At 43.6% G+C, this 121,896-nt stretch overlaps 2 protein-coding genes, 2 long non-coding RNA genes and 1 pseudogene across 6 annotated transcripts; 3 read left to right on the forward strand and 2 right to left on the reverse strand.

Moving 5' to 3' along the window:
* Positions 1-5,405: 5,405 nt before the first annotated feature.
* LOC310989478 lies at positions 5,406-22,940 on the forward strand. Its single transcript, XR_014595536.1, has 4 exons — positions 5,406-5,804; positions 21,306-21,489; positions 21,594-21,664; positions 22,616-22,940. It is a non-coding gene; the product is annotated as an uncharacterized lncRNA (long non-coding RNA).
* A 3,242-nt stretch (positions 22,941-26,182) lies between these two features.
* LOC310989469 (THO complex subunit 6 homolog) lies at positions 26,183-31,595 on the forward strand (annotated as a pseudogene). The gene is made up of 5 exons (XR_014596496.1): positions 26,183-26,227; positions 27,587-27,649; positions 27,788-27,900; positions 29,327-29,455; positions 31,455-31,595. The product of XR_014596496.1 is annotated as a THO complex subunit 6 homolog (transcript).
* Positions 31,596-32,501: 906 nt separating this feature from the next.
* LOC310989772 (uncharacterized protein) lies at positions 32,502-98,924 on the reverse strand (the record flags this gene model as incomplete). The annotated part of the gene is made up of 14 exons (XM_083976920.1): positions 97,278-98,924; positions 89,969-90,142; positions 62,397-62,579; positions 61,237-61,410; positions 45,514-45,714; positions 45,008-45,071; positions 44,478-44,741; positions 42,553-44,072; positions 37,439-37,612; positions 35,733-35,906; positions 34,658-34,831; positions 33,472-33,645; positions 32,826-33,016; positions 32,502-32,626 (listed from the first exon to the last, which is right to left on the reverse strand). The coding sequence occupies exons 1-14, from the start codon at positions 98,357-98,359 to the stop codon at positions 32,502-32,504; spliced, it is 4,674 nt and encodes a 1,557-aa protein (XP_083833046.1). The 5' UTR covers positions 98,360-98,924.
* An 8,985-nt stretch (positions 98,925-107,909) lies between these two features.
* Positions 107,910-111,261, forward strand: LOC310989477. Of its 2 annotated transcripts, XR_014595535.1 has the most exons (4): positions 107,910-108,645; positions 109,185-109,532; positions 110,570-110,676; positions 111,157-111,261. It is a non-coding gene; the product is annotated as an uncharacterized lncRNA (long non-coding RNA). The 2 variants fall into 2 exon arrangements; XR_014595534.1 differs by having other exon boundaries at positions 107,910-109,532.
* Positions 111,262-112,337: 1,076 nt separating this feature from the next.
* Positions 112,338-120,685, reverse strand: LOC310989773 (NLR family CARD domain-containing protein 3-like; the record flags this gene model as incomplete). The annotated part of the gene is made up of 6 exons (XM_083976921.1): positions 120,514-120,685; positions 119,973-120,259; positions 118,312-119,837; positions 115,710-115,883; positions 113,500-113,638; positions 112,338-112,382 (listed from the first exon to the last, which is right to left on the reverse strand). The coding sequence occupies exons 1-6, from the start codon at positions 120,602-120,604 to the stop codon at positions 112,338-112,340; spliced, it is 2,262 nt and encodes a 753-aa protein (XP_083833047.1). The 5' UTR covers positions 120,605-120,685.
* Between the last annotated feature and the right edge of the window lie 1,211 nt (positions 120,686-121,896).

Raw genomic sequence — 121,896 nt, forward strand, 5'->3', positions numbered from 1 at the left:
CTCTCGCTCGCTCTGTCTCTCCTCCAAATACACGAAAAGCCAAATCAAATCAGAAATGCGTAGCCCACTTCTTTTTAACTCACAGACATTTATTTTCATCAAGTAATAAAATATCTGGACATTTTGCCATCGTTAACATTGAGACAAAAGGCTGCAGGAATGGAAGAATAATTCGGCAAATCATCTTATCACGCAAAAAGTCACAACAAACAGGTTTTGCACAATGGTTTGCACAGATAAGTCTTAAAATATGTGCAACACCTTCTCATCACAATCCACGCCATCTACACAGTTATCAGCTGTTATTAAAATCCAACTCATCAGGACGCGATGACCACCACTCACATTAAACAAACCGTTAACAATTAATAATCCACACTCAAACCGAGGCAACAATAGTGTTAACGTTAACTGTACTCAACACGCTGTTATTACAAGGTTTACAACAGATATGACAGACAACCTGGGCCGTGTGTGTGCGTGTATAAGGGAGGGGGGGAGGGAGGGAGGAAAAGTAGGTAAAAACCTGCTAGCTGTTAGCTAACGTTACCGTAGCTCAGGCGTCGGTCTCCCGTCAGGTAAAAGCTGCCGTTTATTCCTCAAATGAAGCTCATGAAGTTGTGGAGCCTCTCCGGTACAGTTATCCATCACTGCTGTTGAATTAGCCGCTGAACTGCTGGACGCTAAAACCGAGGGGGCGTCTGTGTTTACAATTCACGAAAGCAACGTGAACGTAGGCTACGTGCCGCTCACACACAGTAGAGTGAGGCAGCCTCCCTTGGCGTACATGTCTCCCAAGCTGTTTAATGACGGTAAAAAATGAAACAGAAAGTAAATAAATTTCTCTTTTCTGTGCTGCGCTGATCAGAGCGGCGTCCCTACCTATGTGTATTTTACTTAGCAACAATCTGTTAAACAGGAATAACAGACTGTTAAATGCAAAATCAAGATGTAAATAAATATCAGAAATATCAATAAATTATCGGAATACGACATTCAATAGAGCCATGTAATAAAAAAAAAGGTTTATCCGCTATTTTTGTGAGATTTGATGTCACAGCCCATAGACTGCCTTTGGAAGTCGGTACCCAAGATGGCGCTGTGGCCAGCTGCGAACGCTGTGTGACGTCACGTGATATCTATCAATAGAAAGTGCATTAATGGAACTGCTATGGCTCCATTCATCATGTCAACATTCATGGTTTTAATAATGCAACAATTTACAGCATCAGTTCTATGAGCGTCTCATTCATGTCCAAGTCAAACTGGAGTTGGGACTGAAATCTAAAACACAATCATGATGTTGAATCAGGAATCAAAGTGAATCAGAGATCAAATGGATTCAGGTGATCAGTGATCAATACCCAGCCCTGACCCTCATCACTCTGTCAGACCTGCACATTGTTCATGTCCATCTTTGTTGGACTTTAATCTTCAGCTTGAAGCTCAAGATGAAACATCTGCAAGTGTGTGTGTGTGTGTGTGTGTGTGTGTGTGTGTGTGTGTGTGTGTGTGTGTGTGTGTGTGTGTGTGAGAGAGAGAGAGAGAGAGAGAAACTAATTGATGGTGTTATTGATCATGTCTGGACTCACCGAGCCTTCCTGCAGTTTCTCACAGCTGCGATCAGTCTCAGTCGTCCCTCTGGTGATGTGTTGTACTTGTTCAGGTCCAACTCGTCCAGAACCTGCTCTGACATCTGCAGCATGTAGGCCAGAGCTGAACACTGGATCTCAGAGAGGAACTCTGATCTGTTCTCTGACTCCAGGAACTGTTGGATCTGCTGATGAACTGACTGGTCCTTCATCTCCATCAGACAGTGGAAGATGTTGATGCTTCTGTCAGGAGAGATTTTATCACTCTTCATCTCCTTGAGGTTGTTGATGGTTCTCTGGATGGTTCCTGGCCTGATCACTCTCTGACCCAGCAGACCTCCTAACAGCCTCTGGTTGGACTCCAGAGAGAGGCCATGAAGGAAGCGAACAAACAGGTCCAGGTGACCGTTTCTACTGCGGAGGGATTTCTTCATGGCTCTCTGCAGGAAGTCATCCAGGGTTAAATCATCATGTTGTTCTCCCAGGAAGTTCTCCAGGACCTGTGTGTTCCTGTCGGTGAAACATTCGAACATGTAGACTGCAGCCAGAAACTCCTGAACACTCAGATGAACAAAGCAGTAGACTGTTTTCTGGAAGATCACACTCTCTCTTTTGAAGATCTCAGTACAGAGTCCTGAGTTCACCAAGGCCTCTGTGACATCCAGACCACACTGCTCCAGGTCTTCTTGGTAGAACATGATGTTTCCTTCCTCCAGCTGTTCAAACGCCAGCCTCCCCAGCTTCAGAAGAACTTCCCTGTCGGCCTCCGTCAGCTCCTGTGGACTCGTCTCATGTCCTTCACCGTACTTGTTCTTCTTCCTCTTTGTCTGGACCAGCAGGAAGTGTGAGAACAGGTCCGTCGTGGTCTTGGGCAGCTCTCCTCTCTGGTCTGTGGTCAACATGTGCTCCAGAACTGTAGCACTGATCCAGCAGAAGACTGGGACTTGACACATGATGTGGAGGGTCCTGGACGTCTGGATGTGTGAGATGATTCTTCTGGACAGATCTTCATCACTGGACCTCCTCCTGAAGTACTCCTCCATCTGGGCGTCAGTGAAGCCTCGGACCTCTGTTACCCTGTCGACACATGTAGGAGGGATCTGATTGGCTGCTGCAGGTCTGGAGGTGATCCAGACCAGAGCCGAGGGAAGCAGATTCCCCTGGATGAGGTTTGTCAGCAGCACGTTGACTGATGACGTCTGTGTGACATCAGAGACAACCTCCCTGTTGTTGAAGTCCAGTGACAGTCGGCTTTCATCCAGGCCGTCAAAGATGAAGAGAAGTTTACAGACAGCCAGCTGCTCTGCTGTGACCTTCTGTAATGTTGGATGGAAAACATGGAGCAGCCTGAGAAGACTCAACCGCTGATCTCTGATCAGGTTCAGCTCCCTGAACGAAAGAGGAACCAGCAGACTGACATCTTGGTTCTCCAAGCCCTCGGCCCAGTCCAGAGTGAACTTCTGCACCGAGAAGGTTTTTCCAACGCCAGCGACGCCGTTGGTCAGAACCACTCTGATGGGTCTCTGTTGGACAGGTGAGACCGTAGAGACGTCCTCTCTCTGTTGGACAGGTGAGACCGTAGAGACGTCCTCTCTCTGTTGGACAGGTGAGACCGTAGAGACGTCCTCTGTCTGTTGGACAGGGAAGTCTTTAAAGATGTCGTTGCACTTGATTGGAGTGTCCTGGAGGGTCTTCTTCTTGGACGTTGTCTCCAGCTGTCTCACCTCATGTTGGGTATTAACCTCTTCACTCTGTCCCTCTGTGATGTAGAGCTCAGTGTAGATGCTGTTGAGGAGGGTTTCACTTCCTGTTCCACTTCCTGTTGCCTCAGTTCCTTCAGTCACTCGTTCACATCTGCTCCTCAGACTGATCTTATGTTGATCTAAAACCTCCTGCAGACCACGATCTGCTGAGAGAGAAGAGACAAAGTCAGACTGAAGACAGAGAGTCTGACAATCTGATCAGATTATTTTCATCAGTTACAGAAAAACTACAGACAACAAAGAGAAGGTTTGAATCATCATCTTAAATGTCAGTGCTGTGTGATGGAACAATGACTCTGGAGAAAACAACAGGTCCTGGTTTCACTAATGACCACATCAGCAGACAGATGTTCAGTCTCACTTTGTCCGCAGCTGCTCTGATTGGCTGTCTGCAGCTCACCTCTGGTTCTGGGTCTTTGTCCATGATCCTTCAGGACGTCAGAGACACCACTCCTCTTCCTCCTGTCAAGACATTTCTGGATCAACAACATGTCACAGTCTCAGCTCCACATCTCTGATCTGTCTGATGGATCTGGTTCCTGGTTTCTCTCTGACTCAGGCTTCAACCTTCACTGACTCCATTTACTGCATTTAGTCCCTTCACTGAAGAATCTTGTTTCCTGACTCATTAGACATCATCTCTGTGAACAAATCCAGATGCTGCTGCTCAGACAGTGTTTACAGTGAAGCTCTGACATGTGAAACTCATCATTCAGGCTGTAGAATGATCCTGCAAACTGCTGTAAACTCTGTTAGAAACCAGCTCATCAACGTTCACCAAACCACCTGGAATCAGCCACGTCTTTAAAGCTCATGTTGATCAGCTGCAGGAAGAACATGGAGGAGGAACAAGTCCAGATGTTCTTTCATCACATCAGTTCACAAGAAACATGAAGAGACCTGAGCAGTTAGTATGAAGACACTGATCAACCACAAGAACCAGTTCCTGTTGACTCACAGTCACTATGAGCTGCAGGACCTCAACACACTCAACACTGGTAAAGAGGCTGGAGCAGGTCTCTTACCGGGAGTCTGACGCTCCAGGTCCAGGTTCAGGTTCAGGACTGAAGCCTGGAGGATGTCCTTTGGACCGGTCACTCTTCAGAGATGGACAGGTGGGTCCTAGAGACTCTGGCCCGTCCTCCTCTTCCTCCACATTAACACTCATCTTCAGGACTTCAGTCAGTTTGAGAGGGAAACCAGAAACACTGAACAACACTGACGTTAGCTTCAGATTCAGCAGTTAAGGGGAAAGTTAAGGGGAAATTAAATTCAACATCTGAGCTCTGAATCCTCTGTTTATTTCACCTCTTAATGTGAAAACTGTGTTTCATTTTGTGTTGAGTGTAAAACTTTTCCAGAGAAGACTTTGTCTCTGAATGCACTTGAAAATTAATTACTCTGCCCACTATGTGTTGCTATGTGTTGATATATGTGCTGTTGTTCTTAAGAGAGGTTGATTGTTCTGTATGTGTTTTATGTGTATGGGTATTGGATGTCTTTATGTGTTCTGGACCTCCTGTCTGCAAATCAGTTTCAACAGGGACAATATAGATAACTTTGAACTTTGAACTTTGAAGATAACAAATCTGGAAACAGTAAACGTTTTGTGTCTTATTCCTTTGGTTTTTGATCAAAACCTGGTCTGATGTGGATCAACTGTGTTTCAGACTCTTTATCTTCTCTGGGTCAGTGTTAAACTTTTATTTTGAAGGTCAAACACACAGTTTTCACATTAAGAGGTGAAATAAACAGAGGATTCAGAGCTCAGCTGTCTGACTTAAGTTCCCTTAACTTTCCCCTTAGCTGCCTGTTAATACACACACACACACACACACACACACACACACACACACACACACACACACACACACACACACACACAGGGCTGGACTGGCCATCGGGCATACCGGGCAATGCCCGGTGGGCCGTTGACCCAATGTGGGCCGGCCTGGCCGGTCCGCTGTGTTTTTTTTTTTTTTTTTTCTAAATTCTTTCCAATTGGGCCAGGCTACAGAGGGCTAGCCGTGTGTGCCAGCATCGACACATATTATTGGTCTATTGTTTGTCATTGTCAATCAATCATGGGCTGACAGGCTCAGAGAGCCCTGACAGTGCTGTCAATCACTACACGAACCAGGGTGGGGCGGGACCTCAATGGGCCGGTGGACGGGCTGCTGCTGCTGCTGAGCCAGTTAATGAGTAGTGAACGTCTTCAAAGCTGTTCCCTAACTTGAAAATGTATTTAGTGTAAGAAACGCCCGGGTGGCGCTGAGAAACAGCGATTAAAAAGCCGGAGTCTCTGGAGGTGGAGGCTGCTAAATTGACGGATCTTTAGTGCTGGGGATCACCACCGCCACCCCCCCACCCCCCAGCAGCCACAGGTGCTGCTGCGCCGGGAGACGAGCGAGGAGGACCCGACGATGATGAGCGAGTGGAGGCAGACATGGTAAGTAGCCTGGGGCTGGCTACACTTCTGAGACATGTCCAAAACAAAGTAAAAAACGTTTTTACATTGAATGTGATAACTGCATAGGCTGCTGGTGAATGCAGCTGCAGCTAACGTAACAGTTAGCTCCTCAGGGATTAAAGCCGTTATTTTTCTAACTTTGATAAATTAACATGTGATAACATATTAGCCCAGAGTGGAAGGGCTGTGACTGTTGGTAGTTGTGGTTGGTTTTGTTTAAATATGCCGAATTGTGATATTATGGATTATTATTGTTCAGATGATTTAGCTAAGCTAGCTAACAGCTGCTAACGTCAGCAGTCTCTTGTTGCCGTAGCAACAGTAAACATTCACGTGGAAGCTGAGATAACTTGAATTTTAGCACAAAATACAAGTAAACCTATAGGAAATAATAGTTTAACAATATTTACCATTAAGTGTATTGTAATCTTTCAATTCATTTATAGTTTACTGAGTAATAGGTATAATTTGTGTGTAAATGTGTTACTTTTACTGTACTTCTCTAATGGCTGTGCTGTCTTGAGCATGTTCAGGTCACAAAGATCTGACTTTTTTGCATTGGAAAACACTAAAGTGTCCTAATGAAAACACGACAAAGCCATTTGACTATCTTGTTCATAAATGATGGTGACAGGACTTTTTTTTTTATGATACACACACTTTCATTGATACGAATACTTGGTTTTGAGCATGTGACATGCTTTTGCAGGTTAAAAGGTTTTGCAGTTTGCACAAAAAGTATACTTGGCTACATATACTTGTCAGTACACAGATGCTGAGTACAAGTTCTGTTTGCTGTTTCTTGCAGGTCACAAATTTGGTGAGGAGTGGAGCTGGCTGGCTGCGGACCAGGAAGTAGGGCAATACATACTTGTGCACATACACATAAGAGAATGCATTCAGACCTGTAATTCTTTTTTTTTCAATTCTCTATGGTTTCATAATGACTGAGTCACCTTTAATACAAATGAGTTCCAGCTCTAATGCTGCTATTGTCTGTAATATGTTTCTATTTAGATTATTTGTCAGGATATTTTGTTATTATTGTCCCTGTTTGTCCTTATCTCCCCGTCTCTCTTTGCCCCCCCCCCCCCCCTTCACCCAATTGAGGTAGCGCCCACCTCTAGTCATGACATAATTTCTGTTGTGATTTGACACTAATGAATAAAGATTTATTGATTGATCAATTTTAGTCCTTGAGTTCATAGCTACGTGTTTTATTTGTTAACTGCTATCAAGGAATATGACTCTCCTTTGTCTTGTGTCTGTAATGCTTGCTGCAAATCCAATTTCCCTCGGGATATGAATAAAACTGAACTCCTTTGTAGTATGCGTTAGAGAAGACGCCGCAAGATTTGTGGACTTCTACGCTGTGTCCGCTGATCAGTAGCCTAGTGGGCCGGTCTGGACAGAAAATGCCCGGGCTGAATTTTTGTCCCAGTCCAGCCCAGCCCTGCTGAGATGGTTGATGAGTGAAAAGAGAGAGAAGCTGCTTTGATCGTCCTTCACTCTTCTGACAGTTTGTGTGTCTGTGCTGATGATGGACACACAAACATGACACAGTCAGTTTGTTACACTGGAGCTGCAGCTGCTTCGGCTTCACAACCAGCCACAACTGAACCAGCAGGTGAAGCACAGGTGTGTTAGCGTACACAAACACACAACACTAGCAGCACACACACAGCAGCCTCTAGACTCCAAGGTAACAAGTGTCCAGTCAGGTAGAAACTGTGTGGAGCTGAATGGAAGCAGATCTATGTGCAGGATGTGAAGAAGCAGCTGTGACTGTTGACACACAGTGGAGCTGCTGCTGCTGCTGCTACATCTGCTATCTGTTGCCATGACGACTCCACTGTTGCTCATGTTCAATAGAAAGTGCATTAATGGAACTGCTTTGGCTCCATTCATCATGTCAACATTCATGGTTTTAATAATGCAACAATTTACAGCATCAGTTCTCTGAGCGTCTCATTCATGTCCAAGTCAAACTGGAGTTGGACTGAAATCTAAAACACAATCATGATGTTGAATCAGGAATCAAAGTGAATCAGAGATCAGATGGATTCAGGTGATCAGTGATCAATACCCAGCCCTGACCCTCATCACTCTGTCAGACCTGCACATTGTTCAAGTCCATCTTTGTTGGACTTTAATCTTCAGGTTGAAGCTCAAACTGAAACATCTGCAAGTTTAAAACTCACAGTGTTAAAACATCTGGAGAAACAACACAACTGACCTGAGACTGTGTGTGTGTGTGTGTGTGTGTGTGTGTGTGTGTGTGTGTGTGTGTGTGTGTGTGTGTGTGTGTGTGTGTGTGTGTGTGTGTGTGTGTGTGTGTGTGTGTGTTATTGATCATGTCTGGACTCACTCAGCCTTCCTGCAGTTCCTCACAGCTGGGATCAGTCTCCGTCGTCCCTGAGCTGATGACTTGTACTTCTCCAGGTCCAACTCGTCCAGAACCTGCTCTGACATCTGCAGCATGTAGGCCAGAGCTGAACACTGGATCTCAGAGAGTTCCTTCTCTGATCTGTTCTCTGACTTCAGGAACTGTTGGATCTGCTGATGAACTGACTGGTCCTTCATCTCCGTCAGACACTGGAAGATGTTGATGCTTCTGTCAGGAGAGATTTCATCAGTCTTCATCTCCTTGAGGTTGTTGATGGATCTCTGGATGGTTTCTGGACTGTTGTCTGTCTGACCCAGCAGACCTCCTAACAGCCTCTGGTTGGACTCCAGAGAGAGGCCATGAAGGAAGCGAACAAACAGGTCCAGGTGACCGTTTCTACTGCTGAGGGATTTCTGCATGGCTCTCTTCAGGAAGTCATCCAGAGGTCTTGCATTAAGTCCAAAAAAATTCTGAATCTTCTCAGACAAAGACTTCTGTTTTCGTTTCGTCTCTGTCTCTTTGTAGTCTTCTCCCAGGAAGTTCTCCAGGACCTGTGTGTTCCTGTTGGTGAAACAGTGGAACATGTAGACTGCAGCCAGAAACTCCTGAACACTCAGATGAACAAAGCAGTAGACTGTTTTCTGGAAGATCACACTCTCTCTTTTGAAGATCTCAGTACAGAGTCCTGAGTTCACCAAGGCCTCTGTGACATCCAGACCACACTGCTCCAGGTCTTCTTGGTAGAACATGATGTTTCCTTCCTCCAGCTGTTCAAACGCCAGCCTCCCCAGCTTCAGAAGAACTCTCCTGTCGGCCTCCGTCAGCTCCTGTGGACTCGTCTCATGTCCTTCACCGTACTTGTTCTTCTTCCTCTTTGTCTGGACCAGCAGGAAGTGTGAGAACAGGTCCGTCGTGGTCTTGGGCAGCTCTCCTCTCTGGTCTGTGGTCAACATGTGCTCCAGAACTGTAGCACTGATCCAGCAGAAGACTGGGACTTGACACATGATGTGGAGGGTCCTGGACGTCTGGATGTGTGAGATGATTCTTCTGGACAGATCTTCATCACTGGACCTCCTCCTGAAGTACTCCTCCATCTGGGCGTCAGTGAAGCCTCGGACCTCTGTTACCCTGTTGACACATGTAGGAGGGATCTGATTGGCTGCTGCAGGCCTGGAGGTGATCCAGACCAGAGCCGAGGGAAGCAGATTCCCCTGGATGAGGTTTGTCAGCAGCACGTTGACTGATGACGTCTGTGTGACATCAGACACAACCTCCCTGTTGTTGAAGTCCAGTGACAGTCGGCTTTCATCCAGGCCGTCAAAGATGAAGAGAAGTTTACAGACAGCCAGCTGCTCTGCTGTGACCTTCTGTAATGTTGGATGGAAAACATGGAGCAGCCTGAGAAGACTCAACCGCTGATCTCTGATCAGGTTCAGCTCCCTGAACGAAAGCAGAACCAGCAGACTGACATCTTGGTTCTCCAAGCCTTCGGCCCAGTCCAGAGTGAACTTCTGCACCGAGAAGGTTTTTCCAACGCCAGCGACGCCGTTGGTCAGAACCACTCTGATGGGTCTCTGTTGGACAGGTGAGACCGTAGAGACGTCCTCTCTCTGTTGGACAGGTGAGACCGTAGAGACGTCCTCTCTCTGCTGGACAGGTGAGACCGTAGAGACGTCCTCTCTCTGTTGGACAGGTAAGTCTTTAAAGATGTCGTTGCACCTGATTGGAGTGTCCTGGAGGGTCTTCTTCTTGGACGTTGTCTCCAGCTGTCTCACCTCATGTTGGGTATTAACCTCTTCACTCTGTCCCTCTGTGATGTAGAGCTCAGTGTAGATGCTGTTGAGGAGGGTTCCACTTCCTGTTCCACATCCTGTTCCACTTCCTGTTCCCTCAGTTCCTTCAGTCACTCGTTCACATCTGCTCCTCAGACTGATCTTATGTTGATCTAAAACCTCCTGCAGACCACGATCTGCTGAGAGAGAAGAGACAGAGTCAGACTGAAGACAGAGAGTCTGACAATCTGATCAGATTATTTTCATCAGCTACAGAAAAACTACAGACAACAAAGAGAAGGTTTGAATCATCATCTTAAATGTCAGTGCTGTGTGATGGAACAATGACTCTGGAGAAAACAACAGGTCCTGGTTTCACTAATGACCACATCAGCAGACAGATGTTCAGTCTCACTTTGTCCACAGCTGCTCTGATTGGCTGTCTGCAGCTCACCTCTGGTTCTGGGTCTTTGTCCATGATCCTTCAGGACGTCAGAGACACCACTCCTCTTCTCTCTGTCAAGACATTTCTGGATCAACAACATGTCACAGTCTCAGCTCCACATCTCTGATCTGTCTGGTGGATCTGGTTCCTGGTTTCTCTCTGACTCAGGCTTCAACCTTCACTGACTCCATTTACTGCATTTAGTCCCTTCACTGAAGAATCTTGTTTCCTGACTCATTAGACATCATCTCTGTGAACAAATCCAGATGCTGCTGCTCAGACAGTGTCTACAGTGAAGCTCTGACATGTGAAACTCATCATTCAGGCTGTAAAATGATCCTGCAAACTGCTGTAAACTCTGTTAGAAACCAGCTCATCAACGTTCACCAAACCACCTGGAATCAGCCACGTCTTTAAAGTTCATGTTGATCAGCTGCAGGAAGAACATGGAGGAGGAACAAGTCCAGATGTTCTTTCATCAGATCAGTTCAGAAGAAACATGAAGAGACCTGAGCAGTTAGTATGAAGACACTGATCAACCACAAGAACCAGTTCCTGTTGACTCACAGTCACTATGAGCTGCAGGACCTCAACACACTCAACACTGGTAAAGAGGCTGGAGCAGGTCTCTTACCGGGAGTCTGACGCTCCAGGTCCAGGTTCAGGACTGAAGACTGGACCCTCTCCTTTGGACCAGTCACTCTTCAGAGATGGACAGGTGGATCCAGGTCCAGGTTCAGGACTGAAGTCTAGAGGATCACGTCTGGACCGGTCACTCTTCAGAGACGGAGAGATGGATCCTGGAGACTCTGGTCCGTCCTCCTCTTCCTCCACATTAACACTCATCTTCAGGACTTCAGTCAGTCTGAGAGGGAAACCAGAAACACTGAACAACACTGACCTTAGCTTCAGATTCAGCAGTTAAATGGAAAGTTAAGGGGAAATTAAATTCAACAGCTGAGCTCTGAATCCTCTGTTTATTTCACCTCTTAATGTGAAAACTGTGTTTAATTTTGTGTTGAGTGTAAAACGTTAACACTTTTCCAGAGAAGATAACGAGTCTTTAAAACAGTAAAAGTTTTGTGTCTTATTCCTTTGGTTTTTGATCAGAACCTGGTCTGATGTGGATCAACTGTGTTTCAGACTCTTTATCTTCAACTGGACGACGTGTCACACCCACGTGCTTTGACGCCTGTGCAGCAGACAGCGCCTGACGTGTAATGTAGTTTCCCATTGACTTATAATGGCCCCCCGTTCACACGCACGTTCACGCGTGATGACTGCTGCACGCCGGTAATCACACTACGCGTAGTGACCACGTGTAACATTCATGCGTTATTTAGCGAACGCACGCATTAACGCTCGCGTGAAGCTGATAGAACATTTTTGTCAGGCGCTCACGCGTACGCGGAAACGACGTGCGCAAACTGTGTCACGCGTGACAAGAAGCTGCGTTCGTATGAAGCAGATTGTGCACGTCTGTCTGTCACTGTTTGACTAATGTTGTTACACGTTCACACACGCAGACTATTGCTGCGCAGCCGGAAGTTGATCTGCCCGGTGCGCACCACTACGCGTAACGTGACGCGTAGTGTAGTTGTTCTGTGTTCTATTTTCTTTTTTCTTTTTTTTAAGTATATTTTTTGGGATTTTATTGCCTTTAATTGATAGTGCAGTCGAGAGAGAGACAGGAAATGGGAGGCAGAGAGTGGGGGAATGACACGCAGGAAAGGGCCGTCCGACGTGGGACTCGAACCGGGGCCGCCTGCACCGAGGACTGAGCCTCAACATGGGGCGGCAGCTCTACCCAGTGAGCTAAACGCCGCCCCTTGTGTTCTATTTTCATCCAGTAGATGGTGCAATCGATCCAATACGAGATACAGATATATAGGCTGTTGCATGACATGATTTATTTGTGCAATAAAGACAGAGAGAATAATCCGTGTCCCAGCTGGCCACAGCGGCCGGCCGGAGCCACTCTGTCCACACCTTGCGTCTGAGCCGCTGTGGACCGTGGTCCAGATGCCATCCCCGGGTGACGCTGCTGCTCCGCCCCGCTGACCAGGCAGCTCACAGCGGCAGTGGCGGCTGCGGCGACGTCGCTCCCCGGTCCGGGACGGAGCGATCCGCTGTAGGAGCAGGCCGCTCGCAGCGGCCTGCTCCTACAGCGGATCGCTCCGCCGCAGCGTGACCTGACTCTGATGGCATGGACCACGGAGCTCCGGCCGGGGGGTGGTGGGTGGGGGGTGGGAGCGGACGCAAGCGGGGGGTGTGGAGAGAGTTGCTCCAGGACGGAAGTTTCCAAATATCATAATAACAAAACAATAAAAAAGTCAAAGACTTATTCTGTTTTTATTTTAAAACAGAATAACAAAAAAACAATGTTTTTTTGTTTTTTTTGGTTTTGAAACGGAAAAACGAAAGAGTTCTGTTTCTGTTTCTTTTACTTTGCTTACACATGGCCTGCAGACACAAATTAATGCAAACATTTGTAAGTTAACCACGCCCCCCGCATGTAATCAGTTCATTGACAACTGCTGGGACAGCTGGAGATGTGCGTTAGGTTTGTGCACCTGAATAGCTGCAACACACTCCCGGCCGAGTTTTTTATTTTTTATTTTTTTTACACTTTATTAATAATTTTATACATACTGTAACAAAACTGTCGAGCCATCAGGAAGGTTGAAATTGAAATATCAATGCAGAATCAGTGTCAACCATGGAGCATAAAAAGACATGACATCACTGAGAGATATAATTATCTCATGGGTCTTTTCCATGGATGTATTATATTGGTCTTTTCCTTTCTCCTTTTCCTTCTCCTTCTCCTCCTCCTCCTCCTCCTCCTTCTGCTTCTTCTTCTTCTTCTTCTTTTGAATTTCCGGTCCGGCAGGCAAAGTCTGGCTCACTGCTGCCTCCCCTGGTTGACTAAAATGAAAAGGCCAACTACATTACACGTTATGTTACGTGGGGGGCGACCGCCATTCCTAAGGACCGCCATTCCGACGGTCTGCCAGTCCGAAAATTCCCGAAGGTCCGTCATTTCGAACTTCCCGAGGGGCCGCCGTTCCGAATGTGTTTTATTTTGAAAATTGACCGGATTCTCTCGTGGTTTGACTTCCCGCCCGGCTTGACACGACGCGCCGCGGGGACAGCGCCCGACCGGCCCCTCCCCCTCCCCCTCCCCCTCCGCCTCCAAAGTTTCACCCAGGTGCGAGTCTGATGCATTACATCCATGGTCTGATGCAGCCGCGGCACTCCTGCTGAAAATAAATGTCCTTGCTCTGTGCTTTGGTTAGGTTTAGGCAATGTAGAAAGGAGTTGGTTAAGTTTAGTAAAAAGGTTAGGTAGAGGCCAATAAAATCGCAATTAATATGTATCTCCCCCGGGAGTCGAACCCTGATCCACCGCGTCAAAAGCAGATGCTCTGACCACTACATTACCACCACAATTAGGCTTGTTCACTCCGTGCCGTAAACCATTCAAGATTTTTTCAGGTTCGGAATGGCACCCTTTCTTTCAGGTTCGTAATGGCACCCTTTTCCCATAAATAATTAAGGGTCGGCATTCCGACAAATTAAAGTAAACGTTCGGAGTGGCGGCCCTTCGGAATGGCACCCTGGAACCATGTTACGCCGAGTGGTGCGCACGGTGCAGATGAACTTCCTGCTGCGCAGCAACAAAATCTGCGACCGCACGTGTGAACGCGTAACATAATTTGTCAAACAGTGACTGACAGACGTGCACACGCTGCTTCATACGTACGCAGCTTTTGTCACGCGTGAAATACAACCTGCGTGTAACAACGCACGCACGCGTAACAAAGTAACCATGCGTGCACACACACGTCGCTGCGCGTCTTGGGCGCATGACGTCTGTCCGACTACCCATTTCTCCGACCATACATTTCTTTATTTTTGCGTCCATTAGTCCGACCTCCCATTTCTCCGACTTAAGTAGCCCTAACCCTTAACCTTACCCTAAACCTAACCTTAACACTGTTGAATGGGTAGTCAGAGAAATGAGCCGTCGGACTTTTGGGCAGTCGGACTGATGTATGCTCCCCGCGCGTCTTTCCGGTTGTTTTGATATCGATTTCACCCCATACACACACACACACACACACACACACACACACACACACACACACACACAGAGAATACAGTATGTTAACAGTTTTTATTTCTCATATCAGCGTTTTGTCCTAAAACTGTAAACCTGGTCCCAGTGTGAGTAAATCTCCAAACGCCGCCTCAGAAAAAAACAAACAGATCTTTAGTGAAACGATGACGTCATAGCCTCAGCTCTCTAACCTGTAACAGAGCCAGTCTACGACGAGCCTTACCACTCTCCATAAGCCCCATTGCATCGAACTTGGTTGCAGTTCCACCAGAATTCCACTAGTTGTGCTGGCGGGCGAGTGCAGAATGAATGGGGTCCTATGGAGCTAGAAGGCTAAATTTGTCCCTTTCACCTGGTAATCGTCGAAAAAACGCTTTGTTGTATTTTCTGAAATGGATTATGGGTAAGGAGTGAAATTGTTAAGTTTTGTCCTTTCGATTTCCTACAGGTTGTGCTGTTGTTGGCCATAACACACTAGCATTCTGCTAATGAATGCTGATTGGTCAGTGACGGACTTGCGACTATTTACGACCAGAGATCCCACCTGATGACACAATAGCTGTAAAACAGGCAAAAAGCTGTTTTATTTCCTTCTGTAACGCTGTTATTATGCACTTTATTAACTTTTCATTTTAACTTTTTTTTTCAAGCGAGAAAGTAACTGTTTAGACCCTCAGTATGCGGTCAGTTTATCCAAATGACGGCTGTTTAGACGCCTGCTCCGATGTTTTTGTAGAAGTGAAGCTCCACCTGTGGAGCAATGAGCCGGTCTGCTGACGTGCTCGGCCGGCCAACCTCCGTCGTCATCCCGGGGGAGAAAACGATCGCCAATTAACTAACCCGTAGGTTTTTAGAGGTTTACCAGCGGTTGGTTAAATTCTTTTTAGGAGATAAATGTTGGTCTCATTGATGAACTCCAACAATTGTGGCAGTAACATTAGTTTGTTAAATGTAAAGTGAAGCTTCATGTGTGTATTGGACAGAAGAGCAGCGCTGCCTGGAGGCTCTATAGCCTACATTCACCACATTTACATCAATAAATACATGTTTTACACTGAACCAATCGTCTGCATTAAATTCTTTTTTTTAAAATTATGTTATATAACATGATTACGGTATGCGGTTCCGTAGACGGGCTCTCATCGTGCTCTGAGGTGACTCAGAAACCATAAAGCAGCACCTTTGGCTGTGACGTCATCATGTGTTTTTGAACGGCTTTTTAGAACAGATAAGTGAACTTTAAAAATCCAATATTCAGCAAAGTGCATTTTATTGCTTCTCCCTTTTGATAATAACATTCAAATTAATTGACAAAAAATTATTTTCAGAGAAAAGTGGATTTTTAGGGGTGTATCCCCATTGACTCCCATTCATTCTGCACTCGCCTACGAGCGCCCCCACATGGACAGAGACGTGTTCCGAGAACCGGAAGTTGAACGAGAGTGGCACTTCTCAATATTAGAAGTTCTGTGTCTGTAACCTGAGCAACACCGCTGGACATAGAAACTACAACAACAACAATGTGGGACTAGTGTAAAGCTTTTGAAGGACGAAGCAGAAGCAGATGTTTTAGTCAAAGTGTCGGTGTGGACAGGGCCTGAGTCAGACTGAGACAACAGGGAGTAGCTGTCCTCCTGCTGTCCCCCCTTTAGTCTCAGTAGTTCACTCTGACTCTTCTTCCCTCCACACTTCACAGGGACTGACACTCACAGACTTTAACGGTGAAGAATAATAATAAAGTTGTTTAACACTCACCTAACGCAGCTTCACCGTTATTCCCTCTGTCATCTTAAAGGGACAACGAGGAGTTTCTATTCGGTTATAAAAAAGTCTCACGTTAATGTGGATGAATCTCCGCTACCTACACTTGTTAATGGGCCCATTTTCGATAAATATATCGTTCTGTCTCTATCGTTATTTTGTTATTATTAGTGGTGGCGGAGATGCTGGTCGAGCCGACCAGCGTTTTTTACTTTCGGTTTCGCAACGAGTCATGAGAATAACGCAGCTGAATCACCGTTTATGGTCGGAACTCCGGCGGTATGTGAACCTCTTTGAACCTCTGACTTTAATTCTTGATGAATGAAAACATGAGTCCGTCTTGCGCCGGTCAAAAGAAATGTACGGTGCGCGCGGAGGCTCATAAATGTAGACATTTTGTAGACGCTTCGCTTTTCCAAAACTCCTCGTTGTCCCTTTAAAATGGCGTCTGAACTAAACACTTTCACTTTCTATCTCCTCCCTCTGTGTGTTTACAGGAAACAGCTGACACTGTTACTGACAAGGAAAACTAATGTCTGAGAAAACAGAAACAGATTTTACATTTTATAAATGTTGAAAGTTCCTGTTGAGTTGTAGGTACTTGTTGATTTTCAGAACAAACAATAACTCTGTTTAATAAAATCTTTACAGTAAAAGGTTCTGCAGTTCCTCACTCTGACCACAGGGAGGCAGTCAAGTCCAACTCCAGACGTCACCACAATAAAGGTTCATTCCCACAAGTGGAGAGCACACTCCAGAAATGTTACATGAGTCTGGTCTGATCACAGAAATAAGGACAATGATGTATTTTCCTCATTAATCTGATCTGACTTCTGACCAAACGTCACATTCATAAATGTCAGAAACAAACAAGACGACACATTTCTTGGTTTATCAACACAGAAATGGAGCAGAAACATTTCAACAATTTCCTCTGTACAAATCAAAAAGCAGCTGAAACAGTTATGCACTATGTTTGATGTCTTTACTTGAATTATTATTCACTAATCATCTGTTTTAGGTTTTTATGTTTGTGTTTATTTATATATCATTTTAATATTGTGTTATTAATTTATTTTTTCAGATTTCTCTTTGTCTATATTTGTTTTTATTTGTAAATAAGTGATCTCATGTTGCCTTTGTCAGTGCTGGTTGACTGTTTGAAATAAAGTTGTTAATTATTAAAGCAGAAGTAAGCAATATTTTTGTGTTAATATAAGTCTTAAATAGTTGTATCTTCCGACAGCAATCACTTACATAGAGTGTTTGGTCTGAAACACGGGTCTGTCAGTCACTCTGCTCTGCTCTGAGCCCAGGAGTGTGCATAATCATCAACCTTATTTAACCAAGTTAACAAAGACCACATTCTTATCAGTGGCAACAGCCTGGTAATAAACTCTTCAGCTCATTAATTAACACTCCAGAACTTATGCATTAACTTTTCATAACTTAGGTTTAGTTGTTAACAACAATTTCACAACAAAACAAGTCATGGACCCACAACACACACACATCACACAAACTCCCACAGACAACACTGGAGACACAGCGTCACATTTTATCAACAAAAACAAACCTTTATTCATAGAGCACTTTTCATACAAAAGGAAGCAGCTCAAAGTGCTTTATGCAATAAAATAAACAGCAGTCAACATCCTCTGTCATTCAACATTCACAGTTACTCACACACACAAATGTTCTCCATGTAAACGTAGGCACATGCCCCACCACAATCCCTGCTCTAATTCTGCCCCCTAGTGTCCAAACAAGAGAACTCCTCCTACTGGAATCAGCTCCAGGTCAACAAACCATATCATACAGACATAAATAGGCTTTCCTCCATGAATATGATAAAATGCAGTTACATTAACTACATTATGAGTTAAATGTGAATAATTTATCTGCTCACACCATAGAACAGGTTTGTCTCTGTCATTTGTAGCCCACAGCAATTAAACAGTTATGCATTCAGTGGAACTCATCATTTTAACTCATGTCTAAAAAACACACTTGACATAAATAGTTTCATATTTTACATAAAAGCACTTTAGATAAACACACTCATTTAAAATGATTCCACACCCCTGGGCTTAGAGGTTCTGTGAGTGTTAAAGGTTGATTTCACAAAAACATGGGCATCACCAACTATCAACTGTCTGCACAAACATTTATAATAACAGCATGAGCACAGACAAACAGCAACAGATCAAAGTAGGAGTTTGTTATGCGTTGTATGTAGCATAGTTAAGGTAAAAAAAACAAATCTTGCATAGTTCCTCTTTAACCGTCTTCTCTGTCAGCGATACTGAAGGTTGTGAACAGCACCAACCCGCCCCAGCACCACGGCAACCGTCTCACCAACAGCTCACACCGACACACAACATTTCCTGTGTCTCTCCCAACACATTCATTATCTCCAAATAAAGTTCCAATCCAGTGAACATACAGACACTATAAATCATATTACAGTGATATTTGTGCATAATCATCAACCTAATTTAACCAAGTTAACAAAGACCACATTCTTATCAGTGGCAACAGCCTGGTAATAAACTCTTCAGCTCATTAATTAACACTCCAGAACTTATGCATTAACTTTTCATAACTTAGGTTCAGTTGTTAACAACAATTTCACAACAAAACAAGTCATGGACCCACAACACACACACATCACACAAACTCCTACAGACAACACTGGAGACACAGCGTCACATTTTATCAACAAAAACAAACCTTTATTCATAGAGCACTTTTCATACAAAAGGAAGCAGCTCAAAGTGCTTTATGCAATAAAATAAACAGCAGTCAACATCCTCTGTCATTCAACATTCACAGTTACTCACACACACAAATGTTCTCCATGTAAACGTAGGCACATGCCCCACCACAATCCCTGCTCTAATTCTGCCCCCTAGTGTCCAAACAAGAGAACTCCTCCTACTGGAATCAGCTCGAGGTCAACAAACCAGATCATACAGACATAAATATTCTTTCCTCCATAAATATGATAAAATGCAGTTATATTAATACATTATGAGTTAAATGTAATTAATTTATCTCAAATGTGAACACACACTTCACACCATAGAACAGGTTTGTCTCTGTCATTTGTAGCCCACAGCAATTAAACAGTTATGCATTCAGTGGAACTCATCATTTTAACTCATGTCTAAAAAACACACTTGACATAAATAGTTTCATATTTTACATAAAAGCACTTTAGATAAACACACTCATTTAAAATGATTCCACACCCCTGGGCTTAGAGGTTCTGTGAGTGTTAAAGTTTGATTTCACAAAAACATGGGCATCACCAACCATCAACTGTCTGCACAAACATTTATAATAACAGCATGAGCACAGAAAAACAGCAACAGATCAAAGTAGGAGTTTGTTATGCGTTGTATGTAGCATAGTTAAGGTAAAAAACAAAACAAATCTTGCATAGTTCCTCTTTAACCGTCTTCTCTGTCAGCGATACTGAAGGTTGTGAACAGCACCAACCCGCCCCAGCACCACGGCAACCGTCTCACCAACAGCTGCAGACACACAACATTTCCTGTGTCTCTCCCAACACATTCATTATCTCCAAATAAAGTTCAATCCAGTTAACATACAGACACTATCAACAAAAACAAACCTTTATTCATAAAGCACTTTTCATACAAAAGGAAGCAGCTCAAAGTGCTTTATGCAGTAAAATAAACAGCAGTCACAGCCGCTCTCATTCAACATTCACACACACAAATGTACAACATGTAGACACTCACACTTCTCTAAAGTTGAACTAAGAAGTTTCAGTAATTCCTTTGGGGTTTGAGACAACACTCACCTGAAAAACACAGGAAAGAAACAGTGACACAGAGAGACGAGGCTGCTTGAACTGAGTCTTCCATGGCGATGAGGAAAACCCATCCAGACATGCCCCACCACAATCCCTGCTCTAATTCTGCCCCCTAGTGTCCAAACAAGAGAACTCCATCACCTCTAGGTCAACAAACCATATCATACAGACATAAATATTCTTTCTTCCAAAAACATATGATGAAATGCAGTTATATTAATACATTATGAGTTAAATGTAAATACTTTATCTCCACAAATGTCCCACTCTGTCTTTATGAACCAGTTCTAGAGCTGCTTTGGCTCTAACATCCTGAACACACACTTCACACTGTGGGACAGGTTTGTCTCTGGTCATTTGTAGCCCACAGCAATTAAACAGTTATGCATTCACTTCAGTAGAGCTCAAAATTGAAATTCATGTTTAAAAATGCACTTGAAATAAATAGTTTCATATTTTACATAAAAGCACTCAAAACAAATACACACATTTAAAAATGATAAAGTGGGTCAAACAGCAGAGTCAAGTGGAGGTGCACGGTAGCCAGTGAAATGCTTCATCCACTTCCTGAGTGAAGACCAGCTGGTCAGGTGAGGACAGGTGAGTTTTAATATGTAGTCAGCTGACTGATGTTTCCGTTAACCATGATGATAATTGTTGCCGTTGTAAACTGTGTCGGTCCATGCTAGTGCTAATACAATCCACTCGCTGTGATGCTAATTACTTCAAGTTAAATCCTATTGGGTTAGCCTAACAGTGTTAATGGCTTTGAAGTGGTGAGTGAGAATATCTTAGTAAATACTGCTGAGCAGCAGACATTTTCTGACTACATGCTGTGTAAAAGAAACTGTTATTCAATGTGTTCTGAAATACTTTGTGTAAAGTACTGCAGCTGGCTGTGGGTTAACACGGGTTCATATCAAATATTTACTGTTAATGCTGGTATTTCTGTAGCTAATAAAAGTTAAATGATGTTCTGAAGATTCATAGTCTTTGTAATTCATTAGAGTTTAACCGTATATTTAAAGGTGCACTGGTGAGTTAATTTTTGAGATCTCCCTTATGTATTTGACCTGCAACTGAAATGTAATAAAAATGTTGAATTGCTCACAACTTAGCATCAAGTAATTGTATCTTGACCTTGTCTCAGGTCCCAGAGTGAATACTTTTCAAAATGCCACCCTGCTGAGATGGTGGAGCCGACCTAGAGTGATCCAGAGATTTGTGAAGATTTCAACAGTTTCCAGAGAGAGAAGATGTTCCAGTACTGGATGACGAGCCAAGCCCAGAGAGATACTGAACCACTGGCTTTCAGCAAGGAGACAGCAAACTAGGTAACACTGATGTATTCCTCCTCTTTGTCAAGAATGGTTTCACTTTACATTCATCATTTACTGTGTGTTGATGATGTAATACATTTTGTCTGAGGATTTTAAAGGTCGTGGAAAGTTCCCAGCACCTTTGTTAACCTGGTCTGGTCCTGTGAAAGAGGATCCACCACAGACACAGGTAGGTGTACAACAAAAACAAGTCTTTATTATAGTGAGTCATTCATGAAGAAATACTTGTGACATCTGAAAGTGCAACCAGCCCCACAGAGGGCCAGGCAGCTGCTGCACAACCCTGCAACACACAGCACCACAAATGAATGAGAGATTTACACAGACACACTGCACACAATACTAAATGCACAGCAACCTTTACACTGCACACAGAGGGAACTCAGTGACAAAACACACATCAATACAGACCAGTCCACTCTGGAGGCAGCTCAGAACCACTTCTACCACAGAAACACAGAAACACCTGCCACAATCATTTTTTATATCAGTCGATATCGATATTTATCACAATATAACTCAAATCACTATTTTTGTCAAGGCTAAATGTTCCCTCATACTCACAAGTGAGATTTGAAGATATCAGAAGGTTATTTCTGATTTAAATATTTATTTTCCGTCAAAAATTGAACATGACAGATGTAATGATGAACATATAAAATGTATTGTATATAGAGAGTATAGAGAGTATATATATATAGAGAGAGAGAGATTATTTTGTGCAGATGCATTTTAATTTGATGTACCTGCGTTTCAAACCATGGTAAATCACTGTTAATAATTATTGTTAGGAATCATTAACATGTGACAGCCTCTGCACGTAGGATATAGGCCTATGAAAATAATTATTATATGTAAGATGGATGTTGCAACTTTATTTATTTTTTGATCTAACAAGTAGCCGTTTGTGAAGTTTTTCAATTGTGTTGAAAATTGAAAAAAACGTAATGTAGAATGGAAATACTTTACATGTAAAAATGTGAACATTTGAAAACACAAGTGTCTCCTTGGTTTTGCGGTCAGTCGTCCTTCATATTTTCTTTCGAGGCAACACTCATTCTCTCTCTCTCTCTCTCTTTTTTCTCCGGCGATGTCCCACTGCTGACGTGCACGGCTGCAGCAGCCCAAACATTACCACGTGTTGTCGTGTTGTGTCTTCCTGTGCCGTGTCAACCTAACCTGGCTGGCTCAGCGTTCAAGCCACTCACTTCTCCGTCGGTCCCTCGCTACCTAAAGGAGGTGTAGAGCCCCCCTCCTAACAGATGATGTGACACAGCTCCCCTATTTAACCGTCTTCTCTGCCGGTGACACTAAAAGTCGTGAACAGCACCGAGCCGCCACGGCACCACGGCCACCGTCTCACCAACAGCTGCAGACACACAACATTTCCTGTCTGTCTCCGACGCCGTCCAGCCTCCTCCTCCCCATCCACTGATACAGGTGAGTGTGATTACTTCTCATACAGATGAACATCATCAGTCATTCATTCTCCCAGAAAACTCTCTGGGAAGCTCACAGGGAGACAAAACACTCCCTCACTACACTGATATAGTCGGTTACTGAGTCGTGAATGTTGAGTTTTGTACCATCTTGTACCATCCGGAGGCAGCAGCAGCTTAAACAGAAAAGACGTGCTGCGGGTATGATGGGATGTAGCCTGCAAAGTCTGTCTTAGTGTTGCGTTGAGGCGCTGTTTACTGTCGTTGGAGCAAACCTCTGCATCTACTCTGTGCTCTGCAACTCCAGTGCACTGTCATAAGCCAAGTCCACTCAGTGTGTCTCTGCCTGGGAAGAGTCCTAGACATTCTTGAACTTTGAAACGTTGACTGTCAGGCTCTGTCGCTCATCTCAAACACATACTTGTTGCCGCTCGCACATCCTCGTCTTACCGCCGCTGTTTCCGTTCTTGGTGTGCGTTGCTTTTGCACTGGCTACACCACTGCTTGCATTGACAGGCTCTGACTTCGTCTCCTTTCCAGTCTTTACGTCTGAAGACCACGATGTCGGCGCTCTCAGCTCTTCCAGTGACGGGTTTAATTTTCGGTTGCATTTGAACTTTAATTGTGTTGTCGTTGCTGCTCTGCGCATTTTTTCAGTGTCCTTGAACCTCCATCATGTTTAGAGCCTCAACACGCTGCAGCTCAACACCAACAGCACCGAGCACCGGGTGAGTCCCTGAACGCAGCACGGCCTCTGGTCCTGATCACAAACACCATCATTATTAATATTACTAATAATATTATTGTTATTATTAATAATATTATCAGGGCTGCAACTAACGGTTAGTTTTATTATTGATTAATCTGTCCATTATTTAAACGATTAATCGATTAGTTGTTTGGTCAATAAAATGTTAAAGAATGTTGAAAAATATACACACATACAAGAAAATGTCTTGTTTTGTCCACAAACCGAAGAGAGACTCAGTTTACTGTCATAAAGGAACAAAGAAACCAGAAATATTCACATTGAAGAAGCTGCAATCAGAGAATTTTGACTTTTTTTCTCAAGATAGTTGACGAGTATTTTAATAATCGATTATTGTTCGATTAATTGATTAATTGTTGCAGCTCTAAATATTATTATTGATCAGTCTGTTTCATGCTGTTTTGGACTCTGAGCTTAACGTGTGTGTGTGTGTGTGTGCGTGCGTGCAGGTGCTGACGGTCGGAGGCAGCAGCAACCACATCGACGTCTTCACTAACCTGTCGTACAGAGCGTTTTCACTCAGCTTCTGAACACACACACACACACACTTTGTCATTTATGATAATAAAATATTTTTGTCATTTTGTAACTTGTTGGTCCAAAGTTATTTAAATAGATTTTATGAAGTTTCTTGTACCTGCACACACACCTGTGTTGTTCCAAGGTCTCAGAATCTGGATATTTTTTCTCCAGACCTCAGCTGCAGCGACATCTTTTTATTTTAACCACAAATGTCTCTGTGTCTCTGTCTCACTTTGGTTTCTGTGATGTAATCCTCAAGATAAAGTTGGTAAATCATTGATCCATGGTTCATTGATCCATCACCACAGATTGAACTGGTTTGTAAATTCCAGCTGTAAAACTATGGAATTACTTTTGTATCAAATCGATCCAAACAAAACCTCTTCAACGTCAAACAGAAACAAGAGCTTGAGAAAGAATAAAACTTTATTTAAGAGAGAAAAAAACTCACTGAAGCAAATAGCCTGTCATCTCAAAAGCAAAATGTGTGACTTGAAAACAATTGACAAATCTCTTGGTTGCTTTAATTTTTTTTTAGATAAACGTGTTTTTGTTGCTTCATGTTCAGTAAACAGGGTTTTGCTCTTGCTGCTGTCACCTCTCTCTCCTCTGCTCCCTGAGAGGCCAGAGTCTACGAAGGAGTATTAGGGACAGCCCAAAAAAAACAAAACAGCCAAAAAAAAAAAAAAATCCGGCAGTATCCTTGTATAGTATTTGTATTTGTAAATATTACAGGAGGAGGCAGAGACCTGGATCGCGGTGGTCTAGTCACGGAGGTGTCTCCAGTCACGTTTAGTCACGTTAGCTCATATAACGTCTCTGTGTAACTTATAAATGATTGTGTGTGTGTGTTTGTTTTGGGGGGGGGGGGGGGGGGGCAGCCATAGATATGGGGGACAGCAATGAAGAACATGCTGATTGCTGTACGTTAGCAGCAGGGGTTGGACACGGAAGTGATTCGTGTTTTCATCGTCATACTCCGGCATTGAGTCAAAGTTAATCGGCTTTATTGTTCACTTTTATGGCGCTGCAGAGTTTGGCAGCCTGTCTGTCACTCTGCTGCTGTCATGGAGCCGACAGTCGCTTTGTTGTGGTACGTGGTCAAGCCTCTAGTTTTTTTTTTTTTGCCTGGCTTTTTTTTTTTTTTCTTGTGCCGAATTTTTTTTTTTTTGCTTACTTTTTTCCCTTGCGCTGGATTTTTTTTTTTTTTGTGGCTGTTTTTTTTTTTTTGGCTGGCCCTAATACTCCTTCGTAGTGAATTAATGCTGGTGAGTCCAACACGGCGCTGGGGTTTAATTACAGGTGGTGTAACAGCCTGTTTATCACCATAAACACGGTGGATGAGGTGAGTGACTGAGCTGAGGCTGGTGGTGGGACGGGGGTCGTCATGGTAACACCCGCTGCTGGTTGGAAACAGCAGCGATCGCCTCATGCTTTCACATCTGAGTCTCCAAACCACACACGTCTGTAACAACATCGGAAAAGTTGGCAAGTTGCTCAAAACAGCGATATCGCAGCCGCAGGGACCTGCCGTGTAGAGAAAAAAAAACTGACAGCGAGTGAGTGTCACGACTTCCTGTATGTGGCCCTTCAAATTAAAAGCCCTTCAGCCTTTCACATGGTTCAGTCATATTGATTTTGACTTAATTTTGACAAGCCACGCCTCCAAATGTTGAAATTTAGGTCGACTAATGACTTTTTGGTCGGTAATGCTTGGTCGACTATTTGGTTGCAGCCCTGGTACAAACGTGAACAAAGTTTGTTGTCCTTTTCTTTCCCAATGAGAATCGATAAAGAACCGAATCGTTAAGCAGAATCGAAAATGGAATTGGAATCGTAAAAATCTTATCAATTCCCATCCCTAGTGATGGGGGAGGGAGGAGGACAGGTGAGACAGGACAGGTGAGTCAGGACAGGTGAGCTTCTAACCGGCTGATGTCTGTGTCCCTCAGAAAGCAGGACGGGACAGACTGTCCACTGCATCGAGGTCTACAAGTACGAGGTGAGACACCTGCTCTGTGATGTCACCACTGTACTCACCTGTTTTTACCTTAACTCACCTGTACTCACCTCTTTTTAGCTGTTTTTACCTTTACTCAACTTTGCTCACCTGTACTCACCTGTTTTTTTTTACCTTTACTCATCTGTACTCACCTGTTTTACCTTTACTCACCTGTTTTTACCTTTACTCACCTGTTTTTACCTTTACTCATCTGTACTCACCTGTTCTCACCTTTACTCACCTGTTTTTACCTTTACTCACCTGTTCTCACCTTTACTCACCTGTTTTTACCTTTACTCACCTGTTCTCACCTTTACTCACCTGTTTTTACCTTTACTCACCTGTTCTCACCTTTACTCACCTGTTTTTACCTTTACTCACCTGTTCTCACCTTTACTCATCTGTTTTTACCTTTACTCACCTGTTTTTACCTTTACTCATCTGTTTTTACCTTTATTCACCTGTTCTCACCTTTACTCACCTGTTCTCACCTTTACTCACCTGTACTCACCTGTTCTCACCTTTACTCATCTGTTTTTACCTTTACTCATCTGTTTTTACCTTTACTCACCTGTTTTTACCTTTACTCACCTTTGCTCACCTTTACTCACCTGTTTTTACCTTTACTCACCTGATTTTACCTTAACTCATCTGTACTCACCTGTTCTCACCTTTACTCACCTGTTTTTACCTTTACTCACCTGTTCTCACCTGTTTTTACCTTTACACACCTGTATTCACCTGTACTCACCTGTTTTTACCTTTACTCACCTTTACTCACCTGTTCTCACCTTTACTCACCTGTTTTTACCTTTACTCACCTGTACTCACCTGTTTTTACCTTTACTCACCTGTTTTTACCTTTACTCACCTGTACTCACCTGTTTTTACCTTTACTCACCTGTTCTCACCTTTACTCACCTGTTTTTACCTTTACTCACCTGTTCTCACCTTTACTCACCTGTTTTTACCTTAACTCACCTGTTCTCACCTGTACTCACCTGTTTTTACCTTTACTCACCTGTACTCACCTGTTTTTACCTTTACTCACCTGTTCTCACCTTTACTCACCTGTTTTTACCTTTACTCACCTGTTCTCACCTTTACTCATCTGTTTTTACCTTTACTCACCTGTTTTTACCTTTACTCACCTGTTTTTACCTTTACTCACCTGTACTCACCTGTTTTTACCTTTACTCACCTGTACTCACCTTTACTCACCTGTTCACATCTATATTCACCTGTGTGTGTGTGTGTGTGTGTGTGTGTGTGTGTGTGTGTGTGTGTGTGTGTGTGTGTGTGTGTGTGTGTGTGTGTGTGTGTGTGTGTGTGTGTGTGTGTGTGTGTGTGTGTGTACAGATGTGTGCGCGGCCTCAGTACGGTAAATGGATCAGCTGTTTGACCACAGACTCTGACTGGATGGTAAGAAAAACACAGGTGGAGGTGCGTTCAGGTGCTGCTGGGAGATCACAGCTCCTGTGTCTGACCTCAGTGTGTGTGTGTGTGTGTGTGTGTGTGTGTGTGTGTGTGTGTGTGTGTGTGTGTGTGTGTGTGTTGCAGCTGTGTGGGGGGGGGGGCCGTCCCTGTCTCTGTGGCACCTGCGCTCCCTCTCCCCCACCTCCACCTTCCCCCTGAGCGGCTGCCAGAGACAGGCCGCCTTCTACCAGGACATGGTGAGGACAACACACACCGTGCTGCCTTCAGGGACACACATCACCTGACCCCTGACCTCTGACCTCACCTCACCTGACGTCATGTGACCCATAGATATACTGTATATAAGAAGACTAAGGCCCAATTCCATCATCATCAAGTCAGTGAGTCAGTGAATGAGCCCTTACTGCCCCCCCCCCCCCCTTACCGTCAGTCAGCACCGATGCTGACTTTGGGTAGGGGAATTACCCACAGTTCATAGCGTTGTGAAGTCAAACACATGGGATGCCGTCGGAACGCAAGTGTTAAAATAAAGAAAAGAAAAGTAAATTAACACACGTAGTCAGAGAGAGCTCCGCCGTCTCTTTATTGTTAATGGACAGGAGCAACAACCAAAAACAGAAAGAAAGAAAAAGAAAAGAGTAAGTTAACTGTCAGTATTAACGAGCAGTTTGTGATTATTGATGATGATTTGATCAGATCTGATCCAGGAACATTTTGTTTTGAGTTCGTCCTCCTCACACACCTTGTGCGTGTTGAAAGTACAGTAAATTTATCGGTCCAAGGGCGGAGTCAACAACATGTTGTTGTCAAGGTAACGTGTGGTGAGAGTGGGTAAGTGCTGTTCCATTCATGTTTACAGCATCTGGACCCTCACACACTCTCACACTCTGTCACTTAGAGGTGACGTCACTTCAGTCAGTGAGGGTTCAGGGCTCAAGTCTTCAGGGGGCAGATTGGAACTGGGCCTAGATGACTCACCCGCAGCTGTTTCCCAATGACAAAGCGTAGCCAGTACGGCGGCCATCTTGGTGAGGGCAACTCTCTCCCTCAGAGCATTAAGCCTCTGCTGCATGTTCTGATATAACGACCACAACTTGCTCAGTTTTTGTCCGATTTCAAAACGGTTTGATTCTTTATGAACGTCTATGCAGTTATGATGCAGCATACTCAAAATCACAGATCATTTGGGGCGGTGCGTGGCGCAGTGGTTAAGGCGGCTGCCCCATGTAGAGGCTACAGTCCTCAGCGCTGGCGTCCCCGGTTCAAATCCCGCGTCGGGCAGACCTTTCCTGCATGTCATTCCCCCTCTCTCTGCTTCCCCCTTTCCTGTCTATCTCTACTATGGCTATCAAATAAAGGCATAAAAAAAAGCCAAAAAATATACCTAAAAAAAAAAAAATCACAGATCATTTTAATAATGTATTTTTTTTTGTAAAAGTAACATTCTAGTGACATTATGCAAATAGTTAAAGTAATAGCTACATACTGGTTTATTTTTCACAGAGTTATGAATCGTTGTTTTAGTGCAGATGACTGGATCACCATCTACTGCACTGGAACTGCAGCCAGAGTCAGAGACAGTTGCCCGTTCCAATATGGCCGACTGTGAGCTACGCCTGCTGTAGTCCGATCCACCCCCTTGATGTGACGTGTCTGTTTCAGATCCTGGCGGTGGGGGAGGGGCCGACCGTGTCCCACTGCCTGCTGGGGGGCGAGGTCAAGGCTCAGATCCCCTGCTCCTCTCAGAGCCTCAACACGCTGCAGCTCAACACCAACAGCACCGAGCACCGGGTGAGTCCCTGAACGCAGCACGGCCTCTGGTCCTGGTCACAAACACCATCATTATTAATATTACTAATTAGGCCCGAGCGGCGAGTAGCACTCGCCGGAGGGACTATTGAAATCGCGCTGTTTATTATTATTCTTCTCCGCCTTCAAACCCCAATTTGGCCCCTTTCCCCAACTCGAAAATGCGTGAACTTTTTGCCGGACGTCCGGCTTCTTCCGAAATTCGATATTTTGTGCTGCTCGCGCATGTCCGACGCGAAATGGCGAAATAGCGCCCCCTACAAAGTTCAAAAAAGCCCATAGGGAATTCGGGTCACTTTGGCGTAGACGGACGAAATTCGGTACACATATGTACCATACCCAGATATACAAAAAAGCCTCTTAATGTCATGGTGAAATGTCAACAGGAAGTCGGCCATTTTGAATTGGTCGTTTTTGGCGCCAAATTAACTCGTCCAAAACGATTCGCTCGACACGCTCCAAATTTGATAGACAACATCGTCAGACCTAGCTGAGCTTATCTTGTGCTCCGCAGGTCTGTAGCTCAAAGGGGTTGGCCTCTGGCGTGCCCCGAAGTTTGGCGACTGTTTCGGTGCTCGCCATGTAAATACGATTGGCTCTCATGCCCACATACTTCATCGTAGACGCTTCAAACTTGGTGCAAAAATCTATGGCGAGACCCTGAACGATCCGACATATTATTTGCGTTCGTCGCTCATAGCGCCCCCCGGTGGTAACAGGAAGTGAACTAAAATTCATTAAAAATACATAGTTGACCCCATCAACTTCATTCCACTTCTAAAACATGCAGAACCAGTTGGTGAAGCTACATTATGAAGACTGTGAAGCTACGAGTAATGGCGTCCCTGTGGGGGCGTGGCTACCATCAATTCCTCGCCATGAAAATACGTTTGGCTTTTTGATGGCTTTAATGAACTCGTATCATCATGAAAATTGATAGACAGGTCCAGGGTGGAGACCTCTTCCATCTGATAGGGGTGTCGCTCATGTGGCCCCCTAGTGGAAACCGGAAGTGCCATTTTTTGCATCAACATTGTCCGATTTCCACGAAACTTCACATGTGTGATGAGGGGCTGACCCTGAACACACCTGCACGCAACCCATTACTGCCCCCTAGTGGACGAACCTTTAACTGCTCATAACTCCCTCATGCTTTGTCCGATTTCCACGAAACTTCACATGTGTGATGAGGGACTGACCCTGAACACACCTGCACGCATCCCATTACTGCCCCCTGGTGGACGAACCTTTAACTGCTCATAACTCCCTCATGCTTTGTCCGATTCACTCCAAACTTCACACAAGTGATGAGGGGCGGCCCCTGAACGCACCAGACCACATGCGGTGACTGCCCCCTGGTGGATGAACGAAACATTGCATTTTTGGCCTCCTTCCGGGTTTTTTCTCCATTTCTGCTCCGCGCCACAGCGTGCCTCAGGCCCCGCGGTGGCATGGGCAGCGAGGGCCGCCATCGCCGCTTGCGGCTTTAATAATATTATTGTTATTATTAATAATATTATCAGGGCTGCAACTAACGGTTACTTTTATTATCGATTAATCTGTCCATTATTTAAACGATTAATTGATTAGTTGTTTGGTCAATAAAATGTTATAAAATGTTGAAAAATATACATATATACAAGAAAATGTCTTGTTTTGTCCACAAACTGAAGAGAAACTCAGTTTATTGTCTTGAAGGAACAAAGGAACCAGAAATATTCACATTGAAGAAGCTGCAATCAGAGAATTTTGACTTTTTTTCTCAAGATAGTTGACGAGTAATTTAATAATCGATTATTGTTCGATTAATTGATTAATTGTTGCAGCTCTAAATATTATTATTGATCAGTCTGTTTCATGCTGTTTTGGACTCTGAGCTTAACATGTGTGTGTGTGTGTGTGTGTGTGTGTGTGTGTGTGTGTGTGTGTGCGTGTGTGTGTGTGTGTGTGTGTGTGTGTGTGTGTGTGTGTGCGTGTGCAGGTGCTGACGGTCGGAGGCAGCAGCGACCACATCGACGTCTTCACTAACCTGTCGTACAGAGCGTTTTCACTCAGCTTCTGAACACACACACACACACACACACACACTTTGTCATTTATGATAATAAAATATTTTTGTCATTTTGTAACTTGTTGGTCCAAATTTATTTAAATAGATTTTTCTGTTAGAAGGTTCTTGTACCTGCACACACACCTGTATTGTTCTGAGGTCTCAGGATCTGGATTGTTTTCTCCAGACCAGTCCAGACCTCAGCTGCAGTGACATCTTTTTATTTTAACCACAAATGTCTCTGTGTCTCTGTCTCACTTTGGTTTCTGTGATGTAATCCTAAAGCTAAAGTTGGTAAATCATTGATCCATGGTTCATTGATCCATCACCACAGATTGAACTGGTTTGTAAATTCCAGCTGTAAAACTATGGAATTACTTTTGTATCAAATCGATCCAAACAAAACCTCTTCAACGTCAAACAGAAACAAGAGCTTGAGAAAGAATAAAACTTTATTTAACAGAGAAAAAAACTCACTGAAGCAAAAAAAAAAACTGTCGCCTCTCGCAAAATGTGTGACTTGAAAACAAATTACAAATCTCTTGGTTCCTTTAATTGTTTAGATAAATGTGTTTTTGTTGCTTCATGTTCAGTAAACAGGGTTTTGCTCGTGCTGTTGCCACCTCTCTCTCCTCTGCTCCCTGAGAGGCCAGAGTCACATTAGAGCCAGAAAAAACTACATATAAAATATACATCATTGATCATTATACAAAATAAACAGTGTTTACAAACATGCTGCGTAGCCTACATTAATGTGTTAACTGTTGTCATAGCAACATGATCTGAACCTCCATCATGTTTAGAAACTCAATAATGTGGAAACGGAAATGAGCTGCAGTTCTTCACCACACCACAAGATGGAGCTGACTGATCAGAATGGATGAAGAAGGAAACAGGAGGAGGAGGAGGAGGAGGAGGACGACGACGAAGAAGAGGAGGAAGGAGGAAGAGGAGGGGGAGCAGAGAGTGTGTAGAGGATCAGATGAGTCCAGAGACAGTGATGATCTCTGTCAGGTCCAGATCACACAGGGAGGATGGTGGACTGGACTCTGTGAGAGACAGTGGAGCTGCTCTCAGGTCAGTGAGGGAGGGAAGGCATCCATCTGAGAAGAGAAGCAGAGGACAGAGGTGATGGATCAGTGATCGTCTCTCTCTGCTCTGATTGGCTGACTGTTGTCTCTCTCTCTGCTCTGATTGGCTGACTGTTGTCTCTCTCTCTGCTCTGATTGGCTGACAGGCTTGTCCCTGTTATTGTCTCACACTGACTTTAGTCCAATAGTGCTGAAAGCAGCACAGACTGACTCCGCCCCCCTACTGACCTCACAGTCTCCAGTCTACAGTCTGGACTCTTCACTAGATCATCCAGATCCTTCAGGTCTGAAGACTTCAGGTTGTTTCCTCTCAGCTCCAGTTCTCTCAGGTGGGAGGGGTTGGACTTCAGAGCTGAGACCAGAGAAGAACAGTTGATCTCTGACAAACTGCAGTCCCTCAATCTGAATAAAGAATAAAAGAAGAAGATAAATTCATTGATGATCAGAAAGAAGAGTTTTTTCTTCAACAGGTGAATTTCAGTGTCTTTGTCCAAACATGAGTTGTGAGGATCTTGTGCACATTGTTGTGATAGAGATGAAGTGAGTTGATGAGCTGATACTGGACATTTTCTCCAGAGTTTCTAGAAAACATGAGTCGTCTGACTGAGAGAAATACGAGTGTGTGTGAAGGTTGAACTGAAGTGAACAGACATTATTCATGACCACTGAGTGAAATGAGCTGAAACTGAAGAATCATTCTCACACAACAACAACTGCAAATATTCAACAACCACTATTTCAAATGTCATTCATCAATTCAATCAAAGTCAGTGATTCAAGTTCTGAGTGAAGATCAATCAGGTTCAGTTGTGGATCAAAGATCTGAGATCTACAACAGTAACAGTCAGTGAACTGACCCCAGAGTCTCCAGTCTACAGTCTGGACTCTCCAGAAAACCACTCAGAACCTTCACTCCTGAATCCTGCAGGTTGTTTCCACCCAGGTCCAGTTCTCTCAGGTGGGAGGGGTTGGACTTCAGAGCTGAGACCAGAGAAGAACAGCTGATCTCTGACAAACTGCAGCCCCTCAATCTGAATAAAGAATAAAAGAAGAAGATAAATTCATTGATAACTGGTCAGATGTGTCCTGATGTCTTTACCAATAATCAGTCCTGTTGGACTAAACACTGACTACAACTCTCTGATTTACAGATTCTGATTCTTTTAGACAGATTTATATTTGTACCATTTCATGTCACTAACTTTGTATTTTTCTTCTTCTCTGTTATTATTATTATCAATAACTTTATTGATCAACTCGTATCAGGGTTAAATCAATAAACTAACAGCACAGGGGTCAATGACGTGATTGAACCCAGTGTCAAGTGGTGTAACTTTGATTTTTGATAAAAATCTGAATAAAGAGGAAAATAAATCTGGACTCAAATGAGGAATTAATACAACTCTGTGTTTCTGGACTCATTTTACATCATTTGTCACAGATTATTTAGGAGAAGAGTTTTTTGTTTTTAGGACATGTCCTGCTCAAGATGCATCAAAATCTAAATATAGAAACACAGAAAATAATCTATTTCAATTTAATGTTTTCAGAAGAAAGTATATTTTTATAAATTCACTTTAATCCACTGTAGGTGGATCAGATACAACAGTCAGTGAACTGACCTCAGAGTCTCCAGTCTACAGTCTGGAAGGAGAAGAGAAGCAGAGGACAGAGGTGATGGATCAGTGATCATCTCTCTCTCTGCTCTGATTGGCTGACTGTCGTCTCTCTCTCTGCTCTGATTGGCTGACTGTTGTCTCTCTGCTCTGATTGGCTGACTGTTGTCTCTCTGCTCTGATTGGCTGACTGTTGTCTCTCTCTCTGCTCTGATTGGCTGACTGTTGTCTCTCTCTGCTCTGATTGGCTGACTGTTGTCTCTCTCTTTGCTCTGATTGGCTGACTGTTGTCTCTCTCTTTGCTCTGGTTGGCTGACTGTTGTCTCTCTCTGCTCTGATTGGCTGACTGTTGTCTCTGTTATTGTCTCACTGACTTTAGTACAATAGTGCTGAAAGCAGCACAGACTGACTCCGCCCCCCTACTGACCTCACAGTCTCCAGTCTACAGTCTGGACTCTTCACAAGATCATCCAGATCCTTCAGGTCTGAATACTTCAGGTCGTTTCTGCTCAGGTTCAGTTCTCTCAGGTGGGAGGGGTTGGACTTCAGAGCTGAGACCAGAGAAGAACAGCTGATCTCTGACAAACTGCAGCGCTCCAATCTGAATAAAGAATAAAAGAAGAAGATAAATTCATTGATGGTCAGAAAGAAGAGTTTTTTCTTCAACAGGTGAATTTCAGTGTCTTTGTCCAAACATGAGTTGTGAGGATCTTGTGCACATTGTTGTGATAGAGATGAAGTGAGTTGATGAGCTGATACTGGACATTTTCTCCAGAGTTTCTAGAAAACATGAGTCGTCTGACTGAGAGAAATACGAGTGTGTGTGAAGGTTGAACTGAAGTGAACAGACATTATTCATGACCACTGAGAAGAGAAGAACAGCTGATATCTGACAAACTGCAGAGCTTCAATCTGAATAAAGAATAAAAGAAGATGCATTCATTGATAACTGGTCAGATGTGTCCTGATCAATATCCAGATGTGTCTTTATCAATAATCAGTCCTGTTGGACTAAACACTGACTACCACTCTCTGGTTTAGAGATTCTGATTCTTTTAGACAGATTTATATTTGTACCATTTCATGTCACTAACTTTGTGTTTTTCTTCTTCTCTGTTATTATTATTATCATCAATAACTTTATTGATCAACTCCTATCAGGGTTAAACAGCACAGGGGTCAATGACGTGATGAAACCCAGTGTCAAGTGGTGTGGTGATTTTTGATAAAAATCTGAATAAAGAGGAAAATAAATCTGGACTCAAATGAGGAATTAATACAACTCTGTGTTTCTGGACTCATTTTACATCAATTGTCACAGATTATTTAGAAGAAGAGTTTTTTGTTTTGAGGACATGTCCTGCTCAAGATGCATTAAAATCTAAATATAGAAACACAGAAAATAATCTATTTCTATTTAATGTTTTCAGAAGAAAGTATATTTTTATAAGTTCACTTTAATCCACTGTAGGTGGATCAGATACAACAGTCAGTGAACTGACCTCAGAGTCTCCAGTCTACAGTCTGGACTCTCCAGAAAACCACTCAGATCCTTCAGGTCTGAATCCTGCAGGATGTTGTAGCTCAGGTCCAGTTCTCTCAGGTGGGAGGGGTTGGACTTCAGAGCTGAGCCCAGAGAAGAACAGCTGATCTCTGACAACCAGCAGCGCTGCAATCTGAATAAAGAATAAAAGCAGTGAGTTGAGGACAAAGCTCCTTGTTGACAGCGTTCAGTGTCTCATCATCTGTTCAGAGCTGAAGAAGCTTCAGAATGAACAAGTTTAGAAAATCAAAGTCCAACAGCTGAAGCAACAGGAAGCAGGTTAAACAGTGACAGAGAGAAAACAGCTCATTAATATTCATGAGAAGCTGCTGCTGCTTCAACACAGATGCAGTGACTCCGCCTCTTCACCTGTCAGCTCCACCTGTGGCTCCATCCAGACAAACTCATGTTGAGCAGCCACATTTCTCAGAGACTCAATTCAATTCAATTCAAATGGCTTTATTGGCATGACATACATTGTATATATTGCCAAAGCAAGCGTTTGGAATTAAAAATAAGAAAACAACATCTACCGCGGTCACCGGAGCAGCTGATCACTGCCTGCAACTGCACTCCACTCTGATCAGAAGCACCGGGCGGCGGGCGCACTGCGGCTCGTCTCAGCAGCGTCGTTCTATTTTTGATGGAGCCGTTGCTAAATCGTGTGAAGCTTAGAGTAATGACAATCCACAATATGAAATTTAGTGGTCAAATCTCGTCTCGTCATGTTTTCGTCATCAGAGAGCCATGTTTATCTCGTCACCGTCTCGTTATCGTCATGAAAAAAAGGGGCGTCAACGAAATAATTTCGTCATCGTCATCGTTAACGAAAACAACACTGGTGCTGCTGCTCTGCTCTGCTAACACACTGACTGTGTTCAACAGCTCACACAAGCCCACGTTCAAGAAGCTCAGCTGTCACTTTGAGCTGCTTCTGACTCCTGCCCTCAGCCAAGCACTGAGTCAACACTCTGAGCCTGAGCCGCCACATGAAGCAACAACCTTCAGCCCATCTTGGTGAGCCTCCAAACAAACCAGCTGAGCCTCTGCAGCTGCTTCATGTCAGCAGCAACAAGACCAACACTAGCAGCTCTGCTCTCACCTGTCTCACCTTGATTCTCAGCATTCACAGTCATTGACAGGAAGTGGCTGCAGTGTGTGCCGTGCTCTTCACTTCCTGCTTCACACTCCAGCCTCTCCCAGCCAGTTGAGCTACCAGGGAGCAGACTTTAGCTGCCAACAGCTCCCTACAGCCAGCCTCCACTGGAGCGCAGCTTTCCAGCCTCCTCTGCCTCTGCTGCCAGCTCTGTGGATCTCAGCTGCTTCCTCTCATGCTTCCTCCCATGGTTCTGTCAGCTCCACAACATCCACCAGCTGCTGTGTTTCTGACCACAACTCAACATCTGCTCTCAGATCAGTGCTGCACGTTGCTTCAACAACAAGTGTCTGAGTTGAAAACAACAGTTGTAGAAGCTGAGCTCGTTCTCTGCTGCTCTGAATCACAAACACTACGACTGCTCTCACCTTCTTCTCTCTGGACTCATCTCAGCTGTTTTCTCTCTTCAGCTTCTTGAGAAAAATCCTCACACACAAATCCTGACATGTATGAACCAATGAGAAGCTGAAGCTTCAAACAACTACAACAGCTCCAGTCAGTGAACTCACCTCAGAGTCTCCAGTCTACAGTTTGGACTCTCCAGCCCAGCACACAGAAGCTCCACTGATGAATCATCCAGGTCGTTCCAGCCCAGGTCCAGGAGTCTCAGGTGGGAGGGGCTGGACTTCAGAGCTGAGGCAACGACTTCACAGTGAAGCTCTGAGAGTCGACAACTAACAAGTCTGTGATTAGAGAAGAAACAAAATGTGTGAGAGTAAAATCAGACAATTTGTACTAAACACACACAACATGTCATCATGTGATCAACATGTGCTCTTCACACTCTGGTTCAGTTCATCTTCTCTCTTTGTGTTGGACATGAAACAATAATCCTCATCAGGGCTGGGCTGGAAAAACCCATTCAGATTCAGATCCACCTCCTCTTGAATCCTCCAACATCCATTCATCAAAGCCCAGATGGATGTTTAATCCAGGCTCCTGTGCCGACACAGGTAGATGTGGTCAGGTGAGCTCAGGTGTAGAGCTGCAGGTGTCACCTGAACAACGCTCACACACACTGATTTTCTCCAAACATGAAATGAAGTCAAAGAAAATCAAGGTGAAATGTAGAAACATCTTTAGTCAGAAGATCTGACCACTAAAGTGTGTGTCCTGCACAGATCTAATCCACACTAAGGACACGCTCCAGGTTGTCATGGTGACATTTAAGGTGGACTGATTGATTTCCATGGGTCACTGAGCAGCACACAAGAAAACATTCCACCTTAAAAGTGTGTGAGAGCTGGCGGCTGCACAGTGACTGAGATGGTTGATGAGTAAAAAGAGAGAGAAGCTGCTTTGATCGTCCTTCACTCTTCTGACAGTTTGTGTGTCTGTGCTGATGATGGACACACAAACATGACACAGTCAGTCTGTTACACTGGAGCTGCAGCTGCTTCGGCTTCACAACCAGCCACAACTGAACCAGCAGGTGAAGCACAGGTGTGTTAGCGCACACAAACACACAACACTAGCAGCACACACACAGCAGCCTCTAGACTCCAAGGTAACAAGTGTCCAGTCAGGTAGAAACTGTGTGGAGCTGAATGGAAGCAGATCTATGTGCAGGATGTGAAGAAGCAGCTGTGACTGTTGACACACAGTGGAGCTGCTGCTGCTGCTGCATCTGCTATCTGTTGCCATGACGACTCCACTGTTGCTCATGTTCAATAGATGCTTATCAGTAGGTGACGTCACGGTGCGTTCCACCTGGCCGCCGCCATGCTGGGTACCGAACACTGAAGCTGTGTCTCAATTCAGGGGCTGCAGCCTTCGGAGGACCCAGCCTACGCGGTCTCCGGAGGCAACGGCTTCGGAGGCTCCTCCGTCGGCCGCATCAACGGTCGGTAGGGATGTATATCGTTAGGATTTTATCGATACCGATACCCATACCGATACTCCTTATCGGTACCGATACTTATCGATACTCTTATCGATACTACAACATGTAATTTAGTGTAAAAAATAATGATGTTAAAAGATTCAACCTTTTTTTTGTTTTGTTTTTTATTAGGGGGGCAGCAACCAGCATAAAAAATTGACAGCAGAGAGGAACACCTCCTTTAAACCCTGAGCAAGTCAACAGTTCACCTGCAGAAGCTGTAATCTATCATCATGATAAAATAGGATCTCCTTCTATGGATCTTGATGAATATTTAGCTTTTTTACTCTTAAAGTTGTATTGCTCTGACTCACAGCTCACGTCAGCTCAGGTGATCTGCAGGTTGTTTTCACTTCATTGCTACGACGCTGCGCCCCGTGTGTGCGTGTGTGTCTGTGTGTACAGCGCTGACACACACACACACACACACACACACACGCTGCATCTACAGCAGCCAGTCCATGTTCTTCACGCCGTAGACCAGTCAATTTATGAGACGTGTTACCGCAGAATAAACGACACAAGCAGCTCAGTGTTTCCACAGTCGGAGTTTTCTCCTCCTTTCTTAGCGGAGTGACACCAGGTCGCTCTGACACTCGGCTCCTCTCAGCAGCAGACATGAAGCTGCTGGAGCCTCCTCTGTCTCCTCACTGACCTGCTGCTACTGTACTGGACACTCCCTCCGCCTCCGACATGAATTAAAGTACTTTGCTGGGTCTCGGTGCGAGGTTTCAAACACATGACGACCCGACACAGGCGAACGGACCGGGCCGGACTCGTCTCGCTCCACGCGCACCATCAGGCCGTGTGTCGGATTTGATAGCGCGCCGTGGAGAGACGCCGCTGAGACTCGCCGCGGCTCGCCTGGTCCAAGTGCTGATTAGAGCGGCAGGGATCAGCTGCGGTGACCGCCGTGTAGCGGTTCTGTTGCGCTGACGGACCCGGTTTAAATTGGGGGGTGACAAGCTGCTGTGGCGGCAGTGTCATTATTACGTGACGCTTAGGGAGACGTTCAAAAAGTACCGATAAGAGTACCGTTAGTCCAGAATCTTAACGGTACTCTGGTTCCGACGCAATTATGGACCGGTACCAAAAAGTACCGGTCCACGGTATACATCCCTAACGGTCGGTAAATGGGACGGTCTAGCCTTCAGAGCATTTCCTGATCCGAACGTAAACAACGGCCGAACGTAAACAACGGCCGAACGTAAACAACGGCCGAACGTAAACAACGGCCGGACGTTAAACATTTAAAAGTGGCGCTTGCAACGGCTCTACCACTCCTCCTCCTCCTTCTCCTTTTTTTTTTTTTTTTAAAGAAGTAGAATCAATACAAGGGCAGTTATCAATAATATACTAATAAACAAACCATTGGACAGCAGCCGGGGGGGGGGGGGGGGGGGGGGGCTTCAGGCTATTAAGTGAATAGAGAATAAAGAGCACAAGTAATGTGTTTTCATAGCTTTCTTATTAAAAGTTGTCACACACACCTCCGCTCCTCACCTGTGCAGCCAGAGCAGAGCAGAGCTCAGCTCAGCAGCGGGCAGCCACACCTCCGAGCCGGCGTAGAGCCGGTTACCGTGGTTACAGCACAGAGCTGCTACGTTCGATAGCTAACGGCTAGGTTGCTAATAACAACAACGGTGCAGCAAAGCATCTTGGGATACGGGAGGCCGCGAAGGATAGTAGCGATGCATCCTCCGAATGCAGGGGAAAGGAGGACGCATTTGGAGGCTGCATTTGGAGGACCCTTCGAATTTGGACGAATTGGGACAGCCTTCGCGCAGCGCTGTGACGTAATCGGCCTTCAAATGCACCCTCCGAAGGATGCAGACCCTGAATTGGGACACAGCTGCAGTTAACCTCTATTCAGCTCAGTGCAGCCACATCCTCTCTGACCAGAAATGACTGCTGCCTGATGTAGTTTGGATATGGATATTTCTCATTTTGATGGCCTTGCCTTGAAAGCACACACCATTTCTGCTGAGACGAGCTTTGACAGCGCGGTGCGCCGCTCTCTCTCCCGTTAAAAGTTAATCTAGCTCACCCAGTGGACCCCTCTCTCTCTCTCTCTCTCTCTCTCTCTCTCTCTCTCTCTCTCTCTCTCTCTCTCTCTCTCTCTCTCTCTCTCTCTCTCTCTCTCTCTCTCTCTCTCTCTCTCTCTCTCTCTCTCTCTCTCTCTCTCTCAACCTGTTACTTATATGTGTTTAACCAAATACACGAAAAGCCAAATCAAATCAGAAATGCGTAGCCCACTTCTTTTTTAACTCACAGACATTTATTTTCATAAAGTAATAAAATATCTCGACATTTTGCCATCGTTAACATTGAGACAAAAGGCTGCAGGAATGGAAGAAGAATTCGGCAAATCATCTTATCACGCAAAAAGTCACAACAAACAGGTTTTGCACAATGGTTTGCACAGATAAGTCTTAAAATATATGCAACACCTTCTCATCACAATCCACGCCATCTACACAGTTACGTTATCACAAACCGTTAACAATTAATCCACACTCAAACCGAAGCAACAATAGTGTTAACTGTACTCAACAAGCTGTTTACAACAGATATGACAGACAACCTGGGCCGTAAGAAAGGGAGGGAGGAAAAGTAGGTAAAAGCTGCTAGCTGTTAGCTACCGTAGCTCAGGCGTCGGTCTCCCGTCAGGTAAAAGCTGCTGTTTATTCCTCAAATGAAGCTCATGTTGAGGCTCTCCGGTACAGTTATCCATCACTGCAGTTGAATTACCCGCTAAACTGCTGGACGCTAAAACCGAGGGGGCGTCTGTGTTTACAATTCACGAAAGAAAGCAACGTGAACGTACGTGCCGCTCACACTCAGTAGAGTGAGGCAGCCTCCCTTGGCGTAGGCTACATGTCTCCCAAGCTGTTTAATGACGGTAAAAAATGAAACAAAGTAAATATCCTGCATAGTTTCTCTTTTCTGTGCTGCGCTGATCAGAGCGGCGTCCCTACCTAGTGTATTTTACTTAGCAACGATCTGTTAAACAGGAATAACAGACTGTTAAATGCAAAATCAAGATGTAAATAAATATCAGAAATATCAATAAATTATCGGAATACGACATTCAATAGAGCCATGTAATAAAAAAAGGTTTATCCACTATTTTTGTGAGATTTGATGTCACAGCCATGGATGTATCAGGTCACAGCCCATAGACTGCCTTTGGAAGTCGGTACCCAAGATGGCGCTGTGACCGGCTGCGAACGCTGTGTGACGTCATGTGATATCTATCAATAGAAAGTGCATTAATGGAACTGCTTTGGCTCCATTCATCATGTCAACATTCATGGTTTTAATAATGCAACAATTTACAGCATCAGTTCTCTGAGCGTCTCATTCATGTCCAAGTCAAACTGGAGTTGGGACTGAAATCTAAAACACAATCATGATGTTGAATCAGGAATCAAAGTGAATCAGAGATCAGATGGATTCAGGTGATCAGTGATCAATACCCAGCCCTGACCCCCATCACTCTGTCAGACCTGCACATTGTTCATGTCCATCTTTGTTGGACTTTAATCTTCAGCTTGAAGCTCAAACTGAAACATCTGCAAGTTTAAAACTCAGAGTGTTAAAACATCTGGAGAAACAACACAACTGACCTGAGACTGTGTGTGTGTGTGTGTGTGTGTGTGTGTGTGTGTGTGTGTGTGTGTGTGTGTGTGTGTGTGTGTGTGTGTGTGTGTGTGTGTTATTGATCATGTCTGGACTCACTCAGCCTTCCTGCAGTTCCTCACAACTGGGATCAGTCTCCGTCCTCCCTGACCTGATGTCTTGTACTTCTTCAGGTCCAACTGGTCCAGAACCTGCTCTGACATCTGCAGCATGTAGGCCAGAGCTGAACACTGGATCTCAGAGAGTTCCTTCTCTGATCTGTTCTCTGACTCCAGGAACTGTTGGATCTCCTGATGAACTGACTGGTCCTTCATCTCCGTCAGACAGTGGAAGATGTTGATGCTTCTGTCAGGAGAGTCACTGTTCATCTCCTTGAGGTTGTTGATGGTTCCCTGGATGGTTTCTGGACTGTTGTCTGTCTGACCCAGCAGACCTCCTAACAGCCTCTGGTTGGACTCCAGAGAGAGGCCATGAACAAAGCGAACAAACAGGTCCAGGTGACCGTTTCTACTGCGGAGGGATTTCTGCATGGCTCTCTGCAGGAAGTCATGCAGAGTTAAATCATCATGTTGATCTCCCAGGAAGTTCTCCAGGACCTGTGTGTTCCTGTTGGTGAAACAGTGGAACATGTAGACTGCAGCCAGAAACTCCTGAACACTCAGATGAACAAAGCAGTAGACTGTTTTCTGGAAGATCACACTCTCTCTTTTGAAGATCTCAGTACAGAGTCCTGAGTTCACCAAGGCCTCTGTGACATCCAGACCACACTGCTCCAGGTCTTCTTGGTAGAACATGATGTTTCCTTCCTGCAGCTGTTCAAACGCCAGCCTCCCCAGCTTCAGAAGAACTTCCCTGTCGGCCTCCGTCAGCTCCTGTGGACTCGTCTCATGTCCTTCACCGTACTTGTTCTTCTTCCTCTTTGTCTGGACCAGCAGGAAGTGTGAGAACAGGTCCGTCGTGGTCTTGGGCAGCTCTCCTCTCTGGTCTGTGGTCAACATGTGCTCCAGAACTGTAGCACTGATCCAGCAGAAGACTGGGACTTGACACATGATGTGGAGGGTCCTGGACGTCTTGATGTGTGAGATGATTCTTCTGGACAGATCTTCATCACTGGACCTCCTCCTGAAGTACTCCTCCATCTGGGCGTCAGTGAAGCCTCGGACCTCTGTTACCCTGTCGACACATGTAGGAGGGATCTGATTGGCTGCTGCAGGTCTGGAGGTGATCCAGACCAGAGCCGAGGGAAGCAGATCCCCCTGGATGAGGTTTGTCAGCAGCACGTTGACTGATGACGTCTGTGTGACATCAGACACAACCTCCCTGTTGTTGAAGTCCAGTGACAGTCGGCTTTCATCCAGGCCGTCAAAGATGAAGAGAAGTTTACAGACAGCCAGCTGCTCTGCTGTGACCTTCTGTAATGTTGGATGGAAAACATGGAGCAGCCTGAGAAGACTCAACCGCTGATCTCTGATCAGGTTCAGCTCCCTGAACGAAAGCAGAACCAGCAGACTGACATCTTGGTTCTCCAAGCCCTCGGCCCAGTCCAGAGTGAACTTCTGCACTGAGAAGGTTTTTCCAACGCCAGCGACGCCGTTGGTCAGAACCACTCTGATGGGTCTCTGTTGGACAGGTGAGACCGTAGAGACGTCCTCTCTCTGTTGGACAGGTGAGACCGTAGAGACGTCCTCTCTCTGTTGGACAGGTGAGACCGTAGAGACGTCCTCTCTCTGTTGGACAGGTGAGACCGTAGAGACGTCCTCTCTCCGTTGGACAGGTGAGACCGTAGAGACGTCCTCTCTCTGTTGGACAGGTGAGACCGTAGAGACGTCCTCTCTCTGTTGGACAGGTGAGACCGTAGAGACGTCCTCTCTCTGTTGGACAGGTGAGACCGTAGAGACGTCCTCTCTCTGTTGGACAGGTGAGACCGTAGAGACGTCCTCTCTCTGGTGGACAGGTGAGACCGTAGAGACGTCCTCTCTCTGGTGGACAGGTGAGACCGTAGAGACGTCCTCTCTCTGTTGGACAGGTAAGTCTTTAAAGATGTCGTTGCACTTGATTGGAGTGTCATGGAGGGTCTTCTTCTTGGACGTTGTCTCCAGCTGTCTCACCTCATGTTGGGTATTAACCTCTTCACTCTGTCCCTCTGTGATGTAGAGCTCAGTGTAGATCCTGTTGAGGAGGGTTCCACTTCCTGTTCCACTTCCTGTTCCCTCAGTTCCTTCAGTCACTCGTTCACATCTGCTCCTCAGACTGATCTTATGTTGATCTAAAACCTCCTGCAGACCACGATCTGCTGAGAGAGAAGAGACAGAGTCAGACTGAAGACAGAGAGTCTGACAATCTGATCAGATTATTTTCATCAGCTACAGAAAAACTACAGACAACAAAGAGAAGGTTTGAATCATCATCTTCAATGTCAGTGCTGTGTGATGGAACAATGACTCTGGAGAAAACAACAGGTCCTGGTTTCACTAATGACCACATCAGCAGACAGATGTTCAGTCTCACTTTGTCCACAGCTGCTCTGATTGGCTGTCTGCAGCTCACCTCTGGTTCTGGGTCTTTGTCCATGATCCTTCAGGACGTCAGAGACACCACTCCTCTTCTCTCTGTCCAGACTAAATGATATAAGACATAAAAACAAAAACACTTTGTACTCTGACAATTACATTAAATCATAAAGACGACGATGAGGACAAACACAGATTAACACTGATGTGTCTTCAGGTCGCTCCTCATGGACAGACAGATGGATCCTGGAGACTCTGCTCTCAGTCTGTGTTCAGAGGAAGATTTTCAAAGTAAAACAGGAAGTGATCGACGATGAGGACAAACACAGATTAACACTGATGTGTCTTTTCTTCAATAGAGAGGAGAAAGAAGAACGAGGACTGAGGACAAACATGGATGTGGCCTCACTGATCTGAGACCAGCTGGTGTCTGTAAAGTATTTGGAGTAGACTAAGTTACTATTACATTTACTCTACTTTAACCATGACTCATCATCTCAGAGCTCAGGAGGTTTTTCTGTTTTCTATAGTGTTCGAAACCGTCTCTTACCGGGACTCTGGAGGTACAGGTCCAGGTCTGAAGTAAAGAGGTTCATCTTTGGACAGGTCACTCTTCATGGACAGACAGATGGATCCAGGTCCAGGTCTAGGTTCAAGACTGAAGTTTCGAGGTTGTTCCATGGACCAGTCACTCTTCATGGACAGACAGATGGATCCTGGAGACTCTGCTCTCAGTCTGAGCTTCTGACCTCTGCAAACACAAACATGTTTTTATTCCCATCACATTGATCACTGATCAGTTCTCTGATCACAGATGCATTGTGGGAAGTCTCCAGTGACGTCAGCGTCCAGCACCACACACTGTAGTGAAGGATGGAAGCAACACAGCAGCATCATAGACAACAGTGGAGAGTCAGTCAGTCATTAAATCAGAAGTCAGCGATCCGGTGGTTTTGTCTAACTTCCTGTCAGCAGATGGAGTTAGCAGTCCCCGCCCTTGTCCCTACGTCACCACATTCACGCGCATCCCTTGGCTGTGTCATAACATGGTGTTTTGAACCAGCCTTAGTGTGTTTTGGACAACAGTGTCGGTGCACCTGAACGCACCATGAGGAGCTGGAGGTGACAGCTGCATTAAATTAACTAATCAGTGTGGAGTGGTATGAAGACTGTGTTTTTCAGACGTTCAGAGTGAAGACTGGTGGTGAAGAGGAGGCTGCTGTGCTGTGCTGAGCTGGACTGGACTGGACTGGACTGGACTGTGTTGGGCAGAAGAGGACTCCCCCCATTCACCTGGAACCCCCCCCTCACAGAGGATCACTGGCACCCTAAAGAAGAGGAAAGTTGGATACTTTTCCCTGTTCACCTCTCTCTGGTTCTAACTCTCTCCTAGAAATCAGCAGGCTGTAGGAGAGTAAGCTCAACAAAGGCTGAGGCATCAGACGGTGTAGTACTGTGGAAGGAGTGGGCCCCCTTCCCCCTTGGAGTTCTACTAGCCTCATGATGAGAGGAATCCAGCGAGAGTCGAGGAATAGATTGTCCTGCTGCCCCTCCCCTGATTGAAGGCCGTGCTGCATCTTAAATCCAGCCCAACAGAAATGCACATTCTATTGTGAATAAACAGTGTCTCCCCTTTTATTCCAACTTGTGTCTTGTTATTTTAACTCAACGTGGTTCCCAACCAATCCAAGTTCTAGAACCTTTTAAACTTTTAAGCTTTTATTCCTAATTGTGTGGTGTGACAGCTGCACACACAGAGAGGACCGCCCCTTTATGCCGTTATCTCTCCTCATTGGATAAAGGTTGTAGGATACAAGGAAAGTTTTTTCCTTGGCTTACAGCAGAGCAGAGTGACTGACAGACCCGTGTTTCAGACCAAACACTCTATAGAAGTGATTGCTGTCGGAAGATACAACTATTTAAGACTTATATTAACACAAACATTCTGCTTACTTCTGCTTTAACTGTCCAGCTGCTGAACATCTGTCTCACATCAGCTCTACAGAGGATCACACACTGACACTGCTCAGCATCTGGATCCACTGGCTCAACATCTGGATCTACCTAGACACCAGTCCTACACACACAGTCTGAGCCCATTGGTTCCTCCTGAAGACTCAAAGCTTCACCAACATCTCAGCTACAGGTTCATGTTTAAAGAGGCTCAGTCATTTCCTCAAACAGCTGCTCACTCTAGTTTCTATCAAACCAACAGGAGGGAACACAGGAAACATTTGTCAGGGACTACTTTCAGCAGCGGATTGATCCACATTTGGTGCTGTAGTGAGTATGTGGGGCAGCAGAACGGAGTCTAAATACACTACAGTATGTGTTGATGTCCCCCAGTGACACAGTGTGGTTCACTGATGTGTTTTAATGTGGAGCTTAATGTTGTTTCATGGCTGTAAAACATCCGTGGTGAATAAATGCAGTGGCATCGGGTAAACACCAGATCGGATATCTCATGTAAACAGTTAACCCGAAAGACTTGTTTGGGATGAATTCAATCAGAAAGAGGAAAGTCTCATGTAAACCCTCCGAATGTTACATGATTATTTCATAGCGTGGTGAATGTGCAAGTCTCTTACTGTGAGTCTGAGTGTCCAGGTCCAAGACTGAAGTTTGGAGGATCAAGTCTGGACTGGTCACTCTTCACAGACCAGCAGGAGGATCCAGGTCCAGGTTCAGGTTCAAGACTGAAGTCTAGAGGAATTCCTTTGGACTGGTCACTCTTCAGAGACGGACAGATGGATCCTGGAGACTCTGGTCCGTCCTCCTCTTCCTCCACATTAACACTCATCTTCAGGACTTCAGTCAGTCTGAGAGGGAAACCAGAAACACTGACTGAGCTGAACACACACACACACACACACATTAACAGAATACACGGTGTAATGAACTCCTTCTGGTCGTAATATTCAGTTCGTCACAACTGGCTGAGACAACAGGGAGTAGCTGTCCTCCTGCTGTCCCCCCTTTAGTCTCAGTAGTTCACTCTGACTCTTCTTCCCTCCACACTTCACAGGGACTGACACTCACAGACTTTAACGGTGAAGAATAATAATAAAGTTGTTTAACACTCACCTAACGCAGCTTCACTCTTACTCCTTCATGTCGTCTAAAAATGGCGTCTGAACTAAATACTTTTGGCCCAATTCCAACCCGACCCCTCATGGACTCACTCACTTGGAGCAGAGCCAGTCTAATATTAGAAATTCTCTGCTTAGAGGTGCGTTCACGGGTAGTATGTGAGTGTGTGAGGGCTGTTCCACTGTCAGATCAGTGAGTCAGTGAATGAGCCCTTACTGCCCCCTGTTGTTTTAATCACTTGTGACATCCCTACCCCCTGCTTTCCCTCCAAGGTATCAGATCCTCTTTTGTTTGTCACCCATTTGTGTATTCTAATGTCTAGACCTTGTAATTGCATCAAGTTCCAGAGACACCCAACCTCTCATTTCCTTATGATATACTCAAACCCTTTTGTATTTTAAAGTGTGTTGATTAGACCTCTTAATCACCCTCCAGGATGTCAGTACCGATGATATACTCAAACCCTTTTGTATTTTTTTTGTGTGTTGATTAGACCTCTTAATCACCCTCCAGGATGTCAGTACCGATGATATACTCAAACCCTTTTGTATTTTTTTGTATTGATTAGAACCTTTAATCACACTCCAGGATGTCAGTGCCGATACCTTTGAAAGGTGAAAAGACATCCTGAGTAGGGGGCTGACCCCTCAGAAAACAAAAGATGTAAACACACCCAAGGGGTGGGCTTTTCCTCTAGCATAAATGTTCAGATTTCCTGATGATCTGAGTCTTTCTGCATTTCGAACCGCTCGCATGTTGATTGACCTTTTCTTTGCAAAGAAAATAAAACTCGGTCGACCGGCAAGAAGTCTCTATTTCATTCTTCACCAAAGCAGAAAAATTTCCACGACAACTTGGTGTCAGAAGTGGGATTCCTCGGATAATCGTCTGGGACGGACGCGGACAGTGGATAGGCCATCCTGGAAGAGAAAAAAAAACTTTCCAGCCTCCAACCTCAAAAACTCTTCTGAGAAGGGAGGACTGACCGCAGATGCCCCGGATCGTTACCGCTGGAATTCTACGAACAATAAGTCAGCGAAATTTATCTGGTGAGCATTGAAATATTGACCTTCTAACTCTTTTTCTCTTAAAATTTGGTTTAATTTGACATAATATTTCTAATTTTCATTTTATCCACAACTGTATCTGAGTCTATGACTCAGGGATCAAAGTTTAAATACTTTGGGTTTCGCTTTTATCACTTGTGCGGGGTATATTAATATTTGATTATATTAATATATGTAACAAAGTGATCCTTACAGAGACGTCTGTATTGAAATTGTCGTGCACGACCTCCACAGCTGGAATGGGGAGTAAAGGCTCTGTTGAGGCGGGACCTCCAGAGGGTGCAATTGTGGATATAATGAGAAAGAAATATGGGGATAAAACGCTAAAATATTTAAATGTCTGGACAGCTGAGTTTGGATTCCCAATAGGGGGATCTCTCAGTTTAAAAACTATATTACTATTAGAGGAAAAGCTAAAGAAAAAAGAACTAGATATGAGAAGGAAAAAGAAAATCTCTGTAAAAAAATTAGAAACTATGGAAGGTCAAAGAGAATGTTTACAGATGTGGAAAGGGGAAGCAGAAGCAAGAAACAGGGAAATAATGCATAAACAACTACCCTTTCCATGTAAAACAGTTGAAACCAATGAAAAGCAAAATTTACACACACAAAGAACACCAGACTCGCAGATCTCTTCTTCTTTGTTTCCATAGTTGGCAGCTTTGAAGCTGGATCCAGACCCCAACGGCAACCCACCCTCTCATCCTTCAGCTCCACTACCATACAACTATACAACACCCAACAAAAGAGAAACCGACTCCTCCAGCATGACACAACAAAAAACAAGTTCAGGAGCAGCTCATCCTGATGCATCTGTTCAACCACAAAACTCTCCAGACCCCTCTTCTACAACTGCACACAGACTATGTCATCCCAATCAAGATATAGCCTTCAACATGCCCACGGTTGAAGTGTCAGGACCAGAAGGTACAACAATGGTTTTCTGTGTGTGGACTACGGACATCAACACAGTCTGGAAACATGGACAACCCAAACATGGACACAAAAAGAAAGGACACAGGAACTCAGGAAGAAAAGTTCCCAGTGACGTCTGCTATCATTGTCGTCGACATGGACATTGGGTACGTAACTGTCCCACAAAAACATCATCAACTCCAGCAAACAAAAAACATAGACTGAGGATGATCGGGGGTGGTTGGAGGGGAATGGATCCTTGCTGACAAGCTTAACCAATTTGTGAAATCTGAGAAAGGTACTGCACTACATCACACACATACAGAATGTATAGGTTATACACATCGCTACAAATTGTGTTTGAACACTGACACTAGTTATGAAAGAAACAACAACAACAACAAAAAAATGTGTAGCCTATGTGTTCATCAGGTCAAAATAGTTACAGATACCATTACCATCCCACTGATGGGCAGATACTTGATGTGCAAATTAGACCTTTGTCTGGTCTCAACCACAGATGAAGCAAAACAAACTGATCTAATTTGGAATCAAATGTTTTTCACACTACCTTGTTCACCACACCCTAGACCTGCAGTATGCATATCAATGGAAATTGCAACCCTTAACGGCCTTTTCCAAGCTTGTTACAGAAGTAAAAAAAAAAAAAAAAACAGTTATCGACACCAGAGAAACTGCAATGAACCTCTTGTGTCACCAGGACCTGATGAGACATATGAGAAAAGTTGGTTGGGAAAGAGAGTTGATAATGTGAACACACATCAACCAGACAACACAGATGTGCTTTATCATTCTCTCTCACACCAATTCAATTTTGACATGTACACCACAGACCATTTGATTCTATACATTTACATTTGCAATTAGAGAAAAGATTGGGACCCATTTAAGAAAAACAATGTAAGCGCTGTGCACACTCAAAGAAAATCCAGCTGGTACCTAAAACACTTTTTAGGTTTGTATGTTTGTTTGTTTGTTTGTTTGTTTGTTTGTTTGTTTGTTTGTTTGTATGTTTGTTTTTGTCTGAAACAAGTTAAAACTATTTCAGCCCTACAGGAGGTCCCTAAGACACTGTGGGTTGTCAGTTACTGTGATGTTTGGCCTCATCAAATATGAACCTATGGTGATCACTCCAAAATCAAGAAGCTATCGATTTACATAATGCCAGTCTTTGAGTCTTTTAAAGCAGTAGGAGTAATTGTTCCCTGTAAAGACTCCCCAGTTGGCACACCTTTGTTCACCTCTCCACAGCACGATGCAACAAACCAACAACAACAAAGCTTCTTTGCTAATGCTCCTGTTCCTTGGTTATCTCCATTAACCATAGGTGGTGTGTAGCTGAGTCAGTATTTAGATTTAATGTGTTTTTAAGTTGATATTATCTATGTGAACTTCAGCTAAAACTAAAACCCACTCCACATATGATTCAGACCAGTGGTAAATATGTTAACCAGCTAAACTGTTGTTGCTGCAGCAGTTTGGTTCAGAGAACAATGGTTCCTGGTTCCAGCTGTTGTTGCAGGTGGGGCGTTAATTAGCGGTGCACCCCCCAAAACGCGCCAAAACGTCGCTGCTGCTGGAAGAGCCGAGACACACGGTGAAACTCTCTCCGTTATTTGTAGATAATATGCTCTTAAAGTCCTTACTTACCATCAATATCACACACACACTGAGTGATGAGGTGGCGGCCATGTTTAAAGTGTGTGTGACTGTGTGTTGTTTTTCTTTGTTCACGGTGAGACGAGGATTTAACGATCTCATCTCATTAGCATACATGTGTTTGTGTTGTGGCTTTGTTCTGTGTGTTTAAAGTTCATCTGCTGTGGATCCAACTGAAACTGCCACTATACGATCTCATGTCTACAGAAATATCTGATTTCCATGATATTCTGATTTATTGAGATGCAGCTGTAGTTTCCAGTTTCAAACTGAATGTTCACTAATCAAAGTCAGTTTACAGTAGTTCAAGTCAAATAACCACAACCAAGTATTGAGTGCATATAGATGGACTAACTTTTTACAAGGCCAATATTTCTGTATTAAAAAAGCTTCTTTTTTTTTTTAATAAATCTTTTGTAATATTCAATTTTTTTTTAGGAACTGAATTTTATGTCTTCATAAAACGTAAGCCATAATGGATCTATAGCCTATATGGTGTTAGCTTGACTTTTTGAATTGAATTACTGACATAAATAAACTTTTCCATGGTATTCTAATTTATTGAGATGCACCTGTATAAATCTTATTGATTAGTGAATATTCAGTTTGAAACTGGAAACTACAGCTGCATCTCAATAAATCAGAATATCATGGAAAAGTCAGTTTACAGTAGTTCAAGTCAAATAAACAAAACCAAGTATTGAGTGCATATAGATGGACTAACTTTTCACAAGGACAATATTTCTGTATTAAAAATGCTTCTTAAAAAAAAGAAAAATAATGATTTTTTTTTTTTTTAGAAACTGAATTTTATGTCTTCATTAAGCCATAATAATGGATCTATATAATGTGTTAGCTTCACTTTTTGAATTGAATTACTGACATAAATAAACTTTTCCATGATGTTCTAATGTATTGAGATGCACCTGTATATATCTTATTGATTAGTGAATATTCTGTTTGAACTGTTAGAAATGAATGTGATTAATGAGATAAAACATAAAAACATTGTCGATGCAGCTAATGTGCTCCTACTGTTGTGTGCAGAATAAAATCCTGAGATGGTCTCCAACAACGTCCTGTTTCCTGTGAGGTGAGTGGTGCCAGTGGGTTGCAGTCTGCTACAGGTGAGTGTTGGTGTCTGTCAGCAGCTTCAGGTAGTTGCACCAGCTACATCACTCCTGTGTGCTGGCCTGGGCCTTGGATTTGTCACATCTGTAGACATTTTATTCTTCTTATGACTCATTTACACCAACACATTCATTATCTCCAAATAAAGTTCCAATCCAATGAACATACAGACACTATAAATCATATTACAGTGATATTTGTGCATAATCATCAACCTTATTTAACCAAGTTAACAAAGACCACATTCTTATCAGTGGCAACAGCCTGGTAATAAACTCTTCAGCTCATTAATTAACACTCCAGAACTTATGCATTAACTTTTCATAACTTAGGTTCAGTTGTTAACAACAATTTCACAACAAAACAAGTCATGGACCCACAACACACACACATCACACAAACTCCCACAGACAACACTGGAGACACAGCGTCACATTTTATCAACAAAAACAAACCTTTATTCATAGAGCACTTTTCATACAAAAGGAAGCAGCTCAAAGTGCTTTATGCAATAAAATAAACAGCAGTCAACATCCTCTGTCATTCAACATTCACAGTTACACACACACACACACAAATGTTCTCCATGTAAACGTAGGCACATGCCCCACCACAATCCCTGCTCTAATTCTGCCCCCTAGTGTCCAAACAAGAGAACTCCTCCTACTGGAATCAGCTCTAGGTCAACAAACCATATCACACAGACATAAATATTCTTTCCTCCATAAATATGATAAAATGCAGTTACATTAAAACATTATGAGTTAAATGTAATTAATTTATCTGCTCAAATGTGAACACACTTAGGTTTGTCTCAGGTCATTTGTAGCCCAGAGCAATTAAACAGTTATGCATTCAGTGGAACTCATCATTTTAACTCATGTCTAAAAAACACACTTGACAGAAATAGTTTCATATTTTACATAAAAGCACTTTAAATGAACACACTCATTTAAAATTGATTCCACACCCCTGGGCTTAGAGGTTCTGTGAGTGTTAAAGTTTGATTTCACAAAAACATCGGCATCACCAACCATCAACTGTCTGCACAAACATTTATAATAACAGCATGAGCACAGAAAAACAGCAACAGATCAAAGTAGGAGTTTGTTATGTGTTGTATGTAGCATAGTTAAGGTAAAAAAAAATGTTCATCATGATGCACTTTTCATACAAAAGGAAGCAGCTCAAAGTGCTTTATGCAATAAAATAAACAGCAGTCACAGCCGCTCTCATTCAACATTCACACACACAAATGTACAACATGTAGGCACTCACACTTCTCTAAAGTTGAACTAAGAAGTTTCAGTAATTCCTTTGGGGTTTGAGACGACACTCACCTGAAAAACACAGGAAAGAAACAGTGACACAGAGAGACGAGGCTGCTTGAACTGAGTCTTCCATGGTGATGAGGAAAACCCATCCAGACATGCCCCACCACAATCCCTGCTCTAATTCTGCCCCCTAGTGTCCAAACAAGAGAACTCCATCACCTCTAGGTCAACAAACCATATCATACACACATAAATATTCTTTCTTCCAAAAACATATGATGAAATGCAGTTATATTAATACATTATGAGTTAAATGTAAATAATTTATCTCCATAAACGTCCCACTCTGTCAGCATGAACCAGTTCTAGAGCTGCTTTGGCTCTAACATCCTGAACACACACTTCACACTGTGGGACAGGTTTGTCTCTGGTCATTTGTAGCCCACAGCAATTAAACAGTTATGCATTCACTTCAGTAGAGCTCAAAATTTAAATTCATGTTTGAAAATGCACTTGAAATAAATAGTTTCATATTTTACATAAAACACACACATTTAAAAATGATAAAGTCGGTTAAATAGCAGAGTCAAGTGGAGGTGCACGGTAGCCAGTGAAATGCTTCATCCACTTCCTGAGTGAAGACCAGCTGGTCAGGTGGGGACAGGTGAGTTTTAATGTGTAGTCAGCTGACTGATGTTTCCGTTAACCATGATGATAATTGTTGCCGTTGTAAACTGCGTCGGTCCATGCTAGTGCTAATACAATCCACTCACTGTGATGCTAATTACTTCAAGTTAAATCCTATTGGGTTAGCCTAACAGTGTTAATGGCTTTGAAGTGGTGAGTGAGAATATCTTAGTAAATACTGCTGAGCAGCAGACATTTTCTGACTACATGCTGTGTAAAAGAAACTGTTATTCAATGTGTTCTGAAATACTTTGTGTAAAGTACTGCAGCTGGCTGTGGGTTAACACGGGTTCATATCAAATATTTACTGTTAATGCTGGTATTTCTGTAGCTAATAAAAGTTAAATGATGATCTGAAGATTCATAGTCTTAGTAATTCATTAGAGTTTAACCGTATATTTAAAGGTGCACCGGTGAGTTAATTTTTTGAGATCTCCTTTATGTATTTGACCTGCAACTGAAATGTAGTAAAAATATCAAATTGCTCACAACTTAGCATCAAGTAATTGTATCTTGACCTTGTCTCAGGTCCCAGAGTGAATACTTTTCAAAATGCCACCCTGCTGAGATCGTGGAGCCGACCTAGAGTGATCCAGAGATTTGTGAAGATTTCAACAGTTTCCAGAGAGAGAAGATGTTCCAGTACTGGATGACGAGCCAAGCCCAGAGAGATACTGAACCACTGGCTTTCAGCAAGGAGACAGCAAACTAGGTAACACTGATGTATTCCTCCTCTTTGTCAAGAATGGTTACACTTTACATTCATCATTTACTGTGTGTTGATAATGTAATACATTTTGTCTTAGGATTTTAAAGGTAGTGGAAAGCTCCCACTGCTCCTGTGAAAGAGTATCCACCACAAACACAGGTAGGTGTACAACACAACTTTGTATTACAGCTCCGTTTACAAACATGTCGGCTTACTTGAAGTGAACAAACCCCTCGGTGTGTGTTTGAAGCCATCTGACGTTGTCTGTGGGATGTAAACAGACGAAACATTGTAAGATTGGTCCGCTCCCAGTATATGCTGCCGTGGCGATATGGGGAATGTTATAATAAACCAGCGAGCTAACTAGCCAGCTAGCTATCAATACAGCTGCAGCTCCATGTTCTGTGTTTTCCTACCTGGACGTCACAGTCGGTCTCTGAAACGAGGTGAGGCCGGAGCGTGAACACACAAGGACCGCAGGTAGTGGAGCATAGATATATTATATACATATACTGTAAGTAAATATATATATATATATATATATATATATATATATATATATATACATGCATATATACCACACGCTCCTCTCTAACTAACAAACAAAAGGAAGCAGAGGACCGGACACCCCTCCATCCTGACCTACAGCCTTTTCTTTTCCTTTTTTTCTTCTTTTGTTGCATATTTGTGGCACTTAGGCTAAATGTTTAAGATAGCTAATAAAACAATTTTCAATAAAAGGCCTATTGAGATATATTATAAATACTAATTAAACATTAAAGTGAATCACTCATCTAACGACCTCACAGATTTATTTGTTGAACTATAAACAACCACATGAACTTCACATATGTGAAATATTTTGCACATGTGGTTTTGGCAATTTTATGTGAATCATTTTGAACATTTTTTACACGTTGTGTACATGTCGTCACATGTGTCAAACCACATGTAGAAAATGGGTTCACATGGGAGTTCACATGTGATTCACATAAAATTGGGCCAAAACCAAATTTTTCACATGTGAAGAATCACATGTTAAAGTTCATGTGGGTTTTCTGTAAGGGATTGATTAAACAACAAAACCAGACTGATGAAATCACAACAACCATGAGATTTGATTTGTTTTTTTAAATTTATTACAATATGCCGTCAGTCAAGGTTGAAAATGATATTCACATGTAATAGATGGAGACCAGACCTGACTTTTAGACTCACATTAGAGCAAAAAAGACAATAATAAGATATAGTAAGACTTTGAATTTACATAGCCTAAGTTTGAAAGTGTAAAAAGCAAAGGTAAATAATTACTTACCTTACTTTATTTGTTTGTTTAGTTGGGACAATGCACATTAATGGACAGTGAGTACTAGAATACCCACTGTAAATACACCGGATTTTTTGCTAAATTACATCCATAGTCCCCAAAACAATACAACAATTAACATAAAAAAGCCCATAAAGACAAACAGTGTTGTGGGTAACGCGTTACAAAGTAAAGCTACAAAGTAACACGTTAGAGTACTCTAATTACTTTTTTCGTGTAACGCGTAACGTAACGCGTTAGTTTCGGGCGATGAGCAATCAGTAACTTAGTTTTTTTTCTGCCTCTCGGGGAGCGGCAGCTCAGTTCTCCCCCGGTCGAGCCCCGGATATCTACTCCATAGCTGTCGTAGCAGCAGTGTCATACCAGTACATTTAATCACATTTTTAACTTTTATTACACACAAGGCAGGAAGTTCACGTCTCGCCAGCCTCCCTCCTCTCCACACGTGAGTCCCCCGTTCAGGTTCAAACAGATCGAGCATGAAGCCGCTGAGAGGGATTCACGGCAACTACTGAATCCCCCCCCAAAAAAAGAACCCGCTACGTGGCATATTTGACTGTCTTTCCTGTTAATGTTATTCTGTAGGAGCTAATTTGATTGGATGACTGATGTTATTCATTGTCAGGACTCGGTGCATTTAAAAGAGGCTGTGTGTCTGTCAGTTAAGTTGCAGCATGTGCGAGGCGCTGCAAAAGGCTTTTCATTTTTAGTAACGCATGAGTACTCTAACGCGTTACTTTTATTCATAGGTAACGCAGTAACGTAACTGATTACTTTTAATTGATGGTAACGTTGTAACCTAACTAACTACTTTCCAAAGTAACTATACCCAACACTGAAGACAAAGGACCGGTAGATAACAGAATAAGTACATTTACATAGTTACAGGAGGGTTGGACACACAAGTAAAGTAAAGTAAAAGTAAGTGTAAAAGTGTAAAAAGCAAAGGTAATATTAAATATACATTGATTCATTGATCATAATATAAAAATAAATAGTGTTTACTTGTTGGCCAAAGACTAAAACAACGTGGCGTCCTAAGCAGCTGGTAAATCTGTGTATTACAGTGTCCTGTAAGGGACAAACAGTCAAACAGGTTAACCGCCTCACATTAATATGTTAACTGTCGTCATAGCAACCTGATCTGAAACTCCATCATGGTAAAGGAACACTGAATAATGTGGAAATGAGCTGCAGTTCTTCACCACACCACAAGATGGAGCTGATTAATCAGAATGGATGAGGAAGGAAACAGGAGGAGGAAGAGAGAGGAGGAGGAGGAGCAGAGAGTGTGTAGAGGATCAGATGAGTCCAGAGACAGTGATGATCTCTGTCCGGTCCAGAACACACAGGGAGGATGGTGGACTGGACTCTGTGAGAGACAGTGGAGCTGCTCTCAGATCAGTTCAGCAGGTCCAGGAGGGAAGGAGTTTACCACCGTCTGAGAAGAGAAGCAGAGGACAGAGGTGATTGATCAGTGATTGTCTCTCTCTGCTCTGATTGGCTGACTGTTGTCTCTCTATTCTGATTGGCTGACTGTTGTCTCTCTCTGCTCTGATTGGCTGACTGTTGTCTCTCTCTGCTCTGATTGGCTGACTGTTGTCTCTCTCTGCTCTGATTGGCTGACTGTTGTCTCTCTCTCTCTGCTCTGATTGGCTGACTGTTGTCTCTGTTATTGTCTCACACTGACTTTAGTCCAATAGTGCTGAAAGCAGCACAGACTGACTCCGCCCCCCTACTGACCTCACAGTCTCCAGTCTACAGTCTGGACTCTTCACTAGATCATCCAGATCCTTCAGGTCTGAATCCTCCAGGTTGTTCTGTCTCAGGTCCAGTTCTCTCAGGTGGGAGGGGTTGGACTTCAGAGCTGAGACCAGAGAAGAACAGCTGATCTCTGACAACCTGCAGAGCTCCAATCTGAATAAAGAATAAAAGAAGAAGATTAATTCATTGATGATCAGAAAGAAGAGTTTTCTCTTCAACAGGTGAATTTCAGTGTCTTTGTCCAAACATGAGTTGTGAGGATCTTGTGCACATTGTTGTGATAGAGATGAAGTGAGTTGATGAGCTGATACTGGACATTTTCTCCAGAGTTTCTAGAAAACATGAGCCGTCTGACTGAGAGAAATACGAGTGTGTGTGAAGGTTGAACTGAAGTGAACAGACATTATTCATGACCACTGAGTGAAATGAGCTGAAACTGAAGAATCATTCTCACACAACAACAACTGCAAATATTCAACAACCACTATTTCAAATGTCATTAATCAATTCAATCAAAGTCAATGATTCAAGTTCTGAATGAAGATCAATCAGGTTCAGTTGTGGATCAAAGATCTAAGATCTACAACAGTAACAGTCAGTGAACTGACCTCAGAGTCTCCAGTCGACAGTCTGGACTCTCCAGAAAACCACTCAGATGCTTCACTCCTGAATCCTGCAGGTTGTTTCTAGTCAGGTTCAGGTGTCTCAGGTGGGAGGGGTTGGACTTCAGAGCTGAGACCAGAGAAGAACAGCTGATCTCTGACAAACTGCAGAACTCCAATCTGAATAAAGAATGAAAGAAGATAAATTCATTGATAACTGATCAGATGTGTCCTGATCAATAACGAGTCCTGATCAATAATCAATAGAGGGACTTTGTCCTTGTGTTCTTGTGGATCTTTATCATGTGGCCTTCTACACACATCATCCACATGTCAGCACAGATTCATCAGCTGATGCTGACCTCAGCTCAGTCTGTCAATATACAATCAATATCTGATCAATACCTGTTGGACTAAACACTGACTACAACTCTCTGGTTTAGAGATTCTGATTCTTTTAGACAGATTTATATTTGTACCATTTCATGTCACTAACTTTGTATTTTTCTTCTTCTCTGTTATTATTATCATTATTAATAACTTTATTGATCAACTGGTATCAGGGTTAAATCAATAAACTAACAGCACAGGGGTCAATGATGTGATGAAACCCAGTGTCAAGTGGTGTAACTTTGATTTTTGATATAAATCTGAATAAACAGGAAAATAAATCTGGACTCAAATGAGGAATTAATACAACTCTGTGTTTCTGGACTCATTTTACATCATTTGTCACAGATTATTTAGAAGAAGAGTTTTTGTTTTTAGGACATGTCCAGCTCAAGATGCATTAAAATCTAAATATACCATGGTCTGGGTGAATACTCGATTCTGATTGGCTGCGGGGTGTCCATTAAAAAGTGATCATGGACACCGGTCAAATTGCCTGATTACGTTCTAAATATTACTGCGCTGGCTCAAACGCTTGTTAGTAACCACGGCAACGGACACTCGGACGATAACAACTTTTTTTCAGCGCATCACGGCCATAGACTGTAAAAAGAATGGACGAAGCGTCCGTGACGTCCCCCATTGGTTTTGGGGAGTCGTTTTTGTGACTCAAACATGGCGGCCTGAACAGCGCCATGTTGGATTGGCCGGCCGAGAACCCGCCCACTGGCCTCGAAGCAGCCTGTCCACGGAGCTGCTCGGACCTGTCACTCAACGTTTCCGCACCCTAATTGGCCAGAATTTTAACCTAATAACAGTAAAACGGTAGAGTTAAAAAAAATTCACCCCCCTCAGAGTGTGTGCGGGGGTAGAAACTATCGATTGAGACGAAAAAACGTTCTGACACCAGGCTTTTAACATGTTTACTGAGGATGTAAAGTCGGCGATTTTAACATGGAGGTCTATGGAGAATGCTGCTTTCTGACACCAGCCCCCAGAGGAAGCCGAGGGGATTGCAGTTTTTTGAACGCGGAAGTGAGCTTCACTTCTCAGACCGACAACTGCCCCCTTGATCACGGCACTGGAGTCTGTAAACACACAAGCGGTAAGAAGTGCACTGGCCGTCTGAAAAACTTTATGTCACGTAACCTTTACGCCGTCACCTCACCTCCCTTCACTTATCAACTATCAGGCTGTGGCAGAGTCACTGGCTGTAGTTATGCTGCGGTCACAGCGGGTCCCTCTTTTTTTTTTTCTTTTATCGCCGACGAGAGTTATTAAATAGTCCGCTCAGCCGCTTATTGTGAAAGACGTATTTTAACGGTAAAAACAACATTAAATTATAAGTAATTGATTTAATATGTATTTATCTCGTAAGTGACCATGGTAAAAGTGGGATAATGCCCTTCGACGTGTCCGATTATCAGAGATCAATGGACTTCGCGGCGCGTCGGACGGTTCACGCCTCCGCGTCGTCCATTAATTTCTGATAATCGGACACCTCGAAGGGCATTATCCCTTACATATAGAAACACAGAAAAAAATCTATTTCTATTCAATGTTTTCAGAAGAAAGTATATTTTTAGTTCACTTTAATCCACTGTAGGTGGATCAGATACAACAGTCAGTGAACTGACCTCAGAGTCTCCAGTCTACAGTCTGGACTCTCCAGAAAAGCACTCAGATCCTTCACTCCTGAATCCTGCAGGTCGTTCTCACTCAGGTCCAGGTGTCTCAGGTGGGAGGGGTTGGACTTCAGAGCTGAAACCAGAGAAGAACAGCTGATCTCTGACAACCTGCAGCTCCACAATCTGAATAAAGAATAAAAGAAGATTAATTAATTGATAACTGATCAGATGATGATTCTCTGTTATTATTATTTTTATTAATAACTAGGCGTGTCCTCCACTAAGGATTTTCATAGTTGAATCTGATTGGTCAGATTTTGCCCACAGTCGACTAATCGTAGAAACATGTTGTTTTTTCCTCATTGATTCATGATCTCATTCGCGTCTTTTTCTGGAGAAAAGAGTTCAAACAGCTGAATAAACTAATTCTTCAGTTGGCATCAGATAACAGGACATTCTCCATCCGTCCTTTTCCTGATCTCACTGAGTAGATGACGAGTGTGTGCTGTGAATTAACAAGTGTGTGCTATTAAATAACGAGTGTGTGTGGAGAATGAAAAGATGGACAACCCATCGTTGTGAAGACATGATATGAGCATCAGTGCTGGTTCAGACGGGTCAGAGGTCGGGGGTCACAGCACCATGGTGGTGGTGTTTTTGTAAAAATCTGAATAAAGAGGAAAATAAATCTGGACTCAAATGAGGAATTAATACAACTCTGTTTAACTAACTTTGTATTTTTCTTCTTCTCTGTTATTATTATTATTATTATTATTATTATTAATAACTTTATTGATCAACTCGTATCAGGGTTAAATCAATAAACGACTAACAGCACAGGGGTCAAGGACGTGATGAAACCCAGTGTCAAGTGGTGTAACTTTGATTTTTGATACAAATCTGAATAAAGAGGAAAATAAATCTGGACTCAAATGAGGAATTAATACAACTCTGTGTTTCTGGAATCATTTTACATCATTTGTCACAGATTATTTAGAAGAAAAGTATTTTTGTTTTAGGACATGTCCTGCTCAAGATGCATTGAAATCTAAATATAGAAACACAGAAAATAATCTATTTCAATTTAATGTTTTCAGAAGAAAGTATATTTTTATAAGTTCACTTTAATCCACTGTAGGTGGATCAGATACAACAGTCAGTGAACTGACCTCAGAGTCTCCAGTCTACAGTCTGGACTCTCCAGAAAACCACTCAGATCCTTCACTCCTGAATCCTGCAGGTCGTTCCAGCCCAGGTTCAGGTGTCTCAGGTGTCTCAGGTGGGAGGGGTTGGACTTCAGAGCTGAGACCAGAGAAGAACAGCTGATCTCTGACAACCAGCAGCTCTTCAATCTGAATAAAGAATAAAAGCAGTGAGTTGAGGACAAAGCTCCTTGTTGACAGCGTTCAGTGTCTCATCATCTGTTCAGAGCTGAAGAAGCTTCAGAAAGAACAAGTTTAGAAAATCAAAGTCCAACAGCTGAAGCAACAGGAAGCAGGTTAAACAGTGACAGAGAGAAAACAGCTCATTAATATTCATGAGAAGCTGCTGCTGCTTCAACACAGACGCAGTGACTCCGCCTCTTCACCTGTCAGCTCCACCTGTGGCTCCATCCATACAAACTCATGTTGTGCAGCCACATTTCTCAGAAACTCTGTCACTGAGCTCCTTCTCACTCCAACAGCTCATCTGCACTCATACAGTGTGCATCATAGTGCGCGTGTGGGTAGCGATACGCCGCTTCAATGGCCGACAAACACGGCTCCAGAGTTCAGGGCTGTTTGACGAGGCCTGTCCACAGCAGCTCATCACTCAGCTTCTGTGCTGCTGCTCTGCTCTGCTAACACACTGACTGTGTTCAACAGCTCACACAAGCCCACGTTCAAGAAGCTCAGCTGTCACTTTGAGCTGCTTCTGACTCCTGCCCTCAGCCAAGCACTGAGTCAACACTCTGAGCCTGAGCCGCCACATGAAGCAACAACCTTCAGCCCATCTTGGTGAGCCTCCAAACAAACCAGCTGAGCCTCTGCAGCTGCTTCATGTCAGCAGCAACAAGACCAACACTAGCAGCTCTGCTCTCACCTGTCTCACCTTGATTCTCAGCATTCACAGTCATTGACAGGAAGTGGCTGCAGTGTGTGCCGTTGTTGAGCTGAGCTGCAGGCCACACCCTCTCTGCCTGGGTGCTTCAGGTTTGGGTGTGACTCCCAGCCTAGGGGAGCTGATTGATTGCACCAGGTGAAGTTGATTTATGGTTAGTGGTTAGAGGAGTGATCAGAGGAGTCAGAGAAGGTGAGCAGTTTGTGAGATGTGTGGAGACATGGAAATGGACATGGAAAAGTGACGCAGGACTAAAAGCTTGTTTCAAATAAGGAAGAAGGAGCCGGTGAGCTTTTGTTTGTGTGGGTTTTAGTATTTAGTGGATCAACCAGTTAAATTCATATTGAAATGTGTGTATTTAAAAGTAGTAAATCATGGTATCAAATTCAGGTTAAAAATGTATGTTAAAAAATCACTTTAGCTGCCAACAGCTCCCTACAGCCAGCCTCCACTGGAGCGCAGCTTTCCAGCCTCCTCTGCCTCTGCTGCCAGCTCTGTGGATCTCAGCTGCTTCCTCTCATGCTTCCTCCCATGGTTCTGTCAGCTCCACAACATCCACCAGCTGCTGTGTTTCTGACCACAACTCAACATCTGCTCTCAGATCAGTGCTGCACGTTGGTTCAACAACAAGTGTCTGAGTTGAAAACAACAGTTGTAGAAGCTGAGCTCGTTCTCTGCTGCTCTGAATCACAAACACTACGACTGCTCTCACCTTCTTCTCTCTGGACTCATCTCAACTGTTTTCTCTCTTCAGCTTCTTGAGAAAAATCCTCACACACAAATCCTGACATGTATGAACCAATGAGAAGCTGAAGCTTCAAACAACTACAACAGCTCCAGTCAGTGAACTCACCTCAGAGTCTCCAGTCTACAGTTTGGACTCTCCAGTCCAGCACACAGAAGCTCCACTGATGAATCATCCAGCTCGTTCCCACTCAGGTTCAGGTGTCTCAGGTGGGAGGGGCTGGACTTCAGAGCTGAGGCAACAACTTCACAGTGAAGCTCTGAGAGTCCACAATAACGAAGTCTGTGATTAGAGAAGAAACAAAATGTGTGAGAATAAAATCAGACAATTTGTACTAAACACACACAACATGTCATCATGTGATCAACATGTGCTCTTCACACTCTGGTTCAGTTCATCTTCTCTCTTTGTGTTGGACACACAAGTGTGTGTGTGTGTGTGTGTGTGTGTGTGTGTGTGTAGAACTAATTGATGGTGTTATTGATCATGTCTGGACTCACTCAGCCTTCCTGCAGTTCCTCACAACTGGGATCAGTCTCCGTCGTCCCTCCTCTAATGTCTTGTACTTCTCCAGGTCCAACTGGTCCAGAACCTGCTCTGACATCTGCAGCATGTAGGCCAGAGCTGAACACTGGATCTCAGAGAGTTCCTTCTCTGATCTGTCCTCTGACTTCAGGAACTGTTGGATCTCCTGATGAACTGACTGGTCCTTCATCTCCGTCAGACAGTGGAAGATGTTGATGCTTCTGTCAGGAGAGAGGTCATCACTGTTCATCTCCTTGAGGTTGTTGATGGTTCTCTGGATGGTTTCTGGACTGTTGTCTGTCTGACCCAGCAGACCTCCTAACAGCCTCTGGTTGGACTCCAGAGAGAGGCCATGAAGGAAGCGAACAAACAGGTCCAGGTGACCGTTTCTACTGAGGAGGGATTTCTGCATGGCTCTCTGCAAGAAGTCATCCAGGGTTAAACCATCATGTTGTTCTCCCAGGAACTTCTTGAGGACCTGTGTGTTCCTGTTGGTGAAACAGTGGAACATGTAGACTGCAGCCAGAAACTCCTGAACACTCAGATGAACAAAGCAGTAGACTGTTTTCAGGAAGATCACACTCTCTCTTTTGAAGATCTCGGTACAGAGTCCTGAGTTCACCAAGGCCTCTGTGACATCCAGACCACACTGCTCCAGGTCTTCTTGGTAGAACATGATGTTTCCTTCCTGCAGCTGTTCAAACACCAGCCTCCCCAGCTTCAGAAGAACTTCCCCGTCGGCCTCCGTCAGCTCCTGTGGACTAGTCTCATGTCCTTCACCGTACTTGTTCTTCTTCCTCTTTGTCTGGACCAGCAGGAAGTGTGAGAACAGGTCCGTCGTGGTCTTGGGTAGCTCTCCTCTCTGGTCTGTGGTCAACATGTGCTCCAGAACTGTAGCACTGATCCAGCAGAAGACTGGGACTTGACACATGATGTGGAGGGTCCTGGCCGTCTTGATGTGTGAGATGATTCTCCTGGACAGATCTTCACCACTGGACCTCCTCCTGAAGTACTCCTCCATCTGGGCATCAGTGAAGCCTCGGACCTCTGTCACCCTGTCGACACATGTAGGAGGGATCTGATTGGCTGCTGCAGGTCTGGAGGTGATCCAGACCAGAGCCGAGGGAAGCAGATTCCCCTGGATGAGGTTTGTTAGCAGCACGTTGACTGATGACGTCTGTGTGACATCAGACACAACCTCCCTGTTGTTGAAGTCCAGTGACAGTCGGCTTTCATCCAGGCCGTCAAAGATGAAGAGAAGTTTACAGACAGCCAGCTGCTCTGCTGTGACCTTCTGTAATGTTGGATGGAAAACATGGAGCAGCCTGAGAAGACTCAACCGCTGATCTCTGATCAGGTTCAGCTCCCTGAACGAAAGCAGAACCAGCAGACTGACATCTTGGTTCTCCAAGCCCTCGGCCCAGTCCAGAGTGAACTTCTGCACCGAGAAGGTTTTTCCAACGCCAGCGACGCCGTTGGTCAGAACCACTCTGATGAGTCTCTGTTGGACAGGTGAGACTGTAGAGACGTCCTCTCTCTGTTGGACAGGTGAGACCGTAGAGACGTCCTCTCTCTGTTGGACAGGTGAGACCGTAGAGACGTCCTCTCTCTGTTGGTCAGGTAAGTCTTTAAAGATGTCGTTGCACTTGATTGTAGTGTCATGGAGGGTCTTCTTCTTGGACGTTGTCTCCAGCTGTCTCACCTCATGTTGGGTATTAACCTCTTCACTCTGTCCCTCTGTGATGTAGAGCTCAGTGTAGATGCTGTTGAGGAGGGTTCCACTTCCTGTTCCACTTCCTGTTCCCTCAGTTCCTTCAGTCACTCGTTCACATCTGCTCCTCAGACTGATCTTATGTTGATCTAAAACCTCCTGCAGACCACCATCTGCTGAGAGAGAAGAGACAGAGTCAGACTGAAGACAGAGAGTCTAACAATCTGATCAGATTATTTTCATCAGCTACAGAAAAACTACAGACAACAAAGAGAAGGTTTGAATCATCATCTTAAATGTCAGTGCTGTGTGATGGAACAATGACTCTGGAGAAAACAACAGGTCCTGGTTTCACTAATGACCACATCAGCAGACAGATGTTCAGTCTCACTTTGTCCACAGCTGCTCTGATTGGCTGTCTGCAGCTCATCTCTGGCTCTGGGTCTTTGTCCATGATCCTTCAGGACGTCAGAGACACTCCTCTTCTCTCTGTCAAGACATTTCTGGATCAACAACATGTCACAGTCTCAGCTCCACATCTCTGATCTGTCTGATGGATCTGGTCCCTGGTTTCTCTCTGACTCAGGCTTCAACCTTCACTGACTCCATTTACTGCATTTAGTCCCTTCACTGAAGAATCTTGTTTCCTGACCCATTAGACATCATCTCTGTGAACAAATCCAGATGCTGCTGCTCAGACAGTGTCTACAGTGAAGCTCTGACATGTGAAACTCATCATTCAGGCTGTAAAATGATCCTGCAAACTGCTGTAAACTCTGTTAGAAACCAGCTCATCAACGTTCACCAAACCACCTGGAATCAGCCACGTCTTTAAAGCTCATGTTGATCAGCTGCAGGAAGAACATGGAGGAGGAACAAGTCCAGATGTTCTCTCATCAGATCAGTTCAGAAGAAACATGAAGAGACCTGAGCAGTTAGTATGAAGACACTGATCAACCACGAGAACCAGTTCCTGTTGACTCACAGTCACTGTCAGTACGGTACGGCACAGTACGGATCGGTACGGGTACGGCTCGGGTCGGATATGGTCAGCTTTGTGTTTCCATTGTATAAAGGAGACCTTCAGGGGTAGGCGGAGTGCATGTCCAAGCGTCACTACGTCGACTTATGTAGCGACACTGGTCTGGTTGAACCCACCCTTATTTCAGCGTTTCCACTACCATGGAACTACTGGTCCCATGGTAACGGGTACCATGGGACCAGTAGTTCCATGGTAGTGGAAACGCTGAAATAAGCCTAAGGTTCCGTACCGACCCGTACCGTACCGTATATACATATGTTTCATGATACTCCCTGCCAAATATCATACACTCATGATTATTTGTAGTAACTAAATCTGGGTTTACAGTATTTTTACTGGGATTTTGGCGCTTTTGGGCATCATTAATATTTAAAAATGCTCAAGGGATATCACCGCGCACCCTCTTGGATTTTGAAGAGGTACCCCCCAGCTACAAAAAACAGCAGAGAAAAAAACTTTATCAGACGAAAAAAGGTTCATCAAAAAATCAGGCTTTGGCTCCCGGACTAATAGTGGAAACAGGGCTTATGAACTGCAGGACTTTAACACACTCAACACTGGTAAAGAGGCTGGAGCAGGTCTCTTACCGGGAGTCTGAAGGTCCAGGTTCAGGTTCAAGACTGAATTCTGGAGGATAATCTTTGGACCGGTCACTCTTCAGAGACAGACAGATGGATCCTGGAGGCTCTGGTCCGTCCTCCTCTTCCTCCACATTAACACTCATCTTCAGGACTTCAGTCAGTCTGGGAGGGAAACCAGAAACACTGAACAACACTGACGTTAGCTTCAGATTCAGCAGTTAAGGGGAAAGTTAAAGGTTGAATTATTAAAAGCTTTATTTCTTCAAAAATAATACATCCACAGGGCGTTAAGAGGGGTGAAAATATGATGGGTTTGACAGTGACTTCCTGTTTACATCTGACCAGCAGTATCCGTCACTTCTCCTCTGTTTTGCTAAGCCTCCTCTCGGTTGTGTGCATTTGTTTTCAATGAAGCCTTTGATAATCAATCAGTGGATCTATGGATTATCATATACGATGTTTTACGATGTGTGTATTTGTGTAGTCTTATCTGTCATAAAACCAGAGATAACGGTTTACAGGGAGCGTTTGTGTCATAGACGAGATGAGAGCTGTGACACCGGGTCAGAGGCTCTGATCGCAGGTTTGGTTTCCAGCCACGATGTGGAAGGAGCCTCCACTCTCCCTGTAACAAGTTACAAGTCTTTTATCTAACATCACAATAAGTGATGTAAAATTGTTTTTCTGTCTTGATCAATAGAGGGTGGTATGATTAAATTCAACAGCTGAACTCTGAATCCTATCTGAATCATTTCACCTCTTCATGTGAAGGCTGTGTTTCATTTTGTGTTGAGTGTAAAACTTTTAACACTTCTCCAGAGAAGATAATGAGTCTTTAAAACAATAAAACTGTTTCCATCAGAACAGGTTTAGTTTTGTGTCATGTGTTTTTTTTATCAGAACCTAGGTCTGATGTTCATTTTTGTATTTTGCACAAGTCCAATAAAAGTCATCACAAACCATAAACTATAAATAAGCTATAGGTATTCATCAGTGTTGAGACTAACGCCGTTAGAGTAAACGCGATTACGTAACGCCGTTACATTCCTCTGTAATTTTTAATCTAATTAATTACTTTATCCAGCGTTACTAACGCCGTTTCCGTTACTAACATGACTTGTGTTGCCGTTACTAAAAAAAAAAAGCCTGCAGCCAGCATGAGTTCTAGGCTATTGTTTTTTCTTTTCTTCCTTTCCTCCTCCTCACTTCATAAGCGGGCTGCAGAGTAGAGAGCACACTAGTACAACACGGTTTCGATAAATACCAAGGATAAGACAGGTCATGTTTTGCGGATATGGAACAAGGAAGTAACTGACTTGACGATGTATAGCTGCGTGACATCATTGACGAATCCTTGTAGGAGTTTATTTTACACACAAACCGACGTAGCTTCTGTGCGGCGCACACACACAACTTTCGACCGGTAAAACCAAAGTGATAGACAGAGAAGAAATGGCGAGTACAGAAGAGGAGGATAAAGTGGGAAAGTCGGCGTTTAGCAAGTGGAAATATAAACACTACTTCACCATCGTTGAGAGAAAGGGGAAGAACTTGTATTTGAAGTGCACGTTATGCCCGGGAGGAAAGCGTTTGTCCACATCGGCCGCGAGCAACTCAAATCTAATGAAGCATCTGACCACAACACATGCAGCAACAAAACTAGTGGCAAAAAACACAGACGACAGCAATAATACATCAGTAGCTAGCTCCAGCAAAGAAGGGCATGACGGGGCCACGGCGGCTAAGCAGCAAAAGCTGGATTTTGATCTCCCACAAAAACCTGCTGTCACACAGCGTGAACTGAATGGGCTGATTGGCAGGTATGTCGTTGAAAACATGTTGCCCATAAAAACAGTTGAGTCAGACTCCTTCAAAGCCATCATTAAAAAAATACCCGTCAGAGAAAATGTCAAAATTCCATGCAGAAAGACCTTCTCTAAATATCTGGATGACGAGTATGCCAATATGCACAGAGAGCTACTGAAGGCTTTTGAAGAGATAGAATATGTGTCTACGACTGCAGATATTTGGACTGCACATAACAAAAGTTATCTTGGTGTAACTGCCCACTGGATCCATCCACCTAGCCTGAAAAGAAAAAAAGCTGCCCTGGCATGCAGAAGATTTATGGGCCGTCATACATATGACAGTATAGCAACCGAACTAGACGATATTCATTCTTCATTTGGCATTTCACACAAAATAACAGCTACAGTCACAGACAATGGTTCCAATTTTGTGAAGGCATTTAAAGTCTACCAGCCCATTGTTGAGGATGACGAGTCTGAAGATGATGAAGACGGTGCAGATGATGCTGTGTCTTTTGTGGATGTTGATAATGTCTTACAAAACAGAGGTGATGATGTTGATGATGCTGTGATGGTGACATTGCCACCACATCACAGGTGTGCATCGCACACATTAAATCTGGTTTCATGTACTGATGTTGAGAAGTGGCTACAGTCATCAGATGTGAAATCTACCTACAGAAGTGCAACAGCAAAATGCACAGCGTTGTGGAACAAGGCTAGTCGTTCCACAGTGGCTGCGGAGACCGTTGATGAAGTCCTCAAGAAGAAGCTGCTTGTTCCTTGTTCGACCAGATGGAACTCATTCTATGATGCTGTAGCTCGAATCTGCGAGATCCCCATCACCGAGCTGACCACGCTCTCCTCCAAGTTTGGAGTGAAAGCAATCACAGAGCGGGAGCTTCTGCTCCTCAAGGAATACTGCAAAGTTATGAAACCACTGACAGTAGCCTTCAGGGTGAAGACAGGTGCTTCCATGGCACACTCCTACCCACGCTGGAGTCAATGATCTCCCAAACCCTTGACCCTGAAAACACGGGGGGCCTGCAAATCCTTGTCCACCTTCCAGCGGCAGTTGTCATGGTAAGAAATAGCCTACTAACTTTAAATATGTTCTTACATTTTGAAAAAAGCTACATCAAATGGATTTTTAGCATATAATAGTGTGTGTGTGTGTGTGTGTGTGTGTGTGTGTGTGTGTGTGTGTGTGTGTGTGTGTGTGTGTGTGTGTGTGTGTGTGTGAGAATGTGCACTATGCACACTCACATGTGTGTTAGTCAGTGTAATAATGTCATTTGAATCATGTTTAATTTCAGGCAGTGAAAACCAGATTTGCAGAGATTCTGGAAAGCGAGAGTGCCATACTAGCTGCTGTGACGCTGCCCAGGTTTAAACTACGTTGGCTGCGGACACAGGACAGAAGGGACAAGGCCAAGTCAAGTCTGCTGGCAGAGTGCCGTAAAGTCCAAGATGAAGTCCTGCTTCAAGGTACCAGCACATCAACACACGACCTCAGCACTGCCACTGACTCTGCCAAAGAGGATGAGGACGATGCGTTCTACTGCTTTGTAGAGGAGGATGATCATACCACTGATACTGCCGAATCCCAAATTTTGGATTATGTCAAATCGACGGGTAAAGGCATGGCGGATCTGAAGCAACTCCGTCCAGTGCCCCCGTAGAGCGTCTGTTTAGCCTAGGGAAGCTGGTCTTTACTCCAAAGAGAAACAGGTTGTCAGACCAGAAGTTTGAAAAGCTTGTGCTTCTAAGGTACAATCACTGGTTTAATGAGTAGAATGGTTAGATCACTGGGTTGCCTGGATAGATGAAGGAATACATAAGTGTGCATGGATGCAAAGATGAATGTCTAGTTGCTAAAATTTGAGTTTACATTTTCAGTACTACAAATACCTCATATTTTGTTTCACTGTACTTTTTGTACATGCATGAAAAACTTGTAAGAGGCTTCAGTATGTCTACCAGACAGTTTGATTAATTATTATTATTATTTATGCTAGTGTTAACAGCACTTTATTTTGATTAATGGTTTACTTTGCTTAAAGAAAATACTTGAAGGAGGCTACTGTATGTCTACCAGATCAGTTGTCTGAAATTGCAAGACAAATTGTTTTCTTTCATTTGCACTAGTGTTAAAAGCATTGCAGGCCAATATGCCTATTGCTTCTAAATGCACCATAATTGTATTTTTGTTCATGAAGGAACACCTTGAAGTAGGCTGTACTATGTCTAGCATACACCAGCTAACAGTTATTGTTCTGATAAAGTGCTGATTTGTTTAATTTATGCTAGTATTTAAATCACTTTATGTTGTTTAACTGTTTAGTTTTGTGCAAAGAAAGTACTTGAAGTAGGCTACTCACTGTATGTATAGAAGACAGTTGTCTGAACATGTAAGCCTTTTTGTTTCTTCTTTAATTTGCACTGTTTGCACTGAAACATAATATTTTCAGATGTGGGTCAGAGACTAAATACCTTTTGGGGTCCTTGACAGACAGGTGAAAAGATTGAGCACCACTGACTTAGAACCATACTGTATGTGTTTAGAAAACAGTCAGGATTTAGTAGACATTTCTACTGTAGCTACATTTGATATCAGGTCTGAAAGGGATTGTTATGCCAGTTGCTGATGTGTCAGTTTCAATAAATATTATGTTGATGAGCAATAAATTGAATTATTGAAGTTCATACCCCCCCCCCATGGCAAAGGATATTTGTTTAAGGTTAATTATCTCTCTATGCTGTTCTACTCTATGAAACTGGCGTGTGAAACATGCTTCTAAAAAGCCGAATTCTTTGACATATTACTTTGTTTTAGTAACGCAAAAATTACTTTTCCTAGTAATTAGTTACTTTTATAATAGAGTAATTGAGTTACTAACTCAATTACTTTTTTAAGAAGTAATTTGTAATTGTAATTAGTTACTTTTTCAAAGTAATTTGCCCATCACTGGTATTCATCCAGGCTTAGAAAACATGGGTAGGACAGGCTGCTAATGAATGTGGAGAGTTGATAATTGATTCTCTCTCTGTGTCTGTCTCTTTTTCTCTCTCTCTTTCTTAAATCTGTTTTATCATGTTTGTTGTTGCTGATATGACTTTAGACTTTAGACATATGGACCACTTATTGTGTCTGCAATAAATATTAACAATGATCAACTGTGTTTCAGACTCTTTATCTTCTCTGGGTCCGTGTTAAACTTTTATTCTGAAGGTCAAACACAGTTTTCACATTAAGAGGTGAAATAAACAGAAGATTCAGAGCTCAGCTGTCTTTGTTCTGTTTCCCTTAGCTGCCTGTTAACACTGACTCACACGCACGCACACACATGCACACGCACTCACATACACAGAGAGAGAATACTGTATATACAGTATCTTAACAGTTTTTATTTCTCATATCAGCGTTTTGTCCTAAAACTGTAGCCTATATTATTAAAACCTGGTCCTGGTGTAGGTAAATCTCCAAACGCCGCCTCAGAAAAACTAAACTTATCTTTAGTGAAACAATAACGTCATAGCCTCACCTGTCACCTCTCTAACCTGTAACCTGGGCAACACCGCTGGACGTAGAAACTACAACAACAACAATGGCGGACTAGTGTAAAACTACTCTGACTCTTCTTCCCTTCACACTTCCCAGGGACTGAGACTTAACGGTGAATAATAATAATAATGTTGTTTAACACTCACCTGCTGCAGCTCTTACTCCTTCTTCTTAAAATGGTGTCTGAACTAAATACTTTTACTTTCTCTCGCTCCTCCTCCTCACCTGTCTCATATCCACACCTCAGTCTGGGGCGGAGCCAGGCAGCAGCTCACCTGAGGGAGTCACAGCACAGCAAGCCTCTACATTTAAAAACTTCCTAAACTAAACTAAAAACTCCCAACATACCAACCGTAGGCTACGTGCTACAGTTTGACAGAAAGAGAAACTTTATTGACACATTTATTTTCTATGACGTAAGCCTATACAAACATGTCACAGGTAAAGCATTTCTCATCAGCTTTATTTTTTCTCTTTTTATTTATTTGACCTTGATGATTTTGAATGATTTCTGAATGTAAGTGATCTCATGTCTGCCTTTGTCATTTCTGGTTGACTGTTTGAAATAAAGTTTTTAAAAATAATAATAATTTAAGACACATGTGGATAGAACACCCCACTTGCTCTCACATTGTTAACTCCTTTAACACAGAACATTATAAGGTTTTCTACCTTAAACTTACATCATGTAACCTAATCTTATCTGTGACTCTCCAAACACAAACTTTATTTTTCCTTCGTTATCAGTCGACCTCAGAAAATGATCTTTTTTTTTTTAAGTATATTTTTCGGCTTTTTGCCTTTATTTGATAGTGATGACAGTAGAGATAGACAGGAAACGGGGAGGCAGAGAGAGGGGGAATGACACGCAGGAAAGGTCTGCCCGACGCGGGATTCGAACCGGGGACGCCTGCGGCGAGGACTGTAGCCTCTACATGGGGCGGCCGCTCTACTCACTGCGCCACGCACCGCCCCAGAAAATGATCTTTAACATCAACCTGCTCACATCTCTGTCGACTCACAGCTTCTTAGCTAATGCTCCTGTTCCTTGGTTATCTTCATAAACCATAGGTGGTGTGTAGCTGAGTCAGTATTTAGATTTAATTTGTTTTTAAGTTGATATTATCTATGTGAACTTCAGCTAAAACTAAAACCCACTCCACATATTATTCAGACCAGTGGTAAATATGTTAACCAGCTAAACTGTTGTTGCTGCAGCAGTTTGGTTCAGAGAACGATGGTTCCTGGTTCCAGCTGTTGTTGCAGGTGGGGCGTTAATTAGTGGTGCACCCCCCAAAACGCGCCAAAACGTCGCTGCTGCTGGAAGAGCCGAGACACACGGTGAAACTCTCTCCGTTATTTGTAGATAATATGCTCTTAAAGTCCTTACTTACCATGAATATCACACACACACACTGAGTGATGAGGTGGCGGCCATGTTTAAAGTGTGTGTGACTGTGTGTTGTTTTTCTTTGTTCACGGTGAGACGAGGATTTAACGATCTCATCTCATTAGCATACATGTGTTTGTGTTGTGGCTTTGTTCTGTGTGTTTAAAGTTCATCTGCTGTGGATCCAACTGAAACTGCCACTATACGATCTCATGTCTACAGAAATATCTGATTGATTAGTGAACATTCAGTTTGAAACTGGAAACTACAGCTGCATCTCAATAAATCAGAATATCATGGAAAAGTCCATTTACAGTAGTTCAAGTCAAATAACCACAACCAAGTATTGAGTGCATATAGATGGACTAACTTTTCACAAGGACAATATTTCTGTATTAAAAATGCTTTTTTAAATTGGTCTTTTGTAATATTCTAATTTTGTTAGAGACTGAATTTTAAGTCTTCATTAAATGTAAACCATAATCAATACAATTAAATAAATAAAGACATGCAATGTTTAATTCTGTGTGTAATGGATCTATATAATGTGTTAGCTTCACTTTTTGAATTGAATTACTGACATAAATAAAATTTTCTATGGTATTCTAATTTATTGAGATACACCTGTATATATTTATTTGTTTATTTCAGGCATGTCAATTAAATCAGCATCATCACACTTCGTCTGAGTTCAAATAATACAATACACATGGCCGAAAGGGAAAGCGGGAGAAGCAAAAGCTTATCTAGTCCCGCCCCCATAATAAAGAATAAATTATCTTCATCATAATCTTTTCTTTTTCTTTTGACATAACATTTTCTTATGATATATCTTATTGATTAGTGAATATTCTGTTAGAAGTGTTAAAAATGAATGTGATTAATGAGATGAAACATAAAAACATAGTAGATGCAGCTAATGTGCTCCTACTGTTGTGTGCAGAATAAAATCCTGAGATGGTCTCCAACAACGTCCTGTTTCCTGTGAGGTGAGTGGTGCCAGTGGGTTGCAGTCTGCTACAGGTGAGTGTTGGTGTCTGTCAGCAGCTTCAGGTAGTTGCACCAGCTACATCACTCCTGTGTGCTGGCCTGGGCCTTGGATTTGTCACATCTGTAGACATTTTATTCTTCTTATGACTCATTTACACCAACACATTCATTATCTCCAAATAAAGTTCCAATCCAATGAACATACAGACACTATAAATCATATTACAGTGATATTTGTCCATAATCATCAACCTTATTTAACCAAGTTAACAAAGACCACATTCTTATCAGTGGCAACAGCCTGGTAATAAACTCTTCAGCTCATTAATTAACACTCCAGAACTTATGCATTAACTTTTCATAACTTAGGTTCAGTTGTTAACAACAATTTCACAACAAAACAAGTCATGGAACCACAACTCACACACATCACACAAACTCCCACAGACAACACTGGAGACACAGCGTCACATTTTATCAACAAAAACAAACCTTTATTCATAGAGCACTTTTCATACAAAAGGAAGCAGCTCAAAGTGCTTTATGCAATAAAATAAACAGCAGTCAACATCCTCTGTCATTCAACATTCACAGTTACTCACACACACAAATGTTCTCCATGTAAACGTAGGCACATGCCCCACCACAATCCCTGCTCTAATTCTGCCCCCTAGTGTCCAAACAAGAGAACTCCTCCTACTGGAATCAGCTCCAGGTCGACAAACCAGATCAAACAGACATAAATATTCTTTCCTCCATAAATATGATAAAATGCAGTTACATTAATACATTATGAGTTAAATGTAAATAATTTATGTCCTCAAATGTGAACACACTTCACACCATAGAACAGGTTTGTCTCTGTCATTTGTAGCCCAGAGCAATTAAACAGTTATGCATTCAGTGGAACTCATCATTTTAACTCATGTCTAAAAAACACACTTGACAGAAATAGTTTCATATTTTACATAAAAGCACTTTAAATAAACACACTCATTTAAAATGATTCCACACCCCTGGGCTTAGAGGTTCTGTGAGTGTTAAAGTTTGATTTCACAAAAACATGGGCATCACCAACCATCAACTGTCTGCACAAACATTTATAATAACAGCATGAGCACAGAAAAACAGCAACAGATCAAAGTAGGAGTTTGTTATGTGTTGTATGTAGCATAGTTAAGGTAAAAAACAAAACAAAGAAATCTTGCATAGTTCCTCTTTAACCGTCTTCTCTGTCAGCGATACTGAAGGTTGTGAACAGCACCAACCCGCCCCAGCACCACGGCAACCGTCTCACCAACAGCTGCAGACACACAACATTTCCTGTGTCTCTCCCAACACATTCATTATCTCCAAATAAAGTTCAATCCAGTTAACATACAGACACTATCAACAAAAACAAACCTTTATTTATAAAGCACTTTTCATACAAAAGGAAGCAGCTCAAAGTGCTTTATGCAGTAAAATAAACAGCAGTCACAGCCGCTCTCATTCAACATTCACACACACAAATGTACAACATGTAGACACTCACACTTCTCTAAAGTTGAACTAAGAAGTTTCAGTAATTCCTTTGGGGTTTGAGACAACACTCACCTGAAAAACACAGGAAAGAAACAGTGACACAGAGAGACGAGGCTGCTTGAACTGAGTCTTCCATGGTGATGAGGAAAACCCATCCAGACATGCCCCACCACAATCCCTGCTCTAATTCTGCCCCCTAGTGTCCAAACAAGAGAACTCCATCACCTCTAGGTCAACAAACCATATCACACAGACATAAATATTCTTTCTTCCAAAAACATATGATGAAATGCAGTTATATTAATACATTATGAGTTAAATGTAAATAATTTATCTCCACAAATGTCCCACTCTGTCTTTATGAACCAGTTCTAGAGCTGCTTTGGCTCTAACATCCTGAACACACACTTCACACTGTGGGACAGGTTTGTCTCTGGTCATTTGTAGCCCACAGCATTTAAACAGTTATGCATTCACTTCAGTAGAGCTCAACATTTAAATTCATGTTTAAAAATGCACTTGAAATAAATAGTTTCATTACATAAAAGCACTTAAACCAAACACACACATTTAAAAATGATAAAGTGGGTCAAACAGCAGAGTCAAGTGGAGGTGCACGGTAGCCAGTGAAATGCTTCATCCACTTCCTGAGTGAAGACCAGCTGGTCAGGTGAGGACAGGTGAGTTTTAATATGTAGTCAGCTGACTCATGTTTCCGTTAACCATGATGATAATTGTTGCCGTTGTAAACTGCGTCGGTCCATGCTAGTGCTAATACAATCCACTGCTGTGATGCTAATTACTTCAAGTTAAATCCTATTGGGTTAGCCTAACAGTGTTAATGGCTTTGAAGTGGTGAGTGAGAATATCTTAGTAAATACTGCTGAGCAGCAGACATTTTCTGACTACATGCTGTGTAAAAGAAACTGTTATTCAATGTGTTCTGAAATACTTTGTGTAAAGTACTGCAGCTGGCTGTGGGTTAACACGGGTTCATATCAAATATTTACTGTTAATGCTGGTATTTCTGTAGCTAATAAAAGTTAAATGATGATCTGAAGATTCATAGTCTTTGTAATTCATTAGAGTTTAACCGTATATTTAAAGGTGAATCGGTGAGTTAATTTTTGAGATCTCCCTTATGTATTTGACCTGCAACTGAAATGTAATAAAAATGTTGAATTGCTCACAACTTAGCATCAAGTAATTGTATCTTGACCTTGTCTCAGGTCCCAGAGTGAATACTTTTCAAAATGCCACCCTGCTGAGATGGTGGAGCCGACCTCGAGTGATCCAGAGATTTGTGAAGATTTCAACAGTTTCCAGAGAGAGAAGATGTTCCAGTACTGGATGACGAGCCAAGCCCAGAGAGATACTGAACCACTGGCTTTCAGCAAGGAGACAGCAAACTAGGTAACACTTATGTATTCCTCCTCTTTGTCAAGAATGGTTTCACTTTACATTCATCATTTATTGTGTGTTGATGATGTAATACATTTTGTCTGAGGGTTTTAAAGGTAGTGGAAAGTTCCCAGCACCTTTGTTAACCTGGTCTGGTCCTGTGAAAGAGGATCCACCACAGACACAGGTAGGTGTACAACAAAAACAAGTCTTTATTATAGTGAGTCATTCATGAAGAAATACTTGTGACATCTGAAACTGCAACCAGCCCCACAGAGGGCCAGGCAGCTGCTGCACAACCCTGCAACACACAGCACCACAAATGAATGAGAGATTTACACAGACACACTGCACACAATACTAAATGCACAGCAACCTTTACACTGCACACAGAGGGAACTCAGTGACAAAACACACATCAATACAGACCAGTCCACTCTGGAGGCAGCTCAGAACCACTTCTACCACAGAAACACAGAAACACCTGCCACAATCATTTTTTATATCAGTCGATATCGATATTTATCACAATATAACTCAAATCTCTATTTGTCAAGTCTAAATGTTCCCTCATACTCACAAGTGAGATTTGAAGATATCAGAAGGTTATTTCTGATTTAAATATTTATTTTCCGTCAAAAATTGAACATGACAGATGTAATGATGAACATATATATATATATATACTATAGCCTATATATATATAAAGAGAGAGATTATTTTGTGCAGATGCATTTTAATTTGATGTCCCTGCGTTTCAAACCATGGTAAATCACTGTTAATAATTATTGTTAGGAATCATTAACATGTGCATATGTGACATCCTCTGCACATAGGATATAGGCCTATGAAAATAATTATTATATGTAAGATGGATGTTAGGGTTAGTGAAGTTTTTCAATTGTGTTGAAAATTGAAAAAAAAAGTCATGTAGAATGGAAATACTGTATGTAAAAATGTGAACATTTGAAAACACAAGTGTCTCCTTGGTTTTGCGGTCAGTCGTCCGAGTTCTCCTTCATATTTTCTCTCGAGGCAACACTCATTCTCTCTCTCTCTCTGTCTTTTTTCTCCGGCGATGTCCCACTGCTGACGTGCACGGCTGCAGCAGCCCAAACATTACCACGTGTTGTCGTGTTGTGTCTTCCTGTGCTGTGTCAACCTAACCTGGCTGGCTCAGCGTTCAAGCCACTCACTTCTCCGTCGGTCCCTCGCTACCTAAAGGAGGTGTAGAGCCCCCCTCCTAACAGATGATGTGACACAGCTCCCCTATTTAACCGTCTTCTCTGCCGCTGACACTAAAAGTCGTGAACAGCACCGAGCCGCCACGGCACCACGGCCACCGTCTCACCAACAGCTGCAGACAGACAACATTTCCTGTCTGTCTCCGACGCCGTCCAGCCTCCTCCTCCCCATCCACTGATACAGGTGAGTGTGATTACTTCTCATACCAGAGATGTTCAAGTCTTTTTTTGCAAGTCCAAGTCAAGTCTCAAGTCTCTAAAAAATAAAAGTCTCCTGTCTCTTCTGGTTGTAATGACCCTTCTATCATCTGCTGCTATCCAGTCTACTAAGGATACTGCACAGCTATATCTAAGCGATTCAAAGCATTTACTGTAGGTTATTATCACTCCTTTATCTATACAGTAGCCTATTGATTAGTTGTTTATTATATGATCACTTTAAACAGGATATTGCAATGCAATATGAAGAAAACGCAACCTCGAGTCCCCATCTCTGTCTCTTACAGATGAACATCATCAGTCATTCATTCTCCCAGAAAACTCTCTGGGAAGCTCACAGGGAGACAAAACACTCCCTCACTACACTGATATAGTCGGTTACTGAGTCGTGAATGTTGAGTTTTGTACCATCTTGTACCATCCGGAGGCAGCAGCAGCTTAAACAGAAAAGACGTGCTGCGGGTATGATGGGATGTAGCCTGCAAAGTCTGTCTTAGTGTTGCGTTGTGGCGCTGTTTACTGTCGTTGGAGCAAACCTCTGCATCTACTCTGTGCTCTGCAACTCCAGTGCACTGTCATAAGCCAAGTCCACTCAGTGTGTCTCTGCCTGGGAAGAGTCCTAGACATTCTTGAACTTTAAAACGTTGACGGTCAGGCTCTGTCGCTCATCTCAAACACATACTTGTTGCCGCTCGCACATCCTCGTCTTCCCGCCGCTGTTTCCGTTCTTGGTGTGCGTTGCTTTTGCACTGGCTACACCACTGCTTGCATTGACAGGCTCTGACTTTGTCTCCTTTCCAGTCTTTACGTCTGAAGACCACGATGTCGGCGCTCTCAGCTCTTCCAGTGACGGGTTTAATTTTCGGTTGCATTTGAACTTTAATTGTGTTGTCGTTGCTGCTCTGCGCATTTTTTCAGTGTCCTTGAACCTCCATCATGTTTAGAAAAACTGAATAATGTGGAAATGAGCTGCAATTCTTCATCACACCACAAGATGGAGCTGATTAATCAGAATGGATGACTTGCCTGTTTTCACCTGTGTGTGTGTGTGTGTGTGTGTGTGTGTGTGTGTGTGTGTGTGTGTGCGTTTTTTTTACAGATGTGTGTGCGGCCTCAGTTCGGGGGGGCGAGGTCAAGGCTCAGATCCCCTGCTCCTCTCAGAGCCTCAACACGCTGCAGCTCAACACCAACAGCACCGAGCACCGGGTGAGTCCCTGAACGCAGCACGGCCTCTGGTCCTGATCACAAACACCATCATTATTAATATTACTAATAATATTATTGTTATTATTAATAATATTATCAGGGCTGCAACTAACGGTTAGTTTTATTATCGATTAATCTGTCCATTATTTAAACGATTAATTCATTAGTTGTTTGGTCAATAAAATGTTAAAGAATGTTGAAAAATATACACACATACAAGAAAATGTCTTGTTTTGTCCACAAACCGAAGAGAGACTCAGTTTTTTGTCTTAAAGGAACAAAGAAACCAGAAATATTCACATTTAAGAAGCTGAAATCAGAGAATTTTGACTTTTTTTCTCAAGATAGTTGACGAGTATTTTAATAATCGATTATTGTTCGATTTATTGATTAATTGTTGCAGCTCTAAGTAAGGGATAATGTATAGTTCGGAGGTTGTTATGGAGAAATAAACCCCGACAGGTTGTATGGTTTCATTCAACATGAAGGGGTTTATATCTCCATAACAACCGACTAACTGTACATTATCCCGCTTATTACACGGTTTACGAGTGAAATAATTAATTTGAAACATAATGTTGATCAAAATACGACTTTCATCGATTTAAAATTGCATTTAGCGAATCTGCAAGACCGGTCACTTCCGCTGTTTTGCCGAGCCTCCTCTTGGTCGTGCATTTGAAGCCTTTGATAATCAATCAGTGGATCGATGGATTACCATACACGTGTTAAGATGTGTGTATTGTGTGTAGTCGTATCTGTCATAAACAAGAGATTAACTTTACTGTTTACGGGGTGTGTTTGTGTCGCGGAGCCGCGGTGCCACCGAGACGAGAGGAGCTGTGACACCGGGTCAGAGGCTCTGATCGCAGGTTTGGTTCCCAGCCTCCAGTCTCCTTGTAACAAGTTACCGTAAAACTTCAAATAATGGCCGAGTCCCAAATTGCCGCCGGTCCCAATTAACCGCCAGGTGTAGCAAAATATTTTTTATATTAAACGCCCATCCCAAATAAACGCCGGGTCAAACATTGTTTTTCTGGTTGCCAAAAAATATTCTATGCAAATATAGCGGGTGTCTCTAGACATTAAAGTCGGCCGAGGACCGACGAGACGTCAGCTGGTTGCTCCTGCCCGGTCTGTCCACTCCTCTCAAGAAGGGCGGAGGACCGACATGACGGGAGTCTCCTGGTACCTGTGCGGGCCAGGACGGCGGAGGTCAGCGAGACAGAGAACAAGTCCGCCCTGGCCGTATTTACAGTAATGCCTCGAGAAAGCTCTTACCCCAGAAAGAGGTCCAGGTTGAACACTATTAATAAACGCAGGTCCCAAATAAACGCAGGTCCCTAATAAACGCCTGTTGATTTGAGCGATTTAAGCAAATAAACGCCCGGGCCCTTATTTGGTGTTTTACGGTACAAGTCATTTATCTAACAAGCTGTTTAATGACGGTAAAAATGAAACACAATGTAAATATCCTGCATAGTTTCTCTTTTCTGTGCTGCGCTGATCAGAGCGGCGTCCTTAGCAACGGTCTGCAGAACGCAGCGCTGGACCAATCAGAGAGCAGCATTCAATAGAGCCGTGTAATAAATATTATTATTGATCAGTCTGTTTCATGCTGTTGTGGACTCTGAGCTTAACGTGTGTGTAAACAGTGTTTACGAACATGGTGCTTACATTAATGTGTTAACTGTCGTCATAGCAACATGATCTGAACCTCCATCATGTTTAGAAACACTGAATAATGTGGAAATGGAAATGAGCTGCAGTTCTTCACCACACCACAAGATGGAGCTGATTGATCAGAATGGATGAAGAAGGAAACAGGAAGAGGAGGAAGAGGAGGAGGAGGAGGAAGAAGAGGAGGAGAGAGGAGGAGGAAGAGAGAAAGATGAGGAGGAAGAGGAAAAGGAGGAGGAAGAAGAGGAGGAGGAGAGAGGAGAAGAAGAGGAGGAGAGAGGAGAAGGAAGAGGAGGAAAAGGAGGAGGAAGAGGACGAAGAGGAAGAAGAAGAGGAGGAGGAGGAGTAGAGAGTGTGTAGAGGATCAGAGCTGTGCAGCGTTTCCGCTAGAAAAAAATGTCACCGGACAACGTGAGCGGCAGGTTTTCAATTTACCGGACAAATGTTTGAAATTCCGGTCATTAATAAATAATAGCCGACTGCACAACTGAAAATATTGTAGCAACCCCGCAGTAATGTTGTTGTTATGGTGTTTAAGTTCCGTGATTTCTGACTGACTGTGAATGTGTATGGTACGGGCCGGGCAGGTTGGATGAGAAGCTGAGGGGCCGGGGTGAGTGTGAAGAAGACAGCTGTGTGTGTGTGTGTGTCTGTGTGTCTGTGTGTAGGTGAGTGAGTGAGGAGGAGCAGAGGGAGAAGTGAGAGCTGTCAGATAAGTTTGTGTTATGTTGTTGTAGTTACGTCGGGCCGGACCCTACAATATCAATAAGAACATGTGCTTAACACAGACGTCGGACGCGAAATAGCCGCGGAGCGGAGCCAGTTTCCTTTCGGTGTCGTTAACTGATTGTGTCAGATGCGCCAGGGTGCGCACCTCTGTGCCAGGCTCGCACTCTGCCGCGATTTGTGTTTATTCATCACAGAGCGCGCGAGAGATTAATACACACATTCACACAGGCTACACACTAGGGGTGTAACGGTACACAAAAGTCACGGTTCGGTACGTACCTCGGTTCAGGGGTCACGGTTCGGTACGGTTTCGGTACAACAGACACTAATTGAATGTAAAACTAAAATCTGTCTTGTGTTATAAAAGTTAAAAGAAAAAAGAATACAAAATAAAACAAGTGCATTAGGAGTGTTATAATGCCATTCATTAATTCTAGAGGAAAAAAAACGTGCACTTGACAACTGGCAACTATTATTCGAATTATTAAATTATTATTATTAAAAAAATATTATTAAAAAAACAAAACAATAAACTGACATCAATGTTGGTTTACACAGTTAAATTAGACTAGCAGTTACTTTGGTGATGTTTCTGGTCCTGTCTGTGTTCATAAAACATATTAGGCAGCTACACGCACATCCCCCAAAAAACTGAAGACTAGGTGCTGGACCACCAAGAAAGACACGGGTAAGGAAATAAGGAGACCGCACACTAGTTAAAAGCTCCCGTGACAGTTTAATGTCACTCACACGTTTCGGGCGTCAGCCCTTCATCAGACAAAATGTGTCTGATTATATATAGGCTAGTGTGCGGTCTCCTTTTCTCCTCACCTGTCTGTGTTCATGTCAAGAGGCTTAAAAGCTGCGATAAGTTGTTGCACACAACTAGTCTTTTTACTTGCACCAGTGATTGACATATTGGGTTGAACATGCGCTACGTGTTTGATGCGTTTCTAGCGACGCACCGCGCATCCGTGAAACATCGCCGACGGACTTTGTCCGGTCGACCAGTCGCGAGCATGGATGTATTATGGTCGCGAGCCGCCGCCGCCGTTTGTTTCATTGAGAAGCCACAGTGACATGAATGAAGCAGACAGCTCTCCTCCTCTAACTTCACTCTCTCATCACTTCTCTTCTTCGTCTGCTATGACGGCTGCAGGCAGCTTCGAGGCTCATTACCGCCACCTGGATTCGAGTGAGGACTCGACTTTTTTTTTTTTTTTTTTTTTTAATATTCATTCAGACGTATTCGTCGTGTGACTGTGTGCACCGAACCGTGACCCCCGTACCGTGACGGCACGGGACGAATACATATACCGTTACACCCCTACTACACACACATACGGGCTACACGTGATACACGACACACAGCTGAGGGGCCGACGCGCGGCACGGAGAAATGCGCATCTGGTGGCGTGCCCCCAGTGGGTGCTCAATCTGGAGGTGACTGAACGGAACGATGTTGCGCTGGTCGAAAAATCTATTCATGGCGGACGTAATTTACTGTTAATGCCGTCAAATGACCACGTAAATTTTAAAATAAATATTGCACAAGCCTGCGCTCATAGCCTACATAAAGAACATAAAGAAGCTGAAGGCCTATTCTCAGATACAATAATTTGCAAACATAAAACACAACTTGGACTGGCTCATTTCATAATAATGCGGTGTGCTGGTAACTTGACTGCTTTGCAATAAAAACTCAACAAACAAACTGAAAAAAAAATCCCTTGACAAGCTCTCTTTTAGGCTACTTTTTACGCATTTTCGCATGTGTGAAATGTGCTGCAGCTGTTTTAAAATCTAATGTGTGCAGTGTCTCCGCGCAGCTTGAAATGCGCATCAGTCTTGAGACTTTGCTCTCCGCCAGGCGACTTCACTGTGCTGTTTTGATGTGATTCTGCAGAGTGAAGCCTCTCTCCACTCAGGGTAGATGTCGCTGAAATCTCTGATTTCATTTTTTTTTTTTTTTTTAATATAATTCAAATTGTGCTCGGACTCGGAGGGAATATTTTCACCGGACATTTTGACCGGCGGGGTTTGAAAATTCCGGACTTCGGCAGATTTTACCGGCCAAAGTCCGGTAATTACCGGACAACGGAAACCCTGACTCTGTGAGAGACAGTGGAGCTGCTCTCAGGTCAGAACAGGAGGATCAGGAAGTCCAGGAGGGAAGGGGTTCCCCAGCTGAGAAGAGAAGCAGAGGACAGAGGTGATGGATCAGTGATCGTCTCTCTCTCTGCTCTGATTGGCTGACTGTTGTCTCTCTCTGCCCTGATTGGCTGACTGTTTTCTCTGTTATTGTCTCACTGACTTTAGTACAATAGTGCTGAAAGCAGCACAGACTGACTCCGCCCCCCTACTGACCTCAGAGCCTCCAGTCTACAGTCTGGACTCCACACAAGATCTTCCAGATCCTTCACATCTGAATCCTGCAGGTTGTTGTCATCCATGTGCAGTTCTCTCAGGTGGGAGGGGTTGGACTTCAGAGCTGAGACCAGAGAAGAACAGCTGATCTTTGACAACCTGCAGCTCTGCAATCTGAATATAGAATAAAAGAAGAAGATTAATTCATTGATGATCAGAAAGAAGAGTTTTTTCTTCAACAGGTGAATTTCAGTGTCTTTGTCCAAACATGAGTTGTGAGGATCTTGTGCACATTGTTGTGATAGAGATGAAGTGAGTTGATGATCATTATTATTATTATATAGGCTACAACTACAATCCTAATAAAACATACTAATTCAGTACCAAACAGACAGATATTTCAAAATTTAGTTCCTTCTGTCAACCAAAGTAGCCTATCAAATACACTCATTTCTATCAATATTTATCTCTAATATCTCCTCCAAAGCTGCCTGTCATAGATTAAATTCAACAACAGATCCTTGTGTGGAGATAAAATAGATTATAAAGTTTAGCTGAAAATACGACCAACAACTGATAAATGTACCACTGCCTTTCAACAGAGGTGAATGCATATGCAGACAAAGGTGTTAACAAGACATTTAATAAATGGTAAGGGCCGCTGGAAAATGACTTTCATCTCCGAGTCCAGACCACAGTCCACATCTACAGTACTGTCTGGAGGCTAGCATCTCTCCTCCTACCTGCAGCAGCAGCAGCTGTGCTGAGCATGGAGGTTTAGTGCTTATGCCACAAAGTTCAGTACATTACTAGTGCTGGCGTTAACACCATTAGCAGCGTTAACGGACATTAACGGCGCCGTTAATACGGCCCAGCACTAACTTAAACAAATGCCCACCTTCGAGAGAAGCACGAGTTTCCTTTTGCTTTTTTTCCCCTCTTGCTTGCCCCTGAGTCGTAGGTTCTTTTCGAAGCCATGATCACGTCTTCACCTGCAGCTGCTTGACAAGTGCCTGCAGCGCATGCATCTGACCAGTGATTGGTCAGATCGACGTGTGACAGCGCGTGCAAGGTCTCTTCTCTCTCTTCCCCTGCCTCGCACTGACAGCTGATCTAGTAGCGCGCACCACGGCTGTGCATATGCGAATCTTTTGTGCAAAACGGGGCCCATATTGGATCGCGGGGCCCTACGCACTGCGTGATCTGCGTGTAGGCAGGGGCGGCCCTGGTGTGAAGGTTGGACTGAAGTGAACAGACAATATTCATGACCACTGAGTGAAATGAGCTGAAACTGAAGAATCATTCTCACAGAACTGCAAATATTCAACAACCACTATTTCAAATGTCATTAATCAATTCAAAGTCAATGATTCAAGTTCTGAGTGAAGATCTATCAGGTTCAGTTGTGGATCAAAGATCTAAGATCTACAACAGTAACAGTCAGCGAACTGACCTCAGAGTCTCCAGTCTACAGTCTGGACTCTCCAGAAAACCACTCAGAACCTTCACTCCTGAACCCTGCAGCTTCTTGTTTCCACTCAGGTTCAGTTCTCTCAGGTGGGAGGGGTTGGACTTCAGAGCTGAGACCAGAGAAGAACAGCTGATCTCTGACAAACTGCAGCCCCTCAATCTGAATAAAGAATAAAAGAAGAAGATAAATTAATTGATAACTGATCAATAATCAGATGAGTCCTGATCAATAATCAATAGAGGGACTTTGTCCTTGTGTTCTTGTGGATCTTCATCATGTGGCCTTCTACACACATCATCCACATGTCAGCACAGATTCATCAGCTGCTGCTGACCTCAGCTCAGTCTGTCAATATACAATCAATATCTGATCAATACCTGTTGGACTAAACACTGACTACAACTCTCTGATTTAGAGATTCTGATTCTTTTAGACAGATTTATATTTGTACCATTTCATGTCACTAACTTTGTATTTTTCTTCTTCTCTGTTGTTATTATTATTATTATTATCAATAACTTTATTGATCAACTGGTATCAGGGTTAAGTCAATAAACTAACAGCACAGGGGTCAATGACGTGATGAAACCCAGTGTCAAGTGGTGTAACTTTGATTTTTGATAAAAATCTGAATAAAGAGGAAAATAAATCTGGACTCAAATGAGGAATTAATACAACTCTGTGTTTCTGGACTAATTTTACATCATTTGTCACAGATTATTTAGAAGAAGACTTTTTGTTTTTAGGACATGTCCTGCTCAAGATGCATTAAAATCTAAATATAGAAACAGAAAATAATCTATTTCAATTTAATGTTTTCAGAAGAAAGTATGTTTTTATACGTTCACTTTAATCCACTGTAGGTGGATCAGATACAACAGTCAGTGAACTGACCTCAGAGTCTCCAGTCTACAGTCTGGACTCTCCAGAAAACCACTCAGATCCTTCACTCCTGAACCCTGCAGGTTCTTGTTGTAGGTCAGGTCCAGGTGTCTCAGGTGGGAGGGGTTGGACTTCAGAGCTGAGACCAGAGAAGAACAGCTGATCTCTGATAAACTGCAGCGCTCCAATCTGAATAAAGAATAAAAGCAGTGAGTTGAGGACAAAGCTCCTTGTTGACAGCGTTCAGTGTCTCATCATCTGTTCAGAGCTGAAGAAGCTTCAGAAAGAACAAGTTTAGAAAATCAAAGTCCAACAGCTGAAGCAACAGGAAGCAGGTTAAACAGTGACAGAGAGAAAACAGCTCATTAATATTCATGAGAAGCTGCTGCTGACGCAGTGACTCCGCCTCTTCACCTGTCAGCTCCACCTGTGGCTCCATCCATACAAACTCATGTTGTGCAGCCACATTTCTCAGAGACTCTGTCACTGAGCTCCTTCTCACTCCAACAGCTCATCTGCACTCATACAGTGTGCGTCATAGTGCGCGTGTGCGTAGCGATACGCCGCTTCAATGGCCGACAAACATGGCTCCAGAGTTCAGGGCTGTTTGACAGCAACATCAAGCTGTGACAATCTTCAGAACAACGTGGTCAGCTTTTCTCCGTGGGCGTTTTGAAAGTGTGTGAAGCAGGTTGTTGGTGGCGAGCCCGTCCACAGCAGCTCATCACTCAGCTTCTGTGCTGCTGCTCTGCTCTGCTAACACACTGACTGTGTTCAACAGCTCACACAAGCCCACGTTCAAGAAGCTGAGCTGTCACTTTGAGCTGCTTCTGACTCCTGCCCTCAGCCAAGCACTGAGTCAACACTCTGAGCCTGAGCCGCCACATGAAGCAACAACCTTCAGCCCATCTTGGTGAGCCTCCAAACAAACCAGCTGAGCCTCTGCAGCTGCTTCATGTCAGCAGCAACAAGACCAACACTAGCAGCTCTGCTCTCACCTGTCTCACCTTGATTCTCAGCATTCACAGTCATTGACAGGAAGTGGCTGCAATGTGTGCCGTGCTCTTCACTTCCTGCTTCACACTCCAGCCTCTCCCAGCCAGTTGAGCTACCAGGGAGCAGACTTTAGCTGCCAACAGCTCCCTACAGCCAGCCTCCACTGGAGCGCAGCTTTCCAGCCTCCTCTGCCTCTGCTGCCAGCTCTGTGGATCTCAGCTGCTTCCTCTCATGCTTCCTCCCATGGTTCTGTCAGCTCCACAACATCCACCAGCTGCTGTGTTTCTGACCACAACTCAACATCTGCTCTCAGATCAGTGCTGCACGTTGCTTCAACAACAAGTGTCTGAGTTGAAAACAACAGTTGTAGAAGCTGAGCTCGTTCTCTGCTGCTCTGAATCACAAACACTACGACTGCTCTCACCTTCTTCTCTCTGGACTCATCTCAACTGTTTTCTCTCTTCAGCTTCTTGAGAAAAATCCTCACACACAAATCCTGACATGTATGAACCAATGAGAAGCTGAAGCTTCAAACAACTACAACAGCTCCAGTCAGTGAACTCACCTCAGAGTCTCCAGTCTACAGTTTGGACTCTCCAGTCCAGCACACAGAAGCTTCACTGATGAATCACCCAGGTTGTTTCCACTCAGGTTCAGGTGTCTCAGGTGGGAGGGGCTGGACTTCAGAGCTGAGGCAACGACTTCACAGTGAAGCTCTGAGAGTTCACACTTAACAAGTCTGTGATTAGAGAAGAAACAAAATGTGTGAGAATAAAATGAAAACTAAGTTTTTAGGCAAACACATAAAAATAATGCTTATTGCAGGTTTGAATATATAGTAGAGCAGCCCCATATTCGCTGGAATATGTTCGAATGTTATGGGATATGTGCAATGCTGTTATGTCTTGTGTGCTGGATTGATATGGCTGAGGTGTATTGTTTTTTGTCATTGTGGCCATCAAGGCATTTATGGAGCAGCTACAGTGTCCAAGACAAATTTCCCTTAACGGGACAATAAAGCTTATCGTATCGTAAAAACGAAGTTCGGTGTCACGAGCTGCGGCAAAGACTTCATAGTGAATCTCTGAGAGGTCACACTCACCAAGTCTGTGATTAGAGAAGAAACAAAATGCGTGAGAGTAAAATCAGACAATTTGTACTAAACACACACAACATGTCATCATGTGATCAACATGTGCTCTAAACACTCTGGTTCAGTTCATCTTCTCTCTTTGTGTTGGACATGAACTGTGTTGGTAATAACGGCATTAGAGTATAACGGCGTTATTTTTTTCAGTAACGAGTAATCTAATTAATTACTTTTCCCAGCGTTGGAACGCCGTTACCGTTAGTGTGAATGTGAAGTCGCGCGTTACTACAATTTGGTTGAATGCAGCGCAAGGTGTCAGGTTTTGGCCACACATCAGCTGCTTGGAGAGAGCAGGGGGGAGGAGGGGAGGGGAGGACGGGGGTGATGACGCCGTTGCAAATGCGATGATGATTGGCTGGGTGGGCGGATCATGCCCTGCTCACGCCATCTCACTGCACGGCACGCTCCTAATATACTGTACAGTTACAGACATTTGCACTTCTTAATGGCAAGGCAAGGCAAGGCAATTTTATTTGTATAGCCCGTTTTTACAAACAGTTTGTCTCAAAGGGCTTTACATGGCATCGTAACAACATCCTCTGTCCTTAGACCCTCACATCGACTGAGGAAAAACTCCATGGAAACCCTTTTAACAGGGAAAAATCTGAGAAACCAGAAACCAGATGGCCAGATGTTTACATTTGTGTTTTCCTAACTGCAATATATTTAGTTCAAATAAATGCCAAATGTTCTAAAATACTGTACAGTGTTTTTATTCTTCAGTTAATATAAACATCTTTGACGTTAAAGATGTTATAGAATGTAATAACATATAGAACATGAGAAATTACTTCACAGTTACTTTGCTGAGTAACTAATTACTCTTACAATGAGGTAACTGAGTTACTAACTCCATTACTTTTTGGGAGAAGTAATTTGTAACTGTAACTAATTACTTTTCTAAAGTAAGATGAACAACACTGGACATGAAACAATAATCCTCATCAGGGCTGGGCTGGAAAAACCCATTCAGATTCAGATCCACCTCCTCTTGAATCCTCCAACATCCATTCATCAAAGCCCAGATGGATGTTTAATCCAGGCTCCTGCGGCCGACACAGGTAGATGTGGTCAGGTGAGCTCAGGTGTAGAGCTGCAGGTGTCACCTGAACAACGCTCACACAGTGATTTTCTCCAAACATGAAATGAAGTCAAAGAAAATCAAGGTGAAATGTAGAAACATCTTTAGCAGCAGAAGATCTGACCACTAAAGTGTGTGTCCTGCACAGATCTAATCCAGACTAAGGACACGCTCCAAGTTGTCATGGTGACGTTTAAAGCCCCTGACACACCGCCACGACGCGTCCCGACGCCGACGGCTTTGGCCAACAAGTCTGTCGCCTCTCGTCGGGAGAAAGGAAAAAGTGAAACACACTGCCCCGACTGCCGACCAGAGCGACTGAGTGGCGAGGACTCCCCCATAGAAATACAGACCAATACAGACCAGAGGCAGCCCTGCTCACTTTTCATTCAAACAAACTAATGCCACTGCCACAGTTAATTTCATCAATGAGACAACATTAATCTCCCCAAAACAATTTAACCAGCCACGTTTTAACAGCGCTGAAGCCGAAATTAAAACAGTTTTTAGCAGCTTACTGCTGTGGCTCGGTTGCCGCGAATTGGCGATAGCCGATGCTAATTTCTGTTAGCCCGTCTATGGTGTTTTACATTACACGTTAGCATTAAGCTAGCGGGCTTTATATGCTTAGTTGTGAGCTGTGTGTGTTTTGGACGTTGTTTCAAACTATGTGGGTTTGATTGAACATCTTTGATGTTTAAATATATATTTATATTGCCGCTTAATATATTGCTTTACTCCTCTTTTTATTGTGTATACCATTTTTACTGTAGGACAGGCTAGGACACCGTTTGTTTACTGTGGTCACTTCCGTCCCTCCCACACACCGCGCTGATTCGCTTAGGGCACCGCCAATCAGAATCGCCACAGCTAGCACACAGCCAATCAGAGTACCCGACGAGTCTACTCTCCCGACGGCCGACGAGTCCCGACTGAGCATGTTCAATCGGCCCCGACGAGATCCGACAAGACCCGAGGCTCCCCGACGGAGAGGAACACACCAAACAGACGAGCTCCCGACGCCGTCCGACGAGGCCAGACGCCCGACGGTCGGCTCGGTGTGTCCCTGGCTTAAAGGACAATTCCAGGCGAATTCAAATCAGGGGTGTATTTTCATATCATTTTAGGTCTAAAAGAATGAATCTGAAGATTTTCAGTTTAATCGCTCCTGTTTTGCGGTAGTTGCGTCTGTCCGCGCATCGCCATGGCAGCAATGAATGGGAGTGGATGTAAGTTCCGCTGTTTAGGCTGTTTCCAGCCCTCAAAGCCGCATTTTTTTTCCACAGACAGCGTCAGATGGAGACTCAAACATGCACCGAGAAGTTTATTTACTTCAAGCAAGCCGACATGTTTGTAAAACTAGATCTAATTCAAAGTCTCCCGGAGTCTCGCGCGAGACCCAGTTGCCGTGCGCGGTGTGTTCACGTGCAGTGGGAAAAGCTACCGTTTGTGTCATAAACACAGGAATATCAACTCTTTACTTGCTTCAAGTAAAAAAAACTTCTCTGCTCGGCGCATCTTTGAGTAGCCATCTGATGCTGTCTGTGGAAAAAAATGTACACTTCAAGCAAGTAAAGAGTTGATATTCCTGTGTTTATGACACAAGCGGTAGCTCCTACTGCGCCTGAATACACCAGCACTGCAACTTCGGGCTCGCGCGAGACTCCGGGAGACTTTGAATTAGATCTAGTTTTACGAACATGTCGGCTTGCTTGAAGTAAATAAACTTCTCGGTGCATGTTTGAGTAGCCATCTGATGCTGTCTGTGGAAAAAAATTGCGGCTTTGAGGGCTGGAAACAGCCTAAGCAGCGGAACTTACATCCACTCCCATTCATTGCTGCCGTGGCGATTCACGGACAGACGCAACTACCGCAAAACAGGAGCGATTAAACTGAAAATCTTCAGATTCATTCTTTTAGACCTAAAATGATATGAAAATACACCCCTGAGTTGAATTCGCCTGGAATTGTCCTTTAAGGTGGACTGATTGATTTCCATGGGTCACTGAGCAGCACACAAGAAAACATTCCACCTTAAAAGTGTGTGAGAGCTGGCGGCTGCACAGTGACTGAGATGGTTGATGAGTAAAAAGAGAGAGAAGCTGCTTTGATCGTCCTTCACTCTTCTGACAGTTTGTGTGTCTGTGCTGATGATGGACACACAAACATGACACAGTCAGTCTGTTACACTGGAGCTGCAGCTGCTTCGGCTTCACAACCAGCCACAACTGAACCAGCAGGTGAAGCACAGGTGTGTTAGCGCACACAAACACACAACACCAGCAGCACACACACAGCAGCCTCTAGACTCCAAGGTAACAAGTGTCCAGTCAGGTAGAAACTGTGTGGAGCTGAATGGAAGCAGATCTATGTGCAGGATGTGAAGAAGCAGCTGTGACTGTTGACACACAGTGGAGCTGCTGCTGCTGCTACATCTGCTATCTGTTGCCATGACGACTCCACTGTTGCTCATGTTCAATAGAAAGTGCATTAATGGAACTGCTTTGGCTCCATTCATCATGTCAACATTCATGGTTTTAATAATGCAACAATTTACAGCAGTGATCATCAACTGGCGGCCCGCGGGCCGAATCCGGCCCGCCGAACCGTTCAATCCGGCCCGCGACTGGATTCGAAAATTGCGAGGAGAAAAAAAAAAGAGGAGAAAATATCATGTGGTCCACACTATTAAAGCAACTGAAAATAGCAACAACGACTGAGACTCTTAACTATCAGTAATCCCCACCAATTATGACTCTATTTAGGCTTTATTCCGAAATGAGGACAAACTCGCTCCACTTTTTTTTTTTTTTTTACATTTATTGTTTCACACAGTTCTTGTTATTTTCCACACATAACTTTTCCTTATGCCCTTACTTAACGTTTGGTTTTTATTTCAAAGTCTCAACAAACTTCAAACCAGACTTCTCCGTACAAAAAAAGGAGAGAAAACCAACTGGCTGGCATAACTTAAAATAGCATGGTAAATAAATACTAACCTGGTATCCGAACAAAAACAGGTTACAAATAATGTTTGCAAATCAAATAAAACGTTAAGTGGGCTATAGCGATTTCAAATCACAAGGCTGAAATAGGTTACTCACACTGCTCAATGGCTAAAATTACATTTCCCCTCTGACACCAACTTTTTTACATCAGGCTTGGCCGCTGTCAGACTTATGCGCAAAGAGTCCTCCAAGGACTGGTTTGACAGCCGGTTCCTCTCATGTGTTTTTATGTTGTTCATTTTGGAGAACGCGGCCTCACAGGTGTACGTCGAACCGAACATGGTGAGCACATACATAGCCAGCGTCTTCAATGTACCATACTCCTCGGGACAGGACAACCAAAATACGCCCAGGTTTTCAGCACCATGGAGAGCAGCCTTCAGGTCCCCTGCGGCCTGGATTTCAGCCAGCTCGCTCTGAATGGCCGCTTCGTCCAAAGGCATCATTTTCACTGCGTTTGTGGAGAATTCTCCACTTGGGTTGATGCTGAAAGGATCACGCACAAATCCAATGACATCCCTGGGAATTAAAAAGTCATCGAACCTGGAGGAGAAGTTGTCTTTTAATTGTGTGATGAATTTCTTCATCCTGTCTGTTACGTGGCTTTGTCCCACCTTCTTCAGTGTGCTGAAATGCAACAGCCTCCCTGACAACAAATCTGCGTTAAAAAGGTCAAGTTTGTTCCCAAACGCATCGAGTTTTTCCACCAGATCCACCACTGATTTCTCTTTTCCTTGCAGCTGGAGATTAAGTGCATTCAAATGCGAGAAAATGTCTGTCAAAAATGCAACGTTGGACATATATTCGCTGTCCTGCATGGTGCGGAGATGGTCAGCTGCCGCTTTTGCTTTGCTTTGTTTCAAAAACTCCACTACCTGGGCACTGAGTTCAACGAAGCGCTCCAGTGCTTTGCCCTTACTGAGCCAGCGCACGTCATTGTGGAGTAACAGGTCATCATGAGAAGCCTCGGATTCGAGCACAAATTTGCGGAACAGGCGATGCTGTGTGCTTGAGGTTCCTCTGATGTGGTTGATAATTTTCATTGTTTTCTCCATCACCTCTTTGAGCTCCCCACTTAGCTTTGCGCACAGCACGCTTTGATGGATAATGCAGTGAAGCGCGTTAGTTTTAGGAGCGACAGTCTTTATTCTGCTCACCAGACCCTTGTTTTTGCCAATCATAGCAGGTGCTCCATCTGTCACTATCAGGTTGATTTTATCAAAGGACAATCCATGACTTTTAAAAAAATCCTCCAGTTTTCCAAAGATGATGTCAGCAGTGGTGTTGTCCTCCAGCGGAAGCAATGCTAGAAGCTCCTCTCGGAAATCTTTGCCATCAAAGAATCTGACAAAAACGCACAACTGTGAGATATCCGTATTGTCCGTGGACTCATCAATGGCCAACGAAACGTATTTGGCTTCCTTGATCCCGTCTATGACAACTTGCTGGACATGCTCTGCCAAGACGTGTACACGACGCGCGGCAGTTGAAGCAGAGAGAGGTATTTGTTTGACAGCTGCAATAATTCTGTCCATGGATTTGTCGGGGGCAAGTTCCTCCAGAACTGTGACCATGCACTCCTTGAAAACCTCACTTTCTGTGAAAGGCCGATTATGTTTGCAAAGCACCCAGGCAGCCTGCATTGATGCACACGTTGCTCTCTCTTGATCAGTTAAAGCTCGAGTAATAATGCCACTTGCACGGGAGTAGGCAGATTTCAATGTGGCAATTTTTCTCTTTCGGGCCTCTGACTGCTCAGGATATGAATCCTTGAAAATTGTGTGTTTAGTGTTGTGGTGACGGCGCAGATTATATTCTTTTGCAACAGCAACAGTTTCGTTGCAAATGAGGCACACAGGTAACGCATTTCTGAAGGTTGGCATGATAAATGCGTACTTTTCAGTCCATTCGTCATTAAAGGATCTGTTTTCCGCGTCAACTTTTCGTTTCATGGCCTTTGAGAGTGCCATTTTAGCCTACCTGTGTTGAGGCCTTTTCCTTCCACTAACTGAAACTGTATTAGCGCTGAAGCCAGGGACGACAGCCCTATATCGATACTTTGTTTCATCTGTTTGTTTTTCAAGTGCTCTATAAATAAAGTTTACTTGAATTGAGACAAAGTATCTCTATCACTCCTGGTGGTTGACTGTGGTACAAGTGATAGGAGCCTGACTCATAAAGGCTAAAAATGCCTTCAGTTTTGTAATGAAATGAAAAAATATAAACAAATAAACATTAAGTGATAATTTTATGCCAAAATTATATTTTTATTTCATTTTATTTGAGGGTCCGGCCCCCAAGGTGAGTGTCCAGTAAAATTCTGGCCCTCCGACAAATGTAGTTGGTGACCCCTGATTTACAGCATCAGTTCTCTGAGCGTCTCATTCATGTCCAAGTCAAACTGGAGTTGGGACTGAAATCTAAAACACAATCATGATGTTGAATCAGGAATCAAAGTGAATCAGAGATGAGATGGATTCAGGTGATCAGTGATCAATACCCAGCCCTAACTCTCATCACTCTGTCAGACCTGCACATTGTTCATGTCCATCTTTGTTGGACTTTAATCGTCAAACTGAGACTGTGTTTGTGTGTGTAACTAGTTGATGGTGTTATTGATCATGTCTGGACTCACTCAGCCTTCCTGCAGTTCCTCACAGCCGGGATCAGTCTCCGTCGTCCCTGACCTGATGTCTTGTACTTGTTCAGGTCCAACTCGTCCAGAACCTGCTCTGACATCTGCAGCATGTAGGCCAGAGCTGAACACTGGATCTCAGAGAGTTCCTCCTCTGATCTGTTCTCTGACTCCAGGAACTGTTGGATCTCCTGATGAACTGACTGGTCCTTCATCTCCGTCAGACAGTGGAAGATGTTGATGCTTCTGTCAGGAGAGATTTCATCAATGTCACCCCTGTAAAACCTGCTAACACTGTCATCACTCTTCATCTCCTTGAGGTTGTTGATGGTTCTCTGGATGGTTTCTGGACTGTTGTCTGTCTGACCCAGCAGACCTCCTAACAGCCTCTGGTTGGACTCCAGAGAGAGGCCATGAAGGAAGCGAACAAACAGGTCTAGGTGACCGTTTCTACTGCGGAGGGATTTCTGCATGGCTCTCTTCAAGAAGACATCCAGGGTTAAACCATCATGTTGTTTTCCCAGGAACTTCTTGAGGACCTGTGTGTTCCTGTTGGTGAAACAGTGGAACATGTAGACTGCAGCCAGAAACTCCTGAACACTCAGATGAACAAAGCAGTAGACTGTTTTCTGGAAGATCACACTCTCTCTTTTGAAGATCTCAGTACAGAGTCCTGAGTTCACCAAGGCCTCTGTGACATCCAGACCACACTGCTCCAGGTCTTCTTGGTAGAACATGATGTTTCCTTCCTCCAGCTGTTCAAACGCCAGCCTCCCCAGCTTCAGAAGAACTCTCCTGTCGGCCTCCGTCAGCTCCTGTGGACTCGTCTCATGTCCTTCACCGTACTTGTTCTTCTTCCTCTTTGTCTGGACCAGCAGGAAGTGTGAGAACAGGTCAGTCGTGGTCTTGGGCAGCTCTCCTCTCTGGTCTGTGGTCAACATGTGCTCCAGAACTGTAGCACTGATCCAGCAGAAGACTGGGACTTGACACATGATGTGGAGGGTCCTGGACGTCTTGATGTGTGAGATGATTCTTCTGGACAGATCTTCATCACTGGACCTCCTCCTGAAGTACTCCTCCATCTGGGCGTCAGTGAAGCCTCGGACCTCTGTTACCCTGTCAACACATGTAGGAGGGATCCGATTGGCTGCTGCAGGTCTGGAGGTGATCCAGACCAGAGCCGAGGGAAGCAGATTCCCCTGGATGAGGTTTGTCAGCAGCACGTTGACTGATGACGTCTGTGTGACATCAGACACAACCTCCCTGTTGTTGAAGTCCAGTGACAGTCGGCTTTCATCCAGGCCGTCAAAGATGAAGAGAAGTTTACAGACAGCCAGCTGCTCTGCTGTGACCTTCTGTAATGTTGGATGGAAAACATGGAGCAGCCTGAGAAGACTCAACCGCTGATCTCTGATCAGGTTCAGCTCCCTGAACGAAAGCAGAACCAGCAGACTGACATCTTGGTTCTCCAAGCCCTCGGCCCAGTCCAGAGTGAACTTCTGCACCGAGAAGGTTTTTCCAGCGCCAGCGACGCCGTTGGTCAGAACCACTCTGATGGGTCTCGGTTGGACATTTGAGACCGTAGAGACGTCCTCTCTCTGTTGGTCAGGTAAGTCTTTAAAGATGTCGTTGCACTTGATTGGAGTGTCATGGAGGGTCTTCTTCTTGGACGTTGTCTCCAGCTGTCTCACCTCATGTTGGGTATTAACTTCTTCACTCTGTCCCTCTGTGATGTAGAGCTCAGTGTAGATCCTGTTGAGGAGGGTTCCACTTCCTGTTCCACTTCTTGTTCCCTCAGTTCCTTCAGTCACTCGTTCACATCTGCTCCTCAGACTGATCTTATGTTGATCTAAAACCTCCTGCAGACCACGATCTGCTGAGAGAGAAGAGCCAGAGTCAGACTGAAGACAGAGAGTCTGACACTCTGATCAAATTATTTTCATCAGCTACAGAAAAACTACAGACAACAAAGAGAAGGTTTGAATCATCATCTTAAAGGCAAATTCAACTCGGGTGTATTTTCCTAACCTTTTAGGTCTCAAAGAAGGAATCTGAAGATTTTCAGTTTAATTGCTCCTGTTTTGCGGTAGTTGTGTCTGTCCCCACATCGCCACGGCAGCAATGAATGGTAGCGGATTTTTCCACAGACAGCGTCAGATGGAGACTCAAACATGCACCGAGAAGTTTATTTACTTCAACAAGCCGACATGTTTGTAAAACTCTATCTAATTCAAAGTCTCCCGGAGTCTCGCGCGAGACCCAAGTTGACGCTCGGTGTGTTCAGGTGCAGTCGGAGCTACTGTTTGTGTCATAAACACAGGAATATCAACTCTTTACTTACTTCAAGTGTACATTTTTTTCGACAGACAGCGTCAGATGGAGACTCAAACATGCACCCAGAAGTTTATTTACTTGAAGCAAGTCAAGAGTTGATATTACTGTGTTTATGAGTATGTATATTAATGTATATTATGAGTCGCCATATGACGCTGTCTGTGGCTTTGAGGGATGTAAACATCTTCAGATTCCTTCTTTTAGACCTAAAATGTTAGGAACATACAGCCTGAGTTGAATTTGCCTGGAATTGTCCTTTAAATGTCAGTGCTGTGTGATGGAACAATGACTCTGGAGAAAACAACAGGTCCTGGTTTCACTAATGACCACATCAGCAGACAGATGTTCAGTCTCACTTTGTCCACAGCTGCTCTGATTGGCCGTCTGCAGCTCACCACTGGTTCTGGGTCTTTGTCCATGATCCTTCAGGACGTCAGAGACACCACTCCTCTTCCTCCTGTCAAGACATTTCTGGATCAACAACATGTCACAGTCTCAGCTCCACATCTCTGATCTGTCTGATGGATCTGGTTCCTGGTTTCTCTCTGACTCAGGCTTCAACCTTCACTGACTCCATTTACTGCATTTAGTCCCTTCACTGAAGAATCTTGTTTCCTGACCCATTAGACATCATCTCTGTGAACAAATCCAGATGCTGCTGCTCAGACAGTGTCTACAGTGAAGCTCTGACATGTGAAACTCATCATTCAGGCTGTAAAATGATCCTGCAAACTGCTGTAAACTCTGTTAGAAACCAGCTCATCAACGTTCACCAAACCACCTGGAATCAGCCACGTCTTTAAAGCTCATGTTGATCAGCTGCAGGAAGAACATGGAGGAGGAACAAGTCCAGATGTTCTTTCATCAGATCAGTTCAGAAGAAACATGAAGAGACCTGAGCAGTTAGTATGAAGACACTGATCAACCACAAGAACCAGTTCCTGTTGACTCACAGTCACTATGAGCTGCAGGACCTCAACACACTCAACACTGGTAAAGAGGCTGGAGCAGGTCTCTTACCGGGAGTCTGAAGGTCCAGGTCCAGGTCCAGGATCAGGGCTGAAGTCTGGAACAATTCCTTTGAACCGGTCACTCTTCAGAGATGGACAGGTGGATCCAGGAGACTCTGGTCCGTCCTCCTCTTCCTCCACATTAACACTCATCTTCAGGACTTCAGTCAGTCTGAGAGGGAAACCAGAAACACTGAACAACACTGACGTTAGCTTCAGATCCAGCAGTTAAGGGGAAAGTTAAGGGGAAATTAAATTCAACAGCTGAGCTCTGAATCCTCTGTTTATTTCCCCTCTTACGTTTTTCTCAATTGCTAAGACACATTTCTCCAAAGCTACTCTCCCTTTCTCTAAACTGTGAACACAAGCCCCAGTTTTCAAGCTACATTCACAAAACCTCAGACTCTTCTTGCAAAACCAAACTTTCACCTCAAAACAGTTCAGTCTGTGCCCAAAACTGAACTACAGAAATCTTGCGCATTTAGCCCTTGTATGCAGTAGGCCTACGTAAAAATAAAGTACAAATTATGATTTGATTCTGTATGACCTTGGCATTGTTTTACTTTGATATTTACATTTTTTTTTTTTTTTTTACAGTTTTTCTCAGTTGCTAAAACACTAAACCCTGTTGTCTGAACCAAATGCTCAGTTGCCTGAACCCAGTGATTGAACCAGTCACTCTTTTGGCAAAACCATCAGCACTCTTCATCTGTTTAGACACAACTTGCCAACACATTTTCATTGTGATGCACCTGTGTTGCATAATGGTGAGCACAGGTGGCAAAAGTCAAACACAACTAAAGCACGGGTGTCACCGGTTGAACACAACAACTCGAAATGGATCACACTTGAGGGAACATAAGCCAGTTCAGGATGAAGTCCTGTGGCCTGACCAAGTACGGAGAAATGATGCTGTGGCTGAGTTATGCACTTCTCATTTCTATATTTTTTAAGTTTGTGTAAAACTTTAACACCAGAAAAGATAACACGTCTTTAAAACAGTGAAACCGGTTTTGTGTCTTATTCTTTTGGTTTTTGATCAGAACCTGGTCTGATGTGGATGTGTTTCAGACTCTTTTGGGTCAGTGTTTAGCTTTTAATTTGAAGGTCAAACACACAGTTTTCACATTGTGGTGAAATAAACAGAAGATTCAGAGCTCAGCTGTCTGACTTAAGTTCCCTTAACTTTCCCTTTAACTGCCTGTTACGTAACACTGGCTCTCACACACACAGAATATACAGTGTGTTAACAGTTTTTATTTCTCATATCAGCATTTTGTCCTAAAACTGTATATTTTTAAACCTGGTCCCAGTGTGGGTAAATCTCCAAACGCCGCCTCAGAAAAAACATAACGGATCTTTAGTGAAACAATGACTTCATAGCCTCAGCTCTCTAACCTGTAACCAGGGCAACACCGCTGCACGTAGAAACTACAACAACAATGTGGGACTAGTGTAAAGCTTTTGAAGGACGAAGCAGAACCAGATGTTTTAGTCAAAGTGTCGGTGTGGACAAGGCCTGAGTCAGACTGAGACAACAGGAAGGGTTACATGCTGCTATTCCGACATGCCGCTATTTCGACATTGACTTCTAATTGTCGGAATAGCGGCATTAACATTATTTTTCAAGCGTCCCACTATTCCGACATTTTTTTTTTTCATTGTCGGAGTAGCGGCACTTTAGGCTACTATTTTTCAAACATTCCGCTTTTCCGACATTGATTGATTACGTTATAGTCAGACGTGTCTTTCTGATTTTTCATCTGAGACACTGTTTCTCATACATAAATACATAGGCCTATAAGAGAGAAGAAAAAACAAACCCGCCAAGTTTAAAAACACACCGGCAGCAGCGCACACTGATCTGCAGCTACTGAGACTGTTATTATTCTGTCACCTGAGTTAACGAGGTGCACGTGTGTTTGGAGCTGACGAGAGAATAAAGAGTGAGACAACGCGGCTCTGAGGAGGAACTGTGAAGGACTCAGTTGTAATGGAAAATGACCTAAACCGAGTCCAGTAGAGCTGTAACTGTGTAGTGGAAAGGCGTTCAAAGTAATGGTAACTATCGTCCTGCCTTACATAGTTTTAACATAGGTAAAAGGGGGGAAAAAAGATTTTCTGGGATAAAGGGGCAGATTACATACGATTATTCTTTTTTCTGCTCCCTTTTGTTGAGATTTGGGAGGTTTTTGTTTTTATTGTAGCTTATTAAAATGCAAGATCATTTTTCTGACTGATTTATTGCCCGATGCCATGTATCTGGCTCCCACTGAAAAAGGTGTAAATATTTTGGGTATCTTTTCGCCGTAGGCCTAAGCAAAACATTTAGCTCAGCAGTTTAACACTGCTTACTTACAGTTTTGATAAATGAGGCCCCAGGCCCTAAGCCCAGAGCCCAGACGCTCACAGATGCAGATCCGCGGCTCATCCGCGGCGCTGTCCGTGGTGCTGAAGGTGACAGGTTCACTTGACAAACAAACTGCAACATAGTTCTGTTTGTTTATCATGTGTGTCAGTTTTGTTTGCGACTTGATAATTGAGTTGTTGAGATTAAGAACATCACTCCCTCATTAAACCGGTGATAGACATGCTGAAAAGAAAAGAGAGAGAGAGACGCGCCTGGGTATCGCAGCTGTAAATAAATAAATAAATAAATAAAAGAGAAAAAAAAGATGACGTGTCGGACTAGCGATACCAAAAAAGTGTCGGAATAGCGGGATGTCTAGATAGAGGGATGTCGTAATAGCGGGATGTCTAAATAGAGACATGTCGGAATAGCGGGATGTCTGAATAGCGGGCGGACCAACAGGGTTTAGCTGTCCTCCTGCTGTCCCCCCTTTAGTCTCAGTGTCTCTGTGTGGACACAAATTCACTCTGACTCTTCTTCCCTCCACACTTCACAGGGACTGAGACTCAGAGACTTTAACGGTGAATAATAATAATAAAGTTGTTTAACACTCACCTAACGCAGCTTCACCGTTATTCCCTCTGTCATCTTAAAATGGCGTCTGAACTAACTACTTTCACTTTCTATCTCCTCCCTCTGTGTGTTTACAGGAAACAGCTGACACTGTTACTGACAAGGAAAACTAATGTCTGAGAAAACAGAAACAGATTTTACATTTTATAAATGTTGAAAGTTCCTGTTGAGTTGTACTCGTTGATTATCAGAACAAACAATAACTCTGTTTAATAAAATCTTTACAGTAAAAGGTTCTGCAGTTCCTCACTCTGACCACAGGGAGGCAGTCAAGTCCAACTCCAGACGTCACCACAATAAAGGTTCATTCCCACAAGTGGAGAGCACACTCCAGAAATGTTACATTAGTTTGGTCTGATCACAGAAATAAGGACAATGATGTATTTTCCTCATTAATCTGATCTGACTTCTGACCAAACGTCACATTCATAAATGTCAGAAACAAACAAGACAACACGTTCTTGGTTTATCAACACAGAAATGGAGCAGAAACATTTCAATAGTTTCCTCTGTACAAAACAAAAAGCAGCTGAAACAGTTATGCACTATGTTTGATGTCTTTACTTGAATTATTATTCACTAATCATTTGTTTTAGGTTTTTATTTTTGTGTTTATTTATATATCATTTTAATATTGTGTTATTAATTTATTTTTTCAGATTTCTCTTTGTCTATATTTGTTTTTATTTGTAAATAAGTGATCTCATGTTGCCTTTGTCAGTGCTGGTTGACTGTTTGAAATAAAGTTGTTAATTATTAAAGCAGAAGTAAGCAATATTTTTGTGTTAATATAAGTCTTAAATAGTTGTATCTTCCGACAGCAATCACTTACATAGAGTGTTTGGTCTGAAACACGGGTCTGTCAGTCACTCTGCTCTGCTCTGAGCCCAGGAGTGTGCATAATCATCAACCTTATTTAACCAAGTTAACAAAGACCACATTCTTATCAGTGGCAACAGCCTGGTAATAAACTCTTCAGCTCATTAATTAACACTCCAGAACTTATGCATTAACTTTTCATAACTTAGGTTTAGTTGTTAACAACAATTTCACAACAAAACAAGTCATGGACCCACAACACACACACATCACACAAACTCCCACAGACAACACTGGAGACACAGCGTCACATTTTATCAACAAAAACAAACCTTTATTCATAGAGCACTTTTCATACAAAATGAAGCAGCTCAAAGTGCTTTATGCAATAAAATAAACAGCAGTCAACATCCTCTGTCATTCAACATTCACAGTTACTCACACACACAAATGTTCTCCATGTAAACGTAGGCACATGCCCCACCACAATCCCTGCTCTAATTCTGCCCCCTAGTGTCCAAACAAGAGAACTCCTCCTACTGGAATCAGCTCCAGGTCAACAAACCAGATCATACAGACAGAAATATTCTTTGCTCCATAAATATGATAAAATGCAGTTACATTAAAACATTATGAGTTAAATGTAATTAATGTATCTGCTCACACCATAGAACAGGTTTGTCTCTGTCATTTGTAGCCCAGAGCGATTAAACAGTTATGCATTCAGTGGAACTCATCATTTTAACTCATGTCTAAAAGACACACTTGACATAAATAGTTTCATATTTTACATAAAGGCACTTTAGATAAACACACTCATTTAAATTGATTCCACACCCCTGGGCTTAGAGGTTCTGTGAGTGTTAAAGTTTGATTTCACAAAAACATGGGCATCACCAACCATCAACTGTCTGCACAAACATTTATAATAACAGCATGAGCACAGAAAAACAGCAACAGATCAAAGTAGGAGCTTGTTATGCGTTGTATGTAGCATAGTTAAGGTAAAAAAAAAAAAAAATCTTACATAGTTCCTCTTTCACCGTCTTCTCTGTCAGCGATACTGAAGGTTGTGAACAGCACCAACCCGCCCCAGCACCACGGCAACCGTCTCACCAACAGCTGCAGACACACAACATTTCCTGTGTCTCTCCCAACACATTCATTATCTCCAAATAAAGTTCAATCCAGTTAACATACAGACACTATCAACAAAACAAACCTTTATTCATAAAGCACTTTTCATACAAAAGGAAGCAGCTCAAAGTGCTTTATGCAATAAAATAAACAGCAGTCACAGCCGCTCTCATTCAACATTCACACACACAAATGTACTACATGTAGGCACTCACACTTCTCTAAAGTTGAACTAAGAAGTTTCAGTAATTCCTTTGGGGTTTGAGACAACACTCGCCTGAAAAACACAGGAAAGAAACAGTGACACAGAGAGACGAGGCTGCTTGACCTGAGTCTTCCATGGTGATGAGGAAAACCCATCCAGACATGCCCCACCACAATCCCTGCTCTAATTCTGCCCCCTAGTGTCCAAACAAGAGAACTCCATCACCTCTAGGTCAACAAACCATATCATACAGACATAAATATTCTTTCCTCCAAAAACATATGATGAAATGTAGTTATATTCATACATTATGAGTTAAATGTACATAATTTATCTCCACAAATGTCCCACTCTGTCAGCATGAACCAGTTGTAGAGCTGCTTTGGCTCTAACATCCTGAACACACACTTCACACTGTGGGACAGGTTTGTCTCTGGTCATTTGTAGCCCACAGCATTTAAACAGTTATGCATTCACTTCAGTAGAGCTCATAATTTAAATTCATGTTTAAAAATGCACTTGAAATAAATAGTTTCATTACATAAAAGCACTTAAACCAAACACACACATTTAAAAATGATAAAGAGGGTCAAATAGCAGAGTCAAGTGGAGGTGCACGGTAGCCAGTGAAATGCTTCATCCACTTCCTGAGTGAAGACCAGCTGGTCAGGTGAGGACAGGTGAGTTTTAATATGTAGTCAGCTGACTCATGTTTCCGTTAACCATGATGATAATTGTTGCCGTTGTAAACTGTGTCGGTCCATGCTAGTGCTAATACGATCCACTCGCTGTGATGCTAATTACTTCAAGTTAAATCCTATTGGGTTAGCCTAACAGTGTTAATGGCTTTGAAGTGGTGAGTGAGAATATCTTAGTAAATACTGCTGAGCAGCAGACATTTTCTGACTACATGCTGTGTAAAAGAAACTGTTATTCAATGTGTTCTGAAATACTTTGTGTAAAGTACTGCAGCTGGCTGTGGGTTAACACGGGTTCATATCAAATATTTACTGTTAATGCTGGTATTTCTGTAGCTAATAAAAGTTAAATGATGTTCTGAAGATTCATAGTCTTTGTAATTTATTAGAGTTTAACCGTATATTTAAAGGTGCACCGGTGAGTTAATTTTTGAGATCTCCTTTATGTATTTCACCTGCAACTGAAATGTAGTAAAAATGTTGAATTGCTCACAACTTAGCATCAAGTAATTGTATCTTGACCTTGTCTCAGGTCCCAGAGTGAATACTTTTCAAAATGCCACCCTGCTGAGATGGTGGAGCTGACCTAGAGTGATCCAGAGATTTGTGAAGATTTCAACAGTTTCCAGAGAGAGAAGATGTTCCAGTACTGGATGACGAGCCAAGCCCAGAGAGATACTGAACCACTGGCTTTCAGCAAGGAGACAGCAAACTAGGTAACACTTATGTATTCCTCCTCTTTGTCAAGAATGGTTACACTTTACATTCATCATTTACTGTGTGTTGATGATGTAATACATTTTGTCTGAGGATTTTAAAGGTAGTGGAAAGTTCCCAGCACCTTTGTTAACCTGGTCTGGTCCTGTGAAAGAGGATCCACCACAGACACAGGTAGGTGTACAACAAAAACAAGTCTTTATTATAGTGAGTCATTCATGAAGAAATACTTGTGACATCTGAAACTGCAACCAGCCCCACAGAGGGCCAGGCAGCTGCTGCACAACCCTGCAACACACAGCACCACAAATGAAGGAGAGATTTACACAGACACACTGCACACAATACTAAATGCACAGCAACCTTTACACTGCACACAGAGGGAACTCAGTGACAAAACACACATCAATACAGACCAGTCCACTCTGGAGGCAGCTCAAAACCACTTCTATCACAGAAACACAGAAACACCTGCCACAATCATTTTTTACATATCAGTCGATATCGATATTTATCACAATATAACTCAAATGACTATTTTTGTCAAGGCTAAATGTTCCCTCATACTCACAAGTGAGATTTGAAGATATCAGAAGGTTATTTCTGATTTAAATATTTATTTTCCGTCAAAAATTGAACATGACAGATGTAATGATGAACATATAAAATGTATTGTATATAGAGAGTGTAGAGAGTGTATATATATAGAGAGAGAGAGAGATTATTTTGTGCAGATGCATTTTAATTTGATGTCCCTGCGTTTCAAACCATGGTAAATCACTGTTAATAATTATTGTTAGGGATCATTAACATGTGCACATGTGACAGCCTCTGCACATAGGATATAGGCCTATGAAAATAATTATTATATGTAAGATGGATGTTGCAACTTTATTTATTTTTTGATCAAACAAGTAGCCGTTTGTGAAGTTTTTCAATTGTGTTGAAAACTGAAAAAAAAGTCATGTAGAATTGAAATACTTTACATGTAAAAATTGGAACATTTGAAAACACAAGTGTCTCCTTGGTTTTGCGGTCAGTCGTCCGAGTTCTCCTTATTTTCTTTCGAGGCAACACTCATTCTCTCTCTCTCTCTCTGTCTTTTTTCTCCGGCGATGTCCCACTGCTGACGTGCACGGCTGCAGCAGCCCAAACATTACCACGTGTTGTCGTGTTGTGTCTTCCTGTGCTGTGTCAACCTAACCTGGCTGGCTCAGCGTTCAAGCCACTCACTTCTCCGTCGGTCCCTCGCTACCTAAAGGAGGTGTAGAGCCCCCCTCCTAACAGATGATGTGACACAGCTCCCCTATTTAACCGTCTTCTCTGCCGCTGACACTAAAAGTCGTGAACAGCACCGAGCCGCCACGGCACCACGGCCACCGTCTCACCAACAGCTGCAGACACACAACATTTCCTGTCTGTCTCCGACGCCGTCCAGCCTCCTCCTCCCCATCCACTGATACAGGTGAGTGTGATTACTTCTCACACAGATGAACATCATCAGTCATTCATTCTCCCAGAAAACTCTCCTGGAAGCCCACAGGGAGACAAAACACTCCCTCACTACACTGATATAGTCGGTTACTGAGTCGTGAATGTTGAGTTTTGTACCATCTTGTACCATCCGGAGGCAGCAGCAGCTTAAACAGAAAAGACGTGCTGCGGGTATGATGGGATGTAGCCTGCAAAGTCTGTCTTAGTGTTGCGTTGTGGCGCTGTTTACTGTCGTTGGAGCAAACCTCTGCATCTACTCTGTGCTCTGCAACTCCAGTGCACTGTCATAAGCCAAGTCCACTCAGTGTGTCTCTGCCTGGGAAGAGTCCTAGACATTCTTGAACTTTGAAACGTTGACTGTCAGGCTCTGTCGCTCATCTCAAACACATACTTGTTGCCGCTCGCACATCCTCGTCTTCCCGCCGCTGTTTCCGTTCTTGGTGTGCGTTGCTTTTGCACTGGCTACACCACTGCTTGCATTGACAGGCTCTGACTTTGTCTCCTTTCCAGTCCAGGGCCGCCCCTGCCTACACGCAGATCACGCAGTGCGTAGGGCCCCGCGATCCAATAGGGGCCCCGTTTTGCACAAAGGATGCGCATATGCACAGCCGTGGTGCGCGCTACTAGATCAGCTGTCAGCGCGAGGCAGGAGAAGAGGGAGAAGAGACCCTTTTTTTTGTAATCTGACACCGCACGCGCCGTCACGCGTCGATCTGACCAATCACTGGTCAGATGCGCTGCAGGCACTTGTCAAGCAGCTGCAGGTGAAGACGTGATCACGGCTTCGAAAAGAACGAGTCAGGCGTGAGCAAGAGGGGAAAAAACCAAAACAAGAGGAAACTCGTGCTTCTCTCGAAGGTGGGCATTTGTTGAAGTTAGTGCTGGGCTGGGTTAATGTCCGTTAACGCTGCTAATGGTGTTAAAGCCAGCACTAGTAAAAATGTAAAACTTTGTGGCATAAGCAAGCACTAAACCTCCATGCTCAGCACAGCTGCTGCTGCAGGTAGGAGGAGAGATGCTGCTAGCCTCCATGTGGACCGTGGTCTGGAGATGAAAGTTATTTTCCAGCGGCCCTTATCATTTATTAAATGTCTTGTTAACACCTTTGTCTGCATATGCATTCACCTCTGTTGAAAGGCAGTGGTACATTTATCAGTTGTTGGTCGTATTTTCGGCTAAACTTTATAATCTATTTTATCTCCACACAAGGATCTGTTGGTGAATTTAATCTATGACAGGCAGCTTTGGAGGAGATATTAGAGATAAATATTGATAGAAATGAGTGTATTTGATACTTTGGTTAACAGAAGGAACTAAATTTGAATGTAGCTAAATTTTGAAATATCAGTCTCTTTGGTACTGAATTAGTATGTTTTATTAGGATTGTAGTTGTAGCCTATATAATAATAATAATAATAATAATGATGATAATAATGACAATAATAGTAATAATAGATAGCGATAGCAATTGTTTTTTTTAAAAATTAATATTAGTATAAGTATATAACTGCTAAACTGCCAGTATTAGTGGTTGTAGTTTGCATTATAATCGATTATAGGAGGGCCCGACGAAATTTTTTCGCTTAGGGCCCCATTTTGGTCAGGGACGGCCCTGTTCCAGTCTTTACGTCTGAAGACCACGATGTCGGCGCTCTCAGCTCTTCCAGTGACGGGTTTAATTTTCGGTTGCATTTGAACTTTAATTGTGTTGTCGTTGCTGCTCTGCGCATTTTTTCAGTGTCTCCATCATGTTTAGAAAAACTGAATAATGTGGAAATGAGCTGCAATTCTTCATCACACCACAAGATGGAGCTGATTAATCAGAATGGATGACTTGCCTGTTTTCACCTGTGTGTGTGTGTGTGTGTGTGTGTGTGCGTGCGTTTTTTTTACAGATGTGTGTGCGGCCTCAGTTCGGGGGGGCGAGGTCAAGGCTCAGATCCCCTGCTCCTCTCAGAGCCTCAACACGCTGCAGCTCAACACCAACAGCACCGAGCACCGGGTGAGTCCCTGAACGCAGCACGGCCTCTGGTCCTGATCACAAACACCATCATTATTAATATTACTAATAATATTGTTATTATAAATAATATTATCAGGGCTGCAACTAACGGTTAGTTTTATTATCGATTAATCTGTCCATTATTTAAACGATTAATTCATTAGTTGTTTGGTCAATAAAATGTTAAAGAATGTTGAAAAATATACACACATACAAGAAAATGTCTTGTTTTGTCCACAAACCGAAGAGAGACTCAGTTTATTGTCATAAAGGAACAAAGAAACCAGAAATATTCACATTTAAGAAGCTGGAATCAGAGAATTTTGACTTTTTTTCTCAAGATAGTTGACGAGTATTTTAATGATCGATTATTGTTCGATTAATTGATTAATTGTTGCAGCTCTAAATATTATTATTGATCAGTCTGTTTCATGATGTTTTGGACTCCGAGCTTTAACGTGTGTGTGTGTGTGTGTGCAGGTGCTGACGGTCGGAGGCAGCAGCGACCACATCGACGTCTTCACTAACCTGTCCTACAGAGCGTTTTCACTCAGCTTTTGAACACACACACACACACACACACACACACACACACACACACACACACACACACACACACACACACACACACACACACTTTGTCATTTATGATAATAAAATATTTTTGTCATTTTGTAACTTGTTGGTCCAAATTTATTTAAATAGATTTTTCTGTTAGAAGTTTCTTGTACCTGCACACACACCTGTATTGTTCTGAGGTCTCAGAATCTGGATATTTTTTCTCCAGACCAGTCCAGACCTCAGCTGCAGTGACATCTTTTTATTTTAACCACAAATGTCTCTGTGTCTCTGTCTCACTTTGGTTTCTGTGATGTAATCCTAAAGCTAAAGTTGGTAAATCATTGATCCATGGTTCATTGATCCATCACCACAGATTGAACTGGTTTGTAAATTCCAGCTGTAAAACTATGGAATTACTTTTGTATCAAATCTATCCAAACAAAACCTCTTCAACGTCAAACAGAAACAAGAGCTTGAGAAAGAATAAAACTTTATTTAAGAGAAAAAAAACTCACTGAAGCAAAAAAAAAAACTGTCATCTCAAAAGCAAAATGTGTGACTTGAAAACAAATTACAAATCTATTGGTTCCTTTAATTGTTTAGATAAATGTGTTTTTGTTGCTTCATGTTGAGGAAACAGGGTTTTGCTCTTGCTGTTGTCACCTCTCTCTCCTCTGCTCCCTGAGAGGCCAGAGTCACATTAGAGCCAGAAAAAACTACATATAAAATATACATCATTGATTATTATACAAAATAAACGGTGTTTACAAACATGGTGCTTACATTAATGTGTTCACTGTCGTCATAGCAACATGATCTGGACCTCCATCATGTTTAGAAACTCTGAATAATGTGGAAATGGAAATGAGCTGCAGTTCTTCACCACACCACAAGATGGAGCTGATTGATCAGAATGGATGGAGGAGGAAACAAAAGGAGGAAGGAGGACGAAGAGGAGGAGGAGGAGGAGGAGGAGGAGGAGCAGAGAGTGTGTAGAGGATCAGATGAGTCCAGAGACAGTGATGATCTCTGTCAGGTCCAGAACACACAGGGAGGATGGTGGACTGGACTCTGTGAAAGACAGTGGAGCTGCTCTCAGATCAGTGAGGGAGGTTCAGGACCGAAGGAGGAGGGAAGATTCCCATCTGAGAAGAGAAGCAGAGGACAGAGGTGATGGATCAGTGATTATCTCTCTCTGCTCTGATTGGCTGACTGTTGTCTCACTCTGCTCTGATTGGCTGACTGTTGTCTCTCTCTCTGCTCTGATTGGCTGACTGTTGTCTCTCTCTCTCTGCTCTGATTGGCTGACTGTGGTCTCTCTCTGCTCTGATTGGCTGACTGTTGTCTCTCTCTCTGCTCTGATTGGCTGACTGTGGTCTCTCTCTGCTCTGATTGGCGGACTGTTGTCTCTCTCTCTGCTCTGATTGGCTGACTGTGGTCTCTCTCTCTCTGCTCTGATTGGCTGACTGTTGTCTCTCTCTGCTCTGATTGGCTGACTGTTGTCTCTCTCTCTGCTCTGATTGGCTGACTGTGGTCTCTCTCTGCTCTGATTGGCGGACTGTTGTCTCTCTCTCTGCTCTGATTGGCTGACTGTGGTCTCTCTCTGCTCTGATTGGCGGACTGTTGTCTCTCTCTCTGCTCTGATTGGCTGACTGTGGTCTCTCTCTGCTCTGATTGGCTGACTGTTGTTTCTCTCTGCTCTGATTGGCTGACTGTTGTCTCTCTCTCTGCTCTGATTGGCTGACTGTTGTCTCTCTGCTCTGATTGTCTGACTGTTGTCTCTCTCTGCTATGATTGGCTGACTGTTGTCTCTCTCTCTGCTCTGATTGGCTGACTGTTGTCTCTCTCTCTCTGCTCTGATTGGCTGACTGTTGTCTCTCTCTGCTCTGATTGGCTGACTGTTGTCTCTCTCTCTGCTCTGATTGGCTGACTGTGGTCTCTCTCTGCTCTGATTGGCGGACTGTTGTCTCTCTCTCTGCTCTGATTGGCTGACTGTGGTCTCTCTCTGCTCTGATTGGCTGACTGTTGTTTCTCTCTGCTCTGATTGGCTGACTGTTGTCTCTCTCTCTGCTCTGATTGTCTGACTGTTGTCTCTCTCTGCTATGATTGGCTGACTGTTGTCTCTCTCTGCTCTGATTGGCTGACTGTTGTCCCTGTTATTGTCTCACACTGATTTTAGTCCAATAGTGCTGAAAGCAGCACAGACTGACTCCGCCCCCCTACTGACCTCAGAGTCTCCAGTCTATAGTCTGGACTCTTCACAAGATCATCCAGATCCTTCACGTCTGAATCCTGCAGGTTGTTGTAGCTCAGGTTCAGGTGTCTCAGGTGGGAGGGGCTGGACTTCAGAGCTGAGACCAGAGAAGAACAGCTGATCTCTGACAAACTGCAGCCCCACAATCTGAATAAAGAATAAAAGAAGAAGATAAATTCATTGATGATCAGAAATAAGAGTTTTTTCTTCAACAGGTGAATTTCAGTGTCTTTGTCCAAACATGAGTTGTGAGGATCTTGTGCACATTGTTGTGATAGAGATGAAGTGAGTTGATGAGCTGATACTGGACATTTTCTCCAGAGTTTCTAGAAAACATGAGTCGTCTGACTGAGAGAAATACGAGTGTGTGTGTGAAGGTTGAACTGAAGTGAACAGACATTATTCATGACCACTGAGTGAAATGAGCTGAAACTGAAGAATCATTCTCACACAACAACAACTGCAAATATTCAACAACCACTATTTCAAATGTCATTAACCCATTCAATCAAAGTCAATGATTCAAGTTCTGAGTGAAGATCAATCAGGATCAGTTGTGGATCAAAGATCTAAGATCTACAACAGTAACAGTCAGTGAACTGACCCCAGAGTCTCCAGTCTACAGTCTGGACTCTCCAGAAAACCACTCAGATCCTTCACTCCTGAATCCTGCAGCTCGTTTCCACTCAGCTCCAGTTCTCTCAGGTGGGAGGGGTTGGACTTCAGAGCTGAGACCAGAGAAGAACAGCTGATCTCTGACAAACTGCAGCCCATCAATCTGAATAAAGAATAAAATATTAATTCATTGATAACTGATCAATAATCAGATGTGTCCTGATTTAGAGATTCTGATTCTTTTAGACACATTTATATTTGTACCATTTCATGTCTTTAACTTTGTATTTTTCTTCTCCTCTGTTATTATTATCATTATCAATAACTTTATTGATCAACTGGTATCAGGGTTAAATCAATAAACTAACAGCACAGGGGTCAATGACGTGATGAAACCCAGTGTCAAGTGGTGTAACTTTGATTTTTGATAAAAATCTGAATAAAGAGGAAAATAAATCTGGACTCAAATGAGGAATTAATACAACTCTGCGTTTCTGGACTCATTTTACATCATTTGTCACAGATTATATAGAAGAAGAGTTTTTTGTTTTTAGGACATGTCCTGCTCAAGATGCATTAAAATCTAAATATAGAAACACAGAAAATAATCTATTTCAATTTAATGTTTTCAGAAAAAAGTATATTTTTATAAATTCACTTTAATCCACTGTAGGTGGATCAGATACAACAGTCAGTGAACTGACCCCAGAGTCTCCAGTCTACAGTCTGGACTCTCCAGAAAACCACTCAGACCCTTCACTCCTGAATCCTGCAGGTCGTTTCCACTCAGGTCCAGGTGTCTCAGGTGGGAGGGGTTGGATTTCAGAGCTGAGCCCAGAGAAGAACAGCTGATCTCTGACAACCTGCAGTACTTCAATCTGAATAAAGAATAAAAGCAGTGAGTTGAGGACAAAGCTCCTTGTTGACAGCGTTCAGTGTCTCATGATCTGTTCAGAGCTGAAGAAGCTTCAGAAAGAACAAGTTTAGAAAATCAAAGTCCAACAGCTGAAGCAACAGGAAGCAGGTTAAACAGTGACAGAGAGAAAACAGCTCATTAATATTCATGAGAAGCTGCTGCTGCTTCAACACAGACGCAGTGACTCCGCCTCTTCACCTGTCAGCTCCACCTGTGGCTCCATCCAGACAAACTCATGTTGTGCAGCCACATTTCTCAGAGACTCTGTCACTGAGCTCCTTCTCACTCCAACAGCTCATCTGCACTCATACAGTGTGCGTCATAATGCGCGTGTGCGTAGCGATACGCCGCTTCAATGGCCAACAAATAGGGTTGCCAACCGTCCCTTGAAATACAGAATCATCCCGTATTTGGAGACTAAAAGACATGTCCCTTATTGAACTGATATGGGATGCACTTTGTCCTGTATTTTTGAAAATCCAATGCAGGCTATTTTCATTATGACTGCCGCCGCTGACTCTGCCTGTCTGGAATAAGCTTCTCCTTGACCAATGGGACACTGTCATCTCAACTGTTTTCTCTCTTCAGCTTCTTGAGAAAAATCCTCACACACAAATCCTGACATGTATGAACCAATGAGAAGCTGAAGCTTCAAACAACTACAACAGCTCCAGTCAGTGAACTCACCTCAGAGTCTCCAGTCTACAGTTTGGACTCTCCAGTCCAGCACACAGACGCTTCACTGATGAATCACTCAGGGGGTTCTGACTCAGGTTCAGGTGTGTCAGGTGGGAGGGGCTGGACTTCAGAGCTGAGGCAACGACTTCACAGTGAATCTCTGAGAGTCCACAATCACCAAGTCTGTGATTAGAGAAGAAACAAAATGTGTGAGAGTAAAATCAGACAATTTGTACTAAACACACACAACATGTCATCATGTGATCAACATGTGCTCTTCACACTCTGGTTCAGTTCATCTTCTCTCTTTGTGTTGGACATGGAACAATAATCCTCATCAGGGCTGGGCTGGAAAAACCCATTCAGATTCAGATCCACCTCCTCTTGAATCCTCCAACATCCATTCATCAAAGCCCAGATGGATGTTTAATCCAGGTAGATGTGGTCAGGTGAGCTCAGGTGTAGAGCTGCAGGTGTCACCTGAACAACGCTCACACACATTGATTTTCTCCAAACATGAAATGAAGTCAAAGAAAATCAAGGTGAAATGTAGAAACATCTTTAGTCTAGTGATGGGATCGGCAGTTCTTTTGACTGTACTGAATTACTAGAATCAGTTCCTTAAAATGAGTCGTTCAAAAAATTCGTTCACGGAATCACCCCCCCCCCGTCAGACGTTACAGTCGTCGCCCCCCCCCCCCCCCCCCTCTCTGTAAGGGACGGTGAAAAAAAAAAAAAATCTCCCGCGAATATCTGTACTGTACACTCTACGTCCCCTTTCCTTTTTTTTTTATATATTTTATATATTTTATACTTTTTTTATACTTATTTTTATATTACTACACAGTGAACACGAGTCCTCTGTGCACAGTACATTCACTTAACATGACGCTACACAGCTCTGTGCATGCAGTACACCAGGCAGTGAGTGACACAGCACCACATTCAGCACAGTATGTGAACCTGAATCACGTCTGCAGCAGCAGTTCTCTGGTGCAGGTTCGCGAATCACCAGTGAGTGACTGAGTAACAGCTTCCCCAGCGGCAGTTCTCTGTGTGTGCAGTAGGTTTGCGAATCATGAGTGAGAGGCAGCGCAAACCTGAATCACGTCCTCAGCAGCAGTTCTCTGTGTGCGCAGTAGGTTCACAGGTAATGAGTGAGTGAGTGGCAGCGCGGACGTGAATCACCGTGTCACTACGTTCGCGAACGACACGGAGTGAACTGGAGCCCTCAGCCCCCAGTACAGTGAACGACACACACAGAGAGTGAACTGGAGCCCTCAGCCCCCAGTACAGTGAACGACGCGCACAGAGAGTGAACTGGAGCCCTACGCTCCGACTGTCAGTGAACGCATCACTGAACATGCACCGTTCCCTCGCAACGAGAGTCTCCGCCACCAGATTCGCAGGTGATTCAGTGATTCACAGACCACACAGCAGTTCCACTGTCGGCCTGCACGCTGCTGCTGAGCTCAACTACTGAACTGAGAAAGGAATGAATTAGGTCAGGAAGTGATTCTAGTCAGTACGTTCACTTAAATAATTTGTTCCTTCGAACGAATCACTCGCGAACTACACAACACTACTTTAGTCAGAAGATCTGACCACTAAAGTGTGTGTCCTGCACAGATCTAATCCACACTAAGGACACGCTCCAAGTTGTCATGGTGACATTTAAGGTGGACTGATTGATTTCCATGGGTCACTGAGCAGCACACAAGAAAACATTCCACCTTAAAAGTGTGTGACAGCTGGCGGCTGCACAGTGACTGAGATGGTTAATGAGTAAAAAGAGAGAGAAGCTGCTTTGATCGTCCTTCACTCTTCTGACAGTTTGTGTGTCTGTGCTGATGATGGACACACAAACATGACACAGTCAGTCTGTTACACTGGAGCTGCAGCTGCTTCGGCTTCACAACCAGCCACAACTGAACCAGCAGGTGAAGCACAGGTGTGTTAGCGTACACAAACACACAACACTAGCAGCACACACACAGCAGCCTCTAGACTCCAAGGTAACAAGTGTCCAGTCAGGTAGAAACTGTGTGGAGCTGAATGGAAGCAGATCTATGTGCAGGATGTGAAGAAGCAGCTGTGACTGTTGACACACAGTGGAGCTGCTGCTGCTGCTGCATCTGCTATCTGTTGCCATGACGACTCCACTGTTGCTCATGTTCAATAGAAAGTGCATTAATGGAACTGCTTTGGCTCCATTCATCATGTCAACATTCATGGTTTTAATAATGCAACAATTTACAGCATCAGTTCTCTGAGCGTCTCATTCATGTCCAAGTCAAACTGGAGTTGGGACTGAAATCTAAAACACAATCATGATGTTGAATCAGGAATCAAAGTGAATCAGAGATCAGATGGATTCAGGTGATCAGTGATCAATACCCAGCCCTGACCCTCACCACTCTGTCAGACCTGCACATTGTTCATGTCCATCTTTGTTGGACTTTAATCGTCAAACTTAGACGTGTGTGTGTGTGTGTGTGTGTGTGTGTGTGTGTGTGTGTGTGTGTGTGTGTGTGTGTGTGTGTGTGTGTGTGTGTGTGTGTGTGTGTGTGTGTGTGTGTGTGTGTGTGTTATTGATCATGTCTGGACTCACTCAGCCTTCCTGCAGTTCCTCACAGCTGGGATCAGTCTCCATCGTCCCTGATCTGATGTGTTGTACTTCTTCAGGTCCAACTCGTCCAGAACCTGCTCTGACATCTGCAGCATGTAGGCCAGAGCTGAACACTGGATCTCAGAGAGTTTCTCCTCTGATCTGTTCTCTGACTCCAGGAACTGTTGGATCTCCTGATGAACTGACTGGTCCTTCATCTCCGTCAGACAGTGGAAGATGTTGATGCTTCTGTCAGGAGAGATGTAATCAGTCTTCATCTCCTTGAGGTTGTTGATGGTTCTCTGGATGGTTTCTGGACTGTTGTCTGTCTGACCCAGCAGACCTCCTAACAGCCTCTGGTTGGACTCCAGAGAGAGGCCATGAAGGAAGCGAACAAACAGGTCCAGGTGACCGTTTCTACTGCCGAGGGATTTCTTCATGGCTCTCTGCAGGAAGTCATCCAGGGTTAAATAAACAAGTTTTTCTCCCAGGAAGTTCTCCAGGACCTGTGTGTTCCTGTTGGTGAAACAGTGGAGCATGTAGACTGCAGCCAGAAACTCCTGAACACTCAGATGAACAAAGCAGTAGACTGTTTTCTGGAAGATCACACTCTCTCTTTTGAAGATCTCAGTACAGAGTCCTGAGTTCACCAAGGCCTCTGTGACATCCAGACCACACTGCTCCAGGTCTTCTTGGTAGAACATGATGTTTCCTTCCTGCAGCTGTTCAAACGCCAGCCTCCCCAGCTTCAGAAGAACTCTCCTGTCGGCCTCCATCAGCTCCTGTGGACTCGTCTCATGTCCTTCACCGTACTTGTTCTTCTTCCTCTTTGTCTGGACCAGCAGGAAGTGTGAGAACAGGTCCGTCGTGGTCTTGGGCAGCTCTCCTCTCTGGTCTGTGGTCAACATGTGCTCCAGAACTGTAGCACTGATCCAGCAGAAGACTGGGACTTGACACATGATGTGGAGGGTCCTGGACGTCTGGATGTGTGAGATGATTCTTCTGGACAGATCTTCATCACTGGACCTCCTCCTGAAGTACTCCTCCATCTGGGCGTCAGTGAAGCCTCGGACCTCTGTTACCCTGTCGACACGTGTAGGAGGGATCTGATTGGCTGCTGCAGGTCTGGAGGTGATCCAGACCAGAGCCGAGGGAAGCAGATTCCCCTGGATGAGGTTTGTCAGCAGCACGTTGACTGATGACGTCTGTGTGACATCAGACACAACCTCCCTGTTGTTGAAGTCCAGTGACAGTCGGCTTTCATCCAGGCCGTCAAAGATGAAGAGAAGTTTACAGACAGCCAGCTGCTCTGCTGTGACCTTCTGTAATGTTGGATGGAAAACATGGAGCAGCCCGAGAAGACTCAACCGCTGATCTCTGATCAGGTTCAGCTCCCTGAACGAAAGCAGAACCAGCAGACTGACATCTTGGTTCTCCAAGCCCTCGGCCCAGTCCAGAGTGAACTTCTGCACCGAGAAGGTTTTTCCAACGCCAGCGACGCCGTTGGTCAGAACCACTCTGATGGGTCTCTGTTGGACAGGTGAGACCGTAGAGACGTCCTCTCTCTGTTGGACAGGTGAGACTGTAGAGACGTCCTCTCTCTGTTGGACAGGTGAGACCGTAGAGACGTCCTCTCTCTGTTGGACAGGTGAGACCGTAGAGACGTCCTCTTTCTGTTGGACAGGTAAGTCTTTAAAGATGTTGTTGCACTTGATTGGAGTGTCCTGGAGGGTCTTCTTCTTGGACGTTGTCTCCAGCTGTCTCACCTCATGTTGGGTATTAACCTCTTCACTCTGTCCTTCTGTGATGTAGAGCTCAGTGTAGATGCTGTTGAGGAGGGTTCCACTTCCTGTTCCACTTCCTGTTCCCTCAGTTCCTTCAGTCACTCGTTCACATCTGCTCCTCAGACTGATCTTATGTTGATCTAAAACCTCCTGCAGACCACGATCTGCTGAGAGAGAAGAGACAGAGTCAGACTGAAGACAGAGAGTCTGACAATCTGATCAGATTATTTTCATCAGCTACAGAAAAACTACAGACAACAAAGAGAAGGTTTGAATCATCATCTTAAATGTCAGTGCTGTGTGATGGAACAATGACTCTGGAGAAAACAACAGGTCCTGGTTTCACTAATGACCACATCAGCAGACAGATGTTCAGTCTCACTTTGTCCACAGCTGCTCTGATTGGCTGTCTGCAGCTCACCTCTGGTTCTGGGTCTTTGTCCATGATCCTTCAGGACGTCAGAGACACCACTCCTCTTCTCTCTGTCAAGACATTTCTGGATCAACAACATGTCACAGTCTCAGCTCCACATCTCTGATCTGTCTGATGGATCTGGTTCCTGGTTTCTCTCTGACTCAGGCTTCAACCTTCACTGACTCCATTTACTGCATTTAGTCCCTTCACTGAAGCATCTTGTTTCCTGACTCATTAGACATCATCTCTGTGAACAAATCCAGATGCTGCTGCTCAGACAGTGTCTACAGTGAAGCTCTGACATGTGAAACTCATCATTCAGGCTGTAAAATGATCCTGCAAACTTCTGTAAACTCTGTTAGAAACCAGCTCATCAACGTTCACCAAACCACCTGGAATCAGCCACGTCTTTAAAGCTCATGTTGATCAGCTGCAGGAAGAACATGGAGGAGGAACAAGTCCAGATGTTCTTTCATCAGATCAGTTCAGAAGAAACATGAAGAGACCTGAGCAGTTAGTATGAAGACACTGATCAACCACAAGAACCAGTTCCTGTTGACTCACAGTCACTATGAGCTGCAGGACCTCAACACACTCAACACTGGTAAAGAGGCTGGAGCAGGTCTCTTACCGGGAGTCTGAAGGTCCAGGTCCAGGTTCAGGACTGAAGTCTGGACCCTCTCCTTTGGACCAGTCACTCTTCAGAGACTGACAGATGGGTCCTGGAGACTCTGGTCCGTCCTCCTCTTCCTCCACATTAACACTCATCTTCAGGACTTCAGTCAGTCTGAGAGGGAAACCAGAAACACTGAACAACACTCAGTATGTTTACATGTAGGGCTGCCACGATTAGTCGACTAGTCACGACTACGTCGACTATTAAAATTGTCGACAACTAATTTAATAGTCGATGCGTCGTATTTTTTTTTTTTTTAATTTTGTTTTTCTCTCAAAACTGCTGGGGCACCTTCCACACACGCACCCGCCACCGCAGCCGCCCACCACACACACACACACACACGTGCACTCACTCACTCAAGGTGAGTTTACAGGTGGTCTCTCTCTTTTCTCTCTCTACCTGTCTTGTCCCTCATCAAGCGGCACCGGTGTAAACCTCCCCCCGCCCGCCGCCGCCGCTCCTCTCCCTCCCTCTCTCTCTCTCTCTCTCTCTCTCTTTTTTTAAATGAGAAGCGATACTAGCAGCGGTACCGCCGCTCCACCGTTTTAAATCACGGACTGAAAAACAGCCGTTCGTCATTTATAAATAAAATCGCGGACTTTGAGACTCTGTGTTGGAGAATACTAGAACGTTACCGCGTCTGGTCACAGCGTCCTGGTCACATAATGAGCGCTCATCTTAACGAAGAAGTCTTCTCTCCCGGCGTAAAT

The sequence above is a fragment of the Trachurus trachurus genome (genome assembly GCF_905171665.1).
Source record: "Trachurus trachurus genome assembly, chromosome: 8".
Classification (NCBI taxonomy): Eukaryota; Metazoa; Chordata; class Actinopteri; order Carangiformes; family Carangidae; genus Trachurus; species Trachurus trachurus.